At 42.8% G+C, this 121,331-nt stretch overlaps 1 protein-coding gene across 1 annotated transcript; it reads right to left on the bottom strand.

The window, feature by feature from the left end:
- Positions 1 to 1,187: 1,187 nt before the first annotated feature.
- LOC126482109 (carboxypeptidase B-like) lies at positions 1,188 to 73,944 on the bottom strand. Its single transcript, XM_050106085.1, has 9 exons — positions 73,868 to 73,944; positions 68,373 to 68,582; positions 28,314 to 28,410; positions 26,039 to 26,344; positions 18,506 to 18,593; positions 18,009 to 18,154; positions 11,022 to 11,078; positions 10,806 to 10,890; positions 1,188 to 1,382 (listed from the first exon to the last, which is right to left on the bottom strand). Exons 1-9 carry the CDS (start codon positions 73,942 to 73,944, stop codon positions 1,192 to 1,194), a joined length of 1,257 nt encoding a protein of 418 aa, XP_049962042.1. The 3' UTR covers positions 1,188 to 1,191.
- Positions 73,945 to 121,331: the final 47,387 nt, after the last annotated feature.

The following is a 121,331-nucleotide window of genomic DNA, read 5'->3' as shown; positions in this document are numbered from 1 at the left end:
CATACTGTATGGACAAACTCGAAACAGAATTTGCAAAAATGGTTCAAATGGCTCTGAGCACTATGGGACTCAACTGCTGTGGTCATAAGTCCCCTAGAACTTAGAACTACTTAAACCTAACTAACCTAAGGACAGCACACAACACCCAGCCATCACGAGGCAGAGAAAATCCCTGACCCAGCCGGGAATCGAACCCGGGAACCCGGGCGTGGGAAGCGAGAACGCTACCGCACGGCCACGAGATGCGGGCAGAATTTACACATTCTCACACATCATATTGTACGGTGTTGATGCATCAGGGAGGGGATGAGGTAGCATAAGGTGCAGTCAAAACAAACGGGACAGATGGACAAAAGTAAGTGAACTGTTAACTATTTCAAAAGTAATCGGCTAACTGGTAATACATTTATCTCCCACTGTGAGACAAGACAGTCAATGAATTCATGGGAAAAAAAAGTTGGCAGTTGCCTAAGGACCCAAGATTGTAGTCAGGCCAACATGATAGCGATTTCTGTATTTTTGGAGCCCTGAAGAAAGACATTCGTGGCTGTCGATTTGATTTGGACGCAGAAGCGCACCCCTGGGCACAATCAGGGTTCCGTAGGCAACCGAAAACATTTTCCTATGAAGGCACTGATCGTCTTGGCTCACAGAGGGATAAATGTGTTAACTTTTATGCCAATTACGTTTGAAATAATAAACAGTTAACTTACTTTTTTCCACCTGTCTAATTTTCATTTTATTACTCCTTATAGAATCAAAAGCCAGAAACACATGGGCAGTTGCAGACTTACGAAAGTTACTCCTTATAGAATCAAAAGCCAGAAACACATGGGCAGTTGCAGACTTACGAAAGAAAGCGGGATAACGTAAGGAAAAACAAAATGTGGTACTTCCTTGTTGGTAACCTGTTATCCGTGACTCCTTAAAGCAAATGTGTATTATGAAGCTTAAAAATACTGATAATTCGTGTCAGATTAACACTGTACACTGAAACGTTTTCGAGTCCCTGTGCAGCACACAGTTGTAATCTGTTAGGAAGTTTGAAAACGGTACGCACTCCACTGCAGAGTGAAAAATCCATTTTGAAGATTAAGAACACTAAATTTCCATGCAGTTTTCCTTTATTCAGGATAAATATCTCTCAAAGAAACGTAATTAGTGTACGTCTCCATCTACATGAGGGAATCTTCATCCAAAGTTGTCACTGACGTACTGGCCGAAGACTCGTATTGCTTCGAAGAATGGCGTCACGATGCCGATGATTTCAGACGCTGGAGGGTCGAAACCTTGGCTGCCACCACCGGGCAGTTCGATGGTGTAGGCGAGCTCCACTCCGCCGACGGCTTTCGTCCAATCGTCGCTGCTGCCGGCTGACGCATCTGTTGAAACAGCACGTCGGCCTCACAATTAGATCAGACATTTTCTAGCCATCGAGTCATAGAAACAATTGTATGCCAATAGAGAGAAAAAAGTAAATAAAGTTAAAAAATGGACGACTAGCCATCTATCTGTAGTGATTTGCTCCAACGACGAAACAATCATTTCAAACTGTATGAGTTTGGTTTGATTTGTGGGGCGCTCAACTTCGTGATCATCAGAGTCAAATTGTATGAGTTGTTTATTCAAGTCCGTATTTTATTAGTTTATATTTTTTCAACAGGACTTGGTATGAAACTTTCCCATGTAACACATCATTAAATATCGTGAACATTTTTTAATAAATAAAAACAGAAATATCAAAATGTCGAGCTTCAAATTACCGAAATGAAAGTAGTAGCAATAAAATCATAATAAATGATCAATCTATAAATTTAAAGCATTTTAAAATGCAAGTTTAAGCAAGGAATGCGGAGGGCTTCAGTTGTAGTCTCTCACTAGCTGTAAAATGGAATGATTTCAGGAGAGCATAGAAAATCCAAATCAGGATTACTGGGAGATGTACACCAGGCATACAGCTGTCGTAAATACTGTCTGACAAACGGGGACAGTTCTCTTAAACTGACTAAAAATGGACGTAATTTGCGTAGCAGAAACCGGGACACTTCTTCAAGCTAGAAAAAAAGTGAATTAATCAAGGGAAATATTTTCTAAGTGTTGTTATTACTGGAGGCTATAGCTACACCAAAAAACTGACCTTCGAAAAATCATCGCGTATTTGTTTGACAGCATCGCGTGCTAATAATGATCTCACAATTGCTGTTGATTTTGTTCTGTTCAGCGTCACATTTTTGCTGCTCCAGAATCATTAAAGGTGCGGAGCTTAGCGTACAAGTACAGTCCACTAATTTCAAAGACGTATGATATTTAACTGTATGATAACACTTTGATAATTCTGTTGCTATTACTAATTTGCATGTGTAAATGAATTTGAAACAAATTAACCGTCCACTTTTTAAGAGCTTGTAGAGTACACGTTAGATTTATGCTTTACGCTAGGTAAATAATCCTTAATATCTACTGTTCCCATATTTGGAATGGAAACTTATCACAAATTACACGTTGTAATTCATACCCATTTCTCTGTCGTTTTATGAAGAACCATTCTCCTGATTTTTTTTAAATTAATACTACCCCGTTGGCATTTGAGGTCACTTGAAACAGTCGTACATTTTTATAACAAATTAACTGCTATACGATTCACACAGAGAAACAGAGAACCACATTGGTGCAAAGCTTAAACTGAACTGAGGTAAGGGAAAATAACAGAAACTCAGTAGCGTTACTGTGAAAAAATACGCGTTAAGGAATCCAGTCAGCTGCGATTGTAAAAGGTTTCGTTATTTAGATTAAGAGCTGGAGCTGAGATCCACGCAAGACTTTTGACAAAAATTTATAATGTGAGAATACTCCTCTGAAATAAAAAATCGGGGCCAACTGCCGTCCATAAAGGAGCGATTGCAAACATGCGCCAGGAAAAAAGTAAGATAATGAAAAAAAACGAGGGTGGTTTGGTAAGTCTGGTAAATTTCCGTAAAAAAATGGAACATTTTTGTTGCGCCTTCATAATTGATTATAGTTTCTTAAAAAGAATTTCAACAATATACAGCGTACCGTTTATTTTTGTCAGCTGTCTGTATTTGTGTTTCGGCTATGATTGAAAATGGATAGAACCGAATTTCGTGCTGTTATTAAACATTTTCATTTGAAGGGTTCGACAGCTGCAGAAAACAAAACAGAATTGGACAAAGTTCAGGAGGGCTCTGCACCATCATTGAAGACCATTTATTTTTGATTAATTAATTTAAGCACCTAAGACGATGCGCGTTCCTGCCGTCCAATTAAGGTCACTACAAAGGAAGCCAGTGACAAAACCAGTCATATTGTGGTGCAAGGCCGCCGAAAAAAAAATCATGAGATTGCTGAGACCGTAGGCATCTCAACTGAGCCAGCGCATAATATCTTGCACGTAGAATTGGCTGTGAAGGAACTACGACGTGGAAGTCAAAGACCATATTTGTCACCTGGTAAGGTGATGGCCACAGGTTTTTGGGATTCCCTAAGAATAATCCTCGTTGTATACTTGGAAAAAGGTAGAACCATAACTGGATCCTATTATGCTTCATTGTTAGATCGTCTGAAACTTGCATTGGCTCAAACTGGTGCGCAAAAAAGTGCTTTTTGACCAGGATAATGCGCCGTTCCACACATCAGCGATAACAGTAGCGAACTGGTCTTTGGATTGGCCCCTCAACCACTCTATTCAACAGACTTTGCTCCAAGTGACTTTATTCTGTTCCCTAACTCGAAACTTTGGATTGCTGGGAAGAAATTTTCAACGAATGAGAATATGATAGTTGCAGTCAAGAGTATTTTGCAGAGTTTGACAGAAACTATTTTTCCGATAGGATGAAAAAGTTGGAGGATTGGTGGACGAAGCGTATATCCCTCAAAGGAGACTATGTCGAGAAATAATGTGAGTTAAAAATGGAAAATTTACAGTCTTATAACATCCACATATTTAAAAAAATTGTATGCCATATTGCGGCACTGAAACGGGTTATTTCAACCTGCAAATAATTAACACAAGCTTACGCAGAGTGTTATTCGAGTCAGTAATAACATCTGTTGACTCTGTTATTATCAAGGGCGGACACAATCCAAGAAGTGTGCTGTTATTTTTTAACTGAGTTGTACGCCTAAAGGAATACCGACGAATGGTGTCCAATAAGAATGACAAGTCAGCGAATGCGAAAAAAATTGTAGTTGGGAGAGTACCGAAATACTACTCAAAGAATAAGGAGCAAGCCTGCAACGAGTGGAGCGAAAGAAATAGATGTTGTGGCAGCTGTTGCACATAATTCACGTGTTACCTCGAGAGAAATTACGTGTGCTTGGTTTCCATCCATAACACGTTTTATTTCACCAGCACGTCAACCAGCGCACTTGCATAAGAATGGAATATTATCCCTAGATTCTGTTGCGACATATAAACAACGAACTCTATCCTCAGAAAATTCTCTTTTCCGAATCATGGAAAGCTGAATGTAAGAAATATGCATTACTGATCTTCTGAGAACCAGTACTGGCTAAGGCAGTGGAATGCGAACGTTTGGTGCGGGATTATTGAAGATTATGTGGTGGTTGGTCTTTACTACATTGAAGAAACCTTAACAGGTGAAAGGTACACAAAATTTCTTCCCGAAGCGTTACCGTCGTTCCTGGAGTAAGTACCATTCGAAATAGGTAGCTGTATGTGATACCCGCACGATAGGTGACCGGCTCGCTACACGCGTGTGCCTAGGAAAGCGCTCAACTAGCCTTTCCCGGTCGCTGACAGGACTTCTCTAGGGTAAACTACGTTCTTTTGCGATATCATTTTCGTTGCTGTTGCTGATGTAATTTTGCAATGAAAATGTGTATCTGGACATTAAACTCAGGTCACAAATGTTATTACAAGAAGCAGTCAAGAAGTTTCCCTTTGAGGGCGTTACTGCGGCGTATCTGCAATAAGTGTGACTTCGACACGGGCATATAGAAGGGCAAGGGATCATTGTGGCATTTATGTCCCTCCGATGTGCGTGCGTCAAATATGGAAACATAAACTATGGCGACGTCATTATCAAGTGCATCCAAACAGGACCAACGTGTCGTTATTCTTTACTCGGCTACCGAAGGACAAATACCGGTGGGCATCCATTGGAGAATGAAGGAAATGTATGGAGCAGCTTATTTGTCTAAAACTAACGTTGTGGAATGGTTCGCAAGTTCATGATAACGCTCGTCCCCATATCGCAATTGTAAGGCAGAAGTTCACCAGTTCAAGTGGGAGACACACAAGAACTCGCCCTATAGTCTTGATCCCCTCCCATTGGATTATCACGCCTTCCGGATGCTAAAAAAGACATTGAAGGGTCGTCGATTCCTGTCGGACGAGGACCCGTAGCAGGCAGTTACGGACTCCTTCACGCAGCGTGACACCATGTTGTACCAAACGGGTATGGCTCTGAGCACTATGGGACTTAACACCTGAGGTCACTAGTCCCCCAGAACTTAGAGCTACTGAAACCTAACTAACCTAAGGACATCACACACATCCATGCCCGAGGCAGGATTCGAACTTGCGACCGTAGCGGTCGCGCGGTTCCAGGCTGAAGCGCTTAGAACCGCTCGTCCACATGGCCGGCTACCAAACGGGTATTTTCAACCTTTTTGTCTCAATGCTCGCGGGGATTTTGCTCATTGGCGTACCGACTCCGGACTGTACAGCCTTCGAACAAAAGCTTTTTGATCGCCTCTTATATTTAACTCCTAATACATTCCTTCTTTAACATGCACATTTCTTTCAAGTCAGTGATAGAAACAAGAACAATTACCGTCGTTAACTAGTGAAATGCTGCAACTATGCATTGACATTCTGTGCTTTATATTCTGAAGAAACCTAACCAATTACAGTGGATCAGTTAATGTATAGCAAATAATGAAATGAAATTAATTACCAAGTGGATTAGTTTGCTGCTACCTAACAACCGGTGGGCAAGCACTCAATCATTTAGTAAATGTAGTTTTCCTTCGGCCATCATATGGGTCTGGATGTCTGCTGCTGCATTTTGCTCTTAAGAAATTCTTTAAAAAGTGGTATGCCAACCTAAGGAACAGTTAATGAATATAAAAACCATACATTAAATAAATGAAATGTTAGTAATCTGTTAGGACAAAGTTGTTCAAATTATATTCAATGTTGCATTTATTGAGGTCAAAGAAAGAAGTGACTGAAATGATGGTCTAACGATTCTGAAAATACGCACAATAATTAAATATCATTTGAAACAGCATGGCAGTGAGCAAAACGTACACAGACAACACTTACTTTGTGCCAGCTAATCTTACCAAATTTGCTCATTTAAGCACTTCACTGGAGTTCGATAAATACTATTGATTCTGAACTCAAAGTTCAATATAACTTTTGATTTTATAGCAATGTGGAATGCATTTTCATAATCATAAACTGTTGCATTGAAATAAGCGAGTCCAACATTCTACTCTTCATCTTATCGTAAGCTGTTCGTAGGCTGCACAGAATTTTACCCACTGTAAGGACAGCAAACGAAAGGCCCCTAAACGTGCTCTCCATCAATTGTGTTACGTGTCTGCTACTGTAGTCATGTCATTGTGGTTATTTACAAGATTTAAACATATTTCATATTAAACATACAATATACAATATGATGATTTGTATACATTCCATTAATGCACAGATTAAATTTATAAATAGTTGCAACTACGTCTTTTAGATAACTCTTTTGCGCTACAAATCGGAACTACAAGAACCTAGCCAAATCCACGACTTCCTTCTCTATCACGCTGCCGTGCTATTCTAGTCAGCTAGTGCCCCTACAATCTTATAGTAATAAATTATGATGTTCGTGCACATAAACAATAAGGCGTAGTAGTATCAATAGTAGATGCTCAGGGTACCCTTGTTTTGTAACTGTGGAGATTATCTGTTCTGGCATTCCTTAACAGTAATATGGGATTCTATTTATAACCGATTCCTCTTTTGGTTTTAGTAGGATGTCAATGGGATCATTCTACAGCCGTCATCATTCTCTTTTACGTGGGAAATCAATTGCTTACGACATTATTAGTAATCGTGAATACTTTTGCTATCTTCAATTTCTACATCTAATTATTAATTACATTCCTAATATTGGCCCTACATAAGTAGCGAAAATTGTATTGGAATCGTCCTTTTATGACGAGTTCAATGATGTATTCAGAATTGCTCTACCTAGTCTGGAACTAACTTTACTCTTTTTGGGTCATATTTCAAGTATTCGCATATTTATATTGCAGAGAACATCCCAAAAACACAGGCATTGCAATACAGTATTTCACACCAAGACAAGACCGCGACAATTATCTCAAGTCTCTTCCTGCGCGGGAATCACAGCAAGTGGGTGAAAACTGGACACTGGATGGCGGTGACGCGTGGGAGTTTTGGGCGGTCCAGGAGTCGTGCTAGGATGGCCGAGGCGCCGGCGCGGTAGCTCAGCGTGTTCGGTCAGAGGGTTTAGCTTCCCTCTGTAATAAAAAAAAACTGAGTGAACGGGTCGACGAACAACCTGAACGAGTGTCACCGGAAGTCCGCCATGAACACATTCAACGAAAAAAAAAAAAAAAAAAAAATTATAACCAATACATTGTGCAGCTTGAGTCTGATCGTATTCGCAGTTGTGAATAAATTTCTCGTATTCACATATCAGCGCTGACATTCTCTCTCCATGCTGGTGTCCCTTGCGAGAGGACACGCAGGCCGCATACTTAATAGTTTTACCTTCCAGTTCACGTGTCTCTCTGTTTCACTTGTGTCTAGCTGGAGCGCCCATCAGCCTGGCGTGACAGCTCCGTGCAACAACACGAGATTCCTCATTAGACAGCAATCGGTTTCACGTTCAAAGCAGATATACCTGAAGTCCTAAATATTGTAGTTTCGCCAAAGCTAATAATCGGAATATGAAGAGTGAAACGCCGTTGAACGCGTCGCTCTTACAAGGGAACCTCCCCATCGCACCCCCCTCAGATTTAGTTATAAGTTGGCACAGTGGATAGGTCTTAAAAAACTGAACACAGATCAATTGAGAAAACAGGAAGAAGTTGTGTGGAACTGTGAAAAAATAAGCAAAATATACAAACTGAGTTGTTCATGAGCAGATAAGCAACATCAAGCACAATCGCAACGCAGGAGCGCTGTGGTCTCGTGGTAACGTCAGCAGCTGCGGAACGAAAGGTCCTTGGTTCAAATCTTCCATCGAGTGAAAAGTTTGATTTTTTATTTTCAGTTTATGTGGCAAACTCTTATGTTTTCATCACTTTTTTGGGAGTGATTATCACATCCACAAGAAAACTTAAATCGGGCAAGGTAGAAGAATCTTTTTACCCATTCGCCAAGTGTACAAGTTAGGTGGGTCGACAACATATTCCTGTCATGTGACGCACATGCCGTCACCAGTGTCGTATAGAATATATGAGATGCGTTTTCCTGTGGAGGAATCGGTTGACCTATGACCTTGCGATCAAATGTTTTCGGTTCCCATTGGAGAGGCACGTCCTTTCACCTACTAATCGCACGGTTTTGCGACGCGGCCGCAAAACACAGACACTAAACTTATTACAGTTAACAGAGATGTCAATGAACGAACGGACAGATAATAACTATGCAAAAATAAAGAAAGTAAAATTTTCACTCCAGGGAACACTTGAACCAAGGACCTCTCGTTCCGCAGCTGCTCACGCTAACCACGGGTCCACGGCGCTCCTGAGTTTATGTGGTCCATGATGTTGCCTATGTGGCCCATGGACTACTCAGTTTGTATATTTTGCTTATTTTTTCACAGTTCCACACATTTCTTCCTGTTTTCTCAATTGATCTGTGTTCAGTTTATCAAGGCCTATCCACTGTGCCAACTTATAACTAAATCTGAGGGGGGTGCGATGGGGAGGTTCCCTTGTTAGAACTACGATGTTAGCAGCGAAAATTAGATCTACCTGAAAAAGCGAAGCTAATATCAATAAAATTGTAATTACTACAGCTATGAAAAGAGACGTCATTTAGTGAGGACTTTTTCACATTTCATTCGAGTGAAACAGAATTACGTTGCCTTAAACGTTCCGTAAATATTTGAGAACAACTTAGCTGAAGCACCCTGTGTATCAGGACGATGTAGAAATTTATTGATGCTTTAAAAGAAAATGATGAAGACCTGGTAGTTATTCCTTCTTTAAGAGTAAGTGGATGTCCACATCATCGTAGGCTCCGACAGTATCAATAAAAAGGGCTTCTATGTATTTTTTCCTAATAAAGGCAACACTCTCTAATTTCAATGGAACCCTGCTATTTTGTGCTGCCTCTTTTCCTAAATGCGTTTTGAAATTTAGATAGTATATTATTAAATTCTGGCTCAAACGTATAACTGATTTTCGTCATTCTAAGGTACTGGTGATACATGAAGTTAAAGGAGCTGGACGCAACGCAGAGACCAACTATAAGTCCTATCCTGGCCTCAGAAGATGTATTACATTTTGGATGGTGCAACGCCGTGGCAAGACTTAGCACTGTAGTAGGTGCGTCAGGAAAAACGGTACATGCTTTGAGGAGTGATAGTGTTGGTGATTCTGAACCAAAAACGTCCCATGGACATATGCCCTATTCCGAATTGTTTCCGAGATAGCACACTTTTAATGTAAGTTTTATACGTTTTTATTGAATACCTCGAAAACCACGGCCCATAGCGAAAACGTGTCCTAGCACAAAATTAAAGTACATTAAATTTCCTACGAAAAAGGCCCTATTCATTATTTATCTAGGGCTAATAATTCGGGCGAAGAGAGCGAGAGAATATTGAAACTCTCGCGCGACGCGCATGCCCTGTAACTTCGTTAGTTTTTGTAAGACAGTTCTTGACTTGACAGACGAAAAAGTCTTGTGTCGAATTGTTCGTCTCGAATCCATCTACACTACTGTGGCACGTTGTAAGAAATGAAAATGTACTGAATAATAAAAAAAAAACAATGTACATTAAATGTGTTCTATCTCGGAAACCATTCGAAATAGGGCATACGACCAAGTGAAGTGTTTTGTTCAGAATTACCAATGCTGTCTCCTCTCAAAGTGTGTACCTTCCCTCCTGACTAACCCTGTAAAATTTTCAGCAGCAGCGTTTTAGCTGGGTTAGGGAGCTTGTGAAAAATACGTAGAATAATTCATAAGCACTCTCCGTGGAAATAAACGGGAGGTTATATTTCAGGTATCTGCTAAGGAGACAAACACACCCATGCCCGAGGGAAGACTCGAACCTCCGACGGGGAGAGCCGCGCGGACCGTGACAAGACGCACCAGACCGCGCGGCTACCCCTCGCAGCTTTCTGCAGCGGACAGTTTTAAACCTGAAATCTACAGCCGGCGGAACGAAGTGGGGACTAATGTTGGTATTTAGTAAAAGTAAAGCCAACCCAGAAGGATTTCACTTCTAGTTAGTTGAGATCACTTGCTCAAAATCAAGTGCGCAAATGGATGCGAACATGTCATCCTCGCAAGTATACGCCATGTATGGCTTGTGATATTTATTATGCACTTATGAGATGGATGAGTCCACATCCATTTGAGCACACATGGAACTAGCTAGCTGTCCTTAATAAATTGTTCTGTTAACGAATAGCCTGATGCAAATGATGTTGCTCGTTAAAATATCTAGCAAATGGTGAATTACTCGATTATCCTTCAAAGAGTACGCTTGTTTGAGCAATCACTGATCGCATACGCGTCCCATTTCTTGAGGGAAACTAAAAGTAAGATGAGTACTCACACAGGACGACCGTGGACTCTCCAACCGTGTAGGTGGGACCACCCGCCGCTTCCTGGGCAGCATTGGCCGCGTCTCCCAAGGCTTGCTGCGAGGATAAAAAAAAGGAGTGTTGTTTGGTAATAAAATACGAAGATGAATGATTTCGCTGTGAATTTTTTTAATTTACATCTGACATATGATTTAAAATGAATTATGAACGTAGGAAAAATTGCTCACCAATGTTTCCCAGTTATCAGGCATCTCAGCAGTGTAGCTCCACGGGTACAGTATGTACTGCAAAGAGAACAAAAAATTATTCATCCTTTGGGGAAATGCACGCAGAATGTGATAATATTGAAAATGACAAGAGCATCTCTACAGCTACATCTATGCCTACACCCACAGGATGTTTGTTTTAACTTCAGTCAACTAAATACCTCGAAAAAGACGCATCGTACAAAAAAAAAAAAAAAAAAAAAAAAAAAAAAAAAAAATGTTCTGGCCATCTCCTAATCACCCCTCCTGCGTGGGTTGGGTCAATTTTACATCTTCATATGTGTGTCCCCCCGTACAGTGCACTCAATACCATCGTTTTCCATTCGTGATAGATGGCGCTATAGTGGGCATATACAAAGTGTGCCAGTTTTTGCTATTAGGAACCGATGTATTTGATTCTACGCATCATTTATGATGTAAATGTGAACCTTTGTGCTCTAACGGTTGATACTCATATTCATATTCGATATGTACTTTAATGTTGCAAATTTGGTTGTACAGTATGATATAGTTAGCCATATCAATGTCTGATTAAAAACTGCATTTGGTGTGATCTAGGAACAACAACGTGGATGTAATAGTTTTCTGTTTCCATCGGGATGCTTGATGTCTGAGTCCCCTTGCCTCTCGCTATCGGGATGCTTGATGTCTGTGAGTCCCCTTGCCTCTCGCCATCGGGATGCTCGATGTCTGTGAGTCCCCTTGCCTCTCGCCATCGGTATACTTGATGTCTGTGAGTCCCCTTGCCTCTCGCCATCGGTATGCTTGATGTCTGTGAGTCCCCTGCCTCTCGCCATCGGGATGCTTGATGTCTGTGAGTCCCCTTGCCTCTCGCCATCTGGATGCTTGATGTCTGTGAGTCTCCTTGCCTCTCGCCATCGGTATGCTTGGTGTCTGTGAGTCCCCTTGCCTCTCGCCAACAGGATGCTTGATTGCAGTGAGTATCTATGGCAGCTGCGCCTGTGATTATCACTTGAAAGACATTTTACATAAGCCGTGCGGGATTAGCCGAGCGGTCTGCTGCAGTCATGGACTGTACGGGTGGTCCCGGCGGAGGTTCGAGTCCTCCCTCGGGCATAGGTGTGTATGTTTGTCCTTAGGATAATTTGGGTTAAGTAGTGTGTAAGCTTAGGGACTGATGACCTTAGTAGATAAGTCCCATAAGATTTCAGACACACACACACACACACACATTTTATGTAATTACAATGGTTGTGGTTTGTATTCAGCTGGTAGCCACGTAGTGGTCATCCCGATGGCGGCGTTCGAGGGCAGTCACAGAGATCAAGCATACCGATGGTTAGGGAAGTCGCCACAATCAATCCAGTAGAATCATGAAACTAAATTACCATACAATTGGTTTATTTGCCAGAAATGTCAATGTCAAGCCATATTATTTGTACTTTACAATAACATTTGCAACACTCAAGTAATGTTTGAACAGCAATATAAACCGTTAGAATACAAAGGTTTACATTTACATCGTAAATAAGATGTAGAATGAAATGCCTCGGATCTTAATTATAAAAACAAGCACATTTGATATTTGTTGATTATAGGGCCACCTACCACGATTGGGAAACAATGGTTTGAGTAAACAGTAGGAAAATTTCTACTGCTTGCCTGCATCTCGCCTGATCTCTCCCCATTTGAGAACGTTGCAGGGTCCTCCAACCCTCTCGGGATTTTAATGATCTAACGCGCCAGTTGGGTAGAATTTTGCCCGACGTCCCTCAGAAGGACACCCAACAACCCTGGGCCAAGCTGTGTAACTGCTTGTATAAGGGCCAGAACTTAACCAACGCGTTATTGTTTTGTTGAATTTGTGAAGCTCTTTATCTTGAATGAATCATCTACTTTATCTGAAAATATAATCATTTGTTTGTCACTACATTTACTTGCTATCTACCGATTTACGTCTTATTCGGATAACTCCTTCGTGGTGCGTCGACTGTTTTGTCTTAGAGTGTACGAGGGTTATCCATTAATTAACCTCCGATTGGCTATTAACAATAAAATGCTCGTTTTCTGATGGCGCTTGCGTGGTTGTAAATGGAGACTTTGAAAGTCAACTAATGTCTGTCAACTCTCTGCGTTCGTCAGTGTGCAAGCCTCAAGCGATTGTAATGGCGGTGTTATTGGGTCTCTCGCCATTTGCGACGTGCGTTCTGTTATTCGCTTCCTGCTCGGAGAAGGAGTCAACACCGCCAAGATTTATCGTCTATTGTAGCGTGTGTGTGGGGATGGTCCTATATATGACGGTGTTGTGAAGGAACGGTTCAGAAAATTCAAGGCTGGTCGCACAGAGTATATGCTGAAAGTGGCCGAGGACGACGTTCAAATGTGAATCATGAACGTGTACAAGATGTTCACGAAATTATGGGTGCGTTTATTATTTCCGATCTTTCTGATGATGAACTTTAGACTTCAAGGAAAACCCTCTATAAAATTTTCTCAGGGAGATTAGGTAACCATACGTTTTGTGTGCAGTGAGTACACAAATGTCTAATTGATGTTCCATAGAGTTAAAAGGACGTGTTCGGCCTTGACGCTCCTTCAGCGCTACCACGAAGGAAAAGAGGAATTTCGCAACAGAATCGTGTGGGGGAAAGCGGAGGGTGCAGTATTTCAGTCCTGACACTAAGTAATAGTCTAAAAAGTGGGTGCACAATCACTGTCCAATTAGCCCTAAAAATTCGAACAGATTGCAAAATGATGGTTACAGATTTCTTTGTGATCGCCAAGGACTTTTGACAACAGCTTTCATGAGAGTAGCACGTGAGAATATTGTGATATCACAGGTTCATTGTGAGATTCTTACGAAACTCGGTAGGTCAATTCAAAACAATCGGTGCAGGATGATTACAGAAGGAATCGTTCTCCTTCGTGGCAATCCGCAACCCTATGTTGCGAATCGAACAAAGGAAAAACTCGGGCTTTTTGTCTGGGAGACTTTTCAACACCGCTCTTATAGCTCGGACTTGGCACTAAGCGACCTTTATCTTTTCTTCAAGATGAAAGACGGGCTGACTTCTCAGCTCGACCAACAGTGATCTCAAGGACGCTGTCAACAATTGGCTAAAGCACCAGACGGAACCATTCGTTAATCAGAGCATAAGCTGGTTTCACGGTACGACAAATGTTTGAACAAACGAAAGTCAAAAAGAAGTTAAAATTAGTGTAAGCAGGGCTACGCGTGAAGCGTACAACCAATACGAAAGTAAAGCACTAGCTACTAACTTGACGGAAAATCATGAGAAGTTCTGTCTTAAAATCAGTAAACCGAACGAAGGGATCTGTCCAGTCACTCAACAACGACACTGAAACAAAGCGTCTTTTTTTCAAAATTGTTTCGGAGAGAAGATCACACTGTGTTCCCTCTTTAAATCGTCACGCAAACGGCAAAATGACAGCTACCGAAATAAGTGACCAAGGGAGAAAAAGTAACTGAAACCGCTCATCAGAGGAGAGGCCACAGGACCTGATTTTACGCAAAGTATGCGAAGGAACTTTCCCATTTTCTAGTAGCAATGTATCGGAGGTCTCTTGAGGAGCGAAGCGTTCTTAATGATTAGTAAAAAGCACAGTTCTCTCGCGTTTTCAGGAAACTCCGTCGAAGAGGCACTCAGAACTATACGCCTATATCTCTGACGTCCGACTGTTGTAGGATTTTTGAACATGTCTTATACTAGCGTGTCATGACATTTCTGGAGACCGTGAAGCTCCTCGAAGATAACAAGGGCCCTATGCATCCACAAGACACAGAAAGCAGCAGACACAGGCGCGTAGGTTCCTTGATTTCTAGGCGTTCGATACAGTTCTCCACTGTCACCTAACGAACAAAACACGAATGTACGGAATATCAGACCAACTATGTGATTGAACTGAATAATTGCTAGCAAACACAACACAGCACCTCATTCTGAATGGAGAAAAATCTTGAGACGTAAAAGTAACTTCGAGTGTGCCCCACGTGAATGTTATAGGACCGTTACATTCCAGAATATATCTAAATGATTTAGCAGATAATGTCGGAAGTTCCATTAGTCTTTTCGCGGATGATGCGGTTATGGACAGAGAACTTGAAACACTGGAAAATTGTAGCGAAATGCAGACTGTACTGCACAGAGACTCGACAAATGGTTCAAATGGCTCTGAGTACTCCGGGACTTAACTGCTGAGGTCATCAGTCCCCTAGAACTTAGAACTACTTAAACCTAACTACCCTAAGGACATAACAAACATCCATGCCCGTGGCAGGATTCGAACCTGCGACCCTAGCGGACGCGCGATTCCAGACTGTAGCGCCTAGAACCGCTCGGCCACCCTGGCCGGCAGAGGCTCGACACTTGATGCAGCATGAACAGATGTAACGTACTGTGAATATGTAGACAAAAGGCCCCTTTTTGAATGATTACAAAATTATGGAACACTCACTGCAAGCACTTATATCCATAACATATCTAGGAATATGGGTTTGGACCAATTTGAAGTGGAACAACCACATAAAATTAATTGTGAGTAAGGCGGAAGAATCTTCAGAAATTGCAGTCCATCAACAAAGGAAATAGCTCACGAAACAGTCGTTCAGCCTGTGCTTCAATATTAAACTTCCTGGCAGATTAAAACTGTGTGCGAGACTCGAACTCGGTGCCATTGCCTTTCGCGGGCAAGTACTCTACCAACTGAGCTACCCAAGCACGACTCACGCCCCGTCCTCACAGCTATAATTCCGCCAGTAGCACTTGCCCGCGAAAGGCAAAGGTCCAGAGTTCGAGTCTCGGTCCGGCACACAGTTTTAATCTGCCAGGAAGTTTTATATCACCGCACACTCCGCTGTAGAGTGAAAATTTCATTGTAGTACTTTAATATTGTTGATCATTATCCGTACCAAATGGGGCAGATAGGGAAAATAGAGAATATTCAAAGAAGCGGAGCACGTTTTGTTACAGATTCATTTAGCAAGCGCGAAGGCGCACAAAATGCTCAGCAAACTCCGGTGGCAGACGCTGCAACAGTCACTCTGCATCACGTTACGGTCCACTGTTAATGTTCTGAGAGTGTACATTCCTCGAAGACTCAACCAATATATTGCTCCTTACTACGTCTATCCCGCGAAAAGATCATTAAGGCAAAATTAGAGAGACGCGAGCCCACAGGAGGCTTACCAGTGTTCATGGTAACGGCTAGCAATGGTAAAAATTTTTGTTGTATTCTGCTTCCATCATTTTGCCTTAGTCTCAGGCAGTGGCATGAGCAGTTACGTAAACTACTCCACAGTACTTGTTGGCGGCTCGCACCCGCAATTACGCTGACGTAGGGACGCCACCACGGTATTGCTGAGTGAGGGACGCCAACTTCCTGCCACAAACCCGTCTATGGGAGAACTTGATGCCGTCACGTGAGGTACGCAAGAGTGTCGACGAGGTAGCGGCCACAACAGCGGGTCGCTCTCTTGCCTGCCAGCTTCCTTACTCACCAGTCCTTCCTATTGAGGGTGAAATGCTCTTCCCGAACCATGTGTGGTTCACTCAGCAGCCGTAGCCAGTTTCCGTGAATACTGTACCCCTTTGCTGCAGTTCTCGGGAATAACACCCATTTTTCTTTGAATTCTGGCATTTTCTTTGAATCCTAGCATTTTTTACGTGTAGGAAAACCCTCCCGGATGCCCACCTGAGCTCCTGATACTATCTTGACCATGTACACCAGCAGCCTCCCTACCCGCGAACCTTAGGCGATGGAATGGAAAAAGGGGGAAATGGCACTGATTCACAAAGTACACTCCGCCACCCACCGTAAGGTTGCTTGCGAAGTGTAGACCTAGACGCGAATGTGGAGAAGTAATGTTAACATCTAAGTACATCTACATCTACATCTACATACATACTCCGCAATCCACCATACGGTGCGTGGCGGAGGGTACCTCGTACCACAACTAGCATCTTCTCTCCCTGTTCCAGTCCCAAACAGAACGAGGGAAAAATGACTGCCTATATGCCTGTGTACGAGCTCTAATCTCTCTTATCTTATCTTTGTGGTCTTACCACGAAATGTAAGTTGGCGGCAGTAAAATTTTACTGCAGTCAGCCTCAAATGCTGGTTCTCTAAATTTCCTCAGTAGCCATTCACGAAAAGAACGCCTCCTTTCCTCCAGAGACTCCCACTCGAGTTCCTGAAGCATTTCCATAACACTCGCGTGATGATCAAACCTACCAGTAACAAATCTAGCAGCCCGCCTCTGAATTGCTTCTATGTCCTCCCTCAATCCGACCTGACAGGGATCCCAAACGCTCGAGCAGTACTCAAGAATAGGTCGTATTAGTGTTTTGTAAGTGGTCTCCTTTACAGATAAACCACATCTTCCCAAAATTCTACCAATGAACCGAAGACGACTATCCGCCTTCCCCACAACTGCCATTACATGCTTGTCCCACTTCATATCGCTCTGCAATGTTACGCCCAAATATTTAATCGACGTGACTGTGTCAAGCGCTACACTACTAATGGAGTATTCAAACATTACAGGATTCTTTTTCCTATTCATCTGCATTAATTTACATTTATCTATATTTAGAGTTAGCTGCCATTATTTACACCAATCACAAATCCTGTCCAAGTCATCTAGTATCCTCCTACAGTCACTCAACGACGACACCTTCCCGCACACCACAGCATCATCAGCAAACAGCCGCACATTGCTATCCACCCTATCGAAAAGATCATTTATGTAGATAGAAAACAACATTGGACCTACCACACTTCCCTGGGGCACTCCAGATGATACCCTCACCTCTGATGAACATTCACCATAGAGGACAACGTACTGGGTTCTATTACTTAAGTTTGGATGTAAAAATTTGTCAACTTCTTCCTTTTTCAATAATCGGAGGTTAATTTACTAATAGCCCTCGTACAGTATTGTTAGATAAGGGTCTTTTGGTCACTTACGGGGCCGTAGCTGTGGAACGAAAGGTAAAGCTGGATGCGGCTGCTGTCTGCCAGAACATGGTCCCTCAGGGCCCTGGTTTCAGACTCGGAAAACGCTTCAGGTCCGGCGTACGTCTCACTGCAGGGAAATGAACTGGCTCCAACCTCTGAAACACATGTGGAGGATGTCATGTGAAATTTCGCAACGTCGTTTGTGTCTTGAAAAGTTTATTGTGTGCATCCACAACAATTTCATGTAAACGTAGATCATAAACTGTCTGCAGATCTCGAAAAATAATCTAATGTAGCTATATGTCATGAAATAGCAGGAACGGAACGTCTAAAGTTAAAATGTAGGATAACAATGAGGCGAGTAACCGTTCATCTACAATATGTCTCCACAGTGAAGCACCGGAAACTCGGTTAGAGGACCCCTGATTTTTCAGCAGCTATGAAAGAAATTTAAGTGAGAACTATATAAAATAAGCCTAAAATTTTAAACATAATTCTCTTCTTACCCATCCAATGGAAATCGTAATTTCTGTTTCCGTCGACACCTACGCATAGAATCGACTCTGTAGATCGGGTCTTCCTCCACATCCGTTCCTGTAACATTCAGAGCAGTTACGGAGATATATTACAATGACGTATAAATGGCTCTGAGCACTATGAGACTTAACTTATGAGGTCATCAGTCCCCTAGAACTTAGAACTACTTAAACCTAACTAACCTAAGGACATCACAAACATCCATGCCCGTGGCAGGATTCGAATCTGAGACCGTAGCGGTCGCGCGGTTCCAGACTGTAGCGCCTAGAACCGCTCGGCCACTCCGGCCGGCACAAGGACGTATACCTTGAGAACCAAAATGATAAAAATATACAGAGAGGCTCTTTTTTTCACAATGCGCTCTGTTCTGTTCTCCAGTGTCTGAAACGTTTGGATGTGTCAACTAAATTCTTCATACAATATAATTATATAAAAAGAGATTTACGTTAGGTATTTGCGGAATTCCAGTATGAAGGTTCTACCTTTCTTACATGTTTACCGCAAACGGGGATACAATGTGTTTTAGGTATGTGAACTGCATCGTTTGCAGGACTGCATTCAGATTTCAAGCAAAATGGGTACCGAGTCACTAGCGCAATGCTTTCAAATGACAACAGCTTGTGTCAAAATGTGCAAGCGTTGGAACTACGGAATATGGATACAGTTCTGAATTAAATACAACAGTAATTCGAGAATTTGCTGGATGCTAAGAGGAATGAAATAAACTTAAAAAGAATGTTAAACTGTTGTTTGAGCGATCTTCCTTTACGTGAAGTATTTTTAGTGACTAAATAAAATCATTTTACTTGTTATCAAAGCGTCTTCATCTTTATTTTCAAAGCATTCTCACTGTGCAATTTATTATCTGCTACCCTTATGGAACATATTTTCCGTGTTAGTTAATTATCTGATTGAGATTTTAACTTGGGGAAGCGTAGTAAAGGAGTGAGAGACTGCTGCAGCAGAAGGTAAACAGTAGAGACGTGAAAACGTAGTTTTTAAGCAATTGTTTCACTTAGTTTTTGCGTCACGGTAGGTTTGTAGATGTTTAAGAACTTGGGGCACTGACGCTCTCCAATTTGTCAGATATTGTTAGTTTCTCTTACGACTTTCGCTATCAGTTATTACATCTGTGTTATGTCGGACCGTTCCCTAAGATGTAGCAGTCTATGGCACCTCCTCGAGCACAACTCTTCAAAATTTCATGTGTCGCCAGTCCGTGTTTGAGAATTTTCTGCCTCTCTGTAGGCCAATAATACTGCAGGTGTGTTTCAGTGCCACAACTTGGCATTCGTCTGTGATATGGCTGTTTGAGGCAAAAGAAGATAGTGGAAGGAGGGGGGTATAATTGGAAGTAAACATGCAGAGGAGAAAAAAAGGAGATAAATTTACTTTTTTCGTGTTATTCTGTATCTGTTTGTAAGATCGAAAATTAATAAGGGAAGGAAGGAGTTGTTGCAAGAGGAGTCTCATAAATGACATAGACCGTGAAGTTAGGATGAGGATGTTGCAATTTATTTCCATCTCTGTGTGTTGTTAAGTTCTGACGTTGTTCTTATCCTCGCCCCTTGCTTTGAACGCTGATTGTTGATTCCCATTCATTTCGTCTTTTCTGATAAATGATGCTTGATACCATGCTAACATTTTTATCGAATGCTACCTGTTTAATGATAGAGAGTTGTAATGAGCTACTCATTGAAATTAAAGGCAATTTTACACAGATTACCGATCTTCAGCAGCAGACAAGGGTCGTTACTAAGCTGCAATCATTACAGAATGAACATTCACTCTAGAATAATCACTTCCTTAACAGAGTTTTCGTTGTTTCTATTAGCAGTTAGTCAATTACCAGCTGAGAAACCCGTCATTGCCCCGGTATTTATTTATTCCAGTCTTCTATTAGTCCATCGTCTCCTTCCCCTTCACTCTGTATATCTCCTTCCTCCTCTCTTCGTACATTTTCTCCTTTCCCCTCTCTCTGTACACCTGCTCCTTTGCCCTCTTCTCCTCTCTCTCCTTCTCCTCTTGCCACTTTCTTTGTCCATGTCCTCTTGCCCCCCCCCCCCCCCCTCTCTGTCCTTCTCCTCCTGCCCCCTCTCTCTATCCATCTTCTTCTTCCCCTCTCTTTTTATCCACCTCATCTCCCTCCTATCTCCATCCTCCCCTCCCAGCTCCCTGTTCATCACCACTACCATCCCCTCTCTCTGTCCATCTTCACTATCCCCTCTCTCCGTCCACGTCCTTCCCTACGCCCTATCTCCTATTGCCCCCATCCCCCTCTGTGTCCATTTCCTCTTGCCCCTTCTCTATGTATCTCTGCAATGCATTGTAGTTCTTCTCATCTTCGTTGTACAATTATGTCACGGCTTGTGTTTCATTGCCCGTAATTACGATGTCGACGTCTTCTGTCTTCTTCTATCTGAGTAGCATTAAATCGACTTTCGTGTTCTCCAGGTGGCCTTTTGTTAGCTCGAATTGTAGCTTCATAGTCATGACAAACCATTCGGTCTAGTGCTGTTTTGAATATGTGCATCAGTAGACTGTATTAGTGTAAGGTCTTCTGTCCATCTAGAATTACTTCTCGTCTCAGTACATTGATATTTGTGCATCGTTGATCAATTTATGTTTCTTCATTTCCGATGAAATATACTTGTAAAATTTATTGTCTTCGTTGCGTAGTGGTAGTAATGATCCCATATTGTGACGTATTTGTCCTTGGATGGAAAAAAAAAACGTACTCGATTTCACTCTGTTAGTGTTGACCGAAGTGACAGAAATAAGTTGTTTGGAAAGAGGCGTAGTACGCTTTTGTATTTAGAAGAAAGTGCTTTGATTCTGGATGTTCCCCTCTCATTAATGTAAAAATTCCTGTGGAGGTGCTTCCGGTGGCAGTAGTCGAATTTTTCCAGTCATGCAACGGAATCCTGGTGTTTCTCTACTGAAGTTTTTCGCGTTGCAAAATTGGCTGACGCTATCCATTTTTACAATTACGACGTGTTTGTGTTTATCTTCTATCGTCGGGTCGTAGTGAAATGTTTCATTTGTTTGGTTGTACTGTTAACTTGTCCTCGTTTGCGCTTCTCCTAGGGTGATATTTTCATGGCTGGCTTGAGTTCGCAGTCTTCCATCATAAGATAGCCTCTCAATTATTGATCCTTCAATCCGTCTATTTCGTTGTTCTTCGGTTTCTCTGCTTCACACGGTGCTCATTGTCGTTCATTGGGTACTTAAACGTGCTTTGCGCTGTTCGTCTGCTTCGATAGCGATAACAAAGCAACCAAAGGCGTTTTACGATCTCTGTTTCAACTGGTACAGTTAAGTTACAATGGTACGCCACGATTTTCGACGCATCGGATATGGGCAAAGATATTGCGTTGCCGTGTTGCCCTCCAAGGTCGCCTGGGGTTTCGTTAAAGACTCTGCCTAAGCCCCTTCTGGTGCGACTTTAAGTGAATCGCGACTCAGCGTAGCGTCCGCACTGTATGCTCCCGACATGCTCACAAGGTTATGCCACGAGGATAACTATCTAGAACGAATATTTCACCCTGCAGCGGATTGGGCTCTGATATTAAACTTACTGCCAGATTAAAATTGTGTGCGGAACTGATAGTGGAACTCGCGACCTTTGCTTTTTGCAGCCAAGTACTCTATCGACGGGTTACCCAAGCACGTCACAGGATCCTCCTCACAGCTTTACTTCCACCAGCACCTCACTTGTCACTTTCCGAATTCCGCCGTTCTCCTGCGAAACTAGCCGGACTAGCACTCTTGGAAGAAAAGATATTTCGGAGCTATGGCTTAGCCACAGCGTGGAGAATGCTTCTAGAGTGAATTTTCACTCTGCAGCGGAGTGTGTGCTGATGTGAAAGGGCAATAAAAACTTTGACCTAAAGCGTATGTGGTATAGTCAATGCCCACACCGTGGCGCCTGCAGCTGCGTGGCCGCGGTCTTTACGTCATACAGCCTACGGCCGGCACGCCCCGCTTATGCGCAGCTCTGCACAGCTGTACAGCGCAGGCGCGGGCCTCACACACAGAGTGCTTCCGCACTGTCATGGCAACCTCGGCCGGGTCCTCCCGAGAGACAGTCACGTGAGGCCGCGCCGCCAATCATATCAGACACGACCAGCGGACTCGGTTACGGCGGTCATACTCCTCCGCCACTCGCCCTATATAGCGGCATACACCGCCACGCCTGGCAGGCTGGCTCGTGTTGGGCTACCTCTGGTACGTCGACGTCGCACCCAGGAATGACGCTACACTGTGCTACGACTGTTTGCCATACCAGACTTGGACTCTGGAGCCCAGTCGCTGCTCTTGATCAAGCACCAAGTTGTGTTAGTATTTTGGAGCTGATGGCAATAAACAGAATTTGGAGCTCACGCCAATCATTATTTGTTGTTAATCCAATTCCGGATACAACAGCGTAATTGTTAAAAGTTCCTCGAGATCGTGTGTGCATGCATGCAAAAGATACACTTTTGTAAAACTGGGTGGTTCTTCTGAAAATAAAAACTCTGTAAGCCTAACTTAATCATAACTTAAAATTTACTCCGAGTTTCTTTTATTCATGTAGAAGATACAGCCTTGCAAAATCGGATAAGTCTTTTTGAAACAGTGTTTATTTATATGGCCTCTGATTACTAGTGTGCTGGGTTCCTTACGCCCTATACACGTTGGCAGGTAGAAAGTCCAGCGCCTGCACAACCACAGAGGGAGGTGCCCCTTGCCTCGCAGATCCACGGTCTGGTCGATGCGAAATTTACTGTTAATAAGAAGCTTGCCTACCCAGTACTCACTTTCAAGGCGTAGCAGGCCTAACGACATCCCAGTCACGTGAAATGGCAACAGCGCCATTCGTTGTGGCGACATCTCTCTGTCCTATGCAACAGCTATCTCTAATGCAATTGCTTGTGTGCGCTGTCTCAAACAGGGTGTGCATTAGTTAGGGGGGGGGGGGGATATGCAGTATTTTAATATTTTGGAAGATGAATGGCGATTCGCAAGTAGCCATGAAAAGCTCCATTTTCGCAGCTGTTAAAAACCTGTGTAATACCGACTTTTAAATCATTTTCTTGAAAGAAAAATATGTGAATACACTATATTTTTTGCTTTCCCTGAGATCTAGGGGAGAGGCGCCAGCCGCCCTTGCCCCTGGGTATAGGTGCTCTTGGTGTACACCGAAGGAGTCCCTGATTTTAAACTTAAGCATCTCGAAAAATAAGATCTATAGACGAGTACAACAAAACATATGTTTATTGTGAAAGCTGTAAAAATTTCATGCAGAAGTTTCGAAAAGCTGCTAACGGATGCCGCTGTACACAGTGCAGGACTTACAGTATCAGCATGCACAATTCAACTCGTCCTCAGCAGGCAGGCTTTGGAATCAGATCACAGTCTTTTCGAAACGTCCACCAGTCGCAGTACGGAGGAGGCAAAAACGAACGATGAAATTTGCCACTTCATCCCATAGTGTGTCAATGCAAACGGACTCAGATGCCAAACAGATCGCTGATTCAAGGTTAGCCGTGTGGCGACGAACTGATCCAAAATTCTAGCGTTACGTTCACTCGTCATTGCTTCTCGGTTGAAAAAGGGCCAATAATGCCTGCTGCATACCGCAGCCAAAACAGTAACTTTGGAAGAAAGCAGTGGTATCTCTACACACAAATGGGAATTTTCGGAACCCCAAAGCCGTCAAAATTTTGTTTATTCACGACTCCATTCATGTGGAAGTGCAGTTGACCTGTGAACCAGTTGCAGCCAACATCATATCCTTCTTTATCAAATCATTGTGAGAATCTGGTTCGTAAAGTCATTTACCTGTCACATAACTCATACAGGTACGGCCTTGTGGCTTTGGATTTTGAATGGAAATATAAGTAAGCTCTGTCTGAATATATAATCCATGCGGGAACGCTTCAAGCCAGACTGTGCGGAAATTGTCTTTGATTTTGCAGAATAATTCAAGAAACCACGGCGACATTTTCAGGAGTAACTGCAGTTTGTCTGGGGCCAATATTGCCCGCTAGATCATCAGCCACGCTGCGTGTCCGTTGGAATATGGCGAAGAGATTGCGAATGTTTTTCTTTTGGAACAGTAACTTGTGTTTGAAAACTGCGTTTGTAGTCGTATGACTGTGTTCCAACCTGTGGTATTCCATTACCATAAAAAGACGTTGTTGGATGGAATACATGATTTCAATCTCTTCGTTTGGTAGGCTAATCTCCTTCCGCGGTTCAACGGTGGATCTGATCCCTCTGAGCTGCCGGGCGATATTTGTAGGCACGGCGTATTGTGAGTACACCGACATCTATTGGCAATGTACAACATTTTCACAGCCTTCACAATAAACGTACCGTTTGTTGCACTCGTACGTCGATCTTACTCTTCGAGGTATTTCATTTTGGAATCAGGGACTCCTTCGCTGGATGCCTTGTACAACACCAATACTAAGGTCAGAAATGCTATAGTCCAGGGGCGGGCAAACGTTGCACGCGGCTCATGAGCGCACAGCGCTGCACGTGTGCTGCTCGAGTGCAATCGTCCACTGGGGCAGTGGCGACAGCCGGCAGGTTGCGGCAGTGTGGTGCCAGGCTAAGCTGCGGACGTTGATACCAAGCGACCACTACGTAGTGAACGTTGTATTTCAAGAACCGGAAAGTGCAGAGTGAAACAAGGAAACGGAGAAGTGGAAATTTGCTATCTTTTAAAAAGTAATGGGAGAATCATATTTTCTTTGTGCAAAAACGTGAAAATTCGAAATGTTTAGTATGTGTCAGTATTCTCGCTGGTCAGTGGAAGTTTAGTATTGAAGGCCATTATAACAAATTTCACAAGGACGAGTACAGTTTATTGTCGGATTCTGAGCGGATGGGGAAATTGACTGAGCTTCAGAAGAGCGATCTGACGATACTAAATGAATCTGTCGTAGTTGCTGTGGTCACGAGAGATCTGCAACTTTATTTCGTCATGTCTCTCATCTAACTGATTTAACATTTTATGGAGCACTGTTTTCAATTTTTCAGGACGACAACAATAATAGCCCAGCAGTACGTGCAAGTTACAAGATTGCGCTTAATATAGCGAGAGCTGGAAAACCATTTGCTGAATTACTAAGTCTCGGTTAAGAGCAGATATCAGTGATGAAAATTTAAGTAACTGTTTGCGTTTGCCTGTACGTAGAAATTTTGTTCCACTCCACCTACGATAATTAAATAAAACGTATCGTAGGTAATAGGTACTCTTTCAAACCACGATATCTTTCACGCACTCCTACTAACCTTATTCCTTCATTCAATAAAGCAAGATAGGAAACAAAACGCATTGCAGAGGAAGGAGCGGACAGAAGGTATGGTGGGGAGGGGAGATAAGCGGGTGGCCAGCTTGCCCCTGTGTGCACGCAGAACGCCTGTTAACTGCACGCGTGCAAGTGCACCGCACACGTGCAGGATTCCTGCCCGCCCCTGCTATAGTCAAAAGTAACAAGTGTTAACATTACCGATGTGAACGTGTACTCGTAACCATCAGGGTTGATCACGGGTATGATGTGCCAGTCGACGCTGGCTGTGAGCGCGCTCTCGGTTGCATTCTCAACCAGCTGGTTGATGACGTAGAGGGCGGCAGCTGGAGCGATCCACTCTCTGGCGTGGATGCCTGCGTCGATTACGATTACTGGACGGGTGCCGTCCCCACCCGATGAAATCTTGATCATGTCTATGGGCCGACCCTCGAAGCTCTGCCCAATGGTCTCCACGGACACCAGGCTGGGGTAGCTTGAAGCCAGGTCTGACAGGTACTGCCGAATCTGTAAACCAGAGGTACAGCGTAGACATAACTCATTGCTCTAGGCAATTTATTAATTTAATGAATACACCTTGTAAACTCCATAGCAGTATCTACCCCTAAGGTTCATTAAAATTTAAACATATGACTGTTTGAGTAACAGGAGGACTCACATCTATAGATCGCATCTCTTCTTAACAATTTCTGTATGCGCCAAACAAATGCAATCACAGTTTGGTTTCCAATCAACATTATACAGTATTAGCAAGCACTCTCTACCCTATTTTGCGATATTACGATTAGAGCTGCATTCTTTGAACTTTTTCGATGTCCTCCGTCAATCCTGTGTGATACGAATCCCACACCTCATAGCAATACTCCAGAAAAGGGAGGACAAACATAGTGACAGCAATTTCTTCAGTAGATCTGTTGCATTTTCTAAGTGTACTGCCAGTAAATTATAGTCTTTGATTTGCTTTTACCACGATATTATCTATGTGATATTTCCAATTTAAGTCATTCGTAACAGTAATCCCTAAGTATTTAGTTGAATTTATAGCCTTTAGATTTGTGTGATTTATCGTGTAACCGAAATTTAGCGGACTCCTTTCGTTATTCATGTAGATGACTTCACATTATTCATTATTTAGAGTGAACTATATTAGAGAATGGTAGCAACTTCTGAGTAGTTCTTACATGGCCCTTATCAGAAAGAGTGTTGGAAATATCTGCATGGTATTCCATTCCAAAAACACTTAACATGGTTCGAGAGATAGCCAATGCATACACAATTTACGCAGTCCCTATACTACAAAACAAAAAATAAATTGTCTATTAATTACCACTTTTTTAATGGAGAGGGTGTACGCATGTAGAGTTCGAGGAATATGAAAACATACCGTATCTATAATCCGTTAAGGCTGATTTTACTCAATTGTGACTTGTCTAGTGTTTAAAAGAAATTAAAAACGGCATATACAACACAGATATAGTGAAATTTAGAAGATAATTTGACAAAACGAGACGTAGAGATTTCGAAATTTTAGCCGAGAAGCTATAGGTTTATTCAGGATACCTTTGTTGTACCTATTCATAGTTTCATAGACAACGGAAAAAGTGTCTTCGAAATCGTAAACATGAAGCCATAAGTAACGATATTTTGTGATCTCCTGCAAACGGAACAATAAAAACTGATCTGTCATTTTATTTTTAATAATTGGACTAGGTTTGAACAGCGGATTTGGGATTTACATTACTTTTACTGCTGTCCCTCCCGTCTAGGCTCTATTTTGAGCTGTATATTCTCTTTGCAACATTACGTACTGGTCAACGAAGGTGGAGTCGCCTTGGTATATCCATATCAGAATTGTTCATCCAGAATGCTCGTGAAAATTGGATGTCTCCTTTAAGTCATCGATCACGTATGGTTTTTCCTTCCACACCATTTAAATAGCATTATCTGCAAATTATTGAAGACACTCTTAGCAATCTATAACAGGATGAGTTTTATATCTGAGGTGTTTGAACAGAATTTTTGCTGTCGGATACGTCCCTATGTGAACGACGTAATCAATGTCCACTTCATTATTAATATGTTTTAAATATGGGAACCCTTCCACCGCCTGGTAAAAATATATTTTTCGCAGCTGAATGTTATTGAGATTTTTTATTCATTAATAAATACAAGTTTTTTTATCTTATTCCACTTTAAAAGGACATTAACAAATTATTTCGTTTTATAGCTTTACATTTTTCTCCCAAAGTTCTTCAGATAGGGGTGTCTTAAACTAAATGAATGCTTCGTTCTCCATAGAGGCTGAAGCTAGTAACTCAGTAGCGTTATATGCGCTATCAGATCGCTTAGCAACATACTGTCGACTTTTTAGAACTTTCTGTATTTACGCTAAACCCTCTGAGAATCGCGTCAATTGCAATTATCAATTTAGGGTCACGGCATTTGTGTAGTTATTTAAATCGTGGGAGATACACACCTCGTCGTACGTTTGGTACTCCGTAAACGATATGCGGGACTCGGGACGTCGAGGCAGTGCCTTGTGCTGCGTCGAATTCCGCTCCTTCTGGAACACCCTGAAAACCATTCACATCATCATTACAGCACACACACTTGACTGGGACGAAACTTTACACTGCTCACACCACCATCATCATCAGTCATTTGACATTCACTGATGGATAAAGACTTTGGAAAGAGTTTTCCATACATTACGGGCATCAAAATAATATAGGTTGTATACCGTCTTTGGCGACTTTAATGCAATATCTTATTTAAACCACGTGCGTTTCACTTTATGTCAATGCATTTCCAGTATCCGGATGTTTGTTTCCTTCTACACATTAAGAATGAAGCAGGAAACAAAATACCTAACCACTGAAGACGTTTGAAATAAAGTGAAATGCATACAGTAGCAAAGGATCGCCTGTGACCTACACTGAAGCGCAAAAGAAACAGGTATGGGTATGCGTATTCAAATACAGAGATATGTAAACATGCAGAATACAGTGCTGCGGTCGGCAACGCCTGTATAAAACCACAAGTGTCTGCCGCAGTTGTTACTTCGGTAACTGCTGCTACAGTGGCGGGTTATCAAGATGTAAGTGAATTTGAAGGTGGCGTTATAGTCGGCGCACGATCGACGCGACACAGCATGTCCGAGATAGCGATGAAGTAGAGATTTCCCGTACGGCCATTCCACGAGTGTACCGTGGGTATCATGAATCCGCTAAAACATCAAATGTTCGACATCACTGCGGCCGGAAAGAGAATCGTTCAAAGTGACAGAAGTACAAACCTTCCGACTCAGATTGCTGCAGATTTCAATGCTGGGCCATCAACAAGTGTCAGCGTACGAACCATTCAACGAAACATCATCGATATGGGCTTTTGGAGCCGAAGGTCCGCTCGTGTACCCTTGATGACTTCACAACACTAAGCTTTACGCCTCTCGTGGGCCCATCAACAAAGACATTGCGCTGTTGATGACTGGAAACATTTTGCCCGGTCGGACGAGTCTCGTTTCAAATTGTATCCGGTGGATGGACGTGTTCAGGTATGGAGACAACCTCATGAATCCATGGACCCTGCATGTCAGCAGGCAGCTGTTCAGTATGGTGGAGGCTCTGTAATGGTGTGGAACGTGTCGGACGAGTCTCGTTTCAAATTGTATCCAGTGGATGGATGTGTTCGGGTATGGAGACAACCTCATGAATCCATGGACCCTGCATGTCAGCAGGCGGCTGTTCAGTATGGTGGAGGCTCTGTAATGGTGTGGAAAGTGTGCAGTTGGAGTGATATTGGACCCCTGATATGTCTACGTACGACTCTGAGAGGTGACACGTACGTAAGCATCCTGCCTGATCACCTGCATTCATTCGTGTCCATTGTGCATTCCGACGGACTTGGTGAATTCCAGCGGGATAATGTGACATCTCACACGTTTATAATTGCTACAGAGTGGCTCCAGGAACACTCTTCTGAGTTTAAACAATTCTGGTGGCCACTAGAATCCCCAGACATGAACAATATTGAGCATATCTGGAATGCCATGCAACGTGCTCTTCAGAAGAGATATCCTCCCCCTAGTACTCTTGCGAATTTGTGGACAGCCGTGCAGGATTCATGGTGTCTGTTCCCTCCAGCACTACTTCAGACATTAATCGAGTCCACGGCATGTTGTGTTGCGGCTCTTCTGCGTGACCGCGGGGGCCATACACAATATTAGGCAGGTGTACCAATTTCTTTGGCTCTTCAGTGTATATTACTTGTATAACTGCGACTGAGGAAAACAAGCCTAAAAACAAAAACAACATATACGCGCATCCATGTTCTCAGTGCATGTTTTATGAAGTAAACTACTCATCCGTCATCTCCGTCGTTTAAGTCCTTCTCTCCAGCACCTACCGTCGATACGCTTGATTCGCTCACTTCCATTTTATTTTAGTTAATCATCCAGTCTTTTATCCTGACACATTTGTTTAAGAATTTAAATAATTTCCAAGATACATCTCTCAACTACTCGCTGAGGAGCGTTTTGGTTATGAACAGTTTTTATATTGAGATTCCATTTCTTACTTCCAAAGCCATTTTATGCTTTCCTTGACAGTCACATAGAAACCTTAGTTTTGAAAACCATTATTAATTTATCAGTTTTTGTTTCTCTTAAAAAAAAATTTTGTTTTTCCCCACTTGCAGTCGAAAATACGATGGAATGCTGAGAAGAAATGCCTCAGATTTTTTATATGAAAATTCTTAAGGCCTAGGTAAAACAAACGTTATTAATAATCTACATCTTTCTTGTTCACGACTGCATATTTATTCCTCAACATAGTCACCCTGGCGACGAACACATTTCTGCCAATAAGAGAACAGTTTGTTGATACCATTGCTGTAGAATGTCTGACTTCGTTCCCGGAGCCACAACCTTACCTTTCCTTGCACCGCTTCATCACTGTCAAAGTGAAGTCGCCGAAGGCTTTCTTTAAGTTTTGAAAAACATGAAAATCGGATGGGGCCAAGTCGGGACTGTGTGGAGGATGATCGACGACAGTGGACCCAAGGCGTCGTATTGTTGCAGATGTCGCTGCGCACGTCTATGGTCGGCATTGTCATGCTGAAGGAGAGGCGAACTCTTCAAATCGAAACTCGACTACAGGACGCTGTCTCTCACTCACCGGCATAGTAACTTTGCACATTGTCGTATTACACGCAACACTTCGGAGCCCTCTAGCGACAAAGAACTGCAAATACGTAGACACGAAGAATAAACATGTAGAATGTTAATGTTGTTTGTTTTATTTAAAAAGTTGCAAGAGTTTTCACACAAAAAATAAGAGGCATTAATTTTCAGCACGCCCTCGTATATACTAGAACAAATACTTTTGCATATTGTTCCACGTAGCCTAACTGTTGTAGTTTGCCAAAAGCCCAAATCTTCTACTTAACAGATACCTCGTTGAATTTGAGATTTTCTTTTATTTTGCTTTTACCATAACTGCAACATCTTTGGCTGTTCTACATGAGTACCTTAGTTTAAGTATACAGGATACTTTTCCGGCTCAATATTACGTAAAAATCAACGCCTATTTTTTTCAGGCACTGTTTATAATGTATAGGTCTTACAGATTTTTTGTTGGTATCAGGCAATGGAGCACACTTTCTAAACAAATTAAAAGTATTTTGAATATTTTTGAAACTGCTTAGGGTTATTAAAAAAATTACAAAGAAATTGATGCAATTTTTTTCCAAAATACTTCCTCAAATTGAGGTACCATTTAATCCAATGCCAATGTTATACATTTGAAGGAGATCAAACTTTAACCAGATATGCATGACATGATGGTTGAGATACTAGACCTATTTACTTCCACCTATTATGTATATAAAAATATCACATCTTACATTTTAATTTTTATAATTTTTTCCTAGTGAAAATGTTATTTTTTCTATAATTTAGTTGATTCTGCAATAAAGCTTAGGTCTACTACATATACATACATGGACTATATACATACATGGACTACTGCAAGTTACAGAAAAAATTAGAGCGATGCTTTATAAACCTTAGGAAATATTTGTACCTGAATTCTGAGTAGTACAACTTGCAGGAAATTGCAAATGAAGATATGAGTCCAATTAAACTGTGCCTCAGCTGAAGCAAGTCTTCATCCTGCTGCATTTCTTCATCTTCAGGCTTCCTCTTGGCACTTCTTTTGGCGCTTACTCCTTCTATGGTAACCTGAAGAGCGAATCTTACAGCTTCAAGCATCCTTTGTCTTTCACACGCAAGCAATTGATCTTCCGTATTAGAGCCACATTTTATGCCTAACTTTCTCAGGTCTTCCAACCTTCCTATCACTCCAGCACTGAAACATATGACTCCATCTAGTACACCATCTTTTAATGTATTTAGTCCTACAAAAACGTTCTTGGGTAATCTTTCCCATATGCAATGGTTGAAACTTTCGTATGTATTCTGAGTGACTACATGAAGACATTTACTAAGCAAAACAGGGTCACTCAGGTGTCTGAAAATTGGTTTTATTTCATTCACAACAGGCTCAAGAAGAGAATTCTTACGATGGTGTATTTGATCACTTTCTATTGCTTTTTGGTGACTACACCAAGAATCTGCCCCTTTAGGCCAAAGTCCCTGAACAGGGTGGTAATTTGTGGCCAACTTAGGAAAATAGGTGGCCCATACAGCTTTTCCCATTGCTGTAACATCATTCAGAGATGCAGTACGTCTAATGGCCAGTCCACAACAACTCTGAAGAAGATCTGTTTATTTTTCTGTCAATCCGCCTAGGCCACACAGAAATTTTCCATCAGATAGCACCTTTCCTTTCCCTTCGTAGCTTCCTCAATCTAGCAGCCATCCTCTTTTGCACATGTCCACAACACTCCAGTTTTGTTACCAAGATATCACCTTAAACACTAAACTCATTAATTTTATTGAAAGCTTTGGAGTCGCCATCGCCTAGGTACTTCGTATATCTAGCGATCTCTGAAATATTTTGAGAGCTCCCTCACTCTCCATAACTCCACTGTAACCGTCATAATTCTTAAAACACTGCTGTTCAATGTGTCCTTCACTGTTACCATGGTAGGTGTGGCAGTACTTAGATAAGCACTCAACACCAACTCCAGAGAAGTAGCACTTACAACACCATTCCAGGAACGATCTCCTTGACGTTGCAATGTCCCATGAAGTGCAACAGCAATGTCTCTGGTTCCACTAATGTTTACAGTTTCTTCTACTGCACGTTTCATAGATGTTTTAGACACAACCGTCAACGCACTTAAAAGTATTTTTATGTACTTGCTGAACCTATTAGGAGGAGGAGGAAGGTCCATCAAACCACAAAACGTTTGAGCAGCCTTTTCTCCTTTTTCATTGCACGCTTTACGTACACTAACTTCAAATGAAATATGCACACTGTTCAAAGTCATTTTCTTATTGCAGGATCTAAACAGAACAACTAATTTTGACGCTAAACCCTTCCTGCTACTTTGCTCAGTTATTTCCAGACAGCCTACACCATCACATTGTTTACATATCGCCACTTCCTTTATCAAAGAAGATAAGATACCAACATCAACAACAACAAATCCAGTACAAACGGCGTCATTGTTAACACAAAAATTTGAATCACCAGGAGGCGTGCCATGAGGGAGTTTCTTCCCTGAAGAAATGATACATAGGTTGCTTTCAACAGTGTGGCTTGTTTCGTTTGTGAACTGGTTACCACGGAATTTCCTTTTTTATATTTCTTGATGCGTGGCATAGTTCGTATTTATCGTACACTAAAATATATGTACTTCCACAACTATCTGTAGCACTTGCGCAACAAACATTCAGTAACACGTGAACAAACTGCTTCAGCGAAACAAAAGTAATTACTAGCAAAGATAATCATTTACAGACACTAGAAACCTGCACTGTTACCAATATATACAATGTATCGTATGTGTAGTCGCTGTAAACAGAAAGTTCACAGTGCTTTTCGAAATAATACTGGTTTATGTAACAGAAATGAAGGGGGTGTGGCAACATACATGAGCGTAACTTTAAAATTTGGTATATGTAGGTCATTTTTCATTTGAAACCCTATAATGCATATATCAATGTAATCAGGAAAGACTATAGAATTTAATAAAGTCATAAAAAATTTCCATTCTTCCACCATTTAAAGGTACCCTGTATCCTTACTAAGTTTTCGTTCTGTCTATGTCTGTACAACCTTTATCTTCCGAGATTTCGTTACCTCTCAGTTTTTGGATAATTTTGGATTTTTTTTATTTATTTCCTCAAGAGCCTGTTTCATTCTAGCTTTATACTTTTTTTTTAAATGTGCATCTTACAAATTTATGATTACCTACAATCAGAAAGTAGTTTAGGTGTACAGTAGCATACATATCACCATTATTTAATAAAATGTGGTCAACTTAATTTGTTGTTCCATTTGGTCATCAACAAGTTCATTTTCTATTTCATTCTTTTTGAAAGAAAGCCTAAAGGACTAATTGTTTCAGCAAATTCTTCTAACTTAGATATCGTGCCCAAGGTTTTCCATTGAAGAATCGTCCATTACATGCTCCTTTCCTAATTAAATTTACAATCAATATCCTGTACTTACCCTTCCTGTTTCTTATCCGTTTCTGTAATTCTTCATGGAGATTTAAATAAGTGGGTAGCTGCAGCTTGCATCCCTCTTCAAACCCTTAATCTGATCGACCCTTATCTTTCACAAATAATACCTAACTCTATAACGCAATGCGCCTTGTCTTTCCTTTCACATCCGATTACATTTCACACACAAATCATTAAATATGCCATCGAATATATACAAACTATCAGAAAGCGAATTGTTTCGTTGTTTGTTCTGTAATAGCACATTCCTTCGTCTGTTCGGCTCCACTCGCTCTTAACCCCTTTTCCAGAGTAACTTCCGAATAACGAAATTCGTTACATCACATATTGTTTCCATTCATTTTTCTCCCTGACTTTTTGACGTAACACTGAGCTCCAAGCTCCATCCCTCCCGCTCTGTAACGCTCGTTACCCTCCGGACAACTATTCAAACTTCCTTCTCCAAACTACTTTCCTACGGAACGCGTCCTTGATCTGAGTGCAGTGTATCGTCATCGTCTTCATCGTACGTTAGCACTATATAAGAGTGGTATAATCAACAACGATGGTCACAGGCGTTTTTCAGTCTCTTAAACATCAATACTCAGTAACTGAAAAATATAAATAATTTATTCTTTATAAACTGAATGGTAACAGTGTTATTATCAAATGTGTCCAAGCGGGTAAAGGAATTTATACTTGCGGCACACGCTCTTCCACAATGGTGAAGGAAATGAACGAAAATGGAGAAAATAAGTAGTATCATATCTAGTGTAAGAAATGCATGAAAAAACGGTTTATTTGCCAGAAAAACCACGATTTAGCTACATCACAGGTATATAAAGCGATAGTTAACTTTCTGAGAAATGAAATGAGTGTTACAAAGACAGCCATTTATGTACTTCAGGTTTTAACAACCCTGACCGAGGAAGGTATGTATACGTTTTCTGCTGTAGAGGCTATATATGGCGACTGTGAATGTCTTGAATTTGAAAATTAGAATGTATGTTGACATACAAGATGACTAAACCACCACTGTTATTGTTATCTTTGTATCAAGATGTAAAATTATGCTAAATATACAAGCTTTCATGGTGAGATCAAATTCTGTTACCTTGGATCCAGAGATAAATTAAAAGAAAATTTCAACATTTTTCAGATAATTGAAATTACATTGCTGAACTGTCTGTGTCGCCATTTAATGCTGTTTTCCGTTATTTTCGTTATCAGAATGACTTTCATCGGGAAAGATACGTCACTATACATATACAACCAAGCATTATACTGAGGAGACTGTTGAAGTTTCTGCTTCCATCCTTTGGAGAGAGTCCAGTGGATGCAGTTTCTCAGAGTTCAAAGGGTTACTAGAGCATTTTCCACAATGTTATTCGTGCATGCTACCTAAAACAATGTAAATAAAAAAACGACTAGTATACATGGAAAGCAAACAAATGAGGGTGTTTATAATTTGTAAATTTATCCTTTATTTTCCACTTTTATTCTGTACCACCACAAAACACGTACTCTCTGTAGCACACTGAACTACGATAACAATAAGTCAATATTGTCAGAAGTGCAAGTATCTGTATCCTCTTGTGTTGCTCAAGGACGTGTGATAGCACTGTTAAGAGTCCACGATATTTATAAATGACCTGACAGATGAGGACTACAGCTTTCTGTGTTTATTCGCAGACGACGATTTTCTGTAAGAAAGGGCCTACCACTAAAAAATTATTTGGTACTACAGGTGACCAGAACTTGGTGCGCAGCCAAGAAAAAACAAGAATTATTGTTTTTCAGGAAGAATTTTATTTATTCGTCTACATCAATGTTGCCACCTTAAAAATAGTCCACTTTAGATATTCTACACATTTACTAGCGAAACACGTATAAATCTCGATCTCTAAGGTAGCTTTTAACTCTCTCAGTGATGCATTTTTACCCTCATCTATGTTTGTAAAATGACGCCCCTTTAAGATTTTTTTTTATTTTTGCGTACAGAGAAATGTGACATGGTACCAAACTTGGCGACCAGGTGGTTGGGGCGTCATTACGGTATTGCTTTTGGTGGTGCAAAAATAGCAACATGCTTCAACACAATTCTCCTTGTTTTTTTTTTCTAGTTGTTTCACGCAAACGGCGTTGAGCATGTAAGAAGAACTCCACACTGATAATTGGTACCTGTAACAACAACTCGTGGAACACTATGCTCTTAAAATCTAAGTGCACAGTGATCATAACCTTCAAGCTTGACCAAATTTATCGAGCTTTTTATGGTCTTGGTGATCCAAAATACTTAAATAGGAATGACTCAACGTTGGTTTCAGAGTCATATATGTAAAAATATGTTTTATCATGTTTTGCGACACATTTTAATTGTACCGGATCATCGATGACTTCAACTAGAAGCTGAGCAGCTTCTATTTTCCGCTGTTTTTGCCCGAAATTCAACAATTTTGAAACAAATTTTGCTGTCACACATTTAATACCGAAAACAGCGAAAAACGAGAAGAGACAGTTGATACGCCAACATGATCATCGATTTCTCTGACAGTGGTTCGCCGTCATTTCAAAACCATTTCTTCCATTTTTTCCGCGATTTCATCGGTTGATGATGTGCTTGGTCCTCCAGAGCGCTTATCAGCTTCTTCGAAACTGTTAGATTATTCGTAAGTCCTTGCTTTGCCCATGATAGACTCACCAAACACAATATTTAACATTTCTAAAACTCTGCTGACTTCCCTCCCTTCTAATGGCAAAAGTTAATACAAATTCCTCATCCACTTTTGCACAAAACACAAATAATCGTGATATTACCAAAAGCATATGATCTTATTGATAGCCGATGACAGATGTAATATCCAATATGGTGAACTCTGTGTACACACTTTTCAGACATCTTTACCAAAACAACTACGAAAATTCGCACGTATTCGACTAATGCAACACGCAAAATTACAGAATTTTCGCTCCTTGCTCAAGACATTACGTAATTGTAATTCATTGAGCGTAAATATGCGAAAGTGTATGCTATCAGTTAGCTACAGATCGGCGAAATTATGAGAATTAGTTACGGAAGAGAAGCCAGGAGCGGTATAAAGTGGCTTGGCCACATATTTAGCTGTGTGGAAGGCGTTTCCCGTACCGGAGATATAGTGGAAAAGATCCTTTCCAGCAACGTCGTTCGACCCGTTCGGGAGAGTTGTTTCCGTCTTGGGACTCTTACCAAATGCGATTGACGAAAGAGAGTTGTTGTTGTTGTGGTCTTTAGTCCTGAGATTGGTTTGATGCAGTTCTCCATGCTACTCTATCCTGTGCAAGCTTCTTCATCTCCCAGTACCTACTGCAACCTACATCCTTCTAAATCTGCTTAGTGTATTCATCTCTTGGTCTCCCTCTACCATTTTTACCCTCCACGCTGCCCTCCAATACTAAATTGGTGATCCCTTGATGCCGCAGAACGTGTCCTACTAACTACTTCTAGTCAAGTTGTGCCACAAACTCCTTTTCTCCCCATTCCTATTCAATACTTCCTCATTAGTTATGTGATCTACCCATCTAACATTCAGCATTATTCTGTAGCACCACATTTCAAAAGCTTCTATTCTTGTCCAGACTATTTATCGTCCATGTTTCACTTCCATACATGGCTACACTCCATACAAATACCTTCAGAAACGACTTCCTGACACTTAAATCTATACTCGATGTTAACAAATTTCTCTTCTGTAGAAATGCTTTCCTTGCCATTGCCAGTCTACATTTTATATTTTCTCTTCTTCGACCATCATCAGTTATTTTGCTCCCCAAATAGCAAAATTCCTTTACTACTTTAAGAGAAAGAGAGTATGAGGGTCGAAAGTATAGCTGTCTCAGGTTTGTATTGTTTGTGTGTCGTAGAAGACGGTCTTCTCAAAAAATTCAAATGGGAAGGATAAGAAGAAAGGCATTACTGCAGAGAGCATGCAACTCATGCACTAATAACGTTCGCAAAAAACTTAAAAATACAGATCAAATGTTTTGTGAAATGATTCATATAAAGATAAGAAGTAAAATAGATTAGAGAAACATTTTACGCTCCTTTGAATGGTGCTGAAAATCGTCTACCCAAGCTTAAATGCTCAAGCGTCCGACTTAAGGAGACCACTGACAAAGAAATATCGAAAAATTGGTCATATTTTAAGGGAAAAAATTACACATGAAAGATCTCAGCCCCAGCAATCGGTTCCGCGCGAAAACATTGTGCCATAATTCTGATAGAACACAGTTATGACCTTCTGAAAGTACAGCTTTTAAACTTCGTTTGGTTTGCCGAGTACAAATGTAAATACAAAGCTTATAAAATAAGTCATATTTATGTTGTTCTCAAATTGACTGTGCTTTATTTAGTAGCTTCATTGCCCACGTTACTGCTTACAGCTCCTCCTCAGACAATATCTGACTAAACACGGTCATCCTATTTTCCAGGGTTTTTAAGCCGCTATTTCTACATAAAAAAGCACTCCGTCTGCAGGCCACAAGTGGTCTATCGGGACCATCCGACCGCCGTGTCATCCTCAGCTGAGAATGCGGATAGGAGGGGCGTGTGGTCAGCACACCGCTCCCCCCGTCGTTTCGATGGTTTTCTGTGACCGGAGCCGCTACTATTCAGTCGAGTAGCTCCCCAATTGGCATCACGAGGCTGAGTGCACCCCGAAAAACGGCAACAACGCATGGCGGCCCGGATGGTCACTCAGCCAAGTGCCGGCCACACCCGACAGCGCTTAACTTCTGTGATTTGACGGGAACCGGTGTATCCACTGCGGTAAGGCCGTTGCCCATTTCTACATAACAGGCTGCAAAATTGGTCTATACGAAGTAGTAGCAAGAAATCTCACAACAAAAATGTATTTCACCAGCAGTTGTAATGGCACAGCATAATGAGGAACAGATAGTTACTACTTTTGAGCACAGTCAGATTATTTGTACAAGCAGACACATGGTTGCTCCTTTGGTATATCAGGGCATCAGTTATAATATTCATATAACAAACGGGCGTTAGACCCATTTAAGTACGACAAAAGCTTGCGCTTGTTTATAGTAAACTTCTTCCCTCTCAAATGCTTCACTGGTGTACATGTGTAGACTGAAGCGACGAATGAAAATTTGTACCAAACGCGGAATTCGAACCCAAATCTCCTACTCACTACGCATATGCCCTATCCACTACGCCACCCTGGCGCGCTGACTTTGGACAGCTCAAGGATTATCCTAGACATCTCCCTGCTCAGCCCCAACTCGCATTCACGTCTCAGCCTACTTGGTATCCCTCCTAAACTCTAACAGCATTGCTGAGACTCTCCAGGAGTATTGTCACAGCACCTCAGCATCAAATGAAACGGGAGACTCTACCTGAAACACAGGAATAGTGTCTCTGGTAGGGTTTCAGTCAGGATCCTCAATTTCGTTTGATGTTGAGGTACTGTTCCGATACTCCTGGAGAGTCTCAGCAATGCTTTTAGAATTTAGGGAGAATACCAGGTGGGCTGAGGGGTGATGTGCCAGGGTGACGTAGTTAACAGCGCATCTGCCTAATAAGCAGGAGAGCTGGGTTCGAATCCAAATCTTGATACAAATTTTAATTTGTCGCTTCATTCTGCATATATACATCATAGATGTTTTGGTTTTAAAAGGTGTCTGAAACTATATAGTTCAATGTGACATCTGATAAGAGGTTCGTACTACTCAAAGAGCCGAAACGAGAAACAGCGGGAAGATTGGGTTCAGCCACCTTTCTAAGATGACGAGACCACTGGAGCACAATCTAAGATTGGGGAAGAATGGGAAAGAAAATCTACCATGGGCACTTAAAGGAACCACCTTGGAGTTTGCGTTACCGATTTAGAAAATCAAGAACAACCTATGCTGAAGAGTCGAAGCAGTAAGATCACTACCTACCGAGAGATAGTTTTTCAATTGGTGACATTTTGAGGAAGGTGTATATAATCGGAGCAGAGACGAATGGGGATTCATTCCGACGGCGATACGGGCCACGACTGAGAAAACCACTGACATAAGGACTTTGAGAACGGGCAGGTTGTTATGGCCTGGCGAATAGAGCGGACATCTCGCAAGAGGTGAAGCTGGTCCGCTGTTCACGTGAGTATTGAGCAACTACCGAAAAAACCCTGAAGGGTGATGAAACCACGAGTAGGCAATAGAGTATTGGACATCGACGCCTCATCACAGAAACGAAGGTCGGAAGCCTGCCCGCTCTGTAAACCAGGACAGCTGCAATCTGTAACAGATCAGAAGACAGAGTACGTGCTGATGCAGGCACATGTGTTCAGTCTATGTTGTTGATCTCTGAGCACCGCAGCAGACGACTATCTGGGCTTCCATGCGACTTAAGGCAAGTTTTTTATTTATTCGTATGGCTAGGGCCCCCCGTCGGGCACGCCGTTCGCCGGGTGCCGGTGTTTCAATTTGACGCTACTTCGGAGACCTGCAGTCGATGAAGATGAAAGAACGATGATAAGGACAGCACAACACCCAGTCCCTGGACGGAGAAAATTCCCCGACCCAGCTGGGAATCGAACCTGGGCCCAGAGGATTGACAATCCGTTATGCTGACCATTCGGCTACCGGGGGCGGGCACTTGAGACAGTAATCGGAAGCAACACTATAGACGGGGGTACATTACTGCGGACCACCTTCATGCTGGACGTCTTCCCCGGAGCCATTAGCATCATGCAGGCAGGATAGCTTTCCATGTCATAAGGCCAGAATCGTGCTACAGTGGGTAGAGAAGCATGATACCGAACTCACGTTGATATCTCGGTCACCAAATTTGTCTGACCTGAACCTGATGGAACACATCTGGGCTGCTACAGGGCATAATTTGCTGGAATTGCGTGACCTGTGCGTACTCATCTGGTTGCAAATACTCCTGTAAACCTACAAATGACTTCGAATCTATGCTACGCATAATCACTGCTGTGTTGCGTTCCAAGTTGGTTCAAGGGGCTATTCAGCAGGTGGTCAGAATGCTTTGGCTCACTGGTGTAAATAAGAATACGAGTAAGCGTCCACTGGACCTACTTGTTCCGTGCGAAACTGGAAATCTGAAGTACCGCATTTTCAGAAAATATGGATCACGTGACTTATAGATCTTCTTAACTGACACATCATGTTCACGTGCAGTTACACGCGTCGTCCTCTAGTAGCAAATGGGCTACCGAAAGTCATGTTCCCACTTTGCTCCAAATTGGTTCCTATTACTTGGCGTCAATAACTGTAACTGTGACATTGACGACGTGGTCCCGATCAGATGCACTGAAATGCATCGTCCCGTCCATTCTGCTCACCGCATCATACAGTCGGTCAGTATAAGATCTGACGGTATCCCCGACATGCGACACAAACTACTGTTCTATTCACAATGGGCAACGGAGCGCTCTCGCTCTAATTCAGTCACTCAACGAAGGTGCAGAGCAGCTTGGCAAAAAATGAACAATATCTCGCATTCACTTTAACTCTTGTTTCACAGAGAGACTATTACCGACTGATTGCAATTATGATATCACAACTCCTGGGTGACGCTAGACAATAATCCTAGTTTCAGGTATGAACATCTTTGTACTTTTTGTTTTCAAACAAGTAAATTTATCTTTGTTCCGGATTCATTTTTGTGAACATAAAATAGTTTCTATCTTAAAATATTAAAGAAACAAGAAAAGAGTTCCTCCTGCACTGGCTGTGTTGCTGCATGGACACAAAAAGAATAGAAAGCGTGATATTTCTGTATTTGGAGGAATAAATAATTCTGGTGAGTTATACAAATATTGTCGCTGCTGTTTGCATTCACACATACTACCTGATCAAAAGGATCCAGACACCCATTAGTGGAGATTAATATCGGATATGTCCACCCTTCGCATTTATAATGGTTTGAACTGTGCTGGGGACATTTTCAATATGTCTGTGGAGGAATGGTAGTCCATTTCTCTTCAAGAGCCAAACCAGAGAAAGTTGTGATTTTTGACGCTGGGTCTGGAGCAGAGTCGACGATGTGACTGACGCCATAGGTCTTCCGTTGGGTTCAGGCCGTGGCTCTTGGCAGTGTAGCCCATTTCGTAAATGTTACTATCCGCAAACAAGTACATCACGGAAGCTGTTTTATGAGATGGCGCGTTGTCATGCTGATACAAATAATTGCTGTCCTCTTATTGCTTCTCTGTTGTACGCAGTTCACGATGCTGCAAAACGTGTCCTTATCCTTCCGCATTTAGCGTTTTCTTAAATGCAATAAGAGGACCGCACGCGAACCACACGCAATAAAATCACTTCCTCAGTATTGACATCTGGCACTACACACGATGGCAGGTAACGTTCTCCACGCAATTGCCAAACCCAAGCCCTACCATTGGGTTGCCACACGATATAGCATGATGCATCACTTCAGATAACTCGTTTCCAGCATCCACAGCCCAGTTGCGTCGCTGTTTACATCACCTCAATCGTCGCTTAGTGTGTTGGCTACAGAGATGTGTAGCTTATGACGAGTCACTCGACCACTGTACCTCACTCTTTTTACCTCCGTAACCACAGTCGTTATGCTAGCTGCACTGCTGGTAGCACTTTTGAGCTTACGAGCGGTTTCTTCCACTGATTTCATACGATATTTTACAACCCCACATCGCACACTCTATGACGTAGGTCCGCCAGTACCTGAGATCTACCTGCTCTTGATTTAGCTGCGGTTGTTTTTTCGCGTTTCGTCTTCACAGTCATCACCGACAGTCGACTTTGGCACCTTTACATGGATCGAAATGTCGCTGATGGATTGTTACTCAGGTGACATCCAATTACTACTGCACCATCGATTCTCTGAGTCCTCGTGTCAGACATTTTCTGCTCTTACTTCTTCTCTACTAATGACAAAGCACTCACCGCCTCCTTTCATACTGATGTGTCTACCTTTCGTGAAATCTAGCGGTCAGTTCCGCATTACATAAGGGCGCCCGGATGCTTTTGTTCGGATAGTGTACTTAAATACCACTTTGAGACTTTTCAGTCGTGGTCGATGCTAGAAGAACATTTAAATCCGCTGTTTTATGGGGCAGAAATTGTTTTTATGTTGGTTTGGAGCGAAGACATGGGATAATAACAATTATGGCAAAAACAGAATGGCCAGTACGCTGCACCAAGGTCACTCACATCAGTGGAGCTTAATTCTGGGTTATCCATTGGCACATGCTACCTACTGTGCAACAGCGCATACTATCCGGGTCATGGATACTTATTTTTGGTTTCAAGTGGAAGGACATTACAACTATTATTAGGTGAAGAGCAGTTCACATTGGTATCAATAATACGAAGTACCTGTTAAGATTAATACCTTTTCTGAGCTGTCATTATTATGCAGTTAAAGAGGACTACTTACGTATTAGTGTAGGTAAAACAAATGAAGAGCAAAATACTTCACGAAGTTCTCAAATTTATTAATTACTTCTCACACTGGTTATTTACACTCCTGGAAATGGAAAAAAGAACACATTGACACCGGTGTGTCAGACCAACCATACTTGCTCCGGACACTGCGAGAGGGCTGTACAAGCAACGATCACACGCACGGCACAGCGGACACACCAGGAACCGCGGTGTTGGCCGTCGAATGGCGCTAGCTGCGCAGCATTTGTGCACCGCCGCCGTCAGTGTCAGCCAGTTTGCCGTGGCATACGGAGCTCCATCGCAGTCTTTAACACTGGTAGCATGCCGCGACAGCTTGGACGTGAACCGTATGTGCAGCTGACGGACTTTGAGCGAGGGCGTATAGTGGGCATGCGGGAGGCCGGGTGGACGTACCGCCGAATTGCTCAACACGTGGGGCGTGAGGTCTCCACAGTACATCGATGTTGTCGCCAGTGGTCGGCGGAAGGTGCACGTGCCCGTCGACCTGGGACCGGACCGCAGCGACGCACGGATGCACGCCAAGACCGTAGGATCCTACGCAGTGCCGTAGGGGACCGCACCGCCACTTCCCAGCAAATTAGGGACACTGTTGCTCCTGGGGTATCGGCGAGGACCACTCGCAACCGTCTCCATGAAGCTGGGCTACGGTCCCGCACACCGTTAGGCCGTCTTCCGCTCACGCCCCAACATTGTGCAGCCCGCCTCCAGTGGTGTCGCGACAGGCGTGAATGGAGGGACGAATGGAGACGTGTCGTCTTCAGCAATGAGCGTCGCTTCTGCCTTGGTGCCAATGATGGTCGTATACGTGTTTGGCGCCGTGCAGGTGAGCGCCACAATCAGGACTGCATACGACCGAGGCACACAGGGCCAACACCCGGCATCATGGTGTGGGGAGCGATCTCCTACACTGGCCGTACACCACTGGTGATCGTCGAGGGGACACTGAATAGTGCACGGTACATCCAAACCGTCATCAAACACATCGTTCTACCATTCTTAGACCGGCAAGGGAACTTGCTGTTCCAACAGGACAATGCACGTCCCCATGTATCCTGTGCCACCCAACGTGCTCTAGAAGGTGTAAGTCAACTACCCTGGCCAGCAAGATCTCCGGATCTGTCCCCCATTGAGCATGTTTAGGACTGGATGAAGCGTCGTCTCACGCGGTCTGCACGTCCAGCACGAACGCTGGTCCAACTGAGGCGCCAGGTGGAAATGGCATGGCAAGCCGTTCCACAGGACTACATCCAGCATCTCTACGATCGTCTCCATGGGAGAATAGCAGCCTGCATTGCTGCGAAAGGTGGATATACACTGTACTAGTGCCGACATTGTGCATGCTCTGTTAGCTATGTCTATGTGCCTGTGGTTCTGTCAGTGTGATCATGTGATGTATCTGACCCCAGGAATGTGTCAATAAAGTTTCCCCTTCCTGGGACAATGAATTCACGGTGTTCTTATTTCAATTTCCAGGAGTGTATAACGTGTAAATCTATCTGAAAATTCATTAGATTCAGTAAAGCCAATCATTGATGTTAATTTATGGCTTCAATTTCATTTGATTAGTTAATGGTATAAAATTTAAATGACGCAGTGCTGAATTTTTACCAAAGCGTACAGAAATTAAATTTCAATATTTTCATCGGTACTCTGTGTCATACCTACGAAATAAACTTAATTCGATCTTGTTACACGTGTTTTATATTTTATATTTGGTTGAAAGTGCCCTTGTCTGAACTAATTTAAAACAATAATAGTAATATAACAACGACAGTATTTCATTACTGTTTCACTGACGTGTCATGAAGAACATAAATCTTGTCAGTGTGTCTGCAGCACATTTCAAGGCAATGAACAACATATCAGAAAACTGTTGAATTTTTTTGGACCACATTTACGAATGTATGGTTTCATCACGCATTTAACTGTGAAGTGTAAGTGTGGCAATAGTGGAGCGATATACCCCGACTGTAATAAAAACTGTGTTGAAACTGATGTGGACCGATAAGATTACTTCCCGTTATCGGCTATCAAATACTGTTGTGAAGTGCCAGCATTACAGATATTGTGCAAATACGTATCCCCTAGCCCTTTTCCACGAAAGTATCAAACCTTTGTTCCACTTTTGGAGAGCTACTGGCTGTTACACAATCAGGCGCAATGCTGCTGCCGTAATTATGGTCGGTAACACGTGGCTGCAAACTAAAGACTATCAAGGGCACAGACTATTAGATTGCCAGGATTCGTGTGACAAGGAAAGAGGACGTGGTGGGATGCAGTTCCTGATGATCCACCGACCGAGGTGGCGCAATGGTTAGCACACTGGACTCGCATTCGGGAGGACGACGGTTCAATCCCGTGTCCGGCCATCCTTATTTAGGTTTTCCGTGATTTCCCTAAATCGCTCCAGGCAAATGCCGGGTGGTCCCTTTGAAAGGGCACGGCAGTCTTCCTTCCCTAATCCGATGAGACCGATGACCTCGCTGTTTGATCTCCTCCCCGAACAGCCCAACCCAACCAACCTGCTGATCTACCTAAGGGAACAAAGTTAGATACTAAATATTGCGCAGCGTCTCATGGACTGAGCGCATATGACGCTGTTGATGAATGGGGGCGCTATTCTGTGCAGCACGCGTGGTGCTATTCGAGAGGACAATAGCTGGTACAAAACGACAAAGAGACCGACTACTTGTTGTTTACAGGGCAGTGTCCATGGTAATAACCGACGAGAAAATTAGCGTGATCACTCCGTCATGCAGCCGTTAACGTAACTGTAGTGATTTCTTTCCGTTTTGTGAGACGTATGTATTTTATACGGAAGGATGGCTGCAAATGGCTGCGAAAACGTGCACAACAATGACAAGACTATCGTGACTGTAAACCGAACTCAGTCCAGCATCTTAACTGGGAGCTGTGAATTATTTTTAGTAGGGAACTGCACCGCTGTAGCCTGTATTAAATGTCAAATATTTCGGCAATGTATCGTGGAATGAAGGCGTGTGATACCGTTGATTGTGATCCGTTCTTAGGATTAGGACGTTTAGCCCGGCTGCCGCCTTGATGCTGTTAGAGAGGAGTGGGCTATGTGCCACTCTTCCTGCGTTAGCGGCAACACAAATAAGGGACTACAGTCTCGAAGTATTCAGCACAGTTTCTCGCTTCACACAGTCACACTTAAAGACGTGACGCTAACGCTCTGAAAAGCAATGGTGGCCGATGAGTGTGCAAAAAGCAAACCCGAGTTAGACAGATGAAGCGCTAGGGCATATTCCTGCCGTGTATGCCAAACAACATTTACAATTAGCTTTCTCCTTGTTGTTCGTAATATGGAATATGTTACTTGATCTACATGAAAAGCTGTAAAATGAACGACCTGTTATAAAATGTAAGGAAACAAGTCTCTAAATGACCAAGAAATCAAATTCGAAAAATTCAGTTCTCCTTCACGTATCTCATGATTAGAATCAAATGCGGTAAGGCCACTGACACACACCGTTGGGTGGCTTGCGGAGTATAAATGTAGATGTAGATGTAGATGTACATTGATTCCCTACTCGGTAAATCCCGCTTGTATAGGTTGGGGAAATAAAAGAGGCCCAGACGAGTGAATACGATTGGACGTGAATGTACGCATATAACCATATCCCGTGAGGAGGAAGAGAGCTACAATTACTTCCTACAGGCTGGATCAACTGCCCATAGAGACAGCCGAACCTTGGGACACATTTACACAATCTTCACGCCTGATAGAGTTGTTAGCAATCTGATCGCGGCCCTAGCTGGCTACCCTGGTCACCGATCTGTCAGTGTGGGATTTATTTGTGTGAGGAGCCCTCAAGTGTAAGGTGTATGGCAACAACCCTCATAGTCTTCAATAACTGCAGCAGAACATTTTGGATGAGATAGCAGCAATCCCGCTTCGAGCTGCCTTCAGCAACTTGCTGACCAGAATCCAAAAGTGCCAAGAGATGAATGGCGGTCACTTTTAGCATCTGCTACAGTCAGATTAGCACTATATTTCCTTTCCTCTGCTGTGTTCCTTTATAACCTGGAACTCTGTTCTCCGGAGCACCATTATTTTTCCCACCCCGAAACAGTGATTGTGTTTTGATTTTGCCTGACTTCTAGACAGTAATTAGGTGAAAATAACAAAACAAACATTGCAACACAGTTATTTCAGTAAGCAGGAATATAACTTATTTTATCTCTCATTAATAAAATAGCTGGTAGCCAAAATTGGCTGTAGAAAGAATCAAAATTCATATTTTTTGTTATACAGCACATATTGCACAAAACTCATTTTTCTTTGCTGAAAATCATTCTTATTGACAAATTCAGACAGTATGATTGCTCCCTACTTCTTTTGACACTATCGATTTCTCTGTCCTGATAGTTAGTTCGTTTCTGACAACTGCAGAACGAGTTTGATGCCGTTTGTTACGGTCTTCATGAAACAATTTACGCTCTCTGATCAGGAGTATCCAGATACACCTGTGCAACGCGAAGTAGATCTTTCGATGCTACGAGAGGCGGGTCACCCAATATAAATTGTGGCGGAGAATACTGTGTTGGGAGCTGAGAAGCAGTAACAGGAGAATGGGTCGGCCTGGAGAACTAAGTGACTAAGGGTTTGGTCTACTCAACAAATCATTCAGGGATGTTTTTACCCTTCTAAAGCTGCCCAGAAGTTGACTATTGGTAATGTGAGTGTAAAATGAAAATGCGAAGGAACAATCAAGGCTAAATCAAGACCACGCAGACTTCATTACTCATGTACAGGGACCGCGAGCATTGCGAAGGGTGCCAGATTTTCACTCTACAGCGGAGTGTGCGCTGGTATGAAAATTCCTGGCAGATTAAAACTGTGTCCCCGACAGAGACTCGAACTCGGGACCTTTGCAGGAGAGCTTCTGTAAAGTTTGGAAGGTAGGAGACGAGATACTGGCAGAAGTAAAGCTGTGAGGACCGGGCGTGAGTCGTGCTTCGGTAACTCAGATGGTAGAGCACTTGCCCTCGAAAGGCAAAGGTCCCGAGTTCGAGTCTCGGTCGGGCACACAGTTTTAATCTGCCAGGAAGTTTCATTGCGAAGGGTGGTTTTATAAATCACATGACATCAACGGAAGGAATCACTCATGAGTTACAAGTACTACCAGCAGTCCAGCTAGCACAATGATTGTGCGTAGGGAGTTAAAAAGTTGTTGATGCTGTTGTTGCGGTCTTCAGTCCGAAGTCTGATTTGGTGCAGCTCATGCTACTCTGTCCTGTGCGAGTCTCTTCATCACCGAGTAACTGTTGCAACTTACATCAGGTAGTGCTTACACTCGCTGTTGATATATACACAACTTTATTATATTGGAAAATACAGTTTCATGGTTAGGGGAATAGTAGATTTGGGGGCTTCGAGCGTACGTCTACTATATCTATGGCACTCAGGCTCAACATCTACATTTAACCCCCCCCCCCCCCCCCCCGCCCATCCATCCTTGGGGGCTTCGGACGTAAGTCTGCTATATGTATGGCACTCAGCCTCTACATCTACATACATTTAAGCCCCCTCCCCCCCTCCCCGCCCATCCATCCCAAAGCCAAGGTATTGTGTGCTGCAAAAAATTCCCTGCGAACGAATAGATTACTATCACATTTCCCTCCTCCTCCTTAATTAGGTCACGGGCGACTAAAACGAAGAAAACCCCTCTGTATGATTCTACGAGGGGAATCCCAAAAGTAAGGTCTCCTATTTTTTATAAGTACATAGACCTGTTTATTTCTACAATGGTTTACATCAGTTTACAGCTTGAACATTTAGCTATTTTTCGACATAATCACCATTTCTATCGATGGATTTTTGTAGACGCTGGGGCAGTTTTTGTATGTCCATGTCATACCAGATCGCCGCCATACTGTTCAGAAAGTTATGAACCTCTTCTTTCACCTCATCATCGGTGATGAATGGCTTTCCGGCCAAATGTTCTTCTAACATAGGGAACAGGTGATAGTCACTGGGCGCCAAGTCAGGACTATAGGGTGGGTGGGTGATTATGTTCCACTGAAACTGTTGCAGGAGAGCAACGGTTTGCCGAGCGATGTGTGGGCGAGCGTTGTCATGGAGAATGTGCACGCCCTTGCTCAACATTCTTCTTCTCCGGTTCTGGATTGCCCGTTTGAGTTTTTTCAGAGTCTCACAGTACCTGTCAGCATTAATTGTGGTCCCAGCGGGCAGAAAGTCGACCAACAATACCCCTTTCCCATCCCAGAAAACGGTTGTCATGACTTTACCGGCAGACTGTGTTTGTTTCAATTTCCGCGGCTTTGGGGAAGAAGGATGCTGTCACTGGCGTGATTGTTGCTTGGTCTCAGGTGTAAAGTGGTATGCCCAGGTTTCGTCCCCCGTGACAATTGAGTCCAGAAAGTTGTCCTGTTCGGCTACAAGGCGGTGAAGAAAGGCGCGGGCAGCATCAAGTCGTTGACGCATGTGGTCCTCAATCAGCATGCGCGGCACCAATCTTGCGCATACCTTCCGGTAGTTCAATGTTTCCGTTAAAATACTGTGAGCGGTGCTTCGGGAAACCTCAGGAACCAACGTGCAGAGATGATCCAGGGTGATCCGCCGATCTTCACGCATGCTTTGCTCAACCTTCAACACTGTCACCTCAGAAATTGACGGTCTTCCGCTCCTTTGTTCGTCGTGAATTTCGGTGCGACCAGATGTAAACTCTCTACACTACTTGCGAACATTTTTGACATCCATGCACGACTCACCATACACTTCCGTCAATTGGCGATGGACTTCAATCGGCGCAGTGCCCTTTACGATCAAAAACCGAATAACTGCGCGCACTTCGCACTTGGCGCTAACATCCAACTGGAGCTCCATTCTCAACGGCTGCCAAGCCAAGACTGAGCGACTCAGTACGGCGTGCGCATGTTTACACACAGCGCGTGAGGCACTCTTCGTAACAGTGTGACCAACTGCCACGCAAACAGAGTTCTGTACTTATAAAAAAATAGGAGACCTTTCTTTTGGGATTACCCTCGTAATTCTTCCTCCATGGTCAAGACGCGAGACTGGTAGAAGTAAAATTTTCTAGGTCCGGAATTTGGTGAATTTAAGTTCTGTGCGATACCCCAGCCATTCTTGTAGCTTTCCCAGTAGCAGTTTGTCGACTGTGACTCTCGATGTATGTAAAAAATCCTCTGACATACCGGGAAGCTTTTCACCGAGTTCTTTCTACACTGATGAGCCAGAACATTATGACCACCTACTTAATAGCTTGTTTGTCCGTCTTTGGAACGAAATACCGGGTGATCAAAAAGTAAGTATAAATTTGAAAACTTAATAAACCACAGTATAATGTAGATTGAGAGGTAAAAATTGACACACATGCTTGGAATGACATGGGGTTTTATCAGAACAAAAAAAACAAAAAAAAAACAGAGTTCACAAAATGTCCGACAGATGGCGCTGGACAGCAAAACGTCAGTGACTGCGCATGACAATTGTGCATAAAAGGAGCCGTAATAAGAGGGAGAATCCCGAAGATCAACGCCTCGTATTCTGTGTGTGCCGTCGTTTTGTGCTTAAGTGATTCAGTTCAAATGGGTCTGAGCACTATGGGACTTAACTTCTAAGGTCATCAGTCCCCTAGAACTTAGAACTACTTAAACCTAACTAACCTAAGGACATCACACACATCCATGCCCGAGGCAGGATTCGAACCTGCGACCGTAGCGGTCTTAAGTGATTCAGTGTTATTCGTTTTGTGCACCTACGTTCACATGTGACAATTTTCGTCTCTGTCTGTGTCCAAGTGTCTGAACAACTTTGTCTTGGACTCTACGCCCGTGAACGGCACCTTGTATTTTAAAACGTGTTTGTCTCCGTTTATATGTCCACCATGTTTTTCTCTAAATGTCCTCATTTGTATATTTGTGTTTCTCTGCGGCCAAAGAGCGGCGTCGTATGCTGCTGCAGGCCTGCAATAATACAGGTTTCAAAATAACAATAAAGGAAAAAAAAAGAGAGAGAATCAGATGCGCCAGCAGTCACAGCATGTTGACGTTACCTGAAAAGGCACTTTTAGTGAAGCTGTATTATGAGAATGGGGAATGTGCTAGTTAAGCATTACGATCCTATCGCCATAGGAAGGGGATTCGAATGGGTAAAGGTACGTTGACAAATGCAGCTGTGGCGAGAATGATTTCGAAGTTCGAAGCCACAGGTTGTTTAGAAGATAGACCCCGTAGTGGCCGACCGAGCACAAGGCGAAATGCTGCTGAGACAGTTCAGGAAGAAATGGAGACTGTAGCATGTTTGTCTATGCACGGGGAAGTCAGCGCTCGTGCAGTCGAACGTCGCACCGGCATTCCATACACTACTGTTTGGTTGGCAGTTAGGCGTACCCTCCGATGCTATCCGTACAAAATCCATCGGCATCATGAACTGTTACCTGGCGATTTAGTGAGCGGAGGGCATTTGTGGTGTGGGCACTTCAAAAGATGGGGGAAGATGACGATTGGTTGAGTAACGTGTTGTGGACCGACGAAGCTCATTTCACGCTCCGAGGGTCTGTCAACGCCCACAACTGCAGAATTTGGGCTACCGAAAATCCTAGAAGTGCCGTGGAAACTCCATTGCATGACGAGAAAGTCATGGCATGGGTTGGGTTTACCACATCTATCATTATCGGGCCTTTTTTCTTCAAGGAAATGCGTGTTCTGGTTTTGTAACTGCTACAGTGACGAGTGAGAGGTACGCCGATATGTTACAGAATCGCATCATCCCCAGCCTGGCTGATGGCGCTCCACCCCATATTGTTAGATGCGTGAAAGATCTCTCGCGCACGTCGTTTGGTGATGATCCTGTGCTCAGCCGCCACTTTCGTAATGCTTGGCCTCCCAGGTCCCCAGACCTCAGTCCGTGCGATTATTGGCTTTGGGGTTACCTGAAGTCGTAAGTGTATCGTGATCGACCGACATCTCTAGGGACGCTGAAAGACAACATCAGACGCCAATGCCTCACCATAACTCCGGACATGCTTTACAGTGGTGTTCACAACATTATTCCTCGACTACAGTTATTGTTGAGGAATGATGGTGGACATATTGAGAATTTCCTGTAAAGAACATCATCTAAGCTTTGTCTTACTTTGTTATGCTAATTATTGCTATTCTGATCAGATGAAGCGCCATCTGTCAGACATTTTTTGAACTTTTGTATTTTTTTGGTTCTAATAAAACCCCATGTCATTCCAAGCATGTGTGTCAATTTGTACCTCTCTATCTACATTATTCTGTGATTTATTCAGTTTTCAAATTTATATTGACTTTTTTTCACCCGGTAAATCACTGATTCTGCATGTCAGGGACCCGAAGTTTGTTGGTAAGATTGTGAAGGTATATGGGATTGGACGTCACAATTCGCATAAATAACGGGCCGCTGATTTGCCTACGCGGTGATGGCGCCCGATGGCGATGGCGTTGGGTTCCATACGATTTACATCAGGTGAACATGGCCACCAAGATATCAACGTGAGTGAAACCACTGTAGCGCGCAGATCTGGAACCGAGACACGGACAGTTATACTGCTGAAAGATGACATCGCCTCGGGTAAGACATCAAGTGCTTTCACCAGTCAAATTTTGAATGATCTGAATAACCGAACACCACCCATTGGGATTTTTTGTGATCTCTCAAAGGTTTTTGATTGTGTAAATCATGAAATTCTGCTAGACAAGCTCAAGTATTATGGCATGAGTGGGACAGTGCACAAATGGTTTAATTCGTACCTAACTGGAAGAGTGCAGAAAGTTGAAATAAGTAGTTCTCGTAACATGCAAAAATCAGCACATTCCTCAAACTGGGGAACTATCAAGAATGGGGTTCCACAAGGGTCAGTCTTGGGTCCTTTGTTGTTCTTATTATATATTAATGACTTGCCATTCTATATTCATGAAGAGGCAAAGTTAGTTCTCTTTGCTGATGATACAAGTATAGTAATCACACCTGAGAAACAAGAATTAACTGATGAAATTGTCAATACTGTCTTTCAGAAAATTACTAAGTGGTTCCTTGTAAACGGACTCTCACTGAATTTTGATAAGACACAGTACGTACAGTTCTGTACAGTGAATGGTATGACGCCATTAATAAATATAGACCTTAATCAGAAGCATATAGCTAAGGTAGAATATTCCAAATTTTTAGGTATGTCCACTGATGAGAGATTAAATTGGAAGAAACACATTGATGATCTGCTGAAAAGTTTGAGTTCAGCTACTTATGCAATAGGGTCATTGCAAATTTTGGTGATAAACATCTTAGTAAATTAGCTTACTACGCCTATTTTCACTCATTGCTTTCATATGGCATCATATTTTGGGGTAATTCATCACTGAGGAATAAAGTATTTATTGCACAAAAGCGTGTAATCAGAATAATAGCTGGAGTCCACCCAAGATCATCCTGCAGACATTTATTTAAGGATCTAGGGATATTCACAGTAGCTTCTCAGTATATATACTCTCTTATGAAATTTGTTATTAACAACCAAACCCAATTCAAAAGTAATAGCAGTGTGCATAACTACAATACTAGGAGAAAGGACGATCTTCACTATTCAAGATTAAATCTAACTTTGGCACAGAAAGGGGTGAATTATACTGGCACTAAAGTCTTTGGTCACTTACCAAATAGTATCAAAAGTCTGGCAGATAACCAGCAAGTATTTAAGAAGAAATTAAAAGAATTTCTGAATGACAACTCCTTCTACTCCATAGAGGAATTTTTAGATATAAATTAAGAAAAAAAAGAAAAAAAAACAAAACAAAAATATAAAAAAAAATTTAAAAAATAAAAATAAAAAAATAAAGAAAAACAAAAAACACAAAAAAATAAAGTTGTTATATTAACTTAAGTATGTTGTTAAATTAACCTAATTATGTCATGTATTGGAAAATTCGACTCGTTCCACATCAGTACGAAATATCGTATTCATGATCCATGGAACTAGTATTAATCTAATCTAATCTAGGGATGCAGGTGGTTCGCAGCTGTCAACGTGTCTTCGATTACTACCGCAGCTCCCGTGCAAGTGCAGATGTATGTAGCCCGTAGCATAATACTGCTCCCACCAAGCCGCGTCTGTGGCGAGCTGCATGTTTCGAGCCACCGTTCACCTCGATGACTGCGTTTGTAGAGACGACCATCGACCCAGTGAGGCAAAAATGTGATCCACCCGAAGAGCCGACGGTCGAATCTCGATGGTCCCATGCCCACTGAAGTCGTAACTGACAATATCGTTGGGTCAACATGCGACCACGTAAGGGTGGTCTGCTGTGAAACTCCATGTTCAACAATGTACGATGAACGGTGTGCTCCGAAACACTTGTGCGTGCACCAGCGTTCTGCCCTTTGGGCAGAGATGCCACAGATCGCCATCTACAGAGCAGACAAGCCTCTGAAAACTCGTGGACGTCAAAGCATTTAATGCCTAGTGGTAGTTTCACTTTCCTGTCTCTTTCTGTAGTTGCTCACGAGAGCAGCACTTGAAGATTTAACCAGGTTCGCCGTTTTCGAGATACTCTTTCACAGGGTATGGGCGATAATAATCTGCTCTTTGTCAAAATCGCTTATCTCAATGGATTTCCCCATTTGCTGCTTCGCTTACAAGCCTTTGTTACCGCGTCACGTTCTCGCAGAATTACCAGACGCATCCAGTAACGCGGTGGTCATAATGTTTTGGCTTATCAGTGTTCACCTTCTGATAATCAAACCTGATGATGGTCCCGTAACAACGAAGGAAGGCAGATTAGAGTTCAGTATTCCATCGGCAACAAGGTCTTTAGAGACGAATCACAAGCTCGCACTGCGAAAGGGCGGGAAAGGAAATCGGCCGTGCCCTTTCCCACAGTGCGCCACCTCGCTCGGTTATCCCAACGAATAATTCTCAAAAATCCATCGAACAAAGGTCTCCTTCTTGCATGAATTACCCACCCTTATTATTCTTCTAATAAATATGAATCTGTCACTTGCCTTCCCCTGGCTAGATTTAAGTGATCGTTCCACTTTAAATCACCCTGCATTTGAATGTTCCTTTTCGTTAACTTACGTTCTCTGAACTACATTTAGGTTGACACTTACTTGCCTGTCCTTAAGTTTTGTGTGCGTTTCGTAAAAATTTCCTAATGATTTTACTCAGTTGTCTGTATTTGCGTAAGCCGGCCGATGTGGCCGAGCGGTTCTAGGCGCTTCAGTCTGGAACTGCTCGAATGCTACAGTCGCGGGTTCGAATCCTGTCTCGGGCATGGATGTGTGTGATGTCTTTAGGTTAGTTAGGTTTAAGTAGTTCTAAGTTCTAGGGGACTGATGACCTCAGATGTTAAGCCTCATAGCGCCCAGAGCCACTTGAAACATTTTTTTGTATTTGTGTAATCTGTGAACAGTTCCAGTTGCCATCATCTACGTGTCATTTACATTCAACTAGCGATCTTGTGCTACTACCAGGAGATGCGCCAGACGCTTCCGCTTCGTCATCTGTGTTACTAAACTGTTAAACTGTTAACACTTACACTGGACGCATTCCTAACTGTAGACTGCCTACCTAACGGCTTCCAGACCCAATAAAAATTATATTTTCAGTATTTTATACGGTTACTGACAGAGTTTAAAAATTTAAAATGCTGTCATAATCTACTAATTAAGAGGTGCATTCTTATGCTAAAGTGTTGACGCAATAAGACGAATAATAGTCAGAAACCGTATAATTACACTACTGGCCATTAAAATTGCTACACCACGAAGATGACGTGCTACAGACACGAAATTTAACCGACTGGAAGAAGATGCTGAGATATGCAAATGATTAGCTTTTCAGAGCATTCACACAAGGTTGGCGCCAGTGGCGACACCTACAACGTGCTGACATGAGGAAAGTTTCCAACCGATTTCTCATACACAAACAGCAGTTGACCGGCGTTGCCTGGTGAAACGTTGTTGTGATGCCTCGTGTAAGGAGGAGAAATGCATGCCATCACGTTTCCGACTTTGATAAAGGTCGGATTGTAGCCTATCGCGATTGCGGTTTATCGTATCGCGACACTGCTGCTCGCGTTGGTCGAGATCCAGTGACTGTCAGCAAATATCGAATCGGTGGGTTCAAGATGGTAATACGGAACGCCGTGCTGGATCCCAACGGCCTCGTATCACTAGCAGTCGAGATAACAGGCATCTGATCCGCATGGCTGTAACGGATCGTGCAGCCACGTCTCGATCCCTGAGTCAACAGATGGGGACGTTTGCAAGACAACAACCATCTGCACCAACAGTTCGACGACGTTTGCTGCAGCATGGACTATCAGCTCAGAGACCATGGATGCTGTTACCCCTGACGCTGCATCACAGACAGGAGCGCCTGCGATGGTGTACTCAACGACGAACCTGGGTACACGAATGGCAAAAAGTTATTTTTTCGGATGTATCCAGGTTCTGTTTACAGCATCATGATGGTCACATCCGTGTTTGGCGACATCGCAGTGAACGCACATTGGAAGCGCGCCATACTGGCGTATCACGCGCCGTGATGGTACGGGGTGCCATTGGTTACACGTCTCGGTCACCCCTTGTTCGCATTGACGGCACTTTGAACAGTGGACGTTACATTTCAGATGTGTTATGACCCGTGGCTCTACCCTTCATTCGATCCCTGTGAAACCCTACATTTCAGCAGGATAATGCACGACCGCATGTCGCAGGTCCTGTACCGGCGTTTCTGGATACAGAAAATGTTCGACTGCTGCCCTGGCCAGCACTTTCTCCAGATCTCTCACCAACTGAAAACGTCTGGTCAATGCTGGCCGAGCAACTGGCTCGTACAATTCGCCAGTCACTACTCTTGATGAACTGTGGTATCGTGTTGAAGCTGCATGGGCAGCTGTACCTGTACACGCCATCCAAGCTCTGTTTGACTCAATGCCCAGACGTATCAAGGCCGTTATTACGGCCAGAGGTGGTTGTTCTGGGTACTGATTTTTCAGGATCTATGCACCCATATTGCGTGAAAATGTAATCACATGTCAGTTCTAGTATAATATATGTGTCCAATGAATGCCCGTTTATCATCTGCATTTCTTCTTGGTGTAGCAATTTTAATGGCCAGTAGTGTATGTGTGTTGAGGCAGCGTAGCTCATGAAGCGAAAATTACCTAGATTATAAAACTCCAGTATTTGAAAATGAGAGCACTTAGCGACTTCCAACAAACTTAAAAACATAATTTCAAACCTTTACGAAACCCCTTCGCTAAATACCCTCCAAAACTGATGAAAGGAAAAGAGTTCATCGCTTACTAAATTTTCGCTGTTCGTGCAGTGAATCTGCAGCATTAGGTATGACGTTTTAATTTATTTCTTCTTTACTATTAACTCTATTAGCAACACCCTTTGCAGGTAGTATCCCCAAATACCACTGAATATACCAGCAAAATTAATATCATTGACTCCACATAGTTGTGAGATGCATGTAAGACCAGCTTTAGCTTAAAGCGGAGCACAACTTCCTGCAGACTTTTTCTTACCAACAGCCTTAACATCAAATATTTAACACGTTAACTGATTTTTAAACTAATCATAGGTTTAAAGACTTTTATGTGCTGGAGTTCGATTCTTTAAAAGAACCGTGGATAGTGCTCTCCCCGGTTTTCTTTTAAAGACAAAAGGTTTTGAAGTGATTATGGAAGTCAAGTTGCACTTAATTATAGACGCACTTCTTTCGAATTGCAGTCCACAAAATCATTTCTCACTTGATGTCACCTTCACAATAAAGCAATGGCACAAACGTAAACAATCATCAACGCTAGTCCTGGCAGTTATCCGAACTGCTAATCAAACATACACTGCGTAGCGATCTGAAGACTGTCTTTGTTCGACAAAGTTTTTGTATACTACATTTGTTAAATTTATTCTTTCATTTTTATACATGCTATATTTAATTTTTTCTAATCCAAGTTATTATTATTATTTTCACACTTATTAAAATATTCCGGACTAATATACTATGAGTCTTGGAGCAACCCATCGTTTCGTCCTCATCTGGGAAGAAATCCTTCCATAGAAATTGTAGTTTCTGTGATGATCCGATACACTCCCTGCTTCGCTACTAACTGCTGTATGTTCAATGTACTCCCACGCATATATAAGACGTTACAGGTTTTCAAAACTTGAGGGCAATTGCTATCGCCCTACTTTGAAATACTGGTAAACAGATTCTTCAGCGACGGAATCCAGATACCATTCAGTTTCACACACTCCTCCTTCCGACTAATGTTACTGGCGTGTTTGACAATCGCTGTAGGTTCTCTGTACAGCCTATCATAATACCTGCACGTGGCAGCCAGAATCTAAGTTTTATCAAATAGAGGCTGGTGGTCCCATGGCAGCAAAGCGACAGCTCATTTATCTCTTTCTCATTTTCTCCCCTTCTGCATCTGTCATTCGACCAGTCGTTTCTCCACTGTTCGTTTCGTAGTAGCTACGTAAATCGTAAACATTTCGAGAAGCACATGGTATCTTGCAAATTCTTGGTTTTGTATAACAACTCGTTTTTGCCGTATATGGGGACATGAATCAGATGCAGGTAACGTTCAGTGGGTATGTGTTGTCGGTATACCATGTGATGCAAGCTTCCGTTTCTTTCTTGAAGACTAGCAAATCCAGAACATGCAAACTGTCATTTACCTCCGTGTCCATGGTTAACAAGATTTTTGGATTAAACTTACTGAGGTTCTCTTGATATAACGTAGTTTATGATCAATAAAATCGAGCCTGTTTCTTCTTCTTCTAATATTTCGGCGCTTTTTTGAATGAACTGTCAAAGAAGTCGTTTCAGTGCAAATAATAATGATACATCGATATTACAGCGTGGATCGACCACGTAGCCACAGGTTCAGTTTCCGTATACTCTTTTGCCTGAAGACGTTAAACCTGCTACATGTATCTGCTTCAAAAGGAAGTGAGTAGATGCGGCAGACGCCTTATTCATTCTGGCATATTTAGTTGTTTTGTATTGTTACATGCAGTTTACCTTTCCAAGGTAACGGTGCACTCAAGATTTATCACAAACACGTCATCCTTATCATGAAATGTCACTCTGTGGCGCATCAGCAACATAAGCCTTCAAGAGACACTATGATACCCAAGGAAAAATCCAAAATCATATGACTTTGCGCTAACATAATGGGTTAACTTGTAGATTTCAATTATGGCGTAATGTGAGTGACGTCGTGGCTTACAGTGCTGAAGAAAGTAACTTCGCGTTCTGCTCTCTGCTTGTATTCTTTTTCTTTCATGTTGGCGTTGTTAACACATTTTGGGACTTAATTATTAATGTAATACAGGTATGTTCAGCAATGTTCGATATTATTTGTATTTCGGTCTGATTAGAAAACGAAGAAAGAAATAAATATTTGGCTGTATTTTAGAAAAAAAATGTGTGTGAAATCTTATGGGACTTAACTGCTAAGGTCATCAGTCCCTAAGCGTACACACTATTTAATCTAAATTATCCTAAGGACGAATACACACGCCCATGCCGAGGGAGGACTCGAAGCTCCGCCGGGATCAGCCGCACAGTCCATGACTGCAGCGCCTAAGACCGCTCGGCTAATCCCGCGCGGCTTAGTTTAGAATATGTGGTGATTTCCGAGAGTGTGGATAGGCATGAACCTAATTGGATGGTCCAAATTCTTTGTTGTCACAAACATTTAGTTGTTTGAGAAGAGGGGGGAGAGCAGGCTTTGCGCATGCGTAAGGTAGGGCTCCTTACGTCACTTCCGTTTGGATGTTTAACGTGTTGTAGGTTTAACGCATGGAGACAAATACAGAAGGGGGTTGTCATTACGTCACACGTTTGAAGCCGACGTCCGCCATATTATTTATCCGAAAAACATTAGGTTCACTGCGTTTATACCTCCGTAGTTCACCGCGGTGGTACTTCCCCGTGACTTCATTCTGAAGTGCCCAAGCACAGTTCCGACCGTTGAGAATAACTATCGACTTTCGTAGTCGTATCCCAAATAATATCTAGTGCTTTGATTATGTGGAGACGTAGTTCTTTCATAAAAATTTCTATACTGCATACAGTTCTGTTTCTTTGACATTTTGATAATCGTTCACTTTGCTCAAAAATGGTTCAAATGGCCCTAAGCACTATGGGACTTAACATCTGAGGTCATCAGTCTCCTAGAACTTAGAATTACTTAAACTTAACTAACCTAAGGATGTTTCCGAGGCAGGATTCGAAACTGCGATCGTAGCAGCAGCGCGGTTCCGGACTGAAGCGCCTAGAACCGCTCGGCCACAAAGGCCAGCTCACTTTTCTGACATACACAATACACGATAGCAAGCCTTCCTTCTTTCTTCAGTGCACATGTTTATGGGCTAACATAGAACTCGTAAGTACATGTTTTGCAAACGCGACCATTATGTTGTGCAAACGAACTGATAGCTGAAAATGAAACTGATAATATGCAGTACCAGTGCAAATAATAATTGGTTTCGGAGTTCTGGCTTCATTTGCTGTAGATACAAATACTCAAAGTGAAATTACATGGATTACGGGAAGTATCCTTTTCACATCACAACCTTCTCTTCTCGGTTATTCGAAATATATCAAGAAAAAACAAGTTGCATTAACGAGGTCAAATGTGTCGTATTACTAGAGCAAATACACATTCAAGAACAGAAAACCGTTCGAAATTGCCTTCCTGATGCTATGTTATTCATGTAAGCACTGTAATTTTTAGTATTTAAAAGAGCCGTTGCATGCACACGATACCAATAACGAACATGAAGCAATCGTAAACAGCAGTCTGCTAATGTTTCGGCCTTTTCAAAACGGCGACAGGTCCCGCCTACACCGGTTCCACAACAACGTACAGCGTAAGTCTATACTAACATCTCTCTTCTTCTTTTTACTTCCATGGTTTAACGTCTTGCCTATTTGCCGCTAACAACATCTGTGGCTATTGTGTGTATCTGTAGTTTAAAACGACGGAACGAAAACTGCAGCTTCAGTCCGTCGGCGCGCGCTGAAGATAGTCGAAAGGTATACGACGAAAGATTAAATAAAAGAAGAAACAGGGTTCATACGGCTGCACTCCCGACATTTAATGGTTCAGTTATTACACTGCCAAATAATGAAGACGAAGATTTCGTTCTTCTTTGCCGTGTCACCGGAAAACAAAAGTATCGTCCTTGTAATGGAACCAGAGTTTCAGTTAGTTTGGTGTCAGATCCCAGAGCCTATTGTACGAATTTTTCCGTAAAAATTTTTACCATAGCCGTGCTTAAGGACCTACTCGTGGACACTCATTCGTCTGTTCTTAAATCTGGCCGCTCCATTTGAAGTGAAGTGTCGTTGATCAGTATTTAAACAGCTCTCAAATATTGACAGGAAAAATTCGATTCAGCTGCTCCAATATCTCACTAAGCGGAACAATAGCAAATATTTTAGTAAGTGTTATACTTCCGGCCGTGAAAGTTAACATGTCACTATTACTATTATGAAATACATTTTATTGGTTTGTGACGTCTTAACCAGTATTAACCCTTCTCCTCTCCTTAAAAGGCTATGGATACATGCTCGTTTAGGTCATAGTTAGTTAATTGGTTTCATGTTCCGCGAATCATTTGCACGATAAATTGTAAAGATGTGGAAAGAGTCATTTTAGAATCACATCGCGAATTAATTTGTAATCATGGCTACATGTAGAACTTTTATAACTTTTCTTCTTTTTTTAGCCTGATTCGTATTTTAGGCTATAATACTCATAAACTGTCAAACATTATTATAATTTTAAATTTTGGTTTTATTTGATAATAAAAGGTTACATTTGTACCAGGATTATACAGTTTCGGAAATATTTCCACCCACTTTTTCGACAGAACTCTTATAGGTACTAACTTCTCTTCCTGTTCTCCGATAAGACTTGTCATCGAAACGTTAACACACGTGAAATACAACAGAATCGTTTCTGTTACATTACGGCAGGAAAAATGGCTCTAACTATTTCTGGATCCCACAGTCTTTGTTGATTCACCATACGCCTTACACACACCAGCCAATAATAACAAACATTCAAGCTTCAAGTGTGATTTTGTCTTATTGTTCTATTATCACAAACTTCTTGACGCTCATTAGTCACTTACACCATAAACTGTGAATATTTTTGTTCGCAAGAGAGTGAAACAACGATTTTATGTAATTTTATCAGGAGATAGCATATCTTATTGGACCGGGAGTAAGTTTTACAAAGTTTCCACTGAAAGTCCTTCCGGTTTGTAGAAAAGATTGTCAGTTCTACCTGCTACTTTTGTCTTTTGAATTAAGAACTCGTACCACTTGCAGTTTCCGTGTGAACTGTCCATACCTGAAGTGACTTCTGATTTAGATGTAGGACAAATTCAGTTGTCGATCTTACGATTTCCTTGTTCAGAAATGTTCACCTTACTGTTAGGTGCATTTATTAATGCTTCTAACAGCTCATCAGAAAGAATCGTTTCTTCACGACAGCCGCACCAAACGATTGATGAAACATTACTGTTAGCTATAATGCATTAATAATTTGAATCTAATGAACGACCTTCATTTATGTGTAACTTTATACATCACAACAATAAGCAAGCAGAGTCCTTCATTAAAAGAAAACAAAAAAAAAAAAACAACTACAGACATCAACAAAAGTTTTGTATCACCCCTTTATTTAAAAATATAAGTAATAATATCGGCACGGAATTTACTAGTTTTGAAACATGCGTATACATTCGTCTGAAATATGTCCAGCTCACCAAATCAGAAAAACATTTGTGTAACGACAAAATCGTCTGTTTCCCATTATTTGTCTTTTTTCGCAACACTTCTGAGCAACATCAGTATGTGGTGCTCGGGTGCAGGCTTCACTCCGCCGTGGCATACCATCAATGAGATCAAATTGTTCCACTCTTCATAGTCGATTCTGCATAAGTCGCACAGAGAACGTGGTCGTTTCAAACGTCAAAAAATAGCTCGTGTTTATCGATCCCACACATGTTCGATTGGGTTTATGTCCGGGAGAAAGGCAGATTATGGTGATCCTACCATGCTGAAAGAACGTATTCACGAAGAAAGCACGATGATCATGCGAGGTGCATTATGTGATCAAAAGTATCCGGACACCTGGATGAAAATAAAATGCAAGTTCGTGGCACCCTCCATCGATAATGCTGCAGTTCAATATGGTGTTGGCCCACCCTTGGCCTTGATGACAGCTTCCATTCTCGCAGGCATACGTTCAATCAGGTGCTGGAGGGTTTCTTGGGGAATGGCAGCCCATTCTTCACGGAGTGCTGCACTGAGGAGAGGTATCGATGTATGTCGGTGAGACCTGCCACGAAGTCGGCGTTCCAAAACATCCTAAAGGTGATCTATAGGATTCAATTCAGGACTCTGTGCAGGCCAGTCGATTATAGGGATGTTATTGTCGTGTTACCACTCCGGCACAGGCCGTGCATTATCAACAGGTACAGACGAATGACGCAAGCGACATCCAATCACCTGACCACGTTCGAAGTCCGGAGTTCCGCTGAGCGACCCATTTTGCTCTCACGATGTCTAATGACTATTGAGGTCTCTGATATGGAGTACCCGGCAGTAGGTAGCAGCACAATGCAGCAAATATGAAACACGTATTTTTCTGGGGCTGTCCGGATACTTTTGATCACATAGTGTACTATCCATCAAGATAAAAATGGCACTAAAATGTTGGCGATACAGGCCCATTATTTATTGTAGAATGTCTTCCGTGTACGTAGAGCAGTGGGATTGCTCTCAACAACCATGAAGGGTGTACGGTGGCTATATATAGAACCAGCCAAGAATATCACTCCGCCACCACTTTGTTGCTCCTGTGGCAGACAGTGTTGGAGGTGTTCAGTAATACCTGCTGTATCCACACACGTTGTCTGCGATTATAGAATGCAAACAGACCCGAGTGCCATCCATAAACAGCACCTGACGCCAGTCGTGCGGTGTCCATTCTGTTTAAGTTGTTGGCCACTTGTAACGAAGTCCATGGTGTTGTGGTATACAACATGGCGCTCGCCATGGTAATTCTGTACATCCTTCAGCCTCTCGAATGCCCAATTCAGTTCTAGAGCACTAAGTCCATGCTTGTTTGAGTCAAAGGTCTTATACAACGATCATCCTGTACACCTGTCGAACGTGGACAGCCTGCGTGGTGTAAGTCCTCAACGCTGCCCGTCACTTGGAACCGATTCCATGACCACACAATATCACCTTGACTCCTGTGCACACGCTGAGCTACTTCCCTGATTGATGAACCTTCTGCGCGAACATTATGCAGACCCATTCGTTGGTCGCGATTGTCCTTCGTCACGTAATGGACGTTCACTGCACAGAGTGCTACAGAGATGATAATGAATTGCTGAATTAAATTAGGAAATAGGACGCTTAAAGTAGTAAATGAATATTGCTATTTGGGGAGCAAAATAACTGATGATGCTCGAAGTAGAGAGGATATAGAATGTAGACTGGCAATGGCAAGGAAAGCATTTCTGAAGAAGAGAAATTTGTTAACATCGAGTATAGATTTAAGTGTCAGGAAGTCGTTTCTGAAAGTATTTGTATGGAGTGTAGCCATGTATGGAAGTGAAACATGGACGATAAACAGTTTAGACAAGAAGAGAATAGAAGCTTTCGAAGTGCAGTGTTACAGAAGAATGCTGAAGATTACATGGGTAGATCACATAACTAATGAGGAGGTATTGAATAGAATTGGAGAGAAGAGAAATTTGTGGTTCAAAATGGTTCAAATGGCTCTGAGCACTATGCGACTTAACTTCTGAGGTCATCAGTCGCCTAGAACTTAGAACTAATTAAACCTAACTAACCCAAGGACATCGCACACATCCATGCCCGAGGCAGGATTCGAACCTGCGACCGTAGCGGCCGCTCGGCTCCAGACTGTAGCGCCTAGAACCGCAAGGCCACTCGAGCCGGCAACTGTGAGTTCCATACTCGACATTGCAAACACACGTAATGAAGAATTATTTGAAGTTAAAGGCGTTTAAACTTCCGTTTGCAAACGAAATGAGTGATAATATCATGCAAAAACATCATCAGGCTTGTAGGCGAATGCTCGACATCTTTACAACTCTTCCTACATGGGGGAAACTATTTTTCTCGAACGAGTGTGTAATATATCTTAGTAAAAAGGCAAGAAACATTTATTTCTAAAGTTAAGAAGGCCCACATTTTTATGAAGGACCTGAACTCAGCCCTTCATCTACCCAACTGGTAGGTCAATATTTTTTCAATGGCGCTGTGAATCACATCACGTTACGTGATTTGTATGAACCACATCTGCAGAATCGGGGGCTACTCGCTCGTATATGTTTCCAGTAGGTTCGAGCACCAGTCCATTGTGTTATTGCCGTTAGAGACTATCTCAAGGAGATATTTCCTGATAAGTGGATTTGACATACTTCTGTCCACTTTCGTGAACGTTTGGAGTGGCTAGCACGATGTTCTGAGCTTAGATCTTGCGACTATGCATTATCGGGGTTCATACAAAAGGTTGTTGCCAAACGTTACGAGATAGTTGAAGAACTTAAGAATGCTGCTCGACATGTATTTACTGCCTGCCTCCAGGCAAGCAATGTTCAGAATTTCACATTGCGCATAGAGGACAATCATACTCTGTTATAAAAAATATAGTGTACAAACAACAGTTCGGAATAAATAATGGTGGATAGTGACACTACCTCAAAGTTGTCGTCTGGTATAATCACACATTAATACAATGGAACCATCTGTGAATACGCATACATGCAATAACGGGTAATGGGTCTTTGTATTCACTCTGTGCTGTTCCACAGACATCTTTCATGCAACCCTAATGGTGCTTTACTTTCAAGTGAAAGGCTGAAAACCGTTCCCGCAGTGCGGCGTGATCCCAATAGGTAGTGCTTACAATAACTGCTTGTACGTTTACAAACAACTTCAGGGGTGACCTTCCGATCGGTACAATAGCAACACATCCGCACGAGAAAACGGCACGATTCAAAACTTTTATTGATGCATGTTTTTGTACATTTGTCTGCACCTTTGGCGTAGATACCCCAATGTCGTGATCTGTCATCTTGTGACACTGCATTATAAGTGTTCATTAAGGGGGGTAGGACGTCAAACGGGCCGACTCGGAGCAGGAGAGGCATCGCAGGACATTTTAATTTCCAGTGTCTATACTTTTACAAATAAATTCATAAAACTTTGTCAGCATCACCAGGAAGGATTCAGGATTCACACTCATAGCAGTTGAAGTTCGAAAACATAACAAAATATTGTTTTTTAACTTGTGAAATTTCATCATTTTTTCACTTACTAATGGCTGCATTTGTTGCTATAGGTACACTTTTCTTCATAAGTTACAGAGATTCTTCGATGAATTTTGCACAGCATACATAGCATACTTACTGGTGTATGAATTTATTTAATTTATGAAAAAAATTATGATCTGTTGTATTTTTAACTTCATGTTTAGAAAAAACACAAATGTTGTAGTTAATTACCTCAATTTTTGCCACAGTTTTTAATAGATTTGGAAAATTATAGAGTTTCGTACACCTTTAAGTGTGGTTTGTATGCTGTGCAAAATTCATCGAACCATCTCTCTTACTTATGAAGAAAAGTGTACCTATAGGAACAAATGCTGCTGATGACTGGGTGTTGTGTGATGTCCTTAGGTTAGTTAGGTTTAAGTAGTTCTAAGTTCTAGGGGACTGATGACCATAGATGTTAAGTCCCATTGTGCTCAGAGCCATTTGAACCATTTGAACAAATGCTGCCATCAGTAAGTGAAAAAAATGATGAAATTTTACATGTAAAAAAAAATTACTTCGTTATGTTTTTGAACTTCCACTGCTATGAGTGTGAATTCTGAATCCTTCCTGGTGATGCTGAAAAAGTTTTATGAATTTATTTGTAAAAGTATAGACAGTGGAAATTAAAATGGTCTGTGGTGCCTCTCCTCCTCAAAGTCGGCCCGTTTGACGTCATACTCCCCTTAAACGGAAGGTGGTTGCCACACGTTACAAGAAAGGCAGATAAAGACAAAGTTTTAATGCTAACTTATGTAGATGGTATGAATTTTTAAACACTCTGGTCAAGGGCACAAGAGTAATAAATTAAGCTATAACAAGGGGGAGGAACCCCATTTCTTTTCATTTTTAGTCTTAATCTGTGCAGAAGAAACCAAGCCATTAAGTTTCGATCGCTGGTATTTCAGTATAATGACGTCATGGAAAATCAAACTCCTCTCCAGGTCATATTGACCGGAAGGTAACAGCAGGCTGTATGGAATAAATTCGTTTATTGTACGTTGATAAGAGGCTGGAATACATACTCTTCGAGATCGGCGATGAGCAGCTCGTGAGGCACACTGTGGCGGTCGAGGTGTTGACGGAAGGAGTGGAGCAGCTGCGGCGGCACACTCACGTCCACAGGGTGGCCGGCGAGGTGGGCCCGCGACCAGAAGTCGAGGCCCCTTCTGCCCCTCAGGGCCGCCACCGCCGCCAGGTGCTCCTCCGCGGGCTTCAGCCGGTAAACTTGGTGCCTGTCAACAGCGCGCCACCTATTAGACCATCCCCGTTTCTGCTTCCTCGAGGCAACACTGGGCAGCTCGTAACAGGTCCAGAATAAAAATAAGTGTACCAGACTTTCGTGTATACATACTGCCCTACAAAAATAGTGAAGCATTCAGAAGACCCAGTCAGCTGTCAACAAAGAAGTCGGACGCGTACTTGTCATCAGTAGAAGGTACGGGGGGTGTTCGATTAATAAAACAGAAATTTCTTTTCTGAAAGCAAGTTGGTTTTATTCGGGATTCCAGTACGCCACATTATTATCCACTCGTTTGGCTGCAAAACCCTATTTTTCAACATAATCTCCGTTAATTGCAAAGGCATTATGCCACGTTACTCATGGCAGTACTCAACTGGTCGACGTCGGACCAACGGCTTGGTGCATCGATAACCAAACAATCGTCCACGTACTGCTTCCCGCAGAGTGCATCCTCCATTGGACCAGACAGATGGGAGACGAAGGCGCGAGATTCGGGCTACAGGGTGGATGAGAAAGAACGGTCCAACGAAGTTTGCGAGCTCCTCTCTGATACGCAGACTTGTTTGGAATCTTGCCTTGTCATGGAGATTGAGAAGTTTGTTTGCATTTTTGTGGTGAAGGACAGGCACTCTGAAGCTTAGCTTGCATTTATCGCGAATCTCTTGCCCCACGTAAAGTCCCGAGCGACTGGAAAAAAGCGCAGGTGACGCCTGTATATAAGAAGGGTAGAAGGACGGATCCTCAAAATTACAGACCAATATCCTTAACATCGGTTTGTTGCAGGATTCTCGAACATATTCTCAGTTCGAATATAATGAATTTCCTTGAGACAGAGAAGTTGCTGTCCATGCATCAGCACGGCTTTAGAAAGCATCGCTCCTGCGAAACGCAACTCGCCATTTTTTCACATGATATCTTGCGAACCACGGATGAAGGGTATCAGACGGATGCCATATTCCTCGACTTCCGGAAAGCGTGTGACCCGGTGCCACACTGCAGACTCCTAACTAAGGTACGAGCATATGGGATTGGTTCCCAAGTATGTGAGTGGCTTGAAGACTTCTTAAGTAATAGAACCCAGTACATTGTCCTCGATGGTGAGTGTTCATCGGAGGTGAGGATATCATCTGGAGTGCCCCAGGGAAGTGTGGTAGGTCCGCTGTTGTTTTCTATCTACATAAATGATCTTTTGGATAGGGTGGATAGCAATGTGCGGCAGTTTGCTGATGATACTGTGGTGTACGGGAAGGTGTCGTCGTTGAGTGGCTGTAGGAGGATACAAGATGACTTGGACAGGATTTGTGATTGGTGTAAAGAATGGCAGCGAATTCTAAATATAGATAAATGTAAATTATTGCAGATGAATAGGAAAAAGAATCCTGTAATGTTTGAACACTTCATTAGTAGTGTAGCGCTTGACACAGTCACGTCGATTAAATATTTGGGCGTAACATTGCAGAGCGATATGAAGTGGGACAAGCATGTAATGGCAGTTGTGGGGAAGGCGGATAGTCGTCTTCGGTTCATTGGTAGAATTTTCGGAAGATGTGGTTGATCTGTAAAGTAGACCGCTTATAAGACAGTAATACGACCTATTCTTGAGTACTGCTCGAGCGTTTGGGATCCCTATCAGGTCGGACTGAGGGAGGACGTGGAAGCAATTCAGAGGCGAGCTGCTAGATTTGTTACTGGTAGGCTTGATCATCACGCGAGTGTTACGGAAATGCTTCAGGAACTCGGGTGGGAGTCTCTGGAGGTAGGGAGGCGTTCTTTTCGTGAATGGCTACTGAGGAAATTTAGAGAACCAGCATTTGAGGCTGACTGCAGTACAATTTTACCGCCGCCAACTTATATTTCGCTGAAAGACCACAAAGATAAGATAAGAGAGATTAGGGCTCGTACAGAGGCATATAGGCAGTCATTTTTCCCTAGTTCTGTTTGGGAGTGGAACAGGGAAAGAAGACGCTAGTTGTGGTACGAGGCACCCTCCGCCACGCACCATATGGTAGATTGCGAAGTATATATGTAGATGTAGATGTAGAAGTCGTTTCTTCAGTTTCCTGAGGGTAGCACACTACACTTTAATACTGATCGTTGCAAAATGAGGGACGACAACAAACAGAATAACCCGCTCAGAACCACAAAAGACCGTAGTCACGACTTTGACAGCTTAGGGTGTGGCTTTTTACTTTTTCTTCGAAGGAAAGGTAGTGTGGCACCATTCCATCTATGACCGTTTTGTTTCCGGCTCGAAGTGACGAACCCATGTTTCATTTCCTGCGACGATGTTCGACAAATAATTGCCACGATCAGCTTCGTAACGCGCGAGCAACTCCGCAAGATGGTCCTTTGTTGCTCTTTATTGTCTTCTGTTCCGTGGCGAGGAACACAGCGAGCTCACACCCTTGAGTACCCCAATTGGTGGACAAGTGTGTCAACTCTGTCAACAGAGACGTCCAGTTGTGCAGCGAGGTGTTTGACTGTGATCCGTCGATCATCTCGAATGAGAGTGTCGGCACGTTCCAACATTGCACGTGTCACAGCTGTCTGTGGCCGGCCGGCACGCAGGAGATCGGACAGGTTTGCGCGACCTCGAAAACAGACGCTTCGCCCAAAGACTCACCTTGCTTTTATTCACTGCCAGGACTTTGTAAACATTCTGCAAGCTCCTATAAATAGCTGCGATGCTCTGCTTTTCCGCCAAAGAAAGCTTAATGAGAACTGTCTGTTTGGAATGCACCTCCGTTACAAGCGTCATTTTGAAGGCAACGTATAGCGCTGTAACCTATCGGAAATTCATGAAAGAATTGGGACTGAAGCTGTTTGCTGATGACACCAGCTTAGTAGCGAAGAATCTTGTGTGTAATATTGAAACAGTATCAAATAATGTAGTTCATGAAATATGTTCGTGGCTTGTGGAAAATAATTTGATGCTAAATCACAGTAAGACTCAGATTTTACAGTTTCTAACTCACAATTCAACAAGAACCGATATTTTGATCAGACAGAATGGGCACATTATAAGCGAGACGGAACAGTTCAAGTTCCTAGTCGTTCGGATAGATAGTAAGCTGTTGTGAAAAGCCCATGTTCAGGATCTTGTCCAGAAACTAAATGCTGCTTTATCTACCATTAGAACAGTATCTGAAATAAGTGACAGTTCAACACGAAAAGTAGTCTACTTCGCATATTTTCATACGCTTATGTCGTATGGTATTATTTTTTGGGGTAATTCTTCTGATTCAAAAAGGGTATTTTTGGCTCAAAAACGGGCTGTGTAAGTTCGAGAACCTCTTGTCGACTCCTATTCAATAGTCTGGGAATTCTGACATTGCCCTCACAGTATATATTTTCTTTAACGTCATTTGTTGTTAGCAATATTAGCTTATTCCCAAGAGTTAGCAGCTATGACTCAGTTAATACTAGGCAGAAATCAAATCTGCATATGGAATGCACTTCCTTGACTCTTGTGCAGAAAGGAGTGCAGTATTCTGCTGCATCCATTTTCAATAAGCTACCACAAGAACTCAAAAATCTTAGCAGTAGCCCAAACACTTTTAAGTCTAAACTGAAGAGTTTCCTCCTGGCTCCCTTCTTCTATTCTGTCGAGGAGCTCCTGGAAGAGCTGAAAAATTAAGCAAATTCCAGTGTTACATTGTTGATGTTCTTTATTTAAACTTACGACTTGTCGCCTGAATATGTTTCTTATATTTCATTTTATCTGTTTCTACTATCGTGTTATAATGTCATGTATTGACTCGTTCCATGACCATGGAGACTTCTCCTTAATTTGGTCCCACGGAACAATAAATAAATAAATAAATATTTCACAATGTCCTACAATAAATTCCGCAATTCTTCAACCGAAATTGACCGAGAGAACAATGAGTTGCATTACTTGAACGCCCCTCGCAAAAGATGAGAGCTACAAACCTGTGTGACAGGTAGAATGGCCCACAGCGTTGATTACAGTTGTTCGTGTTTAGTTTTGTTATCAGGCCAGGTAGGGTACGTATGTTGTGTGAATGGCGTCAGACATCGATTGATCATTGTGAGGAACACTGAGATGCTACGTACTCGTTTGAGACAGTTCTATCAGCATCTGGCACAGTTTCAAAGGGACCTCAGTGTGGGTTTAGACTGATCGAGTCATGTAATTTCCAGAATTGTTTGATATTTGTATGTGACAGTGGCCCGGAAATGGACTATATGGGATTGTGAAGGCAAGCATACTTGTCTTCAAGGTTCCGCTCGATTATGTATGATCATCACAAGGGATATTCGCTGTACTGTGTACAAGCACAATGCAGCTGTCTCACATCTGCACCAGGCATCTGACAATAAGTAATGGACCCTCTCCAACATTCTATGTGCTACCGCTTCATTGATCGGAGACTAACAGCCTAGTGTGCCGTTAACACCACAACACAAATAGTTGTGTTTGGAGTGGTGCCATAATCGGGAATCACGAAGTGCTGAAAATGGCGCCGCATTGTGTCCACCAATGAGTCACGGTTCTGCAGTACTTCGGATAACAATCGTCGGCTAATATGACGACAACCTTGGGAAAGATCCAATTCGTCCAATATTTTGGAGAGATTCACCAGTGTTACTCTTGGCATCATGGTATGGGAAGCAATAAAGCATGACTTCGAGTCAGGGCTAGTAGTAGTTAAGGGAGCTGTAAATAGCGAACATCCTGCGTCCTCATATGTGACGTCTCATATGACAGAATCGTGGCGACATTTTTGAACAGGACAGTGCTCACCCATAAATGCCTACCAATGCAATTAAGACAAAGGAATACAAAAAAGGAAAAGCAAGAAGCGATAGGTAACAAAGGGATAATACTTATGGGTCTACAAGAGTGATGCAACAAAATTAGGATTTAAATTTTATTGACTAAGGAAACTGCAGTGGCTCCTTACTTACACTTGGAGCAGAATTTGACGCTGGACGACACTCGAGTAAAAAATAAAAATAAAAAAAATGAAACTGAGGAGTTGACTGTTATAGTGGAAGTGCTAAAGCTATGGGCTAAAAAACAACAGAGGTGTCACGAAGAACTCAAAGAATAATGTATGTGAAAGACAGAAAGCCATCACGCAACGCATGGTATTGGATATTGAAATGATTTCTACGTTTTTGAGATAAACACTTCTACTCTAGGAAGAGAAATTTTTCTTTCAATATTTGAACTAATTGAGAAAGCAGTTGCACCTCCGTTGAGAGATTACCTTTAAATGGACCAATGAGAACGTGATATTTTTAACTCACCCCCGGTAGGAGACGGCTGCCAGCGCGGAAGCCAGCAGTGCTGCCAACAGCAGCAGACTCAGTCCCGAGGAGCGCATCTTAACGTTTGTCATCCGTGATGGATGCCCGCCTATATATACGCGACCTTATCAGTTCAAGTGAGTGTTTCCGTGATGCCTGCTTTCTTAACAGTCTCCCACGAATGTGCGGTGGAAAACGTTTTGTTTCACTTTGGTTTCGATAACTTCCAATGTCGGCTGCAGTTATTGAATTACTATTCTCTAGAGTGATTCAGTATATTTACTTTCCGTATAAAATTCGGTAGGCCGAAATGCCACCATCAAACGTAGATATTGTTGTCCCAAATGCAATCGATCCAACTAATCAAAGAAAAACAAAATCAAACAAACATGATACATCAGAAACATTACGCACGTAGAACACATTCGACGTAAGGATATTTCAGAACGATTCACTCTTTTTAATCAGACTAAGTCTTCTGCACGAATAAGTAGTTGCACGTAGCCTGTTAAAACTTTACGTGTGTCCTAATTGCAAGTTGCCGCTTCATACGGGTGCCATTGTGTGTCTCCCTTGTAATCTACTTCCCTTGAAGATTCACTGTTTATATAACGGTTTACAACGTGCGTCGAGTTAGCGATAGCGCAACAACAAAAGGAGTTTTGCATCTGCCATTTCACCAGACGCAATTCATTTACACCTGTGCGGCGTCATTTTTGTCGAGACCCTCCCGCAGCTCTAAACTTGGTTTATGTAAGACATGTCTGGTCTCGGTACCATGATCCATTGCGATGGCAGCCATATTGAGTCTTTAACGCGAATGTAACCGACTGTCCTCGTGTAGTGTTCATCGCCAGAAAGTGTCTGTGATTAGAAATTTCGGACTTTGGCCTTGTGCTGCACCTAATTGTAGCAGCAATTCGTGTAGAGGAATTGGGCTATTCAGATTTTTCTACAGACAAATATCGGAGAGTAAAATGGAAATCAACTACACTTTCAAAACTTGTGAGGTGAGGTACTTAAATTAACTAGTTAAAGTAATTACAGCTAAAATATCATGTTTTCTACACAGTATATGTCGCATAACTTCTTGATATTGCGATATATATATATATATATATATATATATATATATATATATATATATATATGTATATATATATGTATATATATATATATATATATATATATATGTATATATATATATGTATATATATATATATACACTCCTGGAAATTGAAATAAGAACACCGTGAATTCATTGTCCCAGGAAGGAGAAACTTTATTGACACATTCCTGGGGTCAGATACATCACATGATCACACTGACAGAACCACAGCCACATAGACACAGGCAACAGAGCATGCACAATGTCGGCACTAGTACAGTGTATATCCACCTTTCGCAGCAATGCAGGCTGCTATTCTCCCATGGAGACGATCGTAGAGATGCTGGATGTAGTCCTGTGGAACGGCTTGCCATGCCATTTCCACCTGGCGCCTCAGTTGGACCAGCGTTCGTGCTGGACGTGCAGACCGCGTGAGACGACGCTTCATCCAGTCCCAAACATGCTCAATGGGGGACAGATCCGGAGATCTTGCTGGCCAGGGTAGTTGACTTACACCTTCTAGAGCACGTTGGGTGGCACGGGATACATGCGGACGTGCATTGTCCTGTTGGAACAGCAAGTTCCCTTGCCGGTCTAGGAATGGTAGAACGATGGGTTCGATGACGGTTTGGATGTACCGTGCACTATTCAGTGTCCCCTCGACGATCACCAGTGGTGTACGGCCAGTGTAGGAGATCGCTCCCCACACCATGATGCCGGGTGTTGGCCCTGTGTGCCTCGGTCGTATGCAGTCCTGATTGTGGCGCTCACCTGCACGGCGCCAAACACGCATACGACCATCATTGGCACCAAGGCAGAAGCGACTCTCATCGCTGAAGACGACACGTCTCCATTCGTCCCTCCATTCACGCCTGTCGCGACACCACTGGAGGCGGGCTGCACGATGTTGGGGCGTGAGCGGAAGACGGCCTAACGGTGTGCGGGACCGTAGCCCAGCTTCATGGAGACGGTTGCGAATGGTCCTCGCCGATACCCCAGGAGCAACAGTGTCCCTAATTTGCTGGGAAGTGGCGGTGCGGTCCCCTACGGCACTGCGTAGGATCCTACGGTCTTGGCGTGCATCTGTGAGTCGCTGCGGTCCGGTCCCAGGTCGACGGGCACGTGCACCTTTCGCCGACCACTGGCGACAACATCGATGTGCTGTGGAGACCTCACGCCCCACGTGTTGAGCAATTCGGCGGTACGTCCACCCGGCCTCCCGCATGCCCACTATACGCCCTCGCTCAAAGTCCGTCAACTGCACATACGGTTCACGTCCACGCTGTCGCGGCATGCTACCAGTGTTAAAGACTGCGATGGAGCTCCGTATGCCACGGCAAACTGGCTGACACTGACGGCGGCGGTGCACGAATGCTGTGCAGCTAGCGCCATTCGACGGCCAACACCGCGGTTCCTGGTGTGTCCGCTGCGCCGTGCGTGTGATCATTGCTTGTACAGCCCTCTCGCAGTGTCCGGAGCAAGTATGGTGGGTCTGACACACCGGTGTCAATGTGTTCTTCTTTCCATTTCCAGGAGTGTATATATATATCGCAATATCAAGAAGTTGTGCGACATAAACGAAAGTTGGCAGACACGTTTGTGCATCTGAAAGATGATGTCTATTGAAAGAGGGTACAACGCTGTAATGGTCGTGAGCATTAGTTATCTTTCAGATTGGACGTGATGAATTGATGTTAGTCAAGAATGCCTTTAAGACAGCAAACACGCTACTATCAACACCTCACGAAATTTGAATGAGACAGTGTAATAGGGCTACGAGATGTTGTATGTTCCTTCTGCGATATTGCTGAAAGCCTTGGCAGGGATGTAGCCACTGTACGTGAATGCTGGTAGCGCGGGTCACGGGTATGTACAGTTGCAAGAAGACCCGGCCCCGGATGGCCACGTGGCACTACCAAGAGGAAAGACCATCGTGTTCGGCGTATTGTTCTGACGCATCGCACTCTACCTGCAGCAGCAATGTGAGCAGCAGTTGGCACAACACTGACGCAACGAACTGTTACAAGTCGGTCACTTCAAGGACAACTCCGAGCTAGATGCCCTGTAGCGTGCGTCCCACTGGCCCCAAAACACCACCATTTGCGGTTTCAGTGGTGCCAAGAGAGAGCGTATTGGAGGGCGGGGTGAAGATCTGTTGTTTCTTCTGATGAAGCTGGTTCTGCCGCGGTGCCAGTGATGGCCGTGTGTTGGTTAGGAGGAGGCCAAGTGGACGCCTGCAACCAGCCTGTCAGTGGCATAGACACACTTGACTTACACCTGGAATTATGATTTGTGGTGCAATTTTGAGTATTTCAGCAGGAGCACTCTCGTGGCTATCTCACGAACTCCGTCTAACAACTGACATCCAGCACCTGTTCGACAACACACCGAATGCAAGTCTCCATGCATCCATTCGACGTTCTGGCGGTCACACCGATTATTAACGTACCAGTATTTCACATTTGCAGTGGCTTACCTAGTGCTTACATTAACGTCTGGTCTTGCTATATTAAGCACTCAAGTAAGTTAGCTAAACAACTTTCTTGCTGAAATTTCATTCCTCCACGTTAATTATTTGTTTTTGTTGCGATTTTTCCCCGTTAGTGTACGTTTACGATTGAGAATTCACAATTCGAGTTGAAGAGAGCTGATGGAATGGAATTCCGACGAACTCTAACGTCCCAAATCCAATGAAACCGTTCTCTCCTAAACGAAAATATCCAAAAGCAATGATAGTGACCAAAGCGGACAGTAATGAAGGTGAGATATTCATCAATGTTTTAGTTTTCATGTATTCATTTTTTCGACACAACGCAGCTGTTACCTTTATTTTAGGTTGTTGAATATAAGCTAGTAATATTTGCCAGAAATATTAATTTTTGAGGGTACCAAATTAATGGCAAGCAAATTGCTCCTCGAATTAAATTGTGGACTATCAGAAATTCCCGTTGAAAACTCTGTTTTACTTTTTTATAATTTCTGTTTCTGTTGGTTATCAGAACTACACTGCCATACATTCTATCGACTACATGGATTTGTACAATTTGTTATTTTGTAAGGTAGTGAGTGAAATCTTTCATGTAAAGAAGAAACTTGAAGCTACCAATTTTCACACCTGACACACTAATTAATTGTGTTAGCAGGTGTTGTAGCTGCAAGTGCAATTTTGTGATCGGGAGTACAGTAAAACAAACTTGGTTTCATAGCTGAAGGCATGCCAGCAGTTAAAATGTCATTGATAAAATGAAATAAATGCTCCTGTAACTCTAGAGTTCAACTGTTATGCAAATATGTTCAAGAGAAGACAGATGTATCGTTGGTAAAATGGCTACTTAAAACGCTAACAGTACTTCAACTCTGGTGTTTATGTGAACATTTTCACTTGTGAAAAAAGAGAATTTCCTATCTTTATTTTCAGACAGCGAAGTGTCTAAGGAAAGAACGTGTGAACTGCAACAGGAAATGTGCAGTATAACTGAAGATTCCACTGCAAATTTGTAGTTACCGAAAAAAAGACTGAAATCAGAGGAGAATTATTTCATGTCACTTTCATCATTAAGAAAATCCAGTAATGATAAATGTTTTATAGTAATGATCATTTACGACTGTTTGTAAGATAGGCCAACGTATCTCTTCAGAGATGAAGAAGATGAAAGACATGATAGCTGTCATCATATTCATGTCCCCTCATTTATCAAAAACCTAAGTACTCTAAACTCCGTCCGTACAGAGCTTGAAGGCTGTAATTCCCCCCCCCCCCCCTTCCTTCTTTCACCAATTGTCCACATTAAACAATGCCCAGTCTAAGTAATTAATGAGAAAAGTCTTTTATGAAGATTTGAGAGGAGTGAAGATAACAATAAACTTTCAAATTTACTTACCTTGTCATGTTGAGATGGCTCCAGTTCTTCTTGTCTAGGAGTCTGATTCTTGAAGCTGAAAATCTAGATCAGATCCTCATGATTGATTTGAACTAAATAAATTAGAAGATTGATGTCGCAGAATTTTTTACGTAAATATCTTTTCCACTGATTTTCTCACATTTCAGTACATCATACAGTATTTTGATTTTTCACATTAACAAATCCGAAATTACATTGTTCCTGCCTATTACACAAAAAAGTGTCCGATCACATCAGAGGCAAGCTTACCGCTCCCACTCTCTGCGAAAATAATAATATTCGAAAAGGTTTACAGTTTTTCTTAACAATTGAATTCCTACCGGTTGTCATTACGTTATTAACTTCAATTACTTTCAGAAATTAATCCAGAAATATACATAGTAAACAGCCCAAGATTCCGAAATTAATAACAGGAATTTTAATTGTTCAAGTAATTCGTAATTTCAAATATGTATATATATATCCGAAAGAACAGATACCATCAGTGACCATGCAGCTCGTTAGAATGAAAATACAATGAAATGAATACCCTTAGCTGCATACAGGCGTTGATATATATCAACGGGGGCAGTTGAAAATGTGTGCCCCGACCGGGACTCGAAGCCGGGATCACCTGCTTACATGGCAGGTACTCTATCCATCCTTTTTTTAGCGTCTGATCGGTGTATTTGGTCGTTGCGGACGTCACATGATAGCCGTTGAAGTTCGTTGTTGATCCTTTCACTCAGTTTTTTATTACAGAGGCCAACCAGCTCTCTGACCGAACACGCTGAGCTACCGTGCCGGCGAGATCCACATTCGCAACTTATTATCCCGCCCTATATTCATAGTGCCCCTGATCATGTCCGAAAGAACAGATACCATCTTCATATATGCACAAGAGTGCCCGAACTCTTACGGGAATCGGCAGTAAAGCCGCGACTAATGAGTATGGTGGGCAGGGGCACTATGATATAGTGCGGGACAGTAAGTTGCCAATGTGGGTCTCACGGGAAGCATGGCAGAGATAAGTCCCAGCAGTCGCACTATCCTCTCTGTCCTCAGTGGCTCAGATGGTTAGCCAGCACGGTAGCTCAGCGTGTTCGGTCAGAGAGCAGGTTGGCCTCTGTAATAAAAAACTGAGTTGAAGGATGAACAAACAAACTCGATCGGATGTCATGTGACGTCCGCAACGACCAAACACAACGATCAACAACGAAAAAAATGCAAAAAAAAAGATGGATAGAGCTTTTGGCATGTAAGCAGGAGATCCCCGGTTCGAGTCCCGGTCGGGGCACACATTTACAACTGTACCCGTTGACTTATATCAACGCCTGTGGATGCGAAAACAATAACGGAAGTACAACTGTTTTCTAAAAAATTGGAAACAGCGTCAAAAATTCTGATGTGTTTTCTGCGGTTAATGAATTTTGCGTTGAAAATTATTTGTCTTGGGACAGAGTTATCGGAATTTGTACTGTCAGAGCACCAACTTCTTAAGTATTGCCAAAGAAAAGAATCCTAATCTTATTGGCGCTCACTGTATGATCCAGAGACAGGTCATAGTTTCTAAAACTTTACTTAAGAAACTGAACACTGCACTGAAAGTGGCTATCAGTGTAGTTGATAAAATTACGTCAAATGCTGTCAATATTCGTTTTTTTCTCGAGTCCTATGTAATGATCTCAATGCTGAACACCAATCTTTCATACCCAAGTCTACTGACTTTCGAAGGGCAATATACTTAGCATACTGTGTGAACTGAAGTCAGAGTTAGATCTAGTCAAGGGAAAGCTGAGCATCGGTACTCCACTGATGAGAGTGTCGCCTGGATGCTCCCATTACTAACTTTTCGCCATTTCCATCGATTCAGTGAACATATGGATAGGCAACTGTGCGATGTGAACGAGTGTAGAGCTATTATCAGGGAACACCTAGAACGGCTCCAAGGGGAGTTCAAACTTAAGTTCCCCACTTATCTTCAGAAGACTGACAGGGCAAGAGGATGCAATTGAAATGAAATGTGATTCGGTTGCTAGGAGCAGTTTCAAGCAAATACTGTTGCAAGAATTTTGGGCCAGTTTCCTTCCTATTAGTCTAGGAGTGGTAAAGGAAGCCTTAAAAGTCCTGGTCCAGTTCTTATCTTTGTGAGACTGGATTCTCGACACTAGCGATGATGAATAGGAAACATTGCAATCGCCTGAACGTGGAGAATGACCTCAGTTTTGCTTTAAGTTTGAAACTAAACATTTAGGAAAGGCTTAAAGAAAAACAATTTCAACCATCTCACTAATGTTCTACATTCTTCTTGTGATTTTCACCACATAAAAAAAGGAATGCAGGATGTGAAAATTGTTGCTCAATGAAAACAATATAATCACATTTTTAAGTTTTTAAGTAAGACAGAAAGACATTTCTATTTCGGCTACTACTCCTCTGAAACACTGGAGTTTATATTAGTCAATATTTGATAATCCTGACTCACTAAAGTGTGGAGTCCAGATTATTGAGAAATAAAGTTTTTGGATAGAAGCAAAAAATAAATGAAAATGGAAGTGAAGATGAGATATCCCAGGGTTGTAAACACGATACGAGGAGGCAAAGGTTGTTAACGACCGGACTACGCGATCTCGTGACGAAATGGGCCGCTCTTCGTTGGATCTTATGTGTCTCTTCTGTTAATCCAACCTGACAGAGGTTCCAGACTGACGAGCAATATTCAACAATAGGTAGAACAAGTGTTTTGTAAGACAGTCTTTCGTGGATGAATTACAGTTCCTTAAGCTTCCTCCAACGAATCTCATCCCGGCATTTACTTTCTGTACATTCTGTTTTGAGTGGTTATTCCACTTTATGCCCCTCCGAATGGTTACTCCTTTGTGTTTTTCCATTGTTATTGTTTCTACTGATTTGTCGTCAATAGTGCAATCGTACAGTAGTGGATTTCTTCGCATGTTTATGCACAATACGTTACAATTATTCGCGTTTATGGTAAAGTGCCAGTGACGAACAATCATTGACACCTCTGGACGTCTTTTTGCAGTTCTTTATAGTCTTCTGGAGTTTCTACCTTATTACAGACAGTCGCATCATCTGCGAATAGCCTTATGGAGCTTCCGATGTTGTCTACTAACACATTTATGATGCTCTCACTATTTCGAGGAGTATTACTGCAATTACCTTTACATCTGTCGAGCTCGTTTCGTTAAGAGCACCTTGTAAATTTCTGTCAGCAAGGAAGTCAAGAAGCCAGTGACAAATCTGATCAAATTCTCGGTGATCTCGAATCACAATTCTATATAGCACTGCGAAGCATCAACCAGGTTGTCGATGAATATAGCGCTCTGGATCGCATGGAGGAACAGAACTAGTTGAGATTCACAAGATCTCTGTTTTCGAAATCGAAGCTGATTTTTAGAGCAGATTTTCTTTTTCCAAGAACGTCATGAAAAGTGTGCATAAAACATGGTCCATAATTCTGCAACAGACTGACGTCAGCGATGTAGATGTCAGCACAGATATAGGCCTGTTATTATCTGCATCTGTCCTAAGACCCTTCTTTGAAATGGATCTGTTCTGCACTTTTATAGTCTCCGGGTATCTTTCGTTGCTCCAGTAATGTACAATAAACCATTGCTTCAAAGGGAACAAGTTCTTTCACATGATCCCTGTGCAATGACACAGGTATCTTGTCCAAACCATAAAGAGAATTTTGGAGAGACGACGAGAATTCAATTTAGAGACACATATAGCTTTTATTGACCACGAAAAAGCTTTTGAATGTGTGAAGAGAAAGAAACTATGGGACATGAGGATTAAAGCTGGATATTTATTAATTTCAAGTTTCAGCTACCAGTCACTTTTTATTTTATGCTTAATCTAACATAATGCAACGCGTTGCGAACATGTTTTGATCATCTTCAGGCGTTTATACATACGAGGGCGGTTCAGAAAGTAACCTCCGATTGGTCACAGTGTGGGTTGTGGGGAGAGTAGCGACGCCATCTGTGCGTTCACGCACTCAACAGGTCAGTCGGCATCAAGCCGTGGTCGAGTGAACGTCGTACCTGCGCTAGTTTAGTTTTTGTGGCAGTTTGAAATGTGTGCTGCAATAGAAAACCCCGCCAAATGTGAAGTGCGTGCTGTCATAAGGTTTTTTACAGCCAAAGGATATTCTGCAGCAGCTATTCATCGTGAGCTTTGTGCCGTGTACGGACCAAGAGTTATTAGTGAAGGAGTTGTCCGTGAATGGGTACGTTTATTTAAAAGTGGACGAGAAAACGTTCATGATGAAGAGATGAGTGGTAGACCATCATTGGTGACTGACGAACTCGTTCAGACAGTTGATGCAAAAGTTCGTGAAAATCGACGTTTCTCAATGTCGGAGTTGTCTACTGGTTTTCCACAGATTTCTAAGACTCTCTTGTACGAGATAGTGACAGCAAGATTGGGTTACCGTAAGTTCTGTGCACAATGGGTGCCCAAAATTCTTACCGACCACCACAAAACTCAAAGAATGGCCTCTGCACTAGACTTTCTGTCACGTTATGAGGACGAAGGAGAACCATTGTTAAACAGAATCGTGACCGGTGACGAAACCTGGATTAAGTACGTGAACCCAGAGACAAAAGAACAATCAAAGATGTGGGCACATTCAAATTCGCCTACCAAACCAAGAAAAGCCTCGCAAGATTTTTCTGTCAGAAAACTGATGGCAACGGTGTTTTGGGATGCCAAAGGGGTGTTGTTGGTTGAATTCATGGAACGTGGTACGACCATTAATCAAGACGTGTACTGTGAAACAATAAAAAAGTTACGACGGGCTATACAGAACAAACGCCGTGGTATGCTGACTTCCGGTATCGTTTTTTTGCACGATAACGCCCATCCTCACTCTGCTCGCAGAACAACGGCCCTTCTTGAGTCCTTCAAGTGGGACGTTATCAACCATCCACCTTACAGCCCAGACCTGGCGCCAAGTGATTATCGCCTCTTCATGCATTTGAAGAAATGGCTCGGGTCACAGCGGTTTGATGACGACGAAGAGCTCAAAGATGCGGTCACAGGCTGGCTCCAGGCACAAGCGGGTGATTTTTATGCAGAAGGAATTTCAAAGCTTGTGAAGAGATACGATAAGTGCCTCAATCGCTATGGAGACTATGTAGAAAAATAGTGCAAAGATGTAGTTGTAAGATGTATATATTAAAATATTTTTATTTAACTTGGTGTATTTTTTTTAAATCAACCGGAGGTTACTTTCTGAAAGGCCCTCGTACATAAATAGAGAAATGTTACTTAAAATAAACTAGATTAATGTACAACACTTTGTCCATTGTTTTTTACTGTAGCTGCTGATGTGGCATTTGGGTGGAAGGAGGGGGGCAGTGTATGGCTAGAAATCGAAATCAGTTATGTCTTCTGCTGGTTTTCTTCTTTGTGGTTGACTAGGTATATCACAGCCTGTACAGGATGCAGAAAGATTTGCATCAGTTATGTGTTACGAAAATAGTGTGAAAGGCTTTTATATGACAGCTGATCACTTACGATTTCATAATCTTGCTGCTTCCCCTGCATCACTGGTGTAATGGCGGAGCTGTTGATGGACATTGCACTATTGCACATTATAATTATGTCACTTATTTCCAACGTAATTCACTGCACAAATTGCTTCGATGTCATACACACAGCACAAGATGGCAGCCTGTAGCATGTGAGTCTGTATCGATTATCGAGGTTTTCTATCGATATTCTTAGTACTGACAGATTTGTAGTCACTTATTTACATTGAAATATCTTGAATCTATTGAGTTAGAACTGGCTTAACACTGCTGAAGAATTCTGAGTTTTTGAATTCGGTTATTTCATTAAGAATGTCATCTCCATGCTTTGTGTTATGTATGAAAATTTCCATTTCTTCCATGATATGCATTATTTTACATTTTCCTATTTGTTGTAAAATTTCGAGATTGTCTTCGATTTTCAAAGGGTGGCCAGTGTCTTTAATGTTAGTTACTACTGCTGATTTGTTACATTGATCGAGCCTGTAGGAGTCTAAATGTTCTTTGAATCGTGTTCTGAAATTTCTGCCTGTTTGGTCGATATAATATTTATTACACAGGCTGCAGGTAACTTTGTAAATGCCAGATGCATCAAGACTTGTATCTGGTGGTTTTATATTGTGAAGAAGCTTCCTACTTGGGTTGTTGTTGGTGGTGAAGCTGATTTTTACTTCTGTGGTTTTGAATAGTCTTGCTAATTTGTCAGATACTATTCCAAGATATGGAATTTTTACATATTTGACTGCTGGGGCACTGTCAGTTGTGAGTGTACTTTGATGTTGTTTGTTCAGTTTATTTTTTGTCTGTTGTGACATGGTATTAATTAGAGAAGGGTCATATCCATTGTTTATTGCAGTATACGTGGGCGGTTCAGAAAGTAACCTCCGATTGGTCACAGTGCGGGTTGTGGGGGGAGTAGCGACGCCATCTGTGCGTTCACGCACTCAACAGGTCAGTCGGCATCAAGCCGTGGTCGAGTGAACGTCGTACCTGCGCTAGTTTAGTTTTTGTGGCAGTTTGAAATGTGTGCTGCAATAGAAAACCCCGCCAAATGTGAAGTGCGTGCTGTCATAAAGTTTTTTACAGCCAAAGGATATTCTGCAGCAGCTATTCATCGTGAGCTTTGTGCCGTGTACGGACCAAGAGTTATTAGTGAAGGAGTTGTCCATGAATGGGTACGTTTATTTAAAAGTGGACGAGAAAACGTTTATGATGAAGAGAGGAGTGGTAGACCATCATTGGTGACTGACGAACTCGTTCAGACAGTTGATGCAAAAGTTCGTGAAGCCGCGTGGACCGTGACAAGACGCCCCAGACAGCTCGGCTACCCCGCGTGGCGATTTGATTATAAACTTCGGTATACAGATTAATAGAAATAAATATTGTAATATCTGTATGTAAGCAGATCTTGCCCCCCCCCCCTGCCGAAGCACGGACATTGTCGTTGGTGTGGAGATTTGAGTGCCTCAGCGGTACAGGTAGACGTGCTACCACAACGGAGGGGTATCTCTTGAGAGGCCAGACAAACGTGTGCTTCCTGAAGAGGGACAGCAGCCTCTTCAGTAGTTGCAGGGGCAATAATCTGGATGATTGACTGAATTGGGCTTGTAACGTCAACGAAACGACTTTGCTGTGCTGGTACTGCGCTGGAAGCAAGGGGAAACTGCAGTCGTAATTTTTTCCCAGAAAATGAAGCTCTACTGTATGGTTAAATGATGACGCCATCCCCTTGGGTAAAATATTCCGTAAGTAAAATAGTCCCTTATTCGGATCTGCGGGCGGGGACTACTCAGGAGGACGTCATTATTAGGAGAAACAAAACTGGTGATCTATGGGTCGGAGCGCGGAATGTCTGAACCCTTAATCGGGCATGTAGGTTAGAAGATTTTTAAAAAAGGGAAATGGATAGGTTAAAGTTAGATATAGTGGGAATTAGTGAAGATCGATAGCAGGAGGAACAGGACTTCTGACCTATTGACTACTGTCGGGACGGGGTGGGATGGGGGGGGGGGGGGGGCGGTGGGAGAGTGTACAATTCTCGACCTATGGCGGAGGTCGAGAAATTCGCATCCGATATCGTTACAGAATCGTCTGGCCTTCACGAACTCAGCCAATCGCCAAACGAAACTGAGGCTGGCGCCAGGTATCATTCGTGACATATGAGTTATGATTTTCAGCCTCTTGAAGGTACGTTCTCCTCGGTCTTGGATGAGATAATGACGAAGATGGACTAAACTGAATAAGACAAGATTAAAACAATTGTGTTTTCAGATGTCTTGGGAAACGGGGAAGAGGAGGTTCAGGAGCAAATGGAGGCCTGGGAAGAAATTGTGAGAGTATGGAACGAAATTTAACCCAAAGAAACATGAGAAGAAAGAAGGCAGACAAACTAACAGAGTAGGGATTGGAGCTGATCAATTGAAGAAGGTGAAAGCGCTGAGTATTTTAGACGTGCGATACAGGAAGGTGGAAGAAATGAGAAAAAGATCAGTGAACGTGCTAGAAAGGCAGAAGCATTCCTGCAACGTGTTAGGAACCTGATTTGAATTAAAGACGTCCCACAAAAAGGAAAGAAGTGATACCTAGAAGAAGTACTGAAATTCGGGTAATAAAGAAAAGAGATGTAAACAGGTTACAAGCAGGTGGAATTTAGTTTCTCGGAAGTAGGCTAGGAGTAACAAGGAGAAATAGGACGAGGATTGAAAGGGTAGAGGAAACAGTGAAAGAGGAACCCTTGCAGAACAGGATAGAAACATCAAACCTAAAATGGTGTGAACATTTAAAGATAATGGTATACAAGAAGATTCCAAAGAAGGTAGATGAAATGGAGATGCTATGGAAACGACCAAGAGGAAGACAAAGAGATAGATGGCTAAAAGGTCTGGAGAAGTCTGTTGAAAAAAGTGGCGACGAATGGACCAGAATGAACACAAATGGCGAGACTTATGTTCCAACCTGATACAGCCTGGGCTTGAAAATTGTTCAAAATGATGATGATGATTACCACGACGATTGTTCAAGATAACTGTGAACGATTAAACATTGAACGATACGTTCGTTATCAGTTAACTTGGAAAGTCTGCGATTTGTTGATTTTTACTAATCTCTATTCTCAGTCACATCGTTCTAGCGAAGGTTGACACAATGACTTTAAAGTTCAGTAAGCATAAAAGAATGTTACTTAAATGCCTTCCGATTGATGAGATGGAAAACGACGAAATACTTTTCCAGATGTATACCTCGAAAAGAGCCAAAATACAGCACATGTTTGAGCTCAAAAACGAAGAGGGACAGTATCGAACATTTATCATGACCCATACAGGTGAAGACAATAAAAAGTTCTCCGAATTTTTCCGTCTTTCCGTTGGCCAATTTCATTCGTTCTAGGATCAATCAAAGGCTGTATCTACAAAGAACCATACAACAGAGATTTGTATTGTGTAACACCGGAAGAAAAACTTGCTACTACCTTGAGGTAAGTGCTACTGGTATTTACACTCTGAAATTCTATTGTGTTGTATTTTCGAAATTTACATATGTACAATAGAAGTAAGGATAATAAAAATCAGTGTATAGTGAACAAATTTATTGAAAGATAAGGTTCCAAATATTCAAATTGTAGGAAGCAAAATATTCTACATCGATTAATTTATGCAAGAGCTTCATCTCCGACGGGAAAACTTTTCGGAAGTTCAGAAGGAAAATGAGGTTGAGAGAAACAAAGTATCTCTGTTAGCGTATAGCTTTGACTTGAATAATTTGCTTCATAATTTGGCGGTAACGACAGAGGTGAAACAGTAGCTCCGTAATAACTGCAAAAGCTCTGCTATGGGAAATTCAGTAGGAACCATACTGTATGGATTTCCTCATTTCAGTTTCCGGCCTTGGTATTACGTGCAACGTTTCAGTTTTTAGTCTATCCTGTAGAGCAGGTGTTAATTTTATTAGGGATTGGACAAACTTTTGTAAATAGGTCAGCATCATTCTCACTTTCTTCTACAAGCAATGCCCTCATAATTTAATTTCGACCATATTGCCTCTTTTCTACGAGGGTAAGTCAATTATTATCCTCAAAGTAGTTATAAAATTTTATTGTAACCAGATGGGGAACTTATAAGAACATTATTTTTCGACATAGTCTCCTTGCGTTTCAACGCACTTGGTCCTTCGTTGTACAAGCTTCCTGATGCCCTCATAAAAGAAGGTCTTCGATTGAGCTACGAGCCAGGAATGCACTGCTTCTTTCACTGCTTCGTCCGAGGCAAATCGACGGCCCTTTAATGCCTGTTTGAGTGGACCAAACAAGTGATAGTCAGAAGGGGCAAGATCGGAACTATATGGAGAATGAACCAGTACTTCAAATTTGAGTTTCTGGAGCGTTTCAGCAGTGTGGGCTGTAGTATGCGGACGGGCATTGTTGTGCAACAACACAAAACCTTTTGACAGCAATGCTCGGCGTTTGCTTCGACTTGCAGGCTTTAGCCTGACACTAAGCACCTCACTGTAACGTACACTGTTTATTGTTGTGCCCCTTTCCCCAGACTGTTCCCGTACTGGACCCTGAGCTTCCCAAAAACCGTAAGCATCAGTTTTCCTGCGGACGGTTGGGTCTTGAACTTTTTCTTGCACGGCGAATTTGGATGTTTCCATTCCACACTCTGCCGTTTACTCTCCGTCTCGTAATGGTGGATCCATGTTTCGTCACCAATAATGATCCTGTCTAAGAAGTCTCCTTCGTTACCACAGAGATCCAAATGTTTTTTGCAGATGTCCAAGCGCGTTTGTTTATGCAACTGTGTGAGTTGTTTTGGGACCCATCTTGCACAAAGTCTGTTGTGGATGATTTCGTAGGCAGAACCGGACTCATTTACAGATGATGTGCCACTTCGTCGATAGTTACTCGTCTGTCTAAGAGAATCATTTCACATGAACGCTCAATGGTTTCTTCATTTGTGGCGGTAAACGGTCGTTCGGCTCCTACATCGTGCGTAGCACTTGCGCCACCATTTCGGAATTTTTCAGTCTATTCGTAGACACTCCATTGTGGCTAAACACTGTTCGCACACTCTACTGAAAGTCTTCGATGAATTTCGGCCCCTGATACGCCTTCCGACCACAAAAAACGCATCACTGGACGTTGCTCTTCTTTGGTGCAAATAGACAGCGGAGCAGCCACGATTAACAGCACGGCAGCGATAACGAAACTAACCTAGCAGCTTGAAAATTGCAAAGATATAACATCAAATAAACAAAGCATGCGTCGTCAACGTAAAACGATAGTACTACCAAAATAAACAAAAATATAACTAAATTGCGAATAATAATTGACTTACCCTCGTAGACTGTCTGCAATTCTTTCTCTATTGTGTGATATTCTTCCTCTGTGTGTTGTGGTATTACAAGAGTACGTAATCGGAATGGTTGCTGCTGTCGTTGTTGAAGTTTCCGCAAGTTTACCGTTGCTGTTGACGTTTGTATCAGTGAAATTTGCTCTTCACCTGGCGAAAGTGAATCTAATTCATTTTCTTGTGACAGATTGAGACTGGAGAAGTTCCTGAAAGGAAATCGTGTACAGTAAATGTTATACGTAATAGTTTTAGGATTTATTTATTTTGAAAATTAGCTACAAACCCAAGATGTATTTATATGTTCTTAGAACTGACAATTTTTCCTCTAGAGGTCATTTTTTTCCTTTTTTCCTTGGAGCAGCTGCTGTGCCGGTGTTCTTTTCTCTCAAAGTTGTCTTTTATGTTCCTCCAGCGTGCTACGCATTGATCAACTGCAAACAAATATATAATAAGTAAACCAACATACATTATTAATTTAGAATGTAGTAACCGATAATAAATTAGTAAGTGACACTGATTTTCTTGTTCTTATTTCCAGGTATTTGGCAACTGGTGATTCCTTTCATTCTCTGCAATTTCAGTTTCTGTTAAGCGTAAGTGAAATTCGTAAAATAGTAAAACACATGTCGGGCAGCATTCAAAGACTTTATTGTCATTAATGTTGCCGCCCCTGGCTCAAGAAGACTTGAAAAGAAAATCAAAAGAATGTGAGTTGAAAAGGGATTCCTCCTACTGTTCAGGAGCCATTGATGGAAAACATATTCGAATTGTATGCCGGAAAAATTCCTCTTCTCGTTTTCATAACTAGAAAAGGTTTCTTTTCAACAGTGCTTCTGCCTATTGTCGACGCAGATTGTAAATTCATTTATATCGGCGTGGGATCCTGTGGAAAAGAAAGTGATCCAGGAATTTTCGAACGGTCTTCTCTGGGAGACTGTTCTATAATCGAGCGATGCTTCCACTCCCAAGCAAGCTACCCATCTCCGATCTGGCGTTATCTCACGAGCTCGTCACGATAAAGCTTTTCGCTTGCTCCAAAACATGCTGGAGCCATAATCACGAGACACCTCGAAATCTGTGTTTACTTATAGTTTGTGCGGCGTTTGCCGAACTTTTGATAATGCGTTTAGATTATTAGCACAAGTTTTCCTTATTTTCTGTACCCCAATAAATTTACTCCCCGAAACTATCAACGGAGCTGCAATAATTTCTTGCTGCTTACACAACGTACTGTTAAATGCCTGTGCCGAAAAAGTGAACTTTTTATTATGAACCAGACACTTCGCAAAATTCATGCAGTGGCAATTTGAATAAAATGCCATATTTAAAGCATCAAATGTTTCTATTTTAAACTCAAATTCTATCGGTTTCGGTCATGGATCACCTTCACAGATGAAGTGTTAAAATGGTTGAAACCATGACTGAAGACGGAAATCAATAGAATTTGGGTTTAGAATAACAACAGCTGGTGCTTCAAATATGCATTTTACATATTACTTAACGGCTGTTGGCAGTCATCATCCAAAAATGTTTTAAGGACGATTTGATCAGTTTGGCAGGTGCTCGTGCGTAAGCAAATGTTGAAGGATTTGAAGTAAGAGATTCATTTGCTACACATTTCACCAGCGACGGGAGGCTGGGCTGGTAAGATCAACAAGTTAATTGAACCGATGGAAATTAATTATCGGTACGGTACTATTATTTTCTTCCATGTATTACTGCTATATGAAAAACCTTGCTCTATTGATCTCAGCTACGAACAAAATGTCACGAACGTTTAATACTGACGTTTTATTATTATTAACAGTGTGGCTATTATAATCATCCTTATTATTTTTTCTAACTTTGTACACGAATTGCACAACATTATATAATGTAGTTACTGAGTATATTAAAATTTTCTGTAAAACGAAAGACCATCCAAAGTTACAAATTTCACTTCTTTTGTTCTCTCAATAACTAGTTTCAGGCCATCTTCAAATCTTCGTAACGTAGTCAAACATAGTATTTCTGAAAATGCAACCGTGTCAAAAATGTGCAAACGAACAGTTACAGCGCTGTTTTCACATTTTTGACACGATTGCACCTTTGGAAACACCATTTTTGACTATGTTAAGATGATCTGAAAATGGCTCCCGGCCCGAAACTAGTCATCGAGTGAACAAAAGAAGAGAAATTTGTAACTTTGCCTGGTTTTTTGTTTTGCTGATTAACAGAAGTTGCTGACCCACAATTATTTCAGCATGCTGGAAGTTCGTATTAAAACTTTGCTCATTACGTAGTGCCTTTTCGTCCGCAAATTTTACATTGCAAATTATTTAAGGTAAATACCTGTACTTAAACAACAAAGAATAATTTACTTGGTTTTCCAACTTCGTTGGCAGTCTGAGCCCATATATTGTCCTTGACCCTTTGATCCTTGCCAGACACATTTGACAGCTGCCACAGTGACGGAAGATTCGCTGCTTCTTCGACAGGATTTTCATCATCTGCGACAGAAAACGAAGGAGCCATCATGCCAGTGGTCTTTTATAATAGAAATCAGCAGAGACTGAAGCCTAGTCATCTTTCTCCCGTACTACTATTCGAGACTTAGTGTCGTCGTTAACGACTGTCAGCAGACACTCGAAGAAAAACAGCTCCATAAGAAAAGCAAAGCAATAGTGTTCTATGATTATTGTTGCACGATCATTGTTCAAAGATAATTGTGATAGTTGCATCGAGGAAAACGTGTCTTAAAGGTTTTTCCAACCCTCCCGCTTTTTGACTTTTTGTTCTTGAAGACATTTTTAGCCTCTACTCAGATTTGATTAAGCTTAATAAGATTTTTCTGCGTAACTCGCTGTTCGTATTGTTTATGAGAATTTCTTCTTTCGGTGACGGTTGTACTGCGGTTTTTGTCCCATCACGAAGTAGATATCCTCTGATGCAAATGTATGGTTTATGTAAAGGAACAGATGTCCACGCTGCTTGTCCAATACATACTACGTAACTAGTGTAGCTCCTTGTGGGGTCCTCCGTTATGGTCGAACTCTCAATTTTGTGCGCCTCATTCTCCCTATAATCCACTCCAGTTTCCTCTCTGTATAATCCACTTTATGTTGACTGGACTGGAGTTGCTGTCGCTATCGTTGTTTCACACGAACGTATTAGAAGAAGCACACGGTCCGAAGCAAGAGGCTCCTGAACCTTTCTTTATTCAAGTAATGGACTGTGCAGCAATGGGATTGGCAAAACATATGCCTACCACTCTGCTGATTTTCAGTAACCAGTTTGTTTTGGTCAGTGATCCGTCATTAGGTATTGTTTTCTTCTTTTATTACTTCAGTTATTGCTTTTTCTAGCCTGTTCTCACTTAGGTTATCCCAGTTTGGACAGCGAGCGCTGACGTTCTCCACATTCAACTTGCACTTAACAATTGATCTTGACATCTGATATGAGGGGGCTCTGTATGCAGACAGTATAATCATCGTGAGGTTTTTCCAGCGTATTGTGGTCCCACTGCTTCAAAATCCGTTTCTTCGAGGACGTAGTCAATTTGTTTGTACTATATACAGTGTATAAAATGTATCGCAGTGCCTCCATACCCGTCAAACCTATCCGTGCACAATACTTAGTGACCAGGTACATTAAAATATGTTTGTGGCCGCAGACAAGGTTCAGCAATCGCACAGAGTGATATACAGTGTCCACTCAAAAATGGAAAAGTTTTTTTTTGTTTTTTACAGTGAGAGAATCTCAAAACACTATTTGGTCAAGCACTGTGGAGTGGTTGCCTACTTATTACGAGGGTGAGTCTAATGAAAACCTTAAATTTGTAATAACAAATCGAAATTTCTCGCCGATAACCTGTAAGATGCTAAGCGTGCTACAAACAGCATGCAGAATGGCCTGTAGGTGGCAGCATAGTGCAGATGCACACATACCATCGCAGTATCAGCATAAAGATGGCCGCCCCACTTGCGACTTGCACCAGGGAAGAACAGCGTTCTGTTATTCAGTTTTTGCGTAGTGAAGGTGTGAAACCTATTGAAATTCATCGACGAATGAAGGTTCAGTACGGTGATGCATGTTTGTCGCAGCAGCAGTTTTACGAATGGAGTAGGAAGTTCGCAAATGGTGTGACTTCAGTGGAAGTTGCTCCTCGTCCAGGTCAGGCACAACGAGTTGTGACTCCACAGCACATTGCAGCAGTTGAAGCCATAGTGAAGGAAAACCGCCGAGTGACAATGAATGACATTGCAGCATGTTTACAGATTAGTCATGGATCAGCACACCACATTATGCATGATGTGCTCCAGTTTCACAGAGTGTCTACAAGATGGGTACCACGGCAGCTGACTCCTGAAATGAGAGAACGACGTGTTGATGCTTGTGAAGAACTTCTTCGGTGCTTTGAACGAGAAGGTGATGGCTTCCTTGCAAGAATCGTTACTGGGCACGAAACCTGGGTTGACGTCCACCAACCGGAAACGAAGAGAGCGAGCAAGGAATGACGCCATTCCTCATCACCAAAACCAAAGGAGTTTCGAACAGAACCATCAGCAGGGAAGGTTATGCTGACTCTCTTTTGGGACGAAAAAGGCGTCATTTTGGTGCATTACTTGCCCAGAGGGACCACTGTCACCAGTGCATCATACACATATATCCTAAAAAATCATCTGCGGCCTGCAATCAAATCAAAGCGACTTGGATTGCTGTCGGCAGGTGTCCTTTTGCAACATGACAATGCAAGGCCCCACACTGCCCGTACAACAGTTGCAACAGTCACAGACCTGCATTTTGAGTGTCTTCCTTATCCACCATACTCACCAGACCTTGCCCCAAGTGATGTCCATATGTCTGTACCACTCAAAGACGCAATGGGAGGAAAGCAGTTCCGTTCTGACGAAGAGGTACGCCGCGCGGTGCGTGATTGGTTGTGCGGACTACCAAAAGAATTTTTTTCTAAAGGAATTTATGCAGTTTTTAAGTACTGGAGGACTGGCATTGAGCGTGGGGGAGATTATGTTGAAAAGTGATACAGCTTTGTACCACTTCTGCACAATAAATAATGTTTAAAAAAATATTTAAGGTTTTCATTTGACTCACCCTCGTAGTTACACACATAGAAACAGATGTTATGTGTAATAAAGTTTAAATTATAGGTGAACCTAATAATTTCATTATTATGTTTTCTGTTAGTTGTCTGAGAGAACATGGTTCTTTGTACTCACATCGTCAGTTTGGGTTGTCGTATTCACAGGTAAGACCGCTCACGTTAGCTTTACTGCGTCTTTCATATTGTCAGGTAGTTCCCAGGCGCTGTTTTGAGTAGGGGAGGAAACAATCTGTATAATTTTAGCCCAGCTCACATAGTTCAGAAAAACAAAGCCCTCAACATTGCTTTCCACAAAACATCCTCGTGCTTGAGCAAAGCCACATCTCATAGACAGAAAACACTTAAAGCCAGAATTGTCGGAAATTTTTAAGGAAAATAAACGTAATAATGTGCACATCGTCGACAGGATTTATTTTAAAAAAGGATATTTCTTTTCTACGATTATGTCTCTATGGTGCAGGCCTAAATTGAATCCAACAGCCTTAGAATGTAATTCAAGAAAAGTTACAAGCAAGAAGTCGTTGCTTTCATTGAAAAGCAATGCAGGGACTGGCAGAAAGCTGCACAAAACAAATAACTGTAAAAGAATGGGTGAAACCTTATCCACACGTTAAAATCATTGAAAGGTGATGATTCAATATGGCAGGACTGATTTTATTAGTGATGTCTGAGTGATGTTACCGCAGTAACTATGATAACAGTTTGAACTAACAATTCTAAACAACAGTCAGTTGTGAGCAGACAGTGTTAAATAGCGGACATGCGGCGGTACCGTGTCGACATTGTTGCTTACTAAATCATAGTGAAGTATAATCTCCAGATCGAGTGTTCAAGACATTCGGCAGAATGTTTTGAAGAAGATGAAGTGTGTGCAAAGTTAGCCCCGCACAGGTTGACTCCGGAAAAAAAAAGGTCTTGTGGATGCCTGCCGCGACTTCATTGAAGAACGCATACAATTCTTTCAGCAAAAAAACACAGGTGTTGACTTGTTGTTATGAATACGAGTCTACCACAAAACAATAAGTGCAGAAATTCACATTAAGGGTTAACGATTTGACGACATAACCGCCATTCAAGGCACAGTGACGCACAAGTTGAACAACATACCAGAGAAAGACTTTTCCGACAGTGTCACAAGGTTTTATGAACGTTGTGTGCTTTGTAGCCCATTGGGCGGAGATTGCTGTAGAAAACCTCAAGGATTGAAACCACGATATTAAATTTTTTGTTTTTTTATTAATCCACTCTAGAAACTTTTTGAACGTTGCCTCAGCCAGATAATCGGAAGGAAGTTGTATCATTTGGCCAGGGACTCTGATAAATCTGATGAAATCACGCTTTAAAGACACTGTATTACTGTATATACAGATTTTACGATTGGGTACAGTACTCAATAAGAAGCTTTGTGCGTAAGCAATACGTTTCTGTATAGGACTTACCAGCGTGCTACATATACAGCTGGTAAACTTCCGTGAGAGAATTGAACATTTTTGTTGCGCCTTCGTCGTTGGTAAAGATCTCAACGATGTAAAGCGTACAGTTCACCGTTGACAACCGACTGAATTGGCCGGTGTGTCGACTACAATTGAAAATGAGAATTCTGAGTTTCGTGCTGTTTTTACTTTCGTTTGAATGATTAGACTGCAATTGTATGAAGTTCAGGGGGGAGTCTGCACCATCATTGAAGAAGAATTGCTTTTGGATTAATTAATTTAAACGCGGTCGGATTAGTACCGAAGACGAATCGCACTCCGGCCATCCAACCGAGATCATCATAAAGGAACCACTGTCAAAATCCATGGTATGGTAACGCACGACCACCGGATAAAAATTGGTGAGATTACTGAGACCCTAGGCATATCAACCGAGCGTGGTGCATAGTATGGTGCAGTGACAATTGGCTATGAAGAAGCCACGTGCAAGAAGGGTGCTGCGACTGCACACAGTCGACCAAAAACTCATCCGGCACATTTCAACACAATGGCTGGCGACGTTTAATCGTAGAATTTTTTGCACCGATTTTTGACTGTTAATGGAACCTCGGTCGATCATTACACAGCAGAGTCAAAACGGCAATCAAAACAATGGACAAAGTCTGGTGAAAGTGCACCGAATAAGGCAAGGAACATTTTGTCTACTGATAAGGTGACGGCCACAATTTTTTTTTTTTGTTTCGTTTCCGCAGACAAACTTAAGGGACATAAGTAAGCTGACACGCCCGGGCAGGATCATTTTCGAAACATCTTGATTATCACTGCCCGATAATCATGGATAATAAGCATGTCATGATGAACAATGTCCAAAGCGAAGCACAATGGACGACAGCACCTTTGAAGCATTTGATGATGAATTCAGAGAATTAACTAACAGTATCTGAACTAACACTTGCCATGAGGATGAGTTTTGAAAGTTTGATTGCTTCACTGTGTATCTGGTGGTGGGGAGATTCTGCTTTCAGAGCTCTTTAATTTCCTAAAGAAGCTGAAAGTTCGTTTTTGTTTGTTGGCGGAGTTAGTCAATTTGTTATTTGATTTATTCGATAGGCGGATATCGTCGTGGAGTGCCACTCGTAACCACTTGAGCTCCACCACTGAAATGAAAGATCCAGCCAGCCTGGTCAAAAGTCTCTCTGATAACATCAGTGTACGGTGTACGTTATTCAGACCACTTTTTAAAGTCTAGACTACTGTGTTTTCTCGCCTTAGTATTCGCAGCTTTCCTCTGTGGTTTTCAATTATACTGGGTGTTTCAATATGAATATTGTGGTTTTAAGGCTTTGTAGCATTTATTTCATTTAACTTAAAATTCTAAATAATACATCAAAAGAAAGAGTAGCTCAAAACGTTTGTGACCGAAGATCGTGTTGAACAAATGAGAGGGTATTCCACGCGTAGCCCCAAGAAATCAATTCCGAAGGCTAGTGTAACATGTACTGGGCCATAGAATAAGAAAGGGTGGAAACTAATGAGTCATAGTTACATTAACACAATCCAAACAATTAGCAAATTATCAAAGCTGAACCGTGATAATTATTCACTACAGGAACCCAGGAGTAAGCAAATATTCAACATTGCTCAAAGAAATAAACTTGGCACCTGCTCTGGAATCTACGGGAATTAAATGACTTTAGGGGGATAGGAATGGAAGACGTGGTCTCAGCAAAACCATTACGAGGGTAACAGTTGTACATAATTCCTTAGAGTTTACTTAACTCACCAATAAACATACCAAATGACTTGGTATAGCATCCACTAGTGAACGTATAACAGAAGTAATATTTGGGACGGTTCCTTTCTTTGTGCGTAGCTTTCTTAGGTTCGAGGCGCTGCGCCGTTATATGCAGTATTTATATCATCAACCTTTGAGTTCCTTCATATGACGGATAGAATTCAATATCTGATAGCGTATTTGAAACAGGCCAGTGTTAGAAACAATCACTACAAAGCTTCACTGACAAAGGCGCCCTGCACAAGAGTGTTAAGAACTAAACAAGCATACACCATACACATTTTAATGAAATACATGTAATACTACACACAGAAGCGGGTGCTACTGAGTAGTTTAAATCAGGCAAATACCTCTGTAATAAAGAGTTGTACCCGAAAGCGTTGACTCTCTACATCTCACGTAGCACGTGAAATACACATGAACGGTTTCGTGAGCAAATAAAATATATCATAAGAATCGAAAATCATGAAGTGGCGAGGTAACCAACAGTACACAGTACCAGAAGGAACTGAATGTTCCACACAATGGACACACAAAGTTTCTGTGAGTCCGGCTTATTCATATTCAGTAAGCTCACAGCCCGCATCTCGTGGTCGTGCGGTAGCGTTCTCGCTTCCCACGCCCGGGTTCCCGGGTTCGATTCCCGGCGGGGTCAGGGATTTTCTCTGCCTCGTGATGGCTGGGTGTTGTGTGATGTCCTTAGGTTAGTTAGGTTTAAGTAGTTCTAAGTTCTAGGGGACTGATGACCATAGATGTTAAGTCCCATAGTGCTCAGAGCCAGTAAGCTCACAGCGCGTTCGTCCCCAGCATACACAATGACTCCGTGCGACTGACCACGGTTCCTTCCGATTAGGAACAGCCAAGTAAACAAACCGTTTATCCGTATCAGGTGTTCCTTGACGCTCAGCGAGAACTTCCCTTCTACTCGCAGTATTGATTCCAACTTGCTGTCGCTGTCAGCCCCTTTGCATGCTGCGCGAAAGCGTCAATAGAGAGTGTGATGTCACCGCCAGACACCGCACTTGCTAGGTGGTAGCCTTTAAATCGTCTGAGGTCCGTTAGTATACGTAGGACCCGCGTGTCGCCACTATCAGTGATTGCAGACCGAGCGCCGCCACACGGCAGGTCTCGAGAGACTTCCTAGCACTCGCCCCAGTTGTACAACCGACTTTGCTAGCGATGGTTCACTGACACAATACGCTCTCATTTGCCGAGACGATAGTTAGCATAGCCTTCAGCTACGTCATTTGCTACGACCTAGCAAGGCGCCATGTTCAGTTACCATTGATATTGTAAATAATGTACAGACAAGAGCTGCGTTCAACATTATGGATTAAAGTTAAGTATTCCACCATCTGCGTCCGTTTTTCTACGTTCTAATTTCCTTGTCCTGTTCCAGACCTCACGCCGGCTTGCGTGAGCTAAAACGCGTGCCTTTCGGCTTCCTCTAAATTTAGTGGGTTGGTCTCCTGCCAATCCACAACAGGGAGTATGGTCAATGTAGAACAAAAGTTTGGGTGTTGTCAACCTGGGTCATAGTGTCAAACGCGACACCCTAGTCATGAATTACCAGTTCCAGTGACGTCTGTGTGGAGACCTTTAAGGAGACACTTACAACTGCGACGTTATCGTTCGCAGTTTTTGCAAGCTTTACAGCCTAGAGACTACGGTTGACGTGCCAACTTTGCAAACAAAATATTTCTGCATGACGATTCAGATTTTCTGGATCGTGTCGTGTTCAGTAATGAATCGATATTTCGCCTAAGTGGAAATGTGAACACACATAGTGTGCGCATGTGGGGGTCAGCAAATCCCCACGAGATGGTGGAGTTTCCCCGAGACTCCTCTAAGATGAATGTTTCTTGTATCACATCTCGGCGGAACGTTTGTGGGTATTTCTTATTCGGTGAAGCAACGGTAATTGGTGTTCCGTATCTTGATGCGCAAGAACTATGGCTGTTCCCTCAGCTGGAAGAAGCTGTTCCACAGAACTTTATTTGGCAGCATGACTGTGGATCACCTCACTGGCATAACTCGGTATGCAACTGGTTAATCTACGTTATACTCAGAATTAAATTTTCACACTTCAGCGGAGTGTGCGCTGTTATCAAACTTCCTGGAAAATTAAAACTGAGTGACGGACCCAGACTCTGCCTTTCGCGGGCAACTGTTCTACAAACAATTTTTTTAAATTGTCGTGACCAGGAATTTAACGTAGGTTATTGTGGCCACAACGCCATGACCTAACCACTTTTTTTTTTTTTTTTTTTTTTTTTTTTACATTGATCACCTCTTTTGCTTTCTTCCTCAGTTTCCTGATTATTAAGAAACCTATAAAAAAGGGGTCTATTTGCCACCGCCAATTCGACCCTAAAAACAAAAATGTCTGCACCACTCCAGGCCCTGGCCTCCAACTGCGCCTGTCCCAACACCACATCTACCTAAACTAAGAAAGAAGGTAACGAAAGCAGGGAGGGTAACAAATGTATTTCACAGAGAAAAAGTTTATTTATTCCTCGGACCTATAGAGTGAAGTCCATGAAAGCCCCCCCACAGCCGTGGAGAAATCGATGGACGCCTTCTCGAAATAAGGGAATACCGTTGGGGATTGTAGTAGCAAAAAATTAAAAATTGTGCACCAGATCAACTGCTCATTGCAGGGACATTCCAACTGCAAGGCGGGTCGTAGAAGGCACTCCAAAGGAAGCTGTAAAACTATTGCCTGTATTTCGGGTTATGGAGAATGGCGCAATACCGTTCGTTCGAGTAAGTCTAAAAATCAAGAATACTCATGTCACCAGTGACAAAAAACAACTAACTGCAAGGTCGCGGAATCAATTCATACAGGGAGTCTTCGTCTGCGGATAGTAGACGTCATGCGGGAACAAGATCGACTGCGTTGTTATTCGGTCAGGAGCGGCACGTATGAGGAAGGCCAGAATTCGCTGGACCGAGGGCCAGACGTCTACTGCTGGACCAGAAAAGAATCGACGACCATCAGTATCCGGCACCCTGCACGCGAGGCTAAGTGGAGAGTCGAAGAGAGGCTAATTTGGTGGACATTTACTAAGATTTCATCTGTTCTTTTGGACATGTCCGAAAGAACAGATACCATTCTAGTAAATACACTCCTGGAAATTGAAATAAGAACACAGTGAATTCATTGTCCCAGGAAGTGGAAAATTTATTGACACATTCCTGGGGTCAGATACATCACATGATCACACTGACAGAACCACAGGCACATAGACACAGGCAACAGAGCATGCACAATGTCGGCACTAGTACAGTGTATATCCACCTTTCGCAGCAATGCAGGCTGCTATTCTCCCATGGAGACGATCGTAGAGATGCTGGATGTAGTCCTGTGGAACGGCTTGCCATGCCATTTCCACCTGGCGCCTCAGTTGGACCAGCGTTCGTGCTGGACGTGCAGACCGCGTGAGACGACGCTTCATCGAGTCCCAAACATGCTCAATGGGGGACAGATCCGGAGATCTTGCTGGCCAGGGTAGTTGACTTACACCTTCTAGAGCACGTTGGGTGGGACGGGATACATGCGGACGTGCATTGTCCTGTTGGAACAGCAAGTTCCCTTGCCGGTCAAGGAATGGTAGAACGATGGGTTTGATGACGGTTTGGATGTACCGTGCACTATTCAGTGTCCCCTCGACGATCACCAGTGGTGTACGGCCAGTGTAGGAGAACGCTCCCCACACCATGATGCCGGGTGTTGGCCCTGTGTGCCTCGGTCGTATGCAGTCCTGATTGTGGCGCTCACCTGCACGGCGCCAAACACGCATACGACCATCATTGGCACCAAGGCAGAAGCGACTCTCATCGCTGAAGACGACACGTCTCCATTCGTCCCTCCATTCATGCCTGTCGCGACACCACTGGAGGCGGGCTGCACGATGTTGGGGCGTGAGCGGAAGACGGCCTAACGGTGTGCGGGACCGTAGCCCAGCTTCATGGAGACGGTTGCGAATGGTCCTCGCCGATACCCCAGGAGCAACAGTGTCCCTAATTTGCTGGGAAGTGGTGGTGCGGTCCCCTACGGCACTGCGTAGGATCCTACGGTCTTGGCGTGCATCCGTGCGTCGCTGCGGTCCGGTCCCAGGTCGACGGGCACGTGCACCTTCCGCCGACCACTGGCGACAACATCAATGTACTGTGGAGACCTCACGCCCCACGTGTTGAGCAATTCGGCGGTACGTCCACCCGGCCTCCCGCATGCCCACTATACGCCCTCGCTCAAAGTCCGTCAAGTGCACATACGGTTCACGTCCACGCTGTCGCGGCATGCTACCAGTGTTAAAGACTGCGATGGAGCTCCGTATGCCACGGCAAACTGGCTGACACTGACGGCGGCGGTGCACAAATGCTGCGCAGCTAGCGCCATTCGACGGCCAACACCGCGGTTCCTGGTGTGTCCGCTGTGCCGTGCGTGTGATCATTGCTTGTACAGCCCTCTCGCAGTGTCCGGAGCAAGTATGGTGGGTCTGACACACCGGTGTCAATGTGTTCTTTTTTCCATTTCCAGGAGTGTATATAGTTAAGGCTCACCGGCCACTTGACCATCTTCTTCTTCTGTGCGAATGCACAAACACTGACCGAACTCTTACGGGAATCGGCAACGCGCCGCGAGTAATGAGTATAATGAGCGGAGGCACTACGAATGTAGTGCGGGACAATACGTTGAGAATGTGGGTTTCGCGGGAGGCGTGCCAGAGATAAATCCCTGCAGTCGCGCTATCCTCTGTGTCCTCGGTGGCTCAGATGGATAGGGCGTCTGCCATGTAAGCAGGAGATCCCGGGTTCGAGTCCCAGTCGGGCCACACGTTTTCATCTGTCCCCGTTGACGTATGTCAACGCATGTAAGCAGCTAAGGGTGTTCCTTTCATTGTAATTTGGTGGAGACGAGAACAATTCGTTTATTTCCCGAAGGTCGATGACGATGTTTGGTTTGTGGGGCCCTAAACTACGCGGTCATCAGCGCCTGTACAAAGTCTCAATTTTTACACAGTCCGAAGATCAGCTCAGTCCAATCTAGCAACTGTCACAAATGATGATGATGATGATGAAATGATGAGGAGAGAAAATCCCCAGCCCGCCTGGGGAAGGTGAAGGGCTCAGCCCTTGGCTAACAAAGGAACCCATCGCAGCCAACAAGCGGCGAGCCAATGTGTGTGGGACCAGAAGAGTTTATATCGTGTGAGGGATCTGCGACACTATGTAATTGTTGACATAGCGCGTACGTTCATGGGGGTCATGGGAGCTGAGGCGATATTCAGCGAGTTCAAACCTGATCCTCTGCAACAGGCGTCTGTAGTTGAGGGCCATATAGCGCCGCGATCAGTCATAAAATCGATACGAAGGCAGGCCTGTACCAACATACATAGCTCGTGATTTACGTACCTCAAGAAAGCTGCCCGACGCCTCCCTGTAGCTCGCCACCTATGCAAGTGCCGCCAGGGTTTCATCGGTACCAAATCGTCCGCATTGGCGGTGCAACAAATTGATGTCTACCTAGCGACCTCCTGATCAATTGTTGTCGTAGTCCACATGACAATGATTCTAGGGCAAAGACATACAGCAGCGCCCACAGGGCCCACCCCCGTCATACCGAACACGTGATCAGGATAGATTGGGTGAGCCTATCATTATATGGCACCCTGAATGACAAACCACGCAGGGGACGTATGATCACCTCGTCAACAGCTTCTGGGTATCCCATATGACGGAGACCAACCGTAAGAAAAGAATGATCGACCCATTCAAATGCCTGGCTGAAGTCTAAGGATGACAAAGTTGCCGGCAAATGTTGAGCCCTGCGAGTGCAATGAGATCCATGTTGCAGCAAAACACTATCCGGATGTTAGTTATATGCTCCCCTAGCGACGCCTGATCATAGGAGACGACATGATGGGCCGTACTCTTAAGTCGCGCTACCAAAAGGCGTGTAAAGACCATGTCGCTGTTTAACGGGGTCAACAGGCGTTAGCCTCCGATGTGTGGACAAATGGTTCAAATGGCTCTGAGCACAGATGGCTGTCCCCTAGAACTTAGAACTACTTAAACTTAACTAACCTAAGGACATCATACTCATCCATGCCCGAGGCAGGATTCGAACTTGCGACCGTAGCGGTCGCGCGGTTCCAGACTGAAACGCCTAGAACCGCTCGGCCACAACGGCCGGCGATGTGTGGACACTTATGCGGTTTGTGAATAGAGACAATGAGGCCCTCTAGAAAGTCATCCGGAACCCTCACCGGGGTCGGGGTGGGGGGTGGGGGGGGAGGGGGGGAGGGGGGGGGACATCAGTTCTCCACAGATAACAGTAGCTTGTTAACAGTTCCCACTCGGATAGCAATAAGGACTTCGTCTTCTGTTACTGGTGCCTTCAATGATAATGTCGCGTCTTTTAGTACTGGGCAGAACGTGAACTGAGATTCTTCTTCAATGAAGAATGCCTAGCACAATGGACATGAAGGGCCGCATTAGGTGTCAAGTTGTCTGCCATTGTCATCAGTTATTTTTCGAATCAAGCCCGTCTGCTATAATGTGGCACATCAACAGATTTTCGAAAGCCATATGGTCACAAGTGCGGGCTCGCACCACAGTCCCTTGATGGCAGTTTTAATCTGCCAGGAAGTTTCGTATCAGCATACACTCTGCTGCAGAGTGAAAATTTCTTTCTAGAAACATCCCCGAGGTCGTGGCTAAGCCACGCCTCCGCAATATCCTTTCATCCAGAAGTGCTAGTCGTGCAAGTTTCGCAGGAGAACTTCTGTGAAACGAGTTATCGACGGTAGTATAGCTGTAAGGACGGGTCGTGAATCGTGCTTGGGTAGCAGCAGGCGCGCTTCTGTTCGCATGTTAGCGCGCGGTGCTACGTCGCTGACTTCCTCCAACTTCTGACCTGCAGTGGCGTTATCTCACTGCCGTGTGACTATAAAAATCACCTTTAAAGTGGAACATGTACAATCTCGAGCGCAAGAAATGGAACAGTTCATACGTGACGAACTTCATTTTGCACGTCAAGATGTTGCAGGAATTCACGTTTTCAATGTCACGAGCAGCGTGATTTGTTTCAAACTGCGGACGGAAGCGGTTTGCGCTGATGTTTTGTGACGCTGCACCTAGGGACTGAGATTCAAACACCCCGATGGCCGTGTCAGAGCTGTTTCAGTTTATCATGGAGCGTTCAGCCTCCGCACAGTGAGTGTTTTCGAACTTCATTTTGAGGTACTGAAGGACGTGGTCGTATCTGCCTTACAGATGAGTCATCAGTCACGTCGCGGAAAAATGGCAGATCCTCGAGGCCTACCTCATCTTAAATGGAATGCATCAGATCAAACCTGAACTGACAAAGCACATGTCTTGTGTAAACAGTCTTCACGGGTTTGCCGTCGGATCACGTTATGCAAATTCCACAATATTTCCTCAGAGCGACTGTCCGTCATCTTCAGGTGGTTCAACCTTGCTGGTGGCTAGGTACGTACCTGGGTGTGATTTTAATTCTACCCTCTGCTCCAAACACCATCTGCCGCGTCGTTTGTCTGCGCAGAGCTTGCCACGATCGTCGACTGTCTCCAACTTGCGGACATGTGGAAACAAAATGGTTCAAATGGCTCTGAGCACTATGGGACTCAACTGCTGAGGTCATTAGTCCCCTAGAACTTAGAACTAGTTAAACCTAACTAACCTAATGAGATCACAAACATCCATACCCGAGGCAGGATTCGAACCTGCGACCGTAGCGGTCTTGCGGTTCCAGACTGCAGCGCCTTTAACCGCACGGCCACTTCGGCCGGCATGTGGAAACATTTTCATGGTGACCGCCCTGGTTTCACGCACTACACTACACATTCTTCCAGTCACTATGGTCGCTTGTATATCTCACGCTCGCTGGTGGGACGAACCCGACTGGCTCAGATTTGGCCTGACGTTTTTTTCCGACCATGCAGAGTATGTCTGCACCATCACACTCGACTGCCAGACGGTGTAACATGGCTGGGTGTTTGGAAGCTGCATGTGGCCCTTTTGGCGTCTCCTTACTGTCGGAAACTAACCAAGGTGACGTGTGAATCACGACACCGCTGCCGTGGCGCTTACACGTCTACGTCGTCGTGGTGACCGTCCTGTGCAAAACCTACCCTCCGCCAGGCCATATTGGCGAATGACTGAGATTCGGGAACTTGGAGGAGGCAGTCCCTGAACTTATATTACCAAGTATTGAGGGACTGCTCTACGATGCCCTTTCCGCCTGAAATATGTACAACTGTGAACTGCATCAAAGCACAGATCACAGCACTCATGCGCTGTCACCTTGAAGGGACGGTCGTGCGAGCCCGCACTTCTGACCATACGGCCTTACACGGTCAAGTGCCCCACCAATTGAGCTACCCAAGCACGACTCATGACCGTCCTTACAGCTTTACATTGTCCTCGTCCGCTGGATTGGTCGCAAGGGGCTGAATGACAAGGCTTGTTTCGCGTAGCCTCCACGTTCACCCGATCTGACGTTATACGATTTTTATCTTTGGGGATTTCGTAAAGGATCATTTGTATGTTTCTCCGCTACCACTTGATCTACCCGTCTTCAGAAAAATGGATGAAGCAGTTGTTGCAACTATTATTCCAGACACACTGATCAAGGGTTGGGAAGAACTCGCGTATCGACTCGATGTGTGCCGTGTGGCAAACGGTGTTCACTTCGGACACTTCTAAGAATAATTTGTAATACCTTATTTATATATGTAGGTTGAATGTAATAAATGCTACAAAGGCTTAAAACCCCGATATACTCATTTAGAAACACCTGGCATAACATAGTTCTATTGTGAAATATTTTCCGATGCTGGGTAACTCTCAAACTATGTATTTGCTTCTTACGGGTCTATCTCTGGCTGCTATGTCTCCTAGATGGAATGTTGTGCTATTAATCTCTACAGGAAATGACAGCATTTCTTGTGGCATTTAAAGTAACGGAGGATCTCACGAAAATAATTTCATCATTTGGGAAAGATATGTGCAAGACCAGTGGTAAAGGAAAGCTTTTCAGAGTGTGTGTTACACTTTACAGAAACATACAGTAATGTCAGTTATCGGTAATAGACATAGTACAACGTACAAAACAAAATCGAGCAAGAATGATTTCATTGTGGTGGTGGATGTATTATTGGGGGCTCTTACATGACTTGTACAGTGTATACCAGTGAACGATTATGTTTGTAATTCATTAGTCATTTTGCAACACTCGCTGGTGAAGGACGAGAAACGACCTTCTCTACAAGAGTCGCATGGAACCGGATTCGGATGAAGGATTCAGAGGACAGTGAAGGCAACGGTATTCTACTAATCCCATTGCTTTGTGGTTGGAACAGGAGTCATGCAATGACTATGGAACCGCTGAACGTAAAATATAGATACTAGATCAAAACTATACAGCTGGAACAGGGTCGTAAACTGAGTACTTCTAGATAAGGAAATAACGATTGGAAAAGAATATTTAGTTGTTTAGTTGCATAAACGATGTACTTCATACTACCAACTTAATTTCAGAGCAACTAATCAAAGTGACAACCGTTAGTCTCAAAGCAAACTTCACCGCAGCGCATTTAAATCAATCCACACTCTCTCAAATGTTCGTGCTGTCTGTTGGGCAATGAGGCAACCAGCTGGGATCCTACCAACCAGTTGCTCTTAGGCTTCCGGCGGGGTGTCATACACCACAGATTCATGTAATCCCACAAGGAAAAAAATCCACATGAGTGAGATGAAACTAACTACGCGCCGGCCATGGGACAGGACTACACCTTCCAGTCGAAAGGCTGGCTGTTACCTGTATACGTGGGAGCTATTTTTAAATGTACTCTGAGTGAGAGACTTGTAAAGTGTCTGTATCAAATTAATGTTCAGAATCAGTTGTAAATACTCGTGACATTCCTGTAGAAATTTTCAAAGCGATGTGAGGTGGAACGAGCAAGTGAGAATTGTGATAATGATGGTGAATGGTCAACTTCGGTTTATTGGTAGAATTTTAGGAATGAGTGGTTCACTTGTAAAAGAGATCGCATAAAGGACGCTGGTGCGACCTATTCTTGAATACTGCTCGAGTGTTTGGGATCCATATGATAAGGGATTGATGGAAGACATCGAAGCAATTCAGAGGCGAGCTGCTGGATTTGTTACCGGTTGGTTCGAACAACACGCAAGTGTCACGGAGATGCTACGCGAACTCAAATGGGAATCGCTAGAGGGAAGGCAACGTTCTTTTCGAGAAACACTACTCAAAAAATTTAGAGAACCGGCATTTGTAGCTGACAGGCGAAGGGTTCTACTGCCATCAACAAACACTGCGCGTAAGGATCACGAAGATAAGATACGAAAAATTAGGACTCATATGCAGGCATATAGAAAGTCGTTTTTCCCTCTCTCTATTTGCAAGTGGAACAGTATGGGACATGACAAGTAGTGGTACAGGGCCATGCACCGTACGATGGCTTGCAGAGTGTCTATGTAGATGTTGATATAGATGTAGAAATGGATTATACAAAGCTAAGTAATTCTTCTTATTTATGTTATTATAAATTGGACTAATATTTTATGTGTTACAGTATCTTCGCAGTCTCCTCCTGGCGCAAATTTTTGTCCGGTACAACAGTTACATTCCTAATCAAAGGTTATTATTATTATTATTGTTGTTGTTGTTATGGTCTTCAGTCCAGAGACTGGTTTGATGCAGCTCTCCATGCTACTCTGTCCTGTGCAAGGTTCTTCATCTCCCAGTACCTACTGCAACCTACATCCTTTTGAATCTGTTTAGTGTATTCAGCTCTTGGTCTCCCTCTACGATTTTTACCTTCTACGCTGCCCTCCAGTACTAAATTGGTGATCCCTTGATGCCTAAGACATGCCCTGCCAACCGATCCCTTCCTCTAGTCAAATTGTGCCACAAATTTCTCTTCTCTCCAATTCAATTCAATACCTCCCCATTAGTTATGTGATCAACCCATCTAGTCTTCAGCATTCTTCTGTAGCACCACATTTCAAAAGCTTCTATTTTCTTCTTGTCTAAACTATTTATCGTCCACGTTTCCTTCCATACATGGCTACACTCTATGCAAATACTTTCAGAAACGACTTCCTGACACTTAAATCTATATTCGATGTTAACAAATTTCTCTTCTTCAGAAACGCTTTCCTTGCCATTGCCAGTCTACTTTTTATATCCTTTCTACTTCGACCATCATCAGTTATTTTGCTCCCCAAATAGCAAAACTCATTTACTACACTATTGGTCATTAATACACCACGAAGATGACGTGCTACAGACGCGAAATTTAACCGACAGGAAGGAGATACTGTGATATGCAAAGGATTAACTTTTCAGAGCATTCACACAAGGTTGGCGCAGGTGGCGATGCCTACAACGTGCTGACACGAGGAAAGTTTCCAACCGATTTCTCATACACAAACAGCAGTTGACCGGCGTTGCGTGGTGAAACGTTCTTGTGATGCCTCGTGTAAGGACGAGAAATGCGTACCATCACGTTTCCGACTTTGATAAAGGTCGGATTGTAGCCTATCGCGATTGCCGTTTATCCTATCGCGACATTGCTGCTCGCGTTGGTCGAGATCCAATGACTGTTAGCAGAATATGAAATCGGTGGGCTCAGGAGGGTAATACGGAACGACGTGCTGGATCCCGACGGCCTCGTATCATTAGCAGTCGAGATGACAGGCATCTTATCCGCACGGCTGTAACGGATCGTGCAGCCACGACTCGATCTCTGAGTCAACAGATGGGGACGTTTGCAAGACAACAACCAATTGCACGAACAGTTCGACGACGTTTGCAGCAGCATGGACTATCAGCTCGGAGACCATGGCTGCGGTTACCCTTGACGCTGCATCACAGACCAGAGCGCCTGCGATGGTGTACTCAACGACGAACCTGGGTGCACGATTGGCAAAACGTCATTTTTTCGTATGAATCCAGGTTCTGTTTACAGCATCATGATGGTCGCATCCGTGTTTGGCGACATCGCGGTGAACGCACATTGAAAGCGTGTATATTTGTCAGCGCCATACTGGCGTATCACCCGGCGTGATGGTAAGGGGTGACATTGGTTACATGTCTCGGTTACCTCTTGTTCGCACTGACGCCATTTTGAACAGTGGACGTTACATTTCAGATGTGTTATGACCCGTGGCTCTACCCTTGATTCGATCCTTGCGAAGCCCTACATTTCAGCAGGATAATTCACGACCGCATGTTGCAGGTCCTGTACGGGCCTTTCTGGATACAGAAAATGTTCGACTGCTGCCCTGGTCAGCACATTCTCCAGATCTCTCACCGATTGAAAACGTCTGGTCAATGGTGGGCGAGCAACTGGCCCGTCAGAATATACGCCAGTCACTACTCTTGATGAACTGTGGTATCGTGTTGAAGCTGCATGGACAGCTGTCCTGTACAGGCCATCCAAGCTCTGTTTGATTCAATGCCCAGCCGTATCAATGTCGTTATTACGGCTAGAGGTGGATGTTCTGGGTACTGATTTCTCGGGATCTATGCACCCAAATTGCATGAAAATGTAATCACATGTCAATTCTAGTATAATATATTTGTCCAATGAATACCCGTTTGTCACCTGCGTTTGTTTCTTGGTGTAGCAGTTTTAATGGCCAGTAGTATACTTTAAGCATTTCCTAATCTAATTCCCGCAGTATCACTCGATTTAATTCGACAACATTCCATTATCCTCGTTTTGCTTTTGTTGATGTTGATCTTATATCCTCCTTTCAACACACTGTCCATTCCGTTCAGCTGCTCTTCAAATAAACATTTTGGGTAACGTTTTCTCTAATTCAGACTGAGACTTGCACCAGTTACTCCAAATTAGTGAAATTTCATTTTATTTCTGCTACAGGAAGCACTTTGTATCTGATTGATCTGAGTGGCTCGACAACACGCAGACAGAAAGCAATTCAGCTACGATAAATAGGACTTGTGCAGGAAGCGGCTCACTGCATCTAGATACCTCGTGTGTGTAAGGAGCCTAAAAATCATCCAAGAACAACTGTTAATTTGTATGGCAATCCTAGTGAATGATTTTTTTAAGAAATACAGTTGCTTTTATAGCGTAGTTTATTGTAATCTTGACGTTTTTCCTACTACATAGTTCCAAGGATGAGATCCTGTTCCTATATCCTGGTTGTATTCAATTATTGAATGAGGATTCTGATGTAACTGATGCATGAAATAAACATCTTTTTCCTACAGTTTTCTTAAATCACTTAATCTATACTTCGCAAACCAGTTTATGGTGTGTGTCAGAGGTTATACTGTGTACCACTGTCACTTCCCCTTTTCTGTTACAATCGCGAATGACCCGTGGGAAGAACGATTATTGCTAAATCTAAATTGCTAAATCCAAGCATATCTTCATTTTCTTTTCACGATATATACATAGGATGAAACGATGTGTTGGTTGACTCTTTTGGGAATTTATACTCGTAGAATGTTAACCATAAATCACACGGTAATGGACCACGCATCGCGTGTAACAGCGGCCACTGGAATTCGATGAGAATCAGTGAGATGCTTTCCCGCTTACTTTATGAACCTGTAAAGAAATGCGCTGTTCTTCTTTGAATCTCCTGTATTTCCTCCATGATTCCTGTCTGGGACGGATCCCATACTGACGAGCAAATTTATAATGTTGATGGAACGGGATTTTTGTTAACTAACTCCTTTTTGGGTGTATTACACTTCCTTAAGATTGCCCGCGATTGATTTTATGGGTTAGTTCCACTTTAAATATCTATGCACGCATGTTCTTAGATATTAAACGGTTGTGGCTTAGAGCTGTAAAACCACTGTAGGCTACTGTACACTTTCAACACTATGCATAGACTGCGGCAGTTTTGCTAGTAGCTTTGGTCAGTTAAGGTCATACCTGCGTTACCTGCTCGTTAGGCGTGTTGCATAACTGTAACCTACGGGACATTTTTGTTTTAAATAGTTATCCTCCTGTCTGCTACATCAATGTAAACAGGATTTACAGCAAAGTTAAAATTGTCAGTATTTAATTCAGGTTTTATTCATAAATGACTGATTTGTAACATGAGACTGACAGATGTTGTAGCAAAAATAAAGAACACAGTACAGATTTATCACACAGCGCTAGAAAACGCGATTTCCACAACGAAAAGGTAAAACAAAAGAAACCACAATGCAACAAAGGTCAAACATCGCTTCAGTACTTTGTCAACTTATATAAAACATGTTTCTGTTATTCATAAACAACTTTCCCATATTTTATCAATAATCACAGGATACTCTGGCCTTTGATCATGACGAAGAACGTTCTATTGAGTAGAAACGCAATTTGAAATTTTTATGTATATAAAATACAGGATGAACTAACACTGAATGATGTGCGATTCTACGAGAGTTGATTGAAAAGTAATGCCTCCACCTTTGTAACTCTTCAACAGTTGGCAGCACTGGTATCCGGCAGGTACTGGCTTGTTCCGTAGCCTCTTCTCTACAGCTCCAGTTGGCGGGAAGCATTAGTATTGAACGGTTGTGTTGTTACAGTGTAAAGTATGGAACCCTGTGCAGACGGTCGCTCAATGCGATTTAAGCAACGTGCAGTCATTGAAATCTTGACAGCGGAAGGTGTCACCCCAAAGGAGATTCATCAGAGAATGAAAGCAGTTTATGGTGATTGTGTTGATTTGAGTACTGTGCGTCGTTGGGTGAGTAAGTTTAAAGACGTTGAGGCGGGAACGTCTGTCCTGCGTGACAAACAAAGAGTTGGACGACCTGTGACAGCAACCACCGAGCTCCACCGGCAACATGTTGACGGATTGATTCATGACGATCGTCATATCACTCAGAGAGAAATTGCAAGCACAATCAGCATTCCACAAGAACGTGTGGGTCACATTATTGCTTTTCTTAGCTATCGGAAGATCGGTGGACGATGGGTACCCCGGGTGCTGAGTCCTGAAATGAAAGTGCACAGACTTGAAATTTGCCAGGAACTCCTGTCGCTTTATGAGAATGAATGTGACGCCTTTCTCCATTCAATTATGACAGGACACGAAACGTGGGTATACCATTACGACCCAGAGACCGAATTGAAACGGGAAATGTTTTCCTGCGGCATGGCAATGCCAAACCACACACTTCACGTTCCACCACAGCTAAACTTCAGAGATTGAATCTCACTACCCTACGGCATCCTCCATACAGTCCAGATTTAGCACCGCCTGACTTCCATCTGTTCCCGATAATGAAGGACGATCTGCGGGGACGTCATTATTCTTCTGATGAAGACGCTGAGAGAACTGTGAGGCTGTGGTTGCGGAAGCAGGGTGTCGACTTCTTCCGTGATGGCTTCAGAAAACTTGTTCATTGTTGGCAGGGATGTATCCAGTTGGTTGGTGATTATGTGGAAAAGTGAATATTGCTAATTAAAGATCACATTCCAAGGATTTTTTCTGCGTTTGATTTACTAAAATATTCCCATCCAAACCCAATTAACGAAGGTGGAGGCATTACTTTTCATTCAACCCTCGTAATTATGTGCAAACAAACACCCAAATAAATTTAAAAAAAGGAAGAGAAGTTGTCGGCTGCCAGTTTTTCACTTACACATTCATTTGCTTTTCCTTCCCCACCAATGCTCTCTGTACTACCGGTAATCCTATCATTTATTACGTAATTTATGTGGTATAACAGAAAGTAACGAACCATAGTTTTGGTAGAGCTCAACTCCATTGTGAGTGCTTCAAGTACTCATTCTCCATTCGTATAATCACACAGTTGTTCTTTATACCTGTTTGTGCGCAGTACATTAAATTTTATTACGTTGAAGATCAACTGTCTCTCGCTATATCATGCGTCGATCCTCTACAGCCATAGTCACTGAAAGATTGTTCAAGTAACAACAATAGATCTTCAGCGTGAAGACCATTTGAATAACCATGAGCATTTTTAAAAAAACTAAACGATTAAAACATTGCTTCTGACACACTTGAGGAAAAAAAAAATTATTTATGTTATCCATATCGTGTGGTTGTAGTGAATCCGCAGGAGTTGGCTTGGTGTGCAGTATTACGGCAGTTATATCTTTTGTTAGCGCTTGTGAACGAAAATTGATAGAAGAAAACATTTAAATCTGTTTTCAGTTTAGGTCAGTGCAATCTTTAAAGATAAGCGTTAATGTGATGTGACTCGATTACAGTGTCGTTTGTGAGAACTCCAGCGATAACAATATAGTTGCTTCAGTACAGGTGTTCAACTAAACTGCAAGTCGAAGCGATTTACTTAGCGTAGACTTACATTTTTTTTACAGGCAGGAATATTTTGTATTATACACACGTCTCAGACTTCAAGAATAATATAATAATTCCAATCCCAAAGAAAGCCGGTGTTGACAGATGTGAAAATGATCGAACTATGGGTTTAATAAGTCACAACTGCAAAATACTAACGCGAATTCTTTACAGACGAATGGAAAAACTGGTAGAAGCCGATCTCGGGGAAGATCAGTTTGGCCGTGCGGTTCTAGGCGCTACAGTCTGGAACGGAGCGACCGCTACGGTCGCAGGTTCGAATCCTGCCTCGGGCATGGATGTGTGTGATGTCCTTAGGTTAGTTAGGTTTAATAAGTTTTAAGTTCTAGGCGACTGATGACCTCAGATGTTAAGTCGCATAGTGCTCAGAGCCCGAGCCACTTATCTTAGAAGAAAGATTAAGGAAAGGCAAACCTATGTTTCTAGCATTTGTAGACTTAGAGAAAGCTTTTGGCAATGTTGACTGGAATACCCTCTTTCAAATTCTGAAGGTGGCAGGGGTAAAATACAGGGAGCGAAAGGCTATTTACAATTTGTACAGAAAGCAGATGGCAGTTATGAGTCGAGGGACATAAAAGGAAAGCAGTGGTTGGGAAGGGAGTGAGACTGGGTTGTAGCCTCTCCCCGATGCTATTCAATCTGTATTTTGAGCAAGCAGTAAAGGAAACAATGGAAAAGTTCGGTGTTGGTATTAAAATCCATGGAGAAGAAATAAAAACTTTGTGGTCCGCCGATGACATTGTAATTCTGTCAGAGACAGCAAAGGACTTGGAAGAGCAGTTGAACGGAATGGACAGTGTCTTGAAAGGAGGGTACAATATGAACATCAACAAAAGCAAAGCGAGGATAATGGAATGTAGTCATATTAAGTCGGGTGATGCTGAGGGAATTAGATTAGGAAATGAGACCCTTAAAGCAGTAACGGAGTTTTGCTATTTGCGGAGCAAAATATCTGATGATGGTTGAAGTAGAGAGGATATAAAATGTAGACTGGAAATGGCAAGGAAAGCGTTCCTGAAGAAGAGAAATTTGTTAACATCGAGTATTGATTTAAGTGTCAGAAAGTCGTTTCTGAAAGTATTTGTATGGAGTGTAGCCATCTATTGAAGTGAAACATGGACGATAAATGGTTTAGACAAGAAGAGAATAGAAGCTTTCGAAATGTGGTGCTACAGAAGAATGCTGAAGATTAGATGGGTAGATCACATAACTAATGAGGATGTATTGAATAGAATTGGGGAGGAGTTTGTGGCACAACTTGACTAGAAGAAGGGATCGGTTGGTAGGACATGTTCTGAGGCATCAAGGGGTCACCAATTTAGTACTGGAGGGCAGCGTGGAGGGTAAAAATCGTAGAGGGAGACCAAGAGATGAATACACTAAGCAGATTCAGAAGGATGTAGCTGCAGTAGGTACTGGGAGATGCAGAAGCTTGCAGAGGATAGAGTAGCATGGAGAGCTGCATCAAACCAGTCTCAGGACTGAAGACCACGACAACAACAACAACAACAATAAGAAGCATAGCACCAAAAATGCAACAGGAGCGTAATATATAAGAAATTGTCCACGCAACCTGCCACTGGTGATGCCTTGCAGAAAATAAAGGCGAAACGCGTATGGCACTAAAATTGTGTTTTATTCAGTTGCTGTCAGCGGGTCCATAAGTAAAAATTATCAGTATACGGTAATAGAAGTAATTTATACACGCTCTTAAAGACAATTTGGCTTACTTCGGAAACAATGCGTTGTTCCCAATCTCATCATGTACACTATCGGGCGATCAGTGTGAGCCTCATCATCTCCGAATAACTTCTGCAACCTACATCCTTCCGAATCTGCTTACTATATCCACCTCATGGTCTCCCTCTACGATTTTTACCCGCCATACTTCCCTCCAATACTAAACTGATGATCCCTTGATGTCTCAGAATGTCTCCTATCAATCACTCCTCTTCATCAAGTTGTGCCACAAATTTCTTGTCTTCCCAGTTCTATTCAGCATCTCCTCATAAGTTCCGTGATCGACCTATCTAATCTTCAATATTCTTCTGTAGCACCACATTTAGAAATCTCCTATTATTTTTTTGGTCCAAACTGTCTATCGTCCATGTTTCACTTCCATACATGACTGCACTCTGACAAATAGTTTCAGAAAAGACTTCCTAACTCTTAATCTGTATTCGATGTTAACAAATTTCTCTTCTTCAGAAATGCTTGTTTTGTCATTGCCAGTCTGCATTTTACATCCCCTCTTCGTTGGCTATCGTCAGTTGTTTTGCTGCTCAAATAGAAAAACTCATCTACTACTTTAAATGTCTTGTTTCCTAATCCAATTCCCTCAGAATCGCCTGATTTAATTCCACTACATTCCAATATCGTTGTTTTGTTGTTGTTGCTGTTCATCTTATATCGTACTTTCACGACAACGTCCATTCCATTCAACTGCTCTTCCAAGTCCTTTCCTGTCTCTGGCAGAATTACAATGCCATCGGCAAACCTGAAAGTTTTTAATACGTTTCTTTGTGTGGCGATCTTCCGCAGCAGCTGCTAACAGCTGTTATTGTAGATGATCTGTCTTGAGCTGACTGTAGTGTAATTAAAAAGAAGTACACCAGACGCGTTTCGCTTTTATTTATAAAACATATACTGTGGCATTGGTGTTTCTTTACGTAGCCTGCACCTTCCCCTCTTGCTAGCAGTGGTTGATGTCGATAGGCTTCATTTCACATCTGCAGCTTTTGGTATTTTGCATTATTTTCTGCGCTGCACTATTTATAATTGACTGTTTTTCATTCATCACTGCTACAGTGTTTATGCCTGTATAGGCATCCAATCTACAGCCAAGATCTCGCACCTCCCAACATCTGCATCTACATGGATACTCTGCAAATCACATTGAAGTGCCTGGCCGAGGGTTCATCGAACCACCTTCACAATTCTCTGTTATTCCAATGTCGTACAGCGCGCGTAAAGAACGAACACCCATATCTTTCCGTACGAGCTCTGATTTCCCTTATTTTATCGTGGTAATCGTTTCCTCCTATGTAGGTCGGTGTCAAAAAAATATTTTCGCTTTCGAACGAGAAAGTTGGTGATTGGAATTTCGTGAGAAGATTCCATCGCAACGAAAAACGCTTTGCTTTTAATGAAGTCCAGCCCAAATCCTGTGTCATTTCTGTGACACTCTCTCCCATATTTCGCGATAATACAAAACGTGCTGCCTTCTTTGAACTTTTTCGATGTACTCCGTCAGTCCTATCTGGTAAGGATCCCACACCGCGCAGCAGTATTCTAAAAGAGGACGGAGAAGCGTAGTGTTGGCATGCTCCTTAGTAGATCTGTTACATTTTCCAAGTTCAAATGGTTCAAATGGCTCTGAGCACTATAGGACTTAACGTCTGTGGTCATCAGTCCCCTAAAACTTAGAACTACTTAAACCTAACTAGCCTAAGGACATCACACACATCCATGCCCGAGGCAGGATTCGAACCTGCGAACTTAGCGGTCACGCGGTTCCAGACTGAAGCGCCTAGAATCGCACGACCACACCGGCCCGCCATTTTCCAAGTGTCCTGCCAATAAAACGCAGTGTTTGGTTAGCCTTCCTCACAACATGTTCTATGTGTTCCTTCCAATTTAAGTTGTTCGTAATTGTAATATTTAGGTATTTAGTTGAATTTACGGCTTTTAGATTTGCCTGATTTATCGTGTAACCGAAGTTTAACGAATTCCTTTTAGCACTCATGCGTATGACCTCACACTTTTCGTTATTTAAGGTCAACTGCCACATTTCGCACCAAAATGGTTCAAATGATTCTGAGCACTATGGGACTCAACATCTTAGGTCATAAGTCCCCTAGAACTTAGAACTACTTAAACCTAACTAACCTAAGGACATCACACACACCCATGCCCGAGGCAGGATTCGAACCTGCGACCGTAGCAGTCCCGCGGTTCCGGACTGCAGCATTTCGCACCATTCCGATATTTTCTCTAAATCGTCTTGCAGTTTGTTTTGAAGTTATTATGACTTTATTAGTCGGTAAACGACAGCGTCATCTGCAAACAACCAAAGACGGCTGCCCAGATCGTGAAGGGTGCACTCCGCGGTAAGCAGCACATGGATGATGGGGAGGTTATTGAAGCATCAAGACTTGAGCTCCGACGTCGACCAGTAGAGCGGCACCATGCGGGCACACAGGCCCTCCGAGTAAGGTGGCGTAAGACCGACGCATCGAACGGAGATTACGTTGAAAAATAGGCTTTTGTAGCCAGAACAGTAGGGAATAATATGGAGTATTGGAATCCTGGATGAAACGACCCAGCTTTCGGGAAAAAAGTGTTGCAGTACTTATGTAATGTCCCTCGTGTACGCACTATGCATCCAGTAGATCTGTATGTGGTCCACCGTACCTTATTCGGGGATGTATCTGACTTCATATTCTCATTGACGTGTTGTTGACGTGATGATATGTCTGACGTGGTAAAGCCTGGGCTTGTTTGATCGAGAGCCTGTAGGTTTTGCTGAACCACGTCCTGTCCAGCTGCCTCGAAATTGTTCATCAAGGAACTCACGCACCTGAGTAGCAAAGTGTGCTGGACCTCCGTCCTGCTGTACTTACACACTTCGTCCATGATTCCCTTGTCTTTGAGCTGAGGTATCAACCAGGTTTGCATTGTGCCCAAACGAGAATTTCCACCCGCGCTCCCCTCAAAAAACTGTGGTCTTAACCGACATCGTGATGACATCCTGGTTCATACCATAACATGACCAGCATTACTTTCCAACTCTTGGACACCATGGGGACGGTCCTTAGACAAGAAAACCACATTCCTCCTGTGTGAACTGCGACGTATTGCACATTACTTGGAAACTATCACTCTTGAGCGAGACACGGCAAATGGAAATCGTGCAACTCACTGCTCCAAGTCTTTGTTAGACAACTCATTCAAAACATCTGTCTAAATCCATTCATTCTGAAATCTTTTTTTTTTTTTTTTTCATATGATCATGCACTGTACTTCAGATTCAGTTGCTCCTTCGTGCGTGTATTTCATCGGTGGATGCTCAACTGATTCCCTTTTTCTTACGTTCACTACGCTGTATACATTTCACACTGCCTGAAAAAAAGTACGTTTCTCCCAATCAAGCAGATCTGCTTTACTGTCTGAGACTTTGCCAAAGCGACCTCTAAAATAACTCACTGTCTGTGTCATTGTTTGTCCTGTCTGTGGACGTTCGTGCAGCTTCAGACACATCTCCAGTCACTCCTAAACACTGTTTACTGAGTCAGATCACATCAGCCAAGGCGCAACTAGAACAACGCAGTATTGAAACAAAACGATGCAATACTGACAACAATGTTCTTCGTCAGCTTCAAAGCAGGGATCCCAATAAAACAACTACACGACACTTATAAGGTCATAAAACATTTTTAGAAAATTGGTACAGATAAGTGACCAAGAATGACGTCACAAATGGCACGGAATATGAAAAACAGGCTCTCAAATTTTCTTTTACTGCGTTTAAAATGGTTGCGTGTGTCCACCCTTCATCACACGGCAAACATCTCATGGGTAGTCCAGTTCTGCGCACATCCGACCCAGCATATCAAGTGTGGTGGTAAGAACTGCTGCTGTGATGAGATGTCGAAAGTCTTCAAGGTACATAATAGAAGTGGAACAGTACCAAACTTGCCGGCACCATGTTAAAGAAAACCTGAGCGTTTGTCTTTCACTCTATGTCATGTTTAACCGTGTACCTATACCAGTTTTTAAACTGTTTCATTGACTTTATACGAGGGGTGTTCAACAAGCAATGCAACACATCTTTTTCTCGGCGACTTTAGGCTGAAATAATGCAGATAAGTTGTGACACATCGTGGCTCCCATAATCTCATGAAGTTCAGATAGGCTGCGGCTCTGTACGCAGCCTTCAAAATACCCTCTGTAACAGAGGTAAGTTCCAAGCAGAGAACTGTCATTGAATTTCTTTTAGAGGAAAATCTGAGCATCGCTGACACTTATACGTGCTTGCAGGATGTCTACGAAGACCTGGCAGTGATCAAAAGCACTGTGACTCGTCGCTCGAGTGCGAAAATTTATATACAGTAATAAAAATACACTACTGGCCATTAAAATTGCTACACCACGAAGGTGACGTGCTACGAGTACAGACGCGAAAGTTAACCGACAGGAAGAAGATGCTGTGATACGCACATGATTAGCTTTTCAGAGCATTCACACAAGGTTGGCGCCGGTAGCGACACCTACAATGTGCTGACATGAGGAATGTTTCCAACCGATTTCTCATACACAAAGAGCAGTTGACCATCGTTGCCTGGTGAAACGTTGTTGTGATGCCTCGTGTAAGGAGCAGAAATGTGTACCATCCCGTTTCCGACTTTGATAAAGGTCGGATTGTAGCCTATCGCGATTGCGGTTTATCGTATCGCGAAATTGCTTCTCGCGTTGGTCGAGATCCAATGACTGTTAGCAGAATATGGAATTGGTGGGTTCAGGAGGGTAATATGGAACGCCATGCTGGATCCCAACGGCCTCTTATGACTTGCAGTCGAGATGACAGGCATCTTATCCACATGGCTGTAACGGACCGTGCAGCCACGTCTCGATCCATAAGTCAACAGATGGGGACGTTTGCAAGACAACAACCATCTGCATGAACAGTTCGACGACGTTTGCAGCAGCATGGACTATCAGCTCGGAGACCGTGGCTGCGGTTACCCCTGACCCTGCATCACAGAGAGGAGCGGCTGCGATGGTTTACTCAACGACGAACCTGGATCCACGAATGGCAAAAAGTCATTCTTTCGGTTCTGTTTACAGCATCATGATGGTCGCAT

The sequence above is a fragment of the Schistocerca serialis genome, chromosome 5, assembly GCF_023864345.2.
Source record: "Schistocerca serialis cubense isolate TAMUIC-IGC-003099 chromosome 5, iqSchSeri2.2, whole genome shotgun sequence".
NCBI classification, from domain to species: domain Eukaryota; kingdom Metazoa; phylum Arthropoda; class Insecta; order Orthoptera; family Acrididae; genus Schistocerca; species Schistocerca serialis.
This window is presented reverse-complemented; position numbering and strand designations above follow the sequence as displayed.

Bases quoted from the DNA above. Each gene is read 5' to 3' on its own strand.
- LOC126482109 (XM_050106085.1), bottom strand. From the start codon at position 73,944: ATGCGCTCCTCGGGACTGAGTCTGCTGCTGTTGGCAGCACTGCTGGCT. The intron at 28,411-68,372 runs GTATGTATTCCA...AATGGTTTTCAG, and splicing joins CTCATCGCCGATCTCGAAGA to GGTGTTCCAGAAGGAGCGGA. The intron at 18,594-26,038 runs GTAATGTTAACA...TGAATGTTACAG, and splicing joins ACGAGTACACGTTCACATCG to GAACGGATGTGGAGGAAGAC.